This window comes from Galeopterus variegatus, unplaced genomic scaffold (assembly GCF_000696425.1).
Source record: "Galeopterus variegatus unplaced genomic scaffold, G_variegatus-3.0.2 Scaffold152, whole genome shotgun sequence".
NCBI classification, from domain to species: Eukaryota; Metazoa; Chordata; class Mammalia; order Dermoptera; family Cynocephalidae; genus Galeopterus; species Galeopterus variegatus.
The window spans coordinates 775,816-919,994 of NW_007726263.1; the positions used below are offsets into that span (position 1 = coordinate 775,816).

The following is a 144,179-nucleotide window of genomic DNA, read 5'->3' on the forward strand; positions in this document are numbered from 1 at the left end:
ATCGCCAGACCCCGTGAACTCCACCTTGTTAGCATCTCTCATTACCCACCTGGCCCTGCCTACCACCAGTGTCACAGCAGGGGTCAAGCCCTCATCACCTTTCACTTAGACAACGGCAAGAGTCCTAAGTGTCTTGCTGCTTGCATCTCCAGTCTGTTGTTCATACCAGGGCCAGAATAATGTTACAAAAATGAACATCTTGTTATTCTTTTGCTTTAAGCCATCAATGGCTCCCCACAATTTACAGGCTGAAGTCCAAACTCCTGTGAAGTCTTCTAGTATTTCATCTTTTCCTGCCTTTCAGCCTTACTGTTGCTAATAACCCCTCTTCTTCCTTCTGTGCTTCATACTTCACCCACACCAAACTATTTACAATTCCATAAACTCCTTATGTGGCTTCAAACCTCCATGCTTCAGCTCACACTGTTCTCTCTGCTTGAAATGCCTTTCAACACCATCCCCACACCTTTACTCATCTTGCAAGTCTCAACTCACAGGTCAACTTGTCTCTGGAGCTTTTTTTCTGATCACCCTGCCTCTGCCCCAAATAGCTGCCCTTTTACTCTTTTATGTCCTGACTCCTTCCAATGCAGACTGTTTTCATAGCATGTTTGTTATAGCAATCCCACCAGTCGGATGCAGTGCCTGCCTATCTGATTCTTCAAAAGACACAAACACAAGTATTCATGGACCAATACTTGCTATTTACCATGAGTAAATGTTGGGGATGCAGAAAAGGGCAATCCCTGCTCTCATAGCTTATTTACAGTCATAAAATAAGACCTTTCAGTCCAAAAGTCAAAAACCCTCCCATAACCATTCTGTGTCAAAGATGTCACAGATAATAATGACTTTAGCCTGAAGGTAGTGCAGTTTAAGTCAGTTTATGTGGTGTAAGAAATCTGATTTTTTTTTTTTTCCTTAAGCAGTTGGCTGGTATGTGGATCTGAACCCTTGACCATGGTTTTAGAAAGCTGTGCTCTAACCAACTCAGCTAACCAGCCAGCTCAGAAACCTGATTTTAGAGACTCTTTCTAAAGCCCTGTGCTCATTTTATATATTTTCAAATATAAAATTATATTTTTATATAAAATTTTTAAAAAATAGGGCCCCAAACTTGTACACATTTCAGGCTGTATAAAAACTATGCACCCCTGGTACCAGGACTTGGATCATTTATCGGTGGTCACAAATTTCTGTAAACAAAGCTTAAGGAAAAGTCAATAGTGACTCAGGGTGGGTTGACAGGAGGTGGCAAAGGCTTACGCCTGGGCTGGTCAAACTGAGCATTGAGTGGGAGTGGGTCAACACCACCCCCTCGGTGGTCCCCTGGAGTAAGGCACAAGGGTCCTATTGTCTCCCTGCTCTCTTACTATTCAGAACCCCTAAAAAGAGGAATGAATTAGAAAACAAGGAAGGAAAAGAAAGATGACATACATCAGGAGAAGCAGAATACCACAGTTATAAGGTACCCACAGGAAACACATCACACTGGCTCACTCAGTGTCATAAGGCTCATGGGTTTGCTGCAGCCAAGAAGTGAGGGAAGAGGGAAGTTAGAAGTAAGAGACAAAGTGAAGAAGGACATGTGACAAAGGCAATGAACGTGACTAATGAGTCAGATGCTTCCTTGTGTTACCTGTGGCCTCCCCAGCGTCAACAAAGGAATGATGGGCTGGGATCCGGTCACCCACATTCCTTCTCCCTGCCCCACCCCTGCTTCAGCATTTCCTTCAGAATCATGTCAGGCACTGGTACAGCATCTCTGTGTGGCAAAAGGGAGAAAAAGTAACTTATGGACAGGCACACAGGGGGCCCAAGTCCAGTTCCTGGTTCTGGCTAGGGCAGGATTCAGATCTTTTAAGTCTCCAAGCACAGAAAAGAATATGGGACCACCACTACTCCCAATATGTAATTCAAATTACACTTTCCTATTTTTTAATGACACAATTTACATGTATGCTGAAATTAAGATAACTGTTTTTCTAGAATTTGTGATTTTCACATTTCTGACATGCTAGTTGGAGCTGAACTTCTAACTTCTCCCCCTCCCCCATCCCCCCATTTTTCTGGGCTAACACCGCCTAGCGCTTACTGATGGTGTGACCTTACCACTCTAGGTCTGTTTGCTCATCTATAAAGTTGGTATGTCATATTCCTTTAATCCCCGTGAGTCTATTAGTGGGCATTCTCTTTCATCTTCCAAAACAAAGCAATTTAAAATAATTTGCTCTGCCTGTACATCTTACTGACTTGTACAGAGTAAAGAATTCCAGTCCAGATTAGAGAGGCCATCCTATACATGCAGTGATACATCTGATTTTACTCATTCTACAAATTACTGCATGCCTACCATGTTACAGCTGCTGAGTGTACAGTGAGGAACCAAGCAGACACACTCCTTGCCTTGTCCAGTAGAGTACTTATCCGTGGAGCTTACAGTCCACTGAAAACAGTGCTGGAAACAGTGGGATCAGTCCAGGTGTCTGATTTCAGAAACTAACCTCTTAATTGCAAACAAGTGTGGTGGTAGAGAGCCCGACTTTGCAGTCAGGTGGCCTGGGTTCAAGTCCCAGTTGTGTTATTTCCTTGCTTAGTGACTCTGAACAACTTTCTTAACCTTTCTGTACTGCTATTTCCTTGCCTTTAAAACCACACTCAAAATAGCAAGTCCGCCCAAGATGTATCTCCTGACACGCCCAAGTAATTGGCATGACTCTTCTACTGACAGATCTTGTGCTCCTGCTCAGGAGCAGACACTGTGGGCCCAGAGAGACCACGGTGAGTTTGCTCCATGGCACATGTTTAGCTTTTGGCCAAAGAGGAAAGAATGATTCTCTCCCCAGTTTGTGTCTTACTTCTGCATCTAGGTTAAGCAGTACTATCTTGATGTCACAGAGATTTTATAGAAAACAGCATTTTCAGTTTTGACTCAAGTTCCATTGCATCTTCACTACCCTCACCCCTATGGTTGAAAAAATATCCTCGGGGGCTTAGGAGATCTTTGGGAACTCCCAGAGACCCAGGAGATCATGGGAAAGGGTAACCCAGATTTCTTCTGTACCCTTGTCCTTCTCTCTGAGTTCCCCAATATCTTCTCTTCCCCCCAAAAATAATGAATCCACTTCACAAAAACATATTACAGAGAAATGCGGAATTTAAAAAAGATTTTACGGAAACAAAAGAAGAGAAAGTTAACACCGCATACTCCTGCTAGACATTTCTTCATTTCTCTTCTCCCGATTTCCCTTTTCTGCCCCATCTCTCCAGCGGGCTTGTTCTTTCCCCTCCCAGCAGTGCCCAACGTCACTGTTCCTCTCCTCCCATTACCAAGGCCCACCCTCCTCAGGCGGCAGTGGGGGTTGTAAATACCAACAAAAATTTCTGTTACACAGTAACAGATGCCACTCCATGTTCAGAAAACTCACCAGCCCGTCTGCACCAAATCTTTATCACTGGGTGCAATTTGTCTACCATCTGCCTCTTCTTTAGGATCAGTCCTTCTCTAGGAGACTGCTTGGCATCTCCTGCAAATAGCCCCTGGGAAGGCAGCCCTCTTTCACAAGATGCAACCTGAACACTAGTGAGGACCAGGTTACACCCCTTGTTGACATAAAGATGTCGTATAACAGTTCACATTTTTTCTCCATCTTATTCCTTCAAAGCAGCCTTACGGTTTACAACACAAAGTTGGGCTAAGTGCATTTAATTTTCACCAGTGTCCTTAGGTTTCATGCCTTCTCTGACCATGCCTTCCCACATCCCACCCCCGCAAAACTGTCTGCTTTATCTGTAATTTCTTTAGCACCTGAACTTGCCTGTACCTAGCACTCAACATATTATAATTTCCTATTTGTGTACCCATGTTACCGGTAGACTGTAAGTTCTATAAAAACAGCCATTGGGCTGTTGTATCCCCAGCACCCAGTACAGTTCTTGACCCAATTAGGAGCTTAGTATATATTTGTAAAATTAAGGAACAAATGAACAACATAGGCTCTACTACTGACTATCCTCATTATAAAGTAATACAAGTCATGGCTTTTGTGACCAGTCTCAAATCTCAGAAACCTCAAATGTGAAATCTGTCATACTAATGATCTACATGCTTTTATTCACTTCACCCAGATTGTAGTTACCTCCAGAATTCTCTCCTTCCCAGTGACTCTGCTTGGGCCTCATGAAAGATACCACTATAAATTTATTTCATTTGCTTGCTTATTTCTCTCATTCCTTCTAAGCAAAAAGCAAAACACAAGCTCTGGAGGTAAGTAGATATGTGTGTGAAATTTCACCACTGCTAGCTTTATGATCTTGAAAAATTAGTCTTTTTGTTTTATTTTTCTTAACTATAAAATGAGGATACCTATACCCATAGCACAGGATTTTCAAAGAATTAATTAGTACATGTCAAACACATAGTAGGGCTTTGGTAAATAGGAAACCTATTAAACCTCTCTTTCCTCTTACCCCTTTCTCGTAACTCACAGTATTACTCTACCCTGGAAGTTCAGCAGCCTCAGTCTGCTCACCACTTGATCTTCCTGTATCCTTTGCGATTTATTATTTTTCTCCCCTAGAGCTGCTTTCAAGACTTTCTTTTTGTCTTGGTGTTCTGTAGTTTCATTATGATGTATTTATATATAGATTTGTTTCTATTTATCTTGTTTGGGCTTTTTCAGGCTTCCTGGTTTCATAGATTGCTGTCTTTTACCATGTCAACTGTTTCCTTTTTAGAAATAGTCACCATTCTATTCTTCTGTCATCTCCTTCTGGGCACTGATTAGATTTATTTTATGTCTTTCATACTATCCTATGTGTCTCTTAACCTCTTCTTCGTACCTTCCTTCTATTTTACTCACTGAACTTCATTTTGGATAATATCTTCAGAGCTAGTATATTAATTCTCTTATATGATGTGTCTAATCCACTATTCAATCCATACACTGAATTCTCAATTTCAATCATATTTCATTTCTGTAGGTTCTGCAAAATAGAATTGATTGGATTGTTTTAAGTGTGTTTGCTCTTTACTTATAATTTTAAAACATTATTTTTTTTTTAAAAAAAGAGTTCATACTTCTTTTAATGTTTATGTATTGATTCCAAAAAGTTGGCAGATTTTTCTATCAGTTGTCTGTGAGCTCCCACTCTTGTTATCTTCTTTTCTTATATATATATATATATATATATATATATTGTGTGTGTGTGTGTATTTCAAATGAGCTACTCATTTTTCTTGAGCTTTTGTTGGTGGAGACTCTTTAAGACTTGGGGAAAAGGTGGGTTCTTACAAAAGGGATTTCCATTTGTTTCTGTTAAGCGCCTTCACTACGAGTCTAGGATTACTTAAAACTACCTCTTGGTTTAAGATTTTTCAGACTACCACAGATAGTGGAGATTCTGTCTTCAAATACATATGCGGGCTAGTTTATGGTTATAAATTATCAAGGGATTATTTTTAATCCTGCTCATCATCAAGGTTTAATACAAGTAGTTTTCCTTGAAATACCTAGGGAAGGGCAAAGTGCATGGTATATAAAGGTTTATTTCTGGCTCACCCTTACACAAAGAGTATAGTCCTTTGGTGTCCTGACTTTATAGAGGGTGCGTCTCTTATTAAGTTTCCCACAATAGGCAAGCCCTAAGCTTTGTTTTCCATCCCCATAAAACTGGGAAGATACACAAATTAATGCTCAAGTTCATCCAGGTCAGGAAATAACCTAGAAAAATGTATTCTGGTATTCTGTTTATCTCTCTGGGTCCCTACCTTTATTTAATTCATGGCCTGAGTATTCCAACTTATGCATACAATCAAGCTTTTTTTTTTTTCTTCAATCAGCATTTTAAGTTGTTTTTAGTTTGGGCAGCTAATATACCAGGTTGCCATTCAGAGTTTGTTTAGTCTGATACTGGGTCAAGCTGCCTGATCATCTTGTTTGGTGATCAGTCTAATACAAAGTCACAGTATTTAAATCATTATGCTGAGATCTATATTTCAACGTGTTAGTTGCATTATCTTTCTCCACTCTATTTGCTGTAAATTGCTGTCCTTGTAACATTGTAAACATTGCTGTAGAAGAAAGAGAAAGAAAGAAGATAAAGTTAACAAAGAATCCTAATTTTGGACCTCTTAAAGGAGTCCACACCAGAACTTGGATTGTTTTCTTTGCCTTGCCCTGTTAAGGATTCTGCTGAGTTGGCCTTCACATTAGGAAAGTTGGTTATTTACAAAAGTTGGAACATTTTCTCACTGACCCCATGGTTGGGTGTGCCTCTGGAATAACAAAAGATGAAAAACTAGACAAATTTAATTTTAATCCTTTTTTTGAAGGAAATGTTGAAAATAAGCAGTTAAAAAAAAAAAAAAGAAGAAGTAGGAATACATACCCGGGAATTTATTTCCTTAACACACATCCCAGAAGACCTAAAATAGAGTCTGAGACTATTAATACTGGAAAGGAAGAGAGATCACCTAATTCAGTGATGAGGAAACCAATTCCCAGAGAAGTTACATGACCTGTTCAACATCACACAATAGAATTATTTCCAGGACTGAGTCTCCTGATTTTTAGAAACCAATTTCTTTCAATTGTATCATGCTGTCATGTAATATGCAGGCTCCATTTCAACAAAAATTGATGAACATGTTTCATGAATGTGGTAGGTTTAGTAAATTAAGTTTATTCTTTTTTTTTTTTTAATTTTTATTGCCTCAAAATTGATTATACATATTTTGGGGGTTCAACATTGAGATATATTGATCAAATCAATATTACTAGCATATATATTGTTACAAATCATAACTATTCTTTATGCCCCTTGTCCAATCTTTCCCCCTCCCCCTCTCCCCTCTAATCACCCTAGATTTCTTCACTACTTCTGAAAGAATAATGGTTAATCTGTTGATTTGTTGCCTAGATGATCTGTCCAATGCTGAGAGGTGTGATCGGGTCCCCCAACATTATCATAGAGCAGACGCTTCCTCTGTCACTCTGAAATGGGCTTTGTGGAAAGAGGCATCCTCCCCCTTTCTTTATCTCTGCTGGTGACTCTCCTTGTGTCAATGCGCTCCAGCAGCTGGTAGACCATCTGCGTGGTGGTTGTGGCATCCAGCCGCTTTCATGGCAGCCATGGTTATTGTGGTGGCTGTGGTGGGCCACCCACATGGAGGTGATGTTTTGGGCATGCTCCTTGGTGCTGGTGGTTTGTCTGGTTGTGGGAAGGTGGTTTGCTCCCCTTCTCCATACCTCAGATCCCCAGGCAGTCCCTGAGGTGCTGGTGTGGTGTGCCTGGTTGTGGGAGGTGGGTCTGGTCCCCGGCTCTATACCTCAGTTCCCTGGGTGGGCCCTGAGGTGCTGGGACAGTGTGCCTGGTTGTGGGAGGGGGATCCGATCCTCTTCTCCATGCTTCAGGTCCCCAGGTGGGCCCTGAGGTGCTGGCAGTGTGCCTGGATGTGGGAGTGGGGTCCCGTCCCTGGCTCCAAGCCTTGGGTTCCTGGGCAGGCCCCAAGGCGCTGGCGGTGGGAGTGGGTGTGGGAAGGGATCTTGACCCCAGATCCATGCCTTATATTCCCTGGCAGGCCCCAAGGTGCTGATGATGTGCCTGGGCCAGAACTAATTTGTTGTCCTTTGCTTACTTCTAAAATGGGGGAACTTCCTGTGGGAACCAGTACTTGAGCTGTGTGGTTGAGCTAAATTGCTGCTTTGCTGCTGTTTCCCTAGGGAAGGCTTTTTGTGCAGCTCAGGGTTTAATGGTTGACCTTATAGGTACTTCCGGCTCTCCAGAGACTCAGTGCACCTGGGTTGTATAGTATCTCTGATCTGGGGCCTGAATTTTTTCATCCGACTGTATCCCATGCAATTCTGCATTCCCAACCAGTCTCCTCTGAGTGGTCCTGCATTGAATAAGGGGCAGATCAGCTGTCCTTGCTGTGCCCCAGTGTTCTCCTGGTGGGCCTGTCTCTCCCACCACCTGTGCTCCAAACATTTCTCATGGGATGGGCTCTGCACCAGTCCCTTGCGTTGACTCACCAGCCTCTGAATGGCTCCCATTTTTCAGCTGTTCTGGCTCCTCACTCCTATGTGGGTCCATGGGAACCCTATTGGTGGTCTTACTGTCCTGGGGGCCACCAAGGTCCTCTTCTCCCCTGCCGCCTCCAAGAAACTCCATCTGAAGGGCACAGCTGCAGCTTCTGCTGGCTCCTGCTCCGTGCACTCAGTAGCTCCAGCATTAAAATGGCTGCGGCCAGAAAGTCTCAGAGCCATTTTTTCTTCCTCTCATCATGGTTTCTCCCGCCTTCATGTACTCTGTAGGTCTCTCTTCCTCTTCCCCTGAGCTCCAGCATCCCCAGCATGGCTGATATTACATTTTTATAGTTGTAAATTGGTTGATTTGTGGGATAGAGTGATGCTGGGGACCATCTCTTCTGCCATCTTGACTGGAACTCAAATTCAGTTTATTTTGAGCACCTAAAGACAGATTTATAAAAAAAATAAGCAGAAAGAATCTACTAGAACTCAAAGTCAAAACAAAAACAACAGTTTATTATTCACGTATATGGTTTTTTAATTGAAACATAATTGATTATACATATTTGTGGGGTACAGATTTGAACATCAATACCTGTGTAAATACATAGTGATCAAATCAGGATATTTAGTATACTTATGTTTACAAAACATAATCAATGTTTGTGATCCTTAACCAATTTCTCCCTAACCCCCCTCCCCATCCCCATTCCCCACCTCTAATATCTACAGTTCTCTTTTCTTTAAAAAAGTTCAGCATATTATTGTGATAATTGTTTCCCTTTCCTTTCTTTTCTTTTCTCTCTCTCTCTCTCTCTCTCTCTCTCTCTCTCTCTCTCTCTCTCTCTTTTAGCTCCCACTTATGAGTGAGGGCATGTGGTATTTCTCTTTCTGTGCCTGGCTGATTCCACTTAACATAAATTTCCCTAAGTTCATCCATGTTACTGTGAATGACAGAATTTCATTCTTTTTCATGGCTGAGTAGTATTCCATTGGGTACATATACCACATTTTCTTTATCCAATCATCCATTGATGAACATTTAGGTTGGTTCCATATCTTGGCTATTATAAATAGAGCTGCAATAAACATGAGTGCAGGTATCCCTTCAACATGATGATTTCCTTTCCTTTGGGTATATACCCAGCAGTGGGATTGCTGGATCATATGGAAGTTTTATCTGTAGTTGTTTGAGGAAACTCAATACTGTTGTCCTAATGGCTGCACTAATTTAAAGTCCCACCAACAGTGTAGGAGGGTTCCCCTTTTCTCTGCATCCTCACCAGCATTTGTTATTCTCTGTTGTTTTGATAATACCCAGTCTAACTGGGGTGAGATGACATCTCAGTGTGGTTTTGATTTGCATTTCCCCAGTGCTGGTTGATGTTGAGCATTTATTCATGTGTCAGTTGGCCATTTGTATATCTGCCTTTGAGAAATGCCTATACACTGCCTTTGCCCATTTTTAATTGGGTTACTTGTTTTCTTATGGTTAAGTTGCTTTTGAGTTCTTTGTATATTCTGGATATCAATCCTTGTCAGATGCATACTTTGCAAATATTTTTTCCCCTTCTGTAGGCTATCTTTTTGCTCTGTTAATTGTTTCTTTTGCTGTGCAGAAGATTTTTAGTTTACTATAATCAGATTTGTTTATTTTTTCTTTTGTTGCCTGTGTTTTTGGGTCTTATTAATAAAGTCTTTGCCCAGTCCTCATCCTGAAGTGTTTCCCCTATCTTTTCTTTTAGGAGTTTTATAGTTTCAGATCTTCTATTTAAGTCTATAATCCATTTTGAGTTGATTTTGGTATATGGTGAGAGGTATGGATCTAGTTTAATTCTTCAACATATGGATGTCCAGTTTTCTCAGTATCATTTATTGAAGAGGCAGTCTTTTCCTCAATGTATGTTCTTTGTTGTCTTTGTCAAAGATCATGTATGTAAAATATGAAAGTCTGTTGGTTGATTTCTGGGTTCTCTATTCTGTTCCATTGGTTATGTGTCTGTTTTTATGCCAGTACCATGCTGTTTGGTTACTATAGCTTTGTAGTATAATTTAAAGACAGGCAGTTTATGCATCTGGGTTTATTTTTTTTTGCACAGGATTTCTTTGGCTATTCAGGATTTTTCATAGTACAATATGAATGTTAGGATTGTTTTTTTTATTTCTGTGAAGAATGTCATTGGTGTTTTGATGGGGATTGCATTGAACCTGCTGATCACTTTAGGTAGTATGGACATTTTCACAATGTTAATTCTTCCAACCCAAGAGCATGAAATGTCTTTCTATCTTTTTGTGTCCTCTAATTTCTTTCAACAGTGATTTGTAGTTCTCACTGTAGAGATCTTTAATCTCCTTGGTTAAATTGATTCCAAGGTATTTCATTTTTTGGTGACTATTGTAAATGCTCTTGTATCTTGATTTCTTTTTCTGTGAGTTTGTTATTGTAGTATGACAATACTACTGATCTTTGTGTGTTGATTTTCTATCTTGCAACTTTACTGAAATCATTTATCAGCTCTAAGAGGTTTTTTTTTTTTTTTTTGGTAGAATCTTCAGGTTTTTCTATATATAGGATCATGTCATCTGAAAACAGAGACAGTTTGACTTCATCTTTCCCAAACTGTTTGCCCTTTGTTTCCTTCTCTTCCCTGATTGCTCTGGCTAGTACTTCCAATACTATGTTAAATAAGAGTGGTGAAAGTGGGCATCCTTGTCTTGTTCTTGTTCTTAAAAGCTGAAAGCTTTTCCCCAGTGAGGATGATATTGGCAGTGTGTTGGTCATACATGGCTTTTATTGTGTTGAGGTACTTTATACTTAATTTGCTAAGAGTCTTTATCATGAAAAGATGTTGAATATTGTCAAATGTTTTTTTTCTGTATCTACTGAGTAATCACATGGTTTTTGTCCTTGATTTTGTTGATGTGGTCTATCACATTTATTGACTTGCATATGGTGAACCATTCTTGCATCTCTGGGATGAATCCCACTTGATCATGGTGTATAATTTTTTGATGATTTGCTGTATTCTGATTTCTAATATTTTGTTCAGGATATTTGCATCTATGTTCATCAAAGATATTCGCCTGTAGCCTTCTTTTTTTGTTGTCTCTTTTTCTGGTTTTGGTATCAGTGTGATGTTGGCCTCATAGAATGAGTTTGGGAGAACAGCCTCTGTTTCAATTTTTTGGAAAACTTTGAAGAGAATTGGTATTAATTCCTCTTTAAATGTTTGGTAGAATTCAGCAGTAAAGCCATCTGGTTCTGAGTTTTTCTTTGTTGGGAGACAGCTGATTACTGTTTCAATCTCACTGATTGTTATTCATTCTGTTCAGGTTTGCTACTTCTTCTTGGTTCTGTCTTGGTATTTTGTACGTGTCCAGAAATTTATCCTTTTCCTCCAGGTTTTCAAATTTGTTGGCATATCATTGTTTATAATAGTCTCTAATGATTCTTTTTATTTCTGTGATAGCAGTTGTAATGTCTCCCCTTTCATTTCTGATTTTTGTTATTTGAGTCTTCTGTCTTCTTTTTTTAGTTAGCCTAGCTAATGGTTTGTCTATTTTGTTTCTCTTCTCGAAAAACCAGCTTTTTGGTTCATTGATCTTCTGTATCATTTCTGGGGTGTCTATTTCATTTAGTTCTGCTCTGATCTTAATTATTTATTTCTGTCTACTAATTTGGGGATTGGATTGTTCTTATTTCTCTAAAAAACAACAGTTTAAAAGAAACTTTTCCATTATATGGTGCTGGATTATTCTTTTAGTTTTCTTTATCAGCTTAGTGATTGGAAAACTAGTGTACATCAAAGTTATTTAGGGCTGCCATTACTACTAAAGATAAAACTTTATATGTACATATTTTGTGTTTTGAAATAAATTTAGAAATTTATTTAGATATTAAGAAATCAATATCTTCATCAGGAATGTCTTCTCTGCCATTATCACTAAGTATAAGATTCATGTACCTTATAGCTAAGGAGCTATAGAACTATAGGTAAAGTTGTATATGAACTATCAAGAGTAAACCTCAGAACCCAAAGAAATAAATGAGGTTCAGAACAAGAGAGAGGGAGAAAAGTCAAGTATCATCATCATTACCCATGATGAGGCAGCAGCAAATCACAGAGAGTGTGGAACCATGAAAGTTTCTTGGGTACTGGAACCGAAGCACAAAAGTGACCATGTCAGGACATCTTTGATGGATCAGATTTGATATATCCACTCATAGCACATGAATAATTATATATTCAGAATCACATATTTTTACTTTTATCAGCTATTATGCAATTGTGAATTTCCCTCAAAGGGAAAAATAATAACCCATACTTGAGATTGTTTTTGGACACATTAGTGCTTTAACCTCCTATTTGAAAAACATAATCCAAGATTCCAATAGATAACCCAGGATTTTTGCTGCCAATACATTCCAGTCTCCACAGGTTCACAGAAGTTTTAGTCACCTAGGAATAATTAGATCTAGTAGAGATTTTTGTTTATTTTCTTTTGTTTAAATATGGAAATAGAAAGTTCACTTATCTAATAGAGGGTTTTGTTCCACATCTGCAAGAGATCAAAGTTAGTATGGAAAGTATCTCTGGCATGGATAAGTTATGAAATCAAAAGAACTGCATGTGCCAGTAGAGTTTAGTTTTTGGATAAAGTCTCATGAGCAAAACTTGAAGATGGGGTAAGCATATTACATGTTAATAATAAAATGTGCCCTGTCAACAAAACATGGAAAGGGATTACTGCATAGAAATCAAACTCCATGTGGTAAAATAAATGCCAACATTATCAGCAAAAATTGCCAAGAGTATCAAGCACTACGCTAGGTATCTAGTTGTAAATAATGACTATTAAAAGAAGTATCATTTCTTCTTAACAGAGTTTTTGCTCCAAAATGAATACAGTGACACAGACACTGGCAAAGAAAAAATGAACACATTTTAAATACTATTGCTAAGAGAAAAATTCCTCTAACTTAAACTTTATATTTCCAAAATTTATTTAGCTATTTTTAGGGCTTTTCCTCCATTTGGAAATTTTCTGAGCATAAAGAAAAAGGTTAATAGAAGAAACAAATCAGTGGAGAGAGTTTATGGAAAATGAAGAAAGGATAATGAGAAAGAGGAAGATTTAATCAGAGATGGTAAAAAACAAGATGGTGACACAGACGATCTATCCATTCATTCCTTCTTTTTTCTTTTTTAAACAAATATTAAGCCTCTTCTAAGTACCAGGTATTTTCATAGGCACCGGGGATAGGGCAGGAAACAAAACAAAGTACTTTCCTTTGTGAGGTTTACATTCTAGAATAGGGGCTGGCCAACTTTTTCTATATAAGGGCAGATAGTAAATATTTTAGGCTTTGCAGGTCATACAATTGCAGTCAAGACTGCTCAACTATGCCACTGTCATGCAAAAGTTGTCACAGAAAAACAAATGGCCATGACAGTGTTCCAATAAAACTATTTATTAAAACAGATGGCAGGCCAATTTGGCCTGCAAGCCAGCATTTTCCAACCTCTATTTTAAGTAGAAGGAGACAAGTAAATATGTAATGTAATTTCAGTTGAAGATACGTGCCCGGAAGAAAAGTAAAACAGGCTAAGGGGATAGAAGGCAATGATGTTGAGGAGATGGGAGATGCTATTTTAGATTGTTACAGAAAGGTGACAATAAAATAGAGAACCTGAATGAAGTGTGGCTGTCTGGGGAAGATCATTCTAAGTAGAAGGAATGACGAATAAAAAGGCCTGAGACTGGAACATGTGTGGAGAGTGAAAGGAAGAGCCAGGGCCCAGACTGACTGTAGCAGAGTGAAGTGGGGAGAGAGCTGGTGAGAGGCCAGATCATACAGAGCCTTGTTAGAACCATGGTAAGGGCTCTAGACATATTCAAAGTATGCTGTAAGCCATTGGAGGGTTTTAAACCATTAGAAGAATTAGTCCACTGTGTGGAGAATGGCATGCAAGGGGCTAAGAGTGAGAGCCGACCACTAGTGAGGAGGCTGTTACATAAGCAGTCCAGGAGGTGATGATCAATTGAACAAGGTGGTTGTGAGTTGAAGACAGTGGACTAAGGTAGAGTTGGTGAGAAGTCACAGAATTAGAGTTCTATTCTGAAGTCAGGATTCACTGATTGTTTTAATGTGGAGTGCAACAAAAAGACTGAAGTCAAGAATGACTTCCAAGATTTTTGCTTAAACAACTTAGTGACCATGATAAGGAATGGTTTCCATTGGAGCAGCAGAGAGAAACTGAAGACAGCCAGGCATAAACAAATTTTAACATAAAAGGGGAGCATAGGAGGGGTTAAGGGAGGTGTTTTATTATGCCTTGTTTCTGTTTGTGAGTTTTTTTGTTTTATTTTTGTTGATGTGAGATATAGTGCAGCATGTTTCTGTGATGATGGAGGAAAAACCAGCAGAAAGACAAAACAACAGTAACAAAGAAAGAGACGGGATAATTTCAGGAAGGAAGTCTTTGAACTTTGAGTAGGGAAGAGAGGAAGAGATCTAGTGCACAAGTGGAGGGTGTGACTCTAAATAAGAATGTGGACAACCAATCTCTTATAACAGGAAAGAAGGCAAAATTAAAGCTACAGATGCAGGTGAGTTGTCATAGATGGTGGGGAGAAAGTGGATGTTCTATGTGATCACTGATGGAAATTGATGATTAGAACTACACTGATTGCACTTACCCTCTTCTCTTAGTCTTTTTCTTTGCTCTCTGATACAAGAAATTCAGTAAGTATTATGAGCAGGTAAGAACACTACAAAATGAAATTATATAGCATTTTTAAATGAGGCAGGAGATGTAGTTGGGAAGGAGGTTAAAGTATTCCAAGAGTGACTAGTGGATGGTACGCCAACTTTGAGGAATGTCATATAACCTGGACGTAGAAACCAAAACCACATTGCTAGACTGAGAGCATGTATTCTGATGTGCAATGACTGTCATTATGTAAGGAAGGTAGAAAGTGATTAGAAGAATTTAGAAAATGTATTTAAAAGTTTAAATTGTATTTAATCAGTAACATGGTTGACCCATGGGGGCCGTGCAAGGTTCTGTGAAGGGGAAACGAAAGGTGATACTTAAGGTAGGTGAAGCTTTCTATTAATATCTGCTGTACTAAGAGATACCAACAAAGAGTTCTGTTGTTCCAGTCCAATTGGGGTCATCTCTGGCTTGTCTCATGAAAGATATAAAAGTATAAATCAACAAGATCAATTTCATGTAATCAGAGCTCATGGGAAAAATTGTGATACAGACTACTGCTGTACATGAAATGATATGATGAAATTGGGAGCAGAGAGAGAAAAATAACCGACAATTAAGAATGATCAATACATATACAGAATTAATTTCAAAGCTCTAAAGCATTACAAATAAAAACTTAGAAATTATTCTAGAAATCATTCATGTCCTGACAATAGTCCCTCTCCTAAAATATTTAATCATGTTTGGTAGCTATTGTCAACCTAGGAATAAAAATATTAGAGAAAAATATTTCCAAATATGTTGAGTTTACTCAGGAATAGAAAATAGAATTATAATCTAGAATGCATATCATGGCAAGCCATGAATACATTCAGTGAGAGAAGAGTAAGAGAAAGCCTTTATTGGCAGAAAGGAAGAGGTTCACATAAGCTGCTTGGAAACAGAATTCATTGGTTTCGGAGGCTCAAAGTCATGTTGGTAGTCAATTTAATGCCATTACTGAGCAGTTTCTTCTCAGAGCACCTTATCTGAATTACTTTAGTTCTAAGGAATGTCTAGTGATTAACCTTGTCACAGAAACATGCACGTACATGCAAAGCAGGGGATGCGTGAAAGACATGAGGGATTTCTGATGGATTTTTAGATGGTCTTTGGAAACAGTTCTCATCTCAGACAAGCAAACAAGAGCTCCCATCCTTCATGCCTTTCTCAGCCCTATTTTGTCTGGGTCTGACAGAAAGCGATTTCATAAACTTTCACACTACCTAGTGGGTGTAAACTATGCTTCAAAACAAGAGGGCAATGGGTCACACTGTCTCCATTACTTATATCTACAGCTTGACTCAAGACATCCTGAAGTTCAAAGCTTTTGTTTTTCAGGAGCAATGAACTCTAAGGGCAAAGTTTGTCCAAAGAAATTAGCAACCAACATGTAATTTTCAATTTTGGATTTAACATATAAAAATAAAACCATGATGTCTGTATGCCAACCATAGAAACAAATGCTAATTTAGGATGATGTCTTCTCAGAGAGCAGATTGGTGGTCATGCTCAAAAACAAGCCCACCTGCTCTTCATAAAAACCCCATAGTTTTGAAGGGGGAGCAATAGACAAAAGGTAGATGGAGGTGCCAGTATATTTAACACATAACCAGGAAGCTCCCTGCTCTCTTTTAGGCTGAGTAAATGATGCACTGTTGTAATATTGAGTAAGTCACTTAAGTTCCAAGAACTCAACTTCCTTCCATCTACTAACAATGACCTGATAGTAAAGAAATTCTGAAAATACGAGACAACACAATTTATCAGCAGCTAACAGTATTAGGTGACTAAGAAAGAAAAAAAAAAGTAGGAAATATCCAGAAAGCAAAAGTAATTCATTTTTTATCATACTACCTCTTTCACCAAATTACCTCTTTCACTAAATTACTTCTTCTAGAAATGTTGTTTTTGAGCTAGTTCAACATCGGTTCTAGAATAACTAATTTAAGAGCTAAGCTTCAATTTTTCCTACACAGTTTTTCAAACTATGTCCCTTTGTCTCGTTGTGAATAAGTGTGTCAGTGTCTTTTTTCTAATTGTGTTATACTGCAAGTTCATGAACTTTTGTCCTAATCTGCTAGTTTAATTAAAAAACTCTCACCAAATATAACAAAAGTTCATACCTTTACTTCAGAAGTATGACCCAACTTTCTAGGGTGCAGATTAGTTGATTAGAAAGAATGAGGGCTTCAGGCAGGTCTCTTTTCTACAATATAAAATGTAGAGTTTGTATTTGTTTTATTATTTTTTAACCCCCAAAAGGAAAGAGTACAATATAAGGGTTAAGTATGCAGATTTTAGAATCCAACAGACCGGGCTTCAAATGCTGATTCTGTTTTCTAGCTGTAGATTGAGGGAAAACTGATTAATTGCTCTAAATCTTAGATTTCTCATTTGCAAAATGGGAATAGTGAAACCTAATCCATGCTTATTGCTGTTAAGGTTAAACGAGAAAAATACACACATAAAAATTATATATAAAGTACATACATAGCAATTAATGCAGTCTGAGGCATAATTAATACTTAGTTTTTATAAGCAAGGATAAAGTTAACCCAGATAATACAGTAGTTTTGAGTAATTTTATTCATTCACTCTTTAGCTTTCCAGAGCCTTTAGTAAATTCTTCTTCAGAAAGAAGTGATTCTCAAATTCTTCACAATCATCTACCAAGTTTGGAGTAGTATCACACCCAGTGTTTTGCTTCTTTTGAGGACAAATGTGAATTCTACACCAAATCCTATAGCTTACTTCTATGTATTATTTCAGATCCAAAAAATATTACTTAACATTTTCAGTTATTCTAGAGAGATTATTTGTATATCAGACATGAAAATGTAGACCACTATCCTGACAAATAATATCTTGAAACCTAAGCATTTAGCAAAGCAGAAATGCTATAGGAAAAACAGGAATAAAAAAACTAGAGGGTCTAATCCTTACCTTCTTTAGCCCCAGAGTATAAATAATTGAGTGTTCTAATTGCACAGGGCACTTTATGCTTTATACAGTAAAAATAAAACAAAGGGCACTGGTATCAAATACAGTCCTCTGTGAGCCAGTGGCATGCCTCCCTGCCCATCACATTTCCTAAGCCAAGACTTGAGTAATCAGGTGACTTGGCAAAGAAAAATAACACATACTCATAGAAAGTCCATAAACCAGGATGGATATGTAACTTGAAAATTCAGACAAGGGTCTATTGCCCTTTTATTGCTTTTGTCTCTTGTCTCTATTGCCTTTTATTACCTCTATTGATGGCAATAGAGACTGTGAACATGGTAAGAAAAAAAGAGACTGCTAAAACTGGCTTGGCACTGCACCCTGTCACACAGCATTGCAAGTCAATGAGAACACAAACAGAATCTGGCTTGCCCTTCTCAAAATCTTCACCATAACCTTGGCCACTCTCTTAATTGAATTTATGGATCTCAGGTTGGTTTGGTCTTTATTATTGGTAAACTATTATCCTTTGGTATTTACTATTTAATATTCTTCACTGAGTATTTATATCAAATGGGTATTTGTTGCTGCTATTGTTGTTTTGCCATTTAGTTAATGAAACTGGCCATATCCAAATGGCCAAGAACAGAATCTAAGCAGAGATGTTTTCTTGTCATAAATTACATATCCTACAAATATGTTAATTTCTAACTGTAGAGTGCATTATGTAGTCCCCTTTTAGTGAATATTTTTTGTACCTCTAAGTCGAAGAGATGAAAAAAACTTAGCAATCACAGTTATTACAAAGAATATAAGCAGATTTATGAGGCTTGAAGAAAGTAATTTAATTGTATCCTATTTCTACATAAAAAATCTTGCAAGTTACTAAATACAAAGTTCATATTAATTACATGTGTAATATACACACTGTATATATGAATAAATACACAAGATTTTTGGCAGAAATCTACTTTTAAGTAATGTTATTTAGGAATAAATTGTCAAGGTCAGGACTCTATGATATTGAGGGCCGGCCCTGTGGCGCACTGGATAGTGCGCCGCTTGGGAAGCGCGGCGGCGCTCCCGCCAGAGGGTTTGGATCCCACATACAGACCGGTTCCTGCTCACTGGCTGAGCGAGGCACGGGAGCAGCACCGAGGGTTGCAGTCCCGTTGCCGGTCCCCGGTCCGGTACGGGGGCAACACTGAGGGTTGCGATCCGTTGCCGGACACGGAAAAAGACAAAAAAAGACAGAAAAAAAAAAAAAAGAAAGAAAATCAAAACATGTTTATTGAAGGAAAAATCAAATGAAACAGAGAGATATTAATTGGGCCGGCCCGGTGGCGCACTGCTACAGTGCGCCACTTGGGAGCGTGGCGGCGCTCCCGCCGAGGGTTCGGATCCCACATACAGACCGGTTCCCGCTCACTGGCTGAGCGAGGTGCGGGCGCAGCACCGAGGGTTGCGATCCCATTGCCGGTCCTGGTCCGGTACGGGCGCGACACTGAGGGTTGCGATCTGTTGCCGGACACGAAAAAAAAAAAGGACTCTATGACATTGAAATAACCAATATGTTCCTTAAAACAAATGAGATGAATTAGAGAATAGACAAAAGATGTTGGAATATGCAATGGTAGCATACATGTGTATTTAGACACTTGCCATCATTTAGAAAGAGTGGGTTATCTTGTTCTAGTGAATAAGGTGAACAAAGGATGTAGTTAAACCAATGAGCTGGCTGTATTTCTAAAATTATCTCTTTTGGGAGACCATTAAAGTCCATATTTGAAAAAATTTCTTCATTTATTTGGTTTGATTACAGTAGTCTCCCTGTACCACAGTTTCACTTTTCATGGTTTCAGTTACCCACGGTCAACTGAGGTAGAAAAATATTATAGTATTTTGACAGAGAGACCACATTCACATAACTTTTATTACAGTATATTGTTACAATTGTTCTATTTATTATTAATTATTGTTGTTAACCTCTAACTTACAAATTAAACTTTATCATAAGTATGTACACATAGGAAAAAAACAGTATATACAGGGGTCAGTACTATCCGTGGTTTCAAGCATCCACTGGGGGGCTTGGAATGTATCCCCATGGGTAAGAGGGAACTACTGTACTCAAAGGGAAAAAATGGAATCTGAGATCTAGGAGTAAAGAGTTCCAACAAATTCTAAATGTGCAAGATCTGAAGAACTTACTTCATCTCAGACTTTGTTAATACTGAGTCTACCTGGATGCCAGCCTTTTCTTACCAAAAATACCAGTCTGGAATAATCAGGAAGCATAAATCATGAGAACCAAGAGAGAAAGCCAGAAACTTGAAGCCAGCACAACTTATCTAGTATTATCAGTATAAATGACAGTGACACATTAAATCTAGTAGGACTTGAGGACCCCAGAGTACAGACATAACAGAGATTATGTTTGGTGGAAAAGCCTGGAAACTGGGGTAAGGCAATGCATTTCAGTTCTGTTTGTGCCTCTTCACAGTTGTATTCATCATGATCTTTTTGATGAAAGTTACAGAAACCCAGCTAGAACTAGCTTAGGTGAAGGAAAGCGAGGCTTTTATTGGGTCAGGAAACAAAATCGACAGAAGCATAAAAACACAGATGTCGTCAAGGACAACTGAGCCAGGGATATGAGTGCTGCTAGGTTCCTCCCTTTCATCGCTGTTTCTGTCTGTATGTCAGCTTCCTTCTCTCGGACCAGAGCTCTCAATGTGCCTACCACAGCAACTTGCAGTGACCTCTGGCTCCCATAGGAATGGCTTCCCAACCAGCAAAGAGGAAGTTTTCCTTATGTCACCTCCCTCAGCTTCCTTCATCCTTCTTCTTGTCCAAGTTAAAAAAAAAAAAAGAAAGAATGAAACAATTCTAATTGTCCATGCTCTTCTCCTGAATTCAAGTGTTGGATAAGGAGGGTTATTATGATTAGTCCAGCTTCAGTCAGGTGGCCACTCCAAGTTCAGTCAGTGTAGCCCAGGAGATTGAGGTCACACAGAACGAGGCATCTTTCAATCAGACCAAATGTTGGACGCAGGGATTGTGGAGCAGTTTCCCACAAGAAAGAGGTCAGCAAAGACATGATCTCCATGAGCAAGGCAGCCCCAGTGATTTGACCACTACGGTAGCTGCTGAGCCTTAGGCCGAGTTTCTTCAACCTTCTGAGTTTCCTTAACCATAAAATGATTAAAATTACAATTCTTAATTCACAGGATAATTGTGAGAAGTTATTAAATTAATACATGATAAAATACCTTTAAAACATAAAATGCTTTACAAATAAATAAATTTTCAATTTTTTACTCAGACTGGTAGACTTCTGGAATCCTGGCATAAGCCACCAAAGGACTGTCTTTCTCCTGGCCCCAGTTTAAGTACGAGTCTGGCCAGTGAATTCACAAGTTAATTCCTTAGGAAAGGCTCTAATAACCAGCAAGTTATTTGTAGCAAATATGCCTGATCAAAGGTTAAAAGACACACTAGCAAGAATTAGGTCCAGCAATTTAAAACATTAAGCTTAAAGGAGTAAAAGTTTATTTTATCTCATCAGAAATACAGCAGTTTCTGCTTCATCACCTGGTATCTAAATTATGGGTCTGGCTGGTTGGCTCGGTTGGTTGGAGCACAGCCTTATAACACCAAGGTCAAGGGTTTGGATCCCTGTACCAGCCAGCTGCAAAACAAAACAAAGAACAAAAACAAAAATAAAATAAATTATGAATTAGTAAAAAGAAATGTATTTTCTGGAGAACATAGCTGAATATTTATCTTGAATAGAAAAATAAGTTTTACTCAGGACTTGTCCTAGTTCATTTTGTGCTGCTATAACAGAAAACTTGAGACTGGGTAATTTATAAATTTATTTCTTACAGTTCCAGAGGCTGGGAAGTCTTAGGAAGGTCTGCATCTGGTGAGGGCCTTCAGGCTTCATCATAACATGGCAGAGGGCATTGCATGGGTAAGAGAGAGAGGAAATAGGCTGAACTCATCCTTTTATAAGGAGCCCAATCCAGAAATAACAAACCCACTCCTGTAATAATGGCATTAATCTGTTCATGAAGGCAAAGCCCTCATGACCTAATCATCTCTTGAAGGTCCCACCTCTCAACACTTGCACTGGAGATTGTTTCCAACACCTGAACCTTAGGAGACACATTCAAACATAGTAATACTTCTTACTTCAAGCATTCTGAGTCTTTTCTCTGATACCAATGAATATATCACACGGGAGGCTAGCAATACAAATTTCATGCTGTTGAAAAGGAAACCAAGGTAAAAACATTCAGCAGCTCATCTGTAGTGGTCAGTGATATCACTCAAGTGATGTTACCAAGTGCGAAATCCCTGTCTTCCATCCCCAAATTCAGGACTTTCAATATGTCCTGAATTGACTGTCCTTAATCTAGTGCAATTTGACTTTGGAATTGAGATATATGGTACTTGGTGAAGGACATAAAGCAGACAGGTGGCTCTCGATGTGTGTAAGGCCTCTCTGAACTACTAGTTTCCATTGGATCTTCCTGCCTTTAGCAACTTTTCTCTGGTGGGGGAGGGTCAGGGAATTTAAGGGAAAAAGTGAGTTTCTCAGTGTCAGTCTTGCCTACCTTATCCCATGAGAACCCATTCTTACAAAAATAAAATGATCCGGCCTTATCCTCGGCATGCTGTACACAAACTCAAATCTCACCTCCTCTGGGATAGCCTCTCTGAGCTGTCAAGACTGGGTTAGATGATTCTCCATTGAGTCCCAGAGTACACTGTGCTTGTCCCTTGTCCATTTTCTTCAGCATGTATATATCTCCAGTGCCTAACACAGTGTAAAATAGCTTTTATTCAACCAGCAAATATTTATTGAGAATCCACAGTATGTCAGGTCTTATTCTAGTAGTTATAGGAGTTGATGCTTGAAACATAAATGAATGAATACAACTTCCGTTCCTATCTGCAAGTGGGACTAGGAACCAGTCTTGTACCATAAACCTGGGCTCCCCCATGCCCTGAGAGTTACAATCATTTCCTTGAACCACTGTTTTTGTCCAGTCATCATAACTGGGCCTCTTCCTTGTCTTCTACTGGTTCAACAAGTCCCCTTCTATGGCTGGAACTCTGCACCCTGGTCTGCTCAGCAAGAAAATGAGCCCTTGATTATTTCTTGATAATTTCCTTCTCCTGGGGGCTATTTCTAGCACAAACTTTATGAGACACCTGATTCATGATGCATTTACCCGTTTAACTTCAAGCCCCACCTCTGCCCGTTCTCTACAGTGGCTCTTTCAACTTCTATTATTCCGAAACCTCCTAGGTCACCACTGCCACCTCCTTCTTTCTTAATAGAGGACCTCAACTCCTGTCTCACAGAGTAAATGGAAGACACTAGATACAAACATCCTCAAATTTCTATCTGTACATCTTCAAAATTACCTGCATCTATACCTATTGTTTTCTTATTTCCTCTTTTCATTGTGACAAAAGGAAAAAACAAATACTCCAACCTAAGTTCTGGATCCCATTTCTGGAAAAAACAAATACTCCAACCTAAGTTCTGGATCCCATTCCTTCCCTCTGTCTAACTTTGAAGCACAACTTTCGTTTGTATGTATAAGTTCCATTATAAATCTGACCTATTAACTTTTCATATAGTACCTAAAAATCCTCTGTAGGCATGACACCCCCCAGGAATGACAACCAAAAATGTCTCCAGACATGGCTAAATGTCCCTTGGTGGGCAAAATTACCCCTGATTAAGAATCATCATTATAAACAATTAGAAGGCAAAATGTAGGACTTGAGAGTGAGATCAGAAGCTTTAGACTTCTGGATTCAGGATCAACTTGAGTTGCGTTTCTGAGTTTGAATATCAGTAACAATAAAACTTTAAGGGTTAAAAAATATTGGATATTAAAATTGTGGTAAAGAATCAAGTGATTAAAAACTCAGCTAGTAGTTCAAGATGAAGTTATGAGTGCTAATGAAATACAGGTACCAGACCAAGAATAGAAAGAACTTTATTTTCAAAGACAACATATGATTAAGAATATGATCTCCATTTGTTCTTCTACAGGAAGTTTTATTGTAAGAAAAAGATTATTACGAAAAGCTTTGAAGTGACCCAAGTTTTCACAAAATTCTCCTCCAGAATGCTGGTATATACCCTCCCAAATAAGTCTTTCTGAATTCCATTTTTTCTGATAAAAATTCTGCTTTGTAGAATATTAATGCACAAACTAAGAAGATAACTTTCAAACAGTATAATAAAACAGTATATATTTATTATAATTTAAAATGGCTCATTACTTTTTTTGCCCTGTTTACTTAATTTACACATACTGATACTTGCTGTGCATACCAATCAATAGGTTGAATACATTAGTGGTCACTTATGTTAAAAGTTAGGCAAAGGGGTCATTAAACATACACATAAAATAACCCTCTATACTAATCTTATTTTCTTGGAAAAATTCAACTTAATATTCAGCATTTCAATTTATTCTCTTTTTTTTTCATAAAGGGAAACTAGTTGATAGAAACAGAATATATCACGGTTAAGAATAAGGGCTAGAATCAAACTGCGGGTATTTGAAAGCCAGGCTCCCTCACTTGCTACTGGGAAAGTTGCTTTATCTTCTCTGTGCCTGTAACACAGGATTAGATGAAACAAAGCATGTGGAAAGTATATATATAGTGCCTAACATATCCTTAGCTTTCATCATCTTCATCAATAACCAACCCTGTCCACTGCAGAGAGGCTAACCAACATACCATTCAAGAAGAGGGCTTCTGGACCTAGCCAGAGCTTACCACTGAAAGTGATAATTGACACATAATAGCGTTTCTTCCAGATGCATATCTGAGGCTCATCAGTATCTGCTTCTAGCATGGTTTTAAAAGTCTCTCAGGAGCTTGCTGATTGTTGGCTACTACACTCAACATCAACAAGAAAGAAATTATCTAGGAATGAAACATTCTTCTTCAAGTAATATGATCTAATTTTTTTCCTTAAAAAATAATATATAAGAAAATGTGTTAAAAAAAGTTAGAGAAAATATAAGAAAATGGTTATCTCTTTGATTCATTTCACATTTACTGAATATCTGCTCTTTACAAGGAGTGATTTTGCTAGGGGTTGGAGATACAATATGAAGTTGAATATAATACAGTGCCTATTATCAAGCAGTACAGACAAATATAAAACACATATATTTGATACCAAATTCCACATCAGATGTATGAATTAAGTGCTATGAAAACAGAGAGAGGGAAAAAATTAAATAAAATATAGGAAAATGAAAAATTTCCTTGGGTTTTAGTTACACATACATAGAACTACTTATGGGAAGATCAGGGCAAGGTTTCCCATTACTCTCAGCGATACTCCTTCACTCCCCACCCTCCCCAACCCCCAACAACCACAATATTTGTATAGGAGATATAATAAATGTCAAAGAATACCATTAGAACAACAACAACAAAAAACCCGTAAAAGGCAGCATGGTGAGAAGCATATAAGAATTGTTCCATCCACTTTACGAAATGAAGGACTTTATGGGATGATTGTGTGGATCAAAATCAAGGCAGAAATAATTTTATAAAGGTTTATTGAAAGCCAAGCTTGATTCTGGACACTGGTAATATTCTGTCTCTCATTCGTATTATCAGTATACCTTAAATATATACCTATGTTTCATATGCTCTTTTGCATGTGTGATCTATTTTACAGTAACAAAAAGCCTTGTAATGGAACATTCCCTGCAGCATTTTTGAATATGTCAAATGACTATATATTATTTATTAAACTTATATTTTCTTAAACACCTATTTTATGTCCAGTATGCACAAGATCTTTTGAGGTATATAAGAAAAGAACAAAGTATTATTTAATTTTACATTGAGAATGTATTCATGCATTGTCTGCGTAAAAAGCTGAATCATAAGAAAGAAAACTTTAAAAAAAAAAAAGAAAGCCAAGCTTGAGGATCAACTCAGGAAACATAAGCCAACAGAGCTGGAAAGTGCTCTGAAGTCTACTTCAAGCAAAGGCATTTTATAAGGGAGTTTCAAAAGGGAGGGGGAAGCTCCTAGTACAGTTGTCCTTTTCTCATAGAACACAAAAAATCACAATCATTAGTTACTGATTACAACAAAGGAACCTAAAATGCCTATGTGCAACCTGAAGCAGAAGCGTCAGGCTTCAGCTATTATTAACATTATCTACGTGGCTTATTCAGAACCAGTAGGTTATACATTAATTAATAAATCAGCAGTTCTAACCACAAACATTGTTTATCTTAAGAAAAAGGTGTCAACATTGAGTTCATGAAATTTATCTCAAGGCAGTGAGTTTCGGAAAACCTGCTTCATAAGATTATTTCCTTCATTAATTGTATACATAGGGACCAACTAGAAAAGCCACTGTCACTCCATATTTCCATGTGCTTCAATGCTCACCATTTTTCTACATAAATGGATGTGTAGACTATAAACTCAGCATCTTATTTCCTAAAAGACCCTTCTGGTTCTTCGTATACTAGGAATAACTTCGACCAAGTAATAAACAGGCCAAGTGTATGTGACTTTATTAACCAGCTTGTCCTTCATTTTCTGTCTGCTTCACCGTAGGCAAAATTCAATACAAGGATGAAGAGCAGCAAATGCTTCCACAGTATATCTACCCCTGGCTGCCAGCCAGAGGTATGTTTGTAAGGCCTGTAAGAGCATAATGATTCAACTCTTTCTTCAAAAAAAGGAAATCAGCAAAAGAGAAGTCATCCTGATATTTTAGCTACTCCCCACCCTTCCTTCAATTTATCTGCCTTTCTGTATATCTCATTTACAAATTTTCTCCCATAATTATTTTTCAGATTTATAAAAAACTCAGGACATATCTATTTTCCTCTCATTCAGAGTAACCTCAGGAAAAGCACTCTGCCTGGAGGGAAAATGGTCCACTGAACCTAGGCAGCAACTTGGAAAGGCTGGCTCTAGAATGAAAATCTAGAATTTCATTAATGCACTGTGTGTAGCAGAGCAAATTGATTAACCTTCAAAAGGTATTGTGAATTTGGAAAACAAAAAAGAGCAGAAGGGATAAACAGTCCTATCTCTGATATTATCACAATTAATTATGAAATTCAAAACTGTTCTCAGTGAATAATAACAGTGACAATCAACAACATCGGTTTTTTAAATGGTCTTAAATAAAATCAAAACAATTTTCGATTCTTTTCAGAAACACATTTAAATTTATTCAAGAAGTTTTTTTTGTTGAAACAGTGTAATTTCCAAAATATTTATTTTGAAGAACTGCAGTTTCTGAAACTAAGCTGCTAAGGCTGGATATTTTAATTCCCTCAAAAATATAAAATAATCTAACATCTCTTCACTTGAAATTCACGTTTGGTATCAAATACAATACTAATAGCAAATGGTCACCTTAGTTAGCACTTTTTTATTGTTCAGTAAAAACCCATTCCAAAAAATGTCATGCTTCACCCGTTGCCTCCTCTAATCTGCAAAGGCCTTGTTGGTTACTGTTTATGAAAGCAGGAAGATGGCCTAGTGGAAAAAAACACTGAACAGATCTTGATTCTTGTCCCAATTTTACCACAGAGACTTGAGTAAGTAATTTAATGTTGTTGAACCTCATTTTCTCATTTCGAAACGGGGACAGAAACATTTTTCACTGCTTTACTCATAGGGTTGTTATGAGTCTCAAATGAGAAAACACATGTAAAGTGCTTTTAAAAAATGTAATGCTTTTGTGCATCCTTTCCTAGAAGATATGTAAGAAGGCACCTATTATATTTTATTTATATGTATTTTTCAAACTATTTAAAAATACGTCTGTAAACCTAATTATCATGATTTTTTATCAATTCTTTGACAGTAACCAATATACACTAAGGCATTGAAGTTTATTAGGCTCATGGACTATTGAATCAAACTGCTGTTTACCAGGGCAAATTGCTTAGTCTATTTCTCAGTTTCTTAACCTATAAAATGGGATATAATAACAGTACCTACCTCACAAGACTGTTGTACATATTAAGTACATTAAAATATGCAAAATATCTAGAATGACTGGTACACAATAAACACTTAAAAATGTACTAGTTCTTCTTTAGAATAGAATAAGAATCTGAAAAGAGATATGAATCAGTTGGCATCTTTATCACTAGAAAAGGTAGATATTTTACATAATCAGCCCATGTGATTCATTTTCTCTCAGAAAAAAAAATTAAAACTTATCCAACTGTCTCTCTTAAAATCTACTCATCCTTTACATCTAAGAAGAAAAGATCACTAAACCTTGAAAGCCTAACTGCCCACTTCTTTGCAGTTGTTCTCAAGAAAGAAAAAGGATATAGCCAGTATGACTCACTAGCAAGTAGGAGAACATAGCCAAACAATGCTGTATTCCAGGTTTCTACTTCCTTTCAGTGGCTAACTTCTGGATCTGATAATGCTTAATCATATGAAAAAGGAAGTAATAGTTCAGGACATTAAATAAGAAGTGTGTCTTTATACTACCTAGCCTGGAGATCCAAAATAATTTACCAAGCCTAGAATAAAACAAGATAGCCTCATGGTCATGATGCCCTTTCTTGAGAAACACTTACAGCTTTATTCTTTGTCTTATCACCTTGTTTTTCTGCACAACTGTCAACTAAACTTCAAAGACCTGACTGGGATATCAGTTATGCTTTCTATTGAAAATTCTAGTTGTTTTGCATCATTTTGAACCATGGACCAAAACAAAGATAGAAAAGTTACTTTCTCTATTGTAACTAAGCAACAAGGAAATTTTTTTCTTCATAAAAAAAGTTTCATGCAGCTACATTTTTCATTATTTAAGAACAAAATCCTTTCTTTTTTTTTTCTAAATAATTCAAATAACAACCAACACTAACTATGCTCTGATATTACTTATAGTTCCCTCCATAAACTGTCTCATTTAATCCTCACAAAAACCCTGAGGGTCAAGGACTAATATTAATTCTATTATACACATGAGAAAACTGAGCCTCATAGAGGTTAAGTAATTTGCTCACGGAGATGCTAAATGGAGCTTCAGCAAACGCTAAAGCTGGGATTTGAGCCCAAGTAGTCTAGATTGAGAGTTCATTCACTCTGGTATGTAGTCATTCAATAATTTATATATAACATGTTAAGGTAAAACTCAGTATTTCATTTCTTTCCAATTTTTATTTCTTTTCATTTTTTTCCTTATCCTCTATCTTTTATTTGAATATCTCACAGCTATCTCCAACCACATCTAAGCAGTCACCAAATCTTATTGATTTTTTTTAGCTCTTTATCTGTTTTGTGAGGTCCATATTCATATATATATCTTCCTATTAAAATTTTCTGCTTGAATATCCCACATGTACCTTAAGCTCACCATAAGTTGTCATATATTTCCTATTATGGTTAGTAACACCATTACCCACTCAGCTGAGAGAAAGAAAAGTAATCTGATGGATATTATAAATTCTTTCTGCTTCTTCGACCATCTACCTACCAAACACAAGTGGTGTACACACACACACAAGCATGCAAACATACCACCCATTCCATCTAATCACTAAGACCTGTTAATTCTCACCTAAACTATTACAAGTGTCTCCTTGCTGATTTTCCTGCCTGCCTCTAATCTCACTATACAGTCCACATCACCTTAATCTAACTTCTGTACTGCTGCCAGAATGGTCTTCATGATGTGAACATTTGCTTGTTTTCTTCCTGCTTGCATTTTTATAATGAATTATAAGATAAATTCTAAACACTTTTGCAAAGAATACAAAACTGTTCAGAATCTGACACCTGCCTGTCTACTCAGATTAATCTTCCAATGCTGTACTCTTTGCCTGGAATATCTCTTCTCTAGGATTCCCACAAATCCTACAAGGTTCAACCAAAATGCTGCCTCCTTCATGAAGACTTTCCTGTCTCTTGAAGGTACTCTTAGATGCTAATTCTGACACGTGTTCAGTGATTTTTCAATATATCTCTATTATAACAACTACCTTATGGCTGTATAGTTGTTTGTTCACACATCTATCTTCTCACTAGGCTCCTGGGAGGAAAAATCATGTATATTATTAAATTATAAAAATGTATAAGTATAATATATCCGTATCATAGATACTTTAGAATATTCAATAATACATAATAAAGAAAAATAAAATTATATTTCTTCCACAAAGAGGATACCACTATTTTAAAAATATTTCTTCTATTCATACACACAAAAACACCTACACATATTACATATTTTTATTTGTCTTAGAACATTCACGATTTGGTTTTGTTTTTTCCTAGCAGCTAGCACATGGCCCACCACATGCAAAATAGTCTACAGATATTTATTGGGTAAATTAATGATCTCAAATCTATTCTCTTTTCTCCATTTCCTCAGCTACTGCCTTAAAATCATTCTTCCAAGTTATTCTAATAATCTTCAATTGGTCTCATTCCCTCTTGTTTCTTCTCCCTTGAATTCATTCTTCACATTGCTGCCATAGTTATATGATAAAATGAAAATCTTGACACATTATTATATTTATGAATGCTTTGATGGCTTTTATTGCCTATGAAATAAAATACAATTTCTTATCCTTTGAGACTTGTCACAATTTAGTCCTAATCTACTTTCCAGACACATCTTCTGTGATTTCCATCTCCCCACCCTCCACTCCCATTTTAGGCATCAGTCTAGTCAAACTGGACCATTTATAGCTCTCAGAAATATGCCGTGGATTCTCGCTCTTGAGCCTCTACTCATGACACTCCTTCTGACTAAAAATATCCTACCACATTCTTCCCCATCCGGCAAATATTTTATTTATCCTTCAAAGATAAATTTAAAAAATAATAATAATAACTCTTCTGTGAAGTCTTCGTCAAACCTTTCCCTCATTTTCCAGCCAAGTTATTTGCTCTCTCTTGTCTTCCAGACAAGTAGTTCCTGAAACTAAAACTATAGTTTTGTAAAACTGCAGAATCCTTGACCCCTGACTCACAGAGGTTCAGATTCAGTAGAACTGGGGTGGAGACAGGAATCTGTTTTTTTGAAAACATGCTACTTCCCAACCTAAACAATGCCACTTCAGAGCCAGACTGAACTCGGGTTGCTGAATGCTAAACATTCTCCTTAAAGCATTCAGTATCTTGTAGAAACAACCAGAAATAGAGCATGTTAGGGCCCATTTTTTCAGGTATTAGCAAAACCAATAATTTTTTTGACAGGTTTTATGGGTATAAGTCCTTGGGAAGTAAAACCGGGCTGTTTTTTTTCAAGTTTTTCAAAATATCAGGGAAACAGAGAGATTAAAAATATAAAGCAAGACAAAGGCACACACTATTAAATATAAACAAAAAAAAAGAGAAAGGAACGGACATGAGGTCACTTAAATTGACCTCTAAACTGCCTCTATAATATTGTACTCTTAGAAAAGAAAGAGGAGGTGAACACATACAATGAAACCAGTTATAAGCAAATACAATTTGTATCAAAGTAGGCACCAAGGGCCTTGGCTGGTTCAAATCATCAGAACCATTTTTCTAGGATGGCATTACTGGCTCTAAACAAGTCACTTTGAACAAATTCTTGAGATTTTCCTCATTTAGAAAGATACAGAACTCCTTTTGAAGATTTCAGTTAAAAGCAACTCTGTGTAAAACCCATCCCCTCCTCTCTTGGATACAATATGCTCATTCAGTGAATAAGTGCCCAGAGAAGAAGAGAGTATTAATAGTTAATCTTTAAAATCAAGAGCTTTAGAGAAAGGAGGACTGTTAAAAGGCCTCCTGGACCATTCTTCTTAACCTTTTTCACAGCACAATACACATGGAAAGTGTTATTTATAAGGCACATAAGGGTAAAGACATGAGACTATTAGAGACTGAAAGTGACTGGCAAGGAGGGCTCAAGCTGCCCCAGGCAATACCTGGGGGTCAAAGATATCAATAAATTCTAGAACACATGTAGTATATACTGCTTGGGAAGGTATACTAGGTAAACCAATGCATCTTAGGGATGAGAAGAATCAAGTCCCAAAGGGTGGCTTGACACCACACAGGTTAACAAGGTCACTTAGTGGAAGGGCTGGCACTGAGTTTTCACAGGTCTCATAACAGTGATTCCAATCTTACATCATTCACATTTCATCAATTCTGACAAATTGTTGGAGTCATTTAAAGAAATCCACAAGTCACTGAGGCACCCAGCATTGACAATAGACTGAAAACATGATGATCCCTCCCGCAAATATCTGTACTATTTTCAACTGTATTTAATTGCAACTTGAAAAAATAAAAGAGAATTATATTGATAATTCTCTTAATTCTCTGAAAAATTGCTAGATAAAATATTAAAAACTCTTTTAAAAAAATGAATGGAAGAGGCTGCCAGGAATTAAGTGGGAGTATGAGTCTAGAGAAATAAATGAGAACTGAAATGACTTGAGTACTCTGGGATTACCTATACATGCAGGCTGCCTGGAATGTTCACAGAGCAGAGTTCCATTAGAGACCACCAGCATAGAAGCCATGCTCAGGGAGGCCTTAGCACACAGAAAGACAGTTCACTAGAAAGAGGTAAATAAATAACCCCTCACAGGGGCAAGAAGCAAGGAAAACTGTCTGGCAGATACTTGACTACAGGAGAAAAAAGCTCTCCTGAGAATTCATAGCCACTAGACATGAATTTAAGATCAAAATTTGCACTGTTAACATGGTAAGAAAAACCATAAACTAAAAATTTTCATTTCTAGTCCCATTTTAAATTGAACCCAGGTCTGTAATGTCCCCATACATGTGTCAGAAAGAAAAACAAATTCTTCCTGGAGAAATAAATCTACAACCTGGACATTAGAAGGTCCAAAGGATTGCTTTTTGTTTTGAATAAAATTTCAGAATAAACAAAAAATCCACAAAACACATGAGAAACTAAGCAATTATAAGCAAATGTCACAGACATAATAAACAATAGGAGCCTAAATATTGGAAATGTACAAATACAGGGAATATATTAGAAAAAAATGTAAATGCAGTATTTATATATGTTTAAAGAATCATTTTTCGTAAAAAAATAAAAAAGGAGGAAGGAGGTAAAAACATGACTAATCAGTAAGAGATTAGGCAGAATTTGGGAAAGAAGATCTCCTAGAAATAAAAATGTAACAATTAAAAGTAAAAAGTCAATGTAAGTGTTAAACAAAAGATAGATACAATGGAGGAGAGAATTAATAAAATGGAAGATTTTTATGCAAAAGAAGGAATTGCACAAAATGCAATAGAGATTAAAAAGATGAAAATATTTTTAAAAGAGTTGAGGACACAAGGAGAACAGAGTGAGAAATATATATCTAATTAGAGTTTCAAAAGGAGAACTAGGCAAATTTAGCCAAAAGAAAGAAATATAGCCATAATTAACACTGGACAAAATATTCTTTAAAGGAAAAAATACTACTGATAAATAAGGGAACTCTATAAAAATAACAGGACATAATCAAAAGGATAAACTACATTTGTAAGTTTATATTGTTTAGTATCATAGCCTCAAAATAAATAACATATACATTAAAAGAACTACAAAGAGAAATTGACAAATCTGCCAACACTGTGGGAAATTTCTAATTAATACTTGAAGTAGATAAGAAAAACCAGTAAGGATGCAAATAATTTGAATAATAAAGTCAACAGGTTTAATTTAGTTGATATATATAGAAGCCTACATCCAGTAACTAGAAAATATACACGTTATTTTCAAGCACACACAAAACATTTACAAAAATGGACTGTCGTTAATTCTTCAAAGAATTGGTATCATACAGAACACATTCTCTGACCATGATGCAATCAATCACATTAGAAATTATGGCAGGGAATCTGATTCTCCTCTCTGTCGTAGGCATATAGTTAAATCACATTTCCAGCCCACATATTTAGGAGACTTAGCTTGGTCCTAATGAATGTGGGCAGAGGTGATACATGTACTTTCAGGCCTGACCACAGAATATACTGTGCAATCTTCCACATGCTTCCTTCCTCTTCATCAAAAAATTATAGGGCTACATGTTGAGAATGTTGGCAGTCTAAAAGGGAAGGAGCTTACTTTCTGTGCTATATTTAGAAGCATTCGTGTTGGACTTCGAATGAGCAAGAAATCAACCTGTATTGTGTTCAGCCCTCTGAAATTTGGAATGGTTTGTTGCAACTGATAGCTTATTATGAGAACACAAAAACTAAAAATAAAATGATAGCTAAAAATAACTCCCTGTTTTCAAATTTTTAAACACAATTCTGGCTACTTAAGACTTAAAGTGGAGAGTATAATACAAAATTTTTAAATGCTGGAATTAAATAATAAAAACCCAAAGAAAATTGGATGAGGAAGATAATATAGAAAAGAACAGAACATTCAGAAATAGAAATAAATGTTTAATAGAGAAGCAGCAAAATGAAATGTTGGTATTTGAAAAGACTATTAAACAAATTCAGTAAAGTTGCAGAATACAAAATCAACATACAAAAATCAGTAGCATTTCTATATGCCAACAGTGAACTGTCTAAAAAAGAAATCAACAAAACAGTCCCATTTACAATAGCTACAAAAAAAAAAAGGCCTAGAAATAACTTCAGTGAAGGAGGTGAAAGATATCTATAATAAAAACTATAAAATATTGATGAAAGAAATTGAAGAGGACACAAATAAATGGAAAGATATTCTGCATTTGTGGATTGGGAGAATTGAACTCATGTTGTTAAAATGTTCATACTGCCCAAAGCGATCTACAGATTCAATGCAATCAAAATACCAATGGCATTCTTCAAAAAAATAGAAAAAACAATCCTAAAATTCATATGGAAACACAAAAGATCCCGAATAGCTGAGGCGATCCTGAGCAAAAAGAACAAAGTTGGAGGTATCACACTACCTGACTTCAAAATATCCTACAAAACTATATTAACCAAAACACCATGGTACTGGCATAAAAACAGACACATAGACCAATGGAACCCAATACAGTACGCATAAATAAATCCACACACCTACAGCCAACTGATTTTCTACCAAGAACACACATTGGGGAAAGGACAGTCTCTTCAATAAATGGTGCTGGGAAAACTGGATATCCACATGCAGAAGACTGAAAGTCAACTCCACCCTCTCTCACCATACAGAAAAATCAACTCAAAATAGATTAAAGACTTAAATGTAAGACCCCAAACTATGAAATTACTAGAAGAAAACATAGGGGAAATGCTTCATGACACTTGTTTGAGGAAGGATTTTTGGATAGGACTTCAAAAGCACAGGCAAAAAATGCAAAAATAGACACACAGGATTACATCAAACTAAAAAGCTTCTGCACAGCAAAGAAAACAATCACCAGAGTGAACAGAAAACCTACAGAATGGGAAAAAATATTTGCAACCTAAGCATCTGACAAGGGGTTAATATTCAGAATGTAGGGCCGGCCCAGTGGCACACTGGAGAGTGCGCCGCTTGGGAGTGCAGCGGCGCTCCCGCCGAGGGTTCGGATCCCATGTGGAGACTGGTTCCCACTCACTGGCTGAGTGTGGTGCGGGCGCAACACTGAGGGTTGCGATTCCGTTACCGGTCAGTAAAAAAGACAAAAAGGAAAAAAAAAATTCAGAGTGTATAAGAAACTCAAACAACTCAACAGCAAAAAACCAAATAATCTAATTTTTAAAATAGGCAAAAGTCCTGGACAGACATTCTCAAAAGAAGACATACAAATGGCCAACAGGTATATGAAAAAATGCCCAGCATCACTAATCATCAGGGAAGTGCAAATCAAAACCACAAAGAGATATCACCTCATCCCAGTTAGAATGGTTATTATCTAAATGATAATAAATAAATAAATAAATAAAAAATGCTGGTGAGGATGTGAAGAAAGGGAAAACTCTTATACACTATTGGTAGGGATGTAAATTGAGGTTCCTCAAAAAATTAAAAATGGAACAACCATATAATCCAGCAATTCCATTTCTGGGCATATATCCAAAGGAAATGAAATCAGTTTATCGAAGAGATATTTGCACTCCCATGTTCATCACAGCACTATTCGCTATAGCTAATCAACTTAAATGTTCATCCACAGATGAAGAGATTTAAGGGGCTGGCTGTTGGTTCACTTGGGAGAGCATGGTGCCGGTAACACCAAGGTCAGGGGTTGATATCTCCATACTGCACAGCTGCCAAAAACCAAAACCAAAACAGATAAGTAGATTTTTTAAATGTGATATATATATACACACACACAATGGAATACTATTCAGCCATAAAAACGAATGAAATTCTGTCATTTTTAACAACATGGATGAACTTAGAAGACATTATGTAAAGTGAAATAAGGCAAGCACAGAAGGACAAATACTGCACGAGCTCACTCAAGTGGAATAAGAAAAAAGTTGATCTTGTAGAATTAGAGAGTAGAATAATAGTTACCGGAGACTGGGAAGGGTGGGAGTGGGGTGATGGGGAGAGGTTGGTCAATGGGTACAATGATATTAAGATATGTATATACTGGTTTTAGTCCCTGGTTCCCGGCTCTTACTCTCTGACATTCTCCTGTCCTCCTTTCACCTGCTCCTTTTTCTCCCCAAGGTAGGAAATGCTCTGACCTACCTTGTCTGATTGTAAGTCTGCATACAAGAAGCAGAATCTGTTCCAGAATCAGGTAAATTGGTTATTCAGGACTTACTCTTTCCATTGCAAATGACATCATTCCTAAAGCATATTCATTTGTTTTTATAGCAAATACTAACTGCCCACCCAGTGTGCATAAGGCAACAGTCATTCCAGTAAGAGTAGGAGACACGTCTGCCTTCAATGAGTTTTAAATTTAATGGGGAAATATTAATTCCTCATTAATATTAATACAGGGGTTGGACCTTCATTACAATTGGAGGCGGTATAAAGAACACATGCTATAAAGCCAGACTACCTGGATTTGAGTCCTGGCAACATCCCTCACGAGCTGAATAACCTAAGGCAAGTTTAGTCTTCTATATCTGTTTCCTTGCCTATAAAATGGAGATGATAACAGTACTGATCTGAGGTGTTGTGAGGACAAAATGAGTTAAGGTATATAAAACACGTAGAACAGTCTATGACACACCATAAGTGGTATAGAAATGACAGCTGCTATAATGAAGACATTGTATGACCAACATGACACTAATGGTGATGATGGTGATGATGGTGGTAATGGTGATGCTTCTCTCTATAATTGTACATCCTCCTGTACTTAGAACCCCAGTATTCTAGTCAATTCAATTAAGTGATACTCAATTGGGATATTATCAGAAAGAATTGGGGAGACTTTCTCATAATATATCTTCACCAACCTACTTGTCCAATGGTAACCCACCTATGGTATAAAGGAATCCCACACTCAGCCATTCCTTAACAGAAAAAGGTAGAAAAGTCCTTTTTATTGGCCAGCTCATCAGTCAGCTTATGAGTCCCCACACAAACAAAATGGTAGAAAATAAAAAGGGAAAAATGCCAGACAATTAATAACATTTTATAATTTTTATGGTATAAAAATGTCTTAACATCAAGTTTAAGTCAAAAAAAAAAAAAAGAAAAAGAAAGGAAAACCACAAAAGAGGAAAAACAGGGAATAAAATATTAGAGAGAGTAATTAACAAAAGCACAAATGTAGTGCTAGATAAAGAGAAGTTTCACGTAGAGATTCACAGATGTAACTTGTAAAAGTACCAGATACAATTGATCCCTTCACATTCTTCTCTAGCTGATGACATGGTTTGGTAAAAACCAGGAACAGTCTTTCACCCCGATCTTCTTTGTTGCTTACAGTCACATCAAACCTCTACCTAGCTTGGTACATAAACAAACTGAAAATCTAACTTAGGACTATACCTTCCTAACAAATAGCTGAGTCGCAGCCAATCACAGCAGCTTAGCTTCAGCCCATCACAGGCTGCCAACTAATGAGACCATGCCCAATATGGCAAACTCTGGGCTGTAACTAGTGAAGTTGTTTCTGTACCTCACTTCTCTGTTTCTGTTTATAAATACTACCTGCCCACATTCTGGAGTGTAGTTCTTTGAGCCTCTTCTGGTTCTCACAGGGCTTCCTTATGTAGGAATCATTTGTTTGCCCAATTAAACTCTTTTAAATTGAATTTGGACAAAGTTTTTCTTTTAACAGAATGAACTGCTGTATATTAATTAGGCAAAACTGACATCATCATTTTTGAAGCAAGACATTTTCCAACAGTCAAATGGCAACACTGAATGAATTCATTGAGCTTCTTATCAAGCCATTTGGATGCTTTCTAGAAAAAAAGAAATGGTCCTAAAACTGAGATTTTCTAGAGGAAAGAAGGAACAGTTCTTTTGCCTGACCCATAAATATTCTAAAGCTTCTCCTTACCTACTTGGTTCCCTCCAATTATTATGGAAGCTCCTCCAAGATCCCTCCCTTCTTTCCCCACCATGCACCCTATTGCCAAAATCTTAGTCCACACATATTTGTCAATCATACTTCTTCCTTCTTACTCATACCACCCAATTCCTTCCTTTCTGATCTGACTTTTTTCTTTGAGACAAAAACTGCCTTGAGATGCTCCTCTCCCTTCTTAGTGTAAATCAATCAGTCTTGCCCAACTTCTTTCAGATTTGGAGCTCTCCTCTTTATTATCAGCTCAACAAAACCACAGGCCTAAAAAACTCCAATGTTTTTAGGAATTGGCAGTCAAGGGGAAAGTTGTTAATACTTACATTAAAACTTTTTCCTTTTATGCAAGTCACATGTTGTTACACAACTTTTCCCCCCAATTGGACTACAAATTTCTCAAAAACAGGAACACATTCTACTCATTTTTATAAATGCCCTCCATGAGTATGACTTAAAGAAGCCTCTTGAGCCTCACTGCATGTACTTCCTACTGTATCCCCTATGTTTATTTTGGCATTTCATTTATTTGAAATCCTCCTAGAGGATCTAGGAGAATATTCTTGAAGCAACACTCGCATAGCAAGCAGACAGCGTTCGCTTAGATTGTATTTTTATTTCGTTCATTAAGTCCTCCACTTAGAAAAAAAATATTAAGTGTCGACTATGTGTCAGACACTATTCTTGGTGCTGGGAATACAGCAGAGAACAAAAGAGGCAATAATCTATACTTTCATGGAGTTGACATTAATATGTTAGGTAGGATGGGGACTTCTTGGGGGGAAGTCTTGGATTTCTAAATGGGGAATCCAGGAATGCATCACCGAGATGGTGGCATTGAGTAAAGACCTGAAGGTGGTTTGGGAAAGAGCCATGCAGATATCTGAAGGCAAGTGTTTCAGGCATAGGGAATAACCTGGGATGTTCGAGAAAATCAATGAAACTAGAAGGCTATAGCAGCAAGATAGAAAGGAATAGAAGATGTGGTCAGAGAGTTATTGGATGATAAGATTGTACAGGACATTTTTAGTTCATTACGGGGACTGGCATTTACTCTGGCATTTACCACTGGAGTTTTTTGAGCAGAGGAGTTAAACTATCTGATTTAAATTTTTAAAAGGTTCTGGCTACTTTGTGAGAACAGACTTAAGCAAGACACATATGGAATGGAAGACCAGTTATGGGGTTATTGTAGTAATATGGGCAAGAGAAATGGATCAGGGTGATAACAGTGAAGGTGGTAGGAATGGGTCAGTTGCAAACTATATCCAGGATTTGCTAACCAGATTTGATAAGGAGTGTGAGAGATGAAAGAACGAGAGATGATTTAATGTATGCAGAAAAGTGAAGAGATTCAAAGACTGCAATCTGCAGCATTTCAATGTTAAAACCTCACATTGCTGAACAGGACCCAGCAAGAAGGACCTCACCCAGTCTCCAGGCTTTAAATATCCTACAAGCGCTGAAAAACCTCAAATTTATATTTCCATCCCAGACTTCTTCCCTGAAATTCAAATTCATACACTTCAGTTGGCTACTTCACATCTCACATCACACTTGGATGTCTGATAGACATCTCAAAATTAACATGCCCAAATTTGAGCTTTTGACATTCTGTCCCGCCCCAACACTGAATTATCTCACAGTCTTCCAAATCTCAGAGGATTGTTAACTCCATCCTTCCCACTGTTCAGGTCCCCAACCTTGAAGTCATTCTCTCTCTCACACCCCATATGTGATCCACCAGCAAATCCTACTGGTTCTACCTTCCAGAATCTAACCAGTTCACACCACCTACACTACTACCCCCAGAAACCAAACCGTTCCCTCTCTTGCCTAAATTATTCCAGCAACCTTCTAAAGAGTTTCCTGCTTCTCTCCTTGCCCTACTATGGTCTATTCTCCACAGAACACCAGAGTGGTCCTATTAGAACCGAACATTGTGTTGTCATTTCTCTGGACAAAACCCTCTAAAACTTCTTATCTTGGGTAGAATAAAGCCAAAGCACTTGTAACTAAAAAGGCCTACATTAGCTCCCTAACCAATTGCCTAACGTCTCTCTTCCTTACTCTGCTCTAGTCACATGAACCTCTTCCCTTTCCTCAAATATAACCGGCATGCTCCCACCTCAGAACCTTCGTACTTGCTCTTTCTGCCTGGCATGGTCTTCCCTTGTTATACCCTCATGCCTTGCTCCCCCACTTCCTTCAGGTCTTTATTCAAATGCTGCCTTCTCAATGAGGCCTTCCGTGGTCATATGTATGTAACACCACAGTCCCTTACCCAACAATGCTGTATGCCTTCTCTGCTTTATTGTTTTCTTAGAACTTATTCTCTAACATATAGTACATTTCACTTGATCTTGTCCAGTGCCTGTCTCTCCCACTAGAATGTGAGCTCCATGAGGATAGGAATTTAATATTTTACTTACTACTCAGTGCCTAGAATAACACCTAGGCTATGATAGTTACTCAATTAATATTTGTTGAGTAAATAAACTGAGAAGAAGCAGAGGAGGAAAACCAGGTGTATATCGTTTTCTGGAATCAAGGCAGAAAATGTTTAAAAAAAAAGGGAATGTTGAAGGTGCGTTTTCCACTTAAAATGTACATGTTTATTGAGATGTGATGAAGCTGTGTTTGCATACCCTGCACACCATTTCAGCTTCAAGAGTGTTGATACAAAATAAGGGAGCTAAAGTTCCCTAACCACCATCACTTCTTGTCCCACCACTACCCATCATGGAATCAGGTGATAAGAATGGAGAATGGATGGTTGATCTAAGAGTGGTAAAAGGAAATAATATACATTGCACTTCTGCTAAAGCATTATGCTATGCTATCCAACAAATATCTGCCACATGCCTACCATATGCCAGCACTATTTTAAGCACTGGGGTTACAAGTTGATGGATTTTGGACATGGCGGCACCATTGTGCACACAATTAGCACCAGCATGATATAGCCGCCGGCCTCGTCTTACACTCCAGCACTAAGCCCCTCCCCACTTCCCTTTACGAGAAGCCTCCTGACTTAGAAACAACTTTCTGGCTTCTGCATTGGCACAGTTCTCCGCCCAGTTACATTAACCTAATGGTCCCTCCCCCCGTATATTTCATGCCCAAAAGCTAATACAAACTCTTGCAAACCCATTGTTGCGGCTGTCCCCCATTTTCAGGGCAGCCCCGGGCTGTCCTCCATTTTGAGTACAGCCCAGCAGATTTCTTTCTTTAATAAAGCTTGAACGGTACCCAGCATCTCGGCTCACTTTCTTTCACTCACAAGTGACCCAGTCTATTAGGGAAAAAAAACATTAGAGCACTAGTTCTGTCAACCTTCATAGCCTCAGAAGTTACCCCCAAATCTCAAATTATCAGAATTTTTATTATTTTATACATCAGTGTTTGTTTCTCTTTTATCTCCAAACACTTCCAAGTTTCCACTTCCCAAACACACACACACACTCATGCACACACAATTTACACACACTCACACACATGCACAGACAACTCATTTTTCTTTCTAGAAACTACCTCTCTCCTTCAGTTCACAGCCAGCTCTTTCAAATACATAGTTTCCATTTGTTATTTATACTTCCTATCCACTCATTCTTGTCTTAAATCCCTTCCGTTTGGACTCTGTGACTACCACATTGCAAAGTTATCTCTAAATTCTGCCAATGACCTATTTCTTGCCAAGTCAAATGACCTTTTTTCATGCGTCATTCCCTGTGGCCTTTGTGTAGACCTTGGCTGTGCCTTAAAATTCTCTTTTCCCTTAATCTTTGTTCTCTCATTTCTTTTCCAGTTTCTTACTTTTTCTTATTCATTCATTCATTCAACAAACATTTAGTAAGCACTTAATTTTTTACCAGTACAAAGAAAAGTAATTTAATGAGAAAAAGTGGGTGGGTTCAGATTCTGGCAAACTACATGGGAAACCAGTGTTTTAGTGGAACTTTGGATGGTGAGCACAGAATCAGAGTAGAGTTATTTGTACAACTAAGATTTTGTTAATGACATCAGGTTCTGATTCACTCATAAATCACCCCACATGAGTGATTATGCTTATCAAATATACGAGGCCCTTCACTGTTCATTTCTAGATGCTTTATTTCTTAGCAATCCTATTTCTGAGCTACACATGCTTTATTTATGTGTAACAATACCATAACTCAAGTTATATCCTTATCTTTCTCAGTTAAGGAACCATTCTACTTTTTCTCTCTGTGTGACCTTTGGCATATGACTTAACCTCTCTGTGCTTCATTCACAAATGGGGTTTAAGCCATTGTTATTTAGGGTGACCTCATATTCTGATATCATCTTTTACATGTCTATGCTAAAGTTAAAGTTTTTAATGCTAGTAATAATAGTGGCTAACATTTATTACATACTTAATATGTGCTAGGTATTTGATAAGCACTATGCAATGCAACAGCCACAGGCTGTTGACACTGTGAGTGCCCCTATTTTATAGTCATGCCGTAGATACTCTGCGATGTGACACATGGCTGTGAGGTCTAAATTTCTTGACTGTGCATTCTTTTTTAAAAACTACATTTTCTTTAATAAACTTTTATTTAATTAGGACTTGCTAAATTTACATATATGAGGAGTAGATTTTCTCACAGGTGAGAAAACTCAAAATAAAAAGCTTCAGTATTTTATATTTGTATAGGAAAAATACAGGCTGACTAGAATTGTGAAAGGAAATGTAACAACATTCTGGATAAATGTTGGGATTATGCAAGCAAAAGAAAAAAATGATTTGCGAGTTTGCTTTGGCAACTTGTTTGTTAATACTGCTGTGTATGAAGCTATTTCTTTCCAAGTTTGCAACCCTATTCATGTTAGCTTCTGTCCTTGACAAGTGATCATTAGGCTCTACTTAGCTCTCCTTGTTTCCGCAGTTTATCTTGAGGCTTAATTTAAGACCCTAGAAGGAAATGCTTACATTAAAAAAAAAAAAAAATTTACAAAGGAAGACAGGTAAAACATGGGGCTTCCCTACAAATGGATTATTTGGATAGAGTTGGATTTGATACTTATTGTTGGCAACAAAGGTGGTAAGTGTGTTTGGGATGGTGGGGTACATGGGCCAGGAAGGAAGGAGAGGTCTGCACAGCAAACGGCTTCCATTTGTTTATGTTCAGTATTTCAATCACTTCAGTATTTGCACAGCTGAAGGAAAGGAAAGCACCCTGAGAATAGACACCATGAGGAACTCTAGAAGTTTGCAAACCAGAAAAACATGTTAGGAAAGAGCCACAGATGTTATAAATAAAAAGCACCTCAGCCAAAATAAGCCTAGTGTTGGGATGTTAAATTCCAAAGGAAATCAATAAGGAACACATGGCAATAATTATTCTGACAATTCTCAACTCTGCTTCTTTATTTACGTAATGTAGATATCAATACAGAGAAGATTAGGAAAATAGAGATTTATGCACAATATAATGAAAATACAAAAGCCTTTGGATCAGACAGAACCTATTTTTTACTTCTATTTCTATAACTTACAAGTATGATGCCTTGGGGATTTCACCTAATCTCTTAGAACCTCAGTTCTTATCTGTAAAACAGGGCTAACCATGTTTAGCAAACATTAACTCAATGGTGATGGTGATAGTTTTTCTTACCACTTTTGCTGCCCTTTGGCCTTTAATGTAATGAGACCACCTGCAAACTCTACTTCCTTGTATTGTCCCACATTGACCAGTAAAATGATCACTACAGCACTGCTTATTACTATTATGCCCATGGCCTATTAAGGAAGTCAATTGTAAGCAGATCCTCTTCAGCATAGGAAAATAAAAAACATGAAGACACAGCAAGCCAATTAGGCATCAAGAAAAAAGCATAGGGCATTTTGCACAAACCAAAGCCCAAGCTTGCAAAGAGCTTCACCAAAAATGACTTGTTTACACCACATTTGTTATCTTTTCAAACAGATTTTTTCTTATCAGAGTTAGCATCATATCTGAGGCCCTGAAGGCTGGTAAAAAACTGTCTTCTCAGATTTGTTACTGGACACTGTTCTCGCAGCTGCCCTATTTGAGTTATGTGTGTATCAGTCCAGAACTGAGGCTCAATTGGGGCAATGTGCTGTCTGCCCACCTAGCAAACAGTTCCCACATCCTGCCCCCCACCCCCATCCTGTCCTAATCTCTAATTGCCCACAGATGCCTCATATAGACAGTAAATGGGACAAGGAGAAACACAGAATTGAAAAAGAAGCACTCAGAGGAAGATTAATGTAGGTCTTGTTTACCACTTGGCTAAAGAGCTCATGTTTACCACTGGCTGAATAAGGTTGCCTTTCATGGGTCCTCATGGTGTGGATTTTTGTTAGGTAGTAATATTGCAGTAAAAGTCACTGTCTTAGTTTGTTTTTTCTCCTCATAGTTCTGGGGGCTAAAAAGTCAAGAGCATGGCACCAGCATCTGGCAAAGGTCATCCCATGAGAAAAGGCAGAGGGCAAGCAAGCATGAGACAGAGAGAGGATAAAAGGCCAAATCCATCCTTTTATCAGGAGACCACTCGCAAGATAATGAACTCACTCTTTCAACAGCATCAATCCATTCATGAGTGCTCTAGTTTAATTATCACTGGAGCAGTCTCCTAATAAAAGGATAAATTCACCTAATCACCTCTTAAATGTCCCACCTCTTAACACTGTTACAATGGCAATTAAATTTCAGCATGAGTTTTGGAGGGGATATTCAATCCATAGCAGTCACTTTATTTAATCTTTTTTTTTTTTTCTCTCTTTTAGAAAATGGCAAAGATGTTGGAAATGCAACTGTGGCCAACCCTGGCAGTGGAAATAATTTGGTTATGGGGGTGCTGAAAATCTCTGCCAAAAACTTCTTCCTCACTAGCCTTCCGAGGAACAAGTTCTACCATTAGAATCCCATTATTCTGCCTATAAGAAAATATCTCATTTTTGTCTTTAGCACCATTTAGTTTTAAATATTTAAGGCCTTTTGAGAAAGATAAAGTACTACTTGGCTTAAATGGGGGTTAGGAAGAAGCTTCAAGGACAGGAATGATTAGTAGGACAAGGGTAGAAACCGAGTCCCTGTGGGGAGGAGAGATCCTCTTCTAGTTTATGGTGTGGGGTTGATGGGGATGGGAGGGGACAGTCCTGGGTGATGGGGATAGTAGTGTGGGGGCTGAGGACAAAAAGAAACCACAATATTACCAATCTGGTGGGAGTTTTAATTTTGTTTAGAACCAGATTTCTGTGTAGACAAAATAGAAATATATTAACTGTGACAATTTTAAATTAAAAGGCAGTGGTTTTTAGAATGGATGATCTGAAAATCTTTATAATAACCATCAAAATTCTGTTTAAAGTTCAGCATTTGTGTCATGAAGTATATGAATAGCATACAATGTCTTAAAAATACAGTGATTTGTTCTTTCTTCTTTTATAAAACAAATAACTCAGAAACCAGACAACTTCTTATGTATAAATAAGCTTAAAAAATAAGGCAAGATAATTCTAAGTATAACATATCTGAAAAATAAACCAAATAAGCAATATATTGTATTCTGTAAAAATTTTTAAAATCTTTTAACATATCTCCTTTCATTTGGGAAACCAAAATTAACATAAAAAATATTATCTATTGAAGACACCATTTTGCTGAGGATTGAATTTTTCCCCATGTATTAGAAACTTAACCACCACTGTGACAGTGTTAAGAGGGGGGGAAATCCCATTATGGTAATTGAAAGGTGGGGCCTTGAAGAGGTGATTAGATTGTGAGAACCATGCCCTAGTAAATGAATTAATAAGTTGATGGTTTAGTGGTGGTCATGAGCACGGTTCTGAAGGCTTTAAAAGGAGAGCACTGGAGGAGCTCTCTCTCTCTCTGCTCAAGCCATCTGCCACCTTGCAATGTTATACCCACATCTCTGAAGTCACCACCAAAGAACACCCTCACCAGATGTGTTCTCAGGATTTTGGACTTCCCGCCTCCAAAACTGTAAGCAACAAATATTGTTTCTTTACATATTACCCAGTTTCAGGTATTTCTGTTATAAGCAACAGACGAATACACATTTCAACCTTTAAAACTATACATAACATAAAGTTGAAAACATATTAAGATAGTCAAATAGGAAAACTGGGGCTTTCTAAATTTATTTTTATTTTTTATTTTAATTTTTATTTATTTATTTATTTTTCCTTTTTGTCTTTTTTTGTGTCCGGCAACGGATCGCAACCCTCAGTGTCACGCCCGTACCGGACCGGGACCGGCAACGGGATTGCAAACCTTGGTGCTGCGCCTGCACCTCGCTCAGCCAGTGAGCGGAAACCGGTCTGTATGTGGGATCCGAACCCTCGGCGGGAGCGCCGCCGCACTCCCAAGCGGCGCACTGTAGCAGTGCGCCACCAGGCCGGCCCTTAAATTTATTTTTATTTTTTACTGAATAATGCAGTTGATTATTCTAAGTCTCCAAATCCATTCATATTGCACGAATAATAATAATAATTGTAAAAGGAAAAATAAACAATAGCAAAATAAAAAATAAACATTTGTTAAACTTTATTAAACTTTTGCTATATATCAGGAATTTTTAAATTCAAGTGGCTGTTCATTTATTACAATTCCATTTCCCCCCTAGTGTTTGACATAATAGGAAGAAAATTCCAAACTCATACCAAACCTTTAATGCATTTCACAATTAATCTTCAACCTATTCATTTATTCATTCATTCAATGAATATTGAGTACCTACCATATATCAGATACAGTTCTAGGTGCCAAAGATACAGACAAAGCCCAAGCCCTTATGGAGTTCATATTTTAGTAGGAAAAAGAAATATCAGATAAATAGATAATCTGAGAAAGAGAGAGTGAGAGAGAGAGACAGAGAGACAGAGAGAGATGATAGATAAATAGATAAAATAATGTTGACCGAGAGTTGTTACCCAACAGCCCTTATCTCCTTTGTCAATAAGTTACCTCTAAATTTTAATTGGGCACATAGCCAATCAGAATACAAGCTACATTTCCCAACCTCTTTTGAGTTATGTATGGCTATATGTCTGAATTCCGCCCAATGGGATGTAAGATGAACAATATCAAGACATGTTCTGAAGAGGAAACAATGTTTCTCATTTATTTATTTTTCTTTTTCTAACTGGCTGAAATATAAGCATGCTGACTGGAGAGGAAGCAGCTGATTAGGCCCAAACGGTAGGCATTTTAGAGGTAGTGAAGCAAAAAATTAGAAGGTAATTGAACTTCTGGCAATGATGTCAATCATGCCACTTGAGACTACTTTCATATAGACTAAGCTTACCTATGAGAGAAATAACTTCCATCTTTTTTTAAGTTTCTGTTTTTGGGGTTTTTCTGTCACTCCCATTTGACTCTGATCTTAACTAATACAAAAACATAAAGAAAAATGAAGCAGAGTAAGGGACTAGAGAGTGGCACAGTGTGATATTTTAGACAGGGTGACTGGGAAAGGATTTTATGAAGAACTGATATTTGAGCAGAGTCCAGAATGCACGAGAGAATGAGCCGTGTGGGTAGGGGGAAAGCATGTTCTGGGAAATGGGAAATAGTAAGAAGAATAGCCCAGAGAAGGAAACATGCTTTTGTGTTCAAAGACCAGCAAGAAGGCCAACATGGCCTACCTTTCAAACTTCTTTTTTTTCTTTTTTTCCTTTTTGTCTTTTTTCGTGTCCGGCAACAGATCGCAACCCTCAGTGTCGCACCCATACCAGACCAGGACCGGCAACGGGATCGCAACCCTCAGTGTTGCTCCCACACCTCGCTCAGCCAGTGAGCGGGAACCGGTCTGTATGTGGGATCCGAACCCTCGGCGGGAGCGCCACCGTGCTCCCAAGCAGCACTTCTTTTTTTTCTTTTTTTCCTTTTTGTCTTTTTTCGTGTCCGGCAACAGATCGCAACCCTCAGTGTCGCACCCATACCAGACCAGGACCGGCAACGGGATCGCAACCCTCAGTGTTGCTCCCACACCTCGCTCAGCCAGTGAGCGGGAACCGGTCTGTATGTGGGATCCGAACCCTCGGCGGGAGCGCCACCGTGCTCCCAAGCAGCACTTCTTTTTTTTCTTTTTTTCCTTTTTGTCTTTTTTCGTGTCCGGCAACAGATCGCAACCCTCAGTGTCGCACCCATACCAGACCAGGACCGGCAACGGGATCGCAACCCTCAGTGTTGCTCCCACACCTCGCTCAGCCAGTGAGCGGGAACCGGTCTGTATGTGGGATCCGAACCCTCGGCGGGAGCGCCACCGCGCTCCCAAGCGGCGCACTGCAGCAGTGCACCACCGGGCCGGCCCTCAAACTTCTTATCCTAACATTCCACAAACAGAAATTCTTGACTCCAGACCTCATAGAGATTGGTCAACTTTGCAAGATCTTGTTTCCATGCGGTCTCTTCAAAAAGCGAGGCCCAGTTATGACCCTAAGCTTTTACTCAGCTTTGTGGCTCAACCACTAACGGCCTATTTCAAAATGGTCCCCTATTTCATTCAAACATACCCGTTTTTCTGAACCTAGCATAAGTTCTCACTCCTGCTTAAGGCCTGGCTCTCCTGATCCACCCACATTGCTTTTTTATAAGTCTCCATATATATTATTGCTTGTACTGTTCATTTTAATTATGAATAATCTATCATTCCGTTCTAATTCATGTATGCATCTCCTTCTGCCTCAATTAAGATGTAGCATAAGAGCTATGTCCTAAAAAGTTTTAAGAAATCCCTTTGGCTACTATCTCTTCAAACAAAAGTTGCTCATAAAAAATTTCTGCATATCCAATGAATGAGTATTTTATTCAACCATCTCACAAACCAGAAACACAATGGAGAGAACCTAATCTTTCCCTGTTCCTCCCTTTGGCCAGGAAGATATGAGTAGCTAAAGTATTTGGTGCTATATATAGTCAGTTGATGTCAGCTGGATGCCAGTCTCTTCAGAAAGGCTCAGTCCCCAGTTTCAGTCAGAACTAGGGACCATGCCGTCCCAGGTTCAAGGATAAAAACCATCGGGCCCAAGTGCCATCCATATTCCATCTCCAGAGTCTTCTTCCACAAATTGGTATTCATCCCTGCTGAAAAACACAGCCTAACATCAAGGTGAGTATATTGCTTCCTAAAATGTTTTATTAGTCAGTTGTCCAAAGGGATTCCTAGTTGTGACTCATAAATGGGCATTCTTTTCATTAAAGGACAGCTGTTGATGCCAGTATTAAAATACCACCACCACCAAAGAATTCTGGTTTAAGCTGGTGTCTCTTCATTCTTACAGTTTGCTGGAATTGATGTACTGTGATGCTGTGCAAATGAAGTCCAGTAAAGAAACCATGACAGATTGAAATAAACTGTGGAAGAGAGAGAGGAAGGGGAAAGGAGGCTAGCTCTTTCATTGTTTCTCACTGCCTGTTGATCATTGTACTAATGTACAAATAGGATGGAGTATGAAACTCCGAGTATCATCTTCAGTTCATTGTGACACTGCCTGTCAATGAATAACATGCTCTGTCACCAGACAAAGAATGCATATTAAAGTCTTTCAGTCGAAAGAAATAAGAAATTCATAATAAAGAACAAAGATGTTCTCTCTCAAAAGGATGATTACAAAACACTCCAAATGAGTTCTCCACATTACCAATGATGTCCTTTTATTTCTAACAGGGAACAAAAAACCATGCTATCACATAATGCCATGGTGAAGGAGAAGAAACAGCAAGCATCAGCCATCATGAAGGAAATCCATGGAAATGGTATCAATAAAAATCCTTTATAGTGTTTATGTAGCTCAGCTTTAACGTTGATCCTTCCTGACTTTATTTAATATTCTATAGTTTACTTCCTTTAAGTTCTTGCTGTTCTGTCATAAACCTGAAGCTCCAGGGGGTGCAGATAAGCCTATGGTAACTAATCCTCTTGTAGTCATCCTTTTTCATTTGAAAGCTATTTTCAGATGAACAACTGCTATAAAAGGAATGAAGCAATCTGACAGCTGATGTACATTCTACTTAGCTTGCCATTCACATTATAAGTTAATATCACTCCCAATTCTTTTTTTTTTTTTTTTTTTTTTGGGCAGGTTTCAAAAAATCCCTTCCTTTTTTTCCCCCCCCCATTTTTTTTTTTTTTTTTTTTTTTTTGGACAGGTCTCATAGAATCCTGTCCTTATTGTCCACCCCACATTGTTTATCTTGATTTCTTTTACCTTATGTTAATTACACAAATCATTCAAAATACATTCTATCATCACCTCCCCTTTTTAAAACAAAAGCTGTTGCTTAAGTTGCAATTCATATTCACTGCTTATTTGTTTAACCCCAAAACCAATCTTCATATTTAGTCATTGATTTGCTAACATATTTTGTGTGAAAAATCTACTTTTATTTATAATTTGGGGGTAAATATAGAGAAAGTTCTTGCAGTCTCAAAGCATATGATTCAAAAAATTTTAATATATACAAGTATTAAATGCAAGATAATTTTCCACTCTCTCCTTTTCTCTAAATTCTGGTAAGTAACTCTAGAAAGTAATGCTTTATACTTTGCATTTTGGTTATTATAAAGGAAATTCAACTTCATTCATGAACAGAGGATAGCATCAATTTTAAAAGTTAAGCTGAAGATCCAGATTATTTTAAGGACCGATTTAGCCCATTCCAGGTATATTTGTAAAATTTTCAGAATGTCTACTTATTTTCCCTCTATTGTCAAGGAATACAGCCTTTCACCATAACAATATTGAGACCTGGAGGCATGAGTCCAGGTGGGGACAACTGGGAATGGAGTTGAGTATAGAGTTTTCACATTTTACCTTCCATAAAGCAAACAGAACCAGTGAGAGACTTTCAGATACTCCCACAACAATGTAATCATATCTAAAGGATATTATGTTTTCTACTTTCTGCAATACAAAATCACTGTACTGTACTCAACTTGATTCTCATATTTTACTATGATGTCAAATTAGTTTGGAATAAAACGAGAATAATTTTGAACCAGATATCAGAATTGAATTTGTACCAATTCAAAGTTCCAAAATTCATGCTTATTTTAAATTTTTATGCATCTTTGTATTTCCTGCCTCAGGTAGTTTACTTGAAATTGTATAGTTTTCCTGATCAAAAAGGTGAAAATCAGATAATCACTTGAGTTTGAGACTAAATTGTTGACCTTAAAACTAGACTTTGGAAAAGTTATCATCTTCTAATTGTATCATAATAATAAATCAATCAATTCACTTAATGTATCCCCAGTCTAAATCATATGTTGGAGTCTACTCTGTGCTATCCCTGACATAGACCTTTAAGAGTAAAAATGTCTTTTTTCCTTTTCTATAAACATAATTATTGTCTTAATGAAATATAAAGAAAAAAATCAATTATCTCCCAAAGGAGGGAAAAGACTTCAGAGACTGCCTCACCACCAGTAAATTCTAGCCATGTAAAGTCTGCTGAAGCCCTCTCTCCTACCACACTGGATGAGTTCCAGCTTCCTTAAGAGGCGTCACATGCTCTGCCTTTGTTTGGTTGTCAAGCATTCCAGATAATGCAGAAATAATCAGACTCTTTCTTAACATCCCAGATAAAATAGCTGTAGTACTTCACGAAACAGTTCAAATATTTAATTTTCCTCTCTTATTTTATCTAATATCTCATATTGTACTTTACTATTTGTATACCACATGGCATTGAGAGATCTGGAGCTAGGAAATTATTTTTTTAAGGATGCAGAAATAAGACATAGATTTCAGAGAAACCTTTTTGGGAATAATTTTCCAAACGTTCAAATACTTCACAGCAGTAAAAATCTGGATAATTTAAGATAAATCATGCAACTATTTCAATCTTAATTATAAGACTAAATAAATCAAATTTGGGCTTTTAAAAAGTGAATAGAGAAGGGTGTTTTCAAATCCTTTCTCCTACATCCTCCGCCCATTGTGCATCAGCTTTTTTTGTGCAGTATTATAACTGATTTTATTCATTATCACTTTCCAAAAACATTTACCTGGAGGAGAATAAAATGTGACAATAAGTTGGCTAAACCAGTTGTCCTCTAAACATGAGGTGGAAATTCAGTCCAGTTCTTGTAGGGGAGAGAGTTTTTGAGATGAGTCTGTAAGAAAATATAAAAACCAAAAAGGGAAAATTATATATCAGAGCACTCATTCCGTCAGAAAAAGAAATAACCTCAAAGAATTACTGAAAAATTCTGTCCATATAGGTTACAGTCCTAAATGAATAGAATGAGTAAAAAAAGGTGGATAACTCCCAGCCTCTATACCCTAAATCATTGCTCAGCATGGATCCATTATGACTCGGGATTAAATTATGTACCAGAAGCAAATATACCACATTCCCAACAAACAACTAATAAAAATCGTCCCCTAGAACTAAGGCTGCCTACTCTCAGATCAGTCTTCCCCCTCATCACATCACAGTTCTGATCATCACCGTCATCATCATATTGGAGAAGCAGAGCTGATGGTGAAGCTGTTCTGTGTTACTATTGTGATACAAACCTCTGTGCTTTATACAAAAGTACCTCAGCCACAGCTACCATCTAACAAGTGCTATTGTAAAAGACAGACAAAAACACAAAAAAATACTTTGCCACTGTCTGTGCATGAATTAATTGTGGGACAAGAAAAGATGGCCATAACAGTCCCCTGCCCATCAGTCCTGTGCAGTTTACCTCTGAATCTTCACATAATTTCCATTATGAATCAGGTTCTTCTCTCACTCAGTAACATCTGAAACTTGAAGACTGAAGAAAGAGAGAGGGATAGGGAAGGATAAAAGGATAGGAAGTAGTAAATTGATAGAGAAAGAGACGGGGCAATCAGAATGGAATAAGGAGAGGCACTCTAGAGCAATTGGCATCTGTTTAGAACTGGTGAAGAAAAGGAATTGGAATTAAAATAATCATAACACCTGGGAGTATGATGTTCCCTGATTTTAAGCACAGATATTGCTGACAATTGAGAATAGGAGTTTCATAAATAAGAAAGACAACAGTGCCTCATAAGGCTGTTTTAGTCACCCTACAGTTTTCTCACCTGGGCTCCAGAAGGGCTTTTTTTCTATGTTTTTTGTTTGATTTTTTTTTTCTCCTCATGACTGGCAAACAGCTTTTCCCAGCACACAGAAAAGAACTGGGCAGATTATTTTTGCAATTTCAGGAAGAGAGCTTAGCTTTGTGGTTTGAAAACAGGAAGCCCAGTTTCTAAATGGAGTGCTATTGTTGACACAGTACCAAGAGCCTTGGGTTCCAGACTAGACATCAGATTCCTCATCAGAAAATGAGGAAGGTTGAAGCCATTGATATATCTAATTCTAAAATTTCATCATTTAATTTACCGAGCCATGCACTGAAGTCAAACATTAGTGTATTTGAGTTTCCCCACCAGTAACAAAGAAAATGACAATATTGACATAAATTGTAAGGACCCTTTGAAAAAGTGCAGAGTATAAAGTCTAGAATTTCAGATGATTGATTATTTGAAGAACCTTTTGCTTTTCCCATACAAGCATATTTTAAACTGTAATTAGTCAAATCTTCAACATCAAAATAAGTATGCCAGGAAAGCCTTAAAAACTTCATATCAAATATAAAAAGTTTGGGGAAGAAAAAAAACTTACTTAACGGCACGAGTTTGTTAGTTCTCTTTTGTTTGGTTTGACTTTTCCAATTAGCATTCTCATAACCCCAAGAAAAACCAGAGCTTGGAAAGTGCATGTTTTCTTATGAAAACTGGTATGCAGTCATGTCTTGTGAATTCTCAGATTTTCTGAACATCTGACCTCTAACAAGGCCCTCCAGAAAATAAGTACCAGAGAACTAAGCTAAATTGTATTTTACACCAAAGTTGAAATTGCAGAGTTTAATTCTAGCCATATTATTCCATCATCCTAGTTTTCATTGATGCTTTTTTCATTATAGTATGCTCTAGATGTACACACTGTACATAGTACTAGGTGATTCTGTTTGTGTAATTCAATTTGAGTAACTTAATGTATTGGTAATGTTCATAGATTTATACAGCTCTTAAATGATAATATTTCCATTAATGACAAATTTTTGAAAACTTTATAAAATAGTCTAGCAAATCAAGACAAAGATGTAAGAAACAGGAAAATAAAAGAGTCCCACATGGTTTTCGAAATCAACTTTTTTATGTAGAAAATTATCAATAAACTCTTTATCAGTTGTAGTCTTTTCAAGTATTATCCAAGATCACAGTCTGGACTATAACCTTTTACATATATGAACTTTATGAAGTACCCATATATATATGCGTTATTACAGACTATTATTATTTTATGGACTATTATTTATTCCATACAGGCCAACAGTCTATAACTAGGCAGAAGAGTCCTGAGCAAAGGTAAATAAAATTTCTTTGCCTCAATAACCCTTCTAAATAAAAAAATAAGCCCACCCTAAAGCAAATAAGCTAGCTCCCCTTCCAGTGGTTTTACCATTCTGTCAGAATTACAGGTGCCAGTCAGTCATGGGGAAACTTTTTTAAAAAAATATTGTCTATTTTACTACAATCACTTTTAAGTGGGTATCTTTACATACTATGGATTGGATTCAATGATCTAATGAAGTTCTGGATCACTATAAGTGACACCAATAGGAAAGTATGCCTAGCAATATTATTTTCAATAGATGACCTAATGCCACAAAGACAACCTTCTAAGCCATGAGGGCAAGGATATGTATCCTGAAAGTGACATATCATTTATCAGGCATCAAGATTAAACACACTGCTAAGACCCTGTGCAGGGGTTTGAAGTAAAGGGCAGAGAACAGCTGAACTTGGAATCTATGTGCTCACGTGACAGCATTCTTCACTCTGGAACTTTAAGTAATGAGAGTGATCATACATTAGATTCCCCAACTCACAAATGATCCTGGAAATCCTGCTCCAGTGACATTGTAAATTTAATAATTAGAAGGAAAGGAAAGGAAACCTCAGAGAATTTAGTTTATGTCTTTTGTTGTTTGTTTATGCAAAATATCTTGACAACATACTTCTGACATTGATGGATGTGTCCAGTGGTATGCTAGTAAATATTTAACAACTGGTTCTCTGGGTGGAGGGGGGATGGGGAGGGAAATGTCTTGCTTTGTAGAGTTTGCCAATTCTGTGGTATAAGTACTCCCACCATGGTCAATTTCAAGCTCCCATCAAAGAGCACTAAATGCAACATTAAATAGTATTTTCACCATACAGATACAATAGATATAAATAACCTCAAGAGCATAGATAACTGCAAAAAGTAGTTTAAAAAATTATGAGTGGATACTTTTTGAATGTTTACTGCTTCATTTTTAATGTGATTTATTTAAGTATTAAGTTTATATAATTTAGTTCTAATAATGGTGTACTCACTGTGTTTAACTACTGACTTAAAGAATTTTTGAAAATTTTTCAGTCCACTCTTGTGAACCAGTACAAGCTCTCTCCAGCACACCACTAGATTTATCATCCAGTGCTTCTGGCCCTTGTCATCCAAAATACCTTTGGACAGTCACTCTAAGCAAATTAACTCACTGTCTATTGCCTACGGAGTAGGAGGAAGAAAACTCAGGCTTAAAGGAGATGAAACGAAGTATGAAGAATAAGAAGAGAGGTTTAGAGTTGGTCAATTATTTTGTGTGCCTTCTCCTTCTATTCCCTTTTGTCTCTTATTTCTCCTCTCTGTTGGCATAAATTTACTAGTAATTGTGGATTGCATCAACTGATTATTTCTTTGTATGTCTGGCCATCAAGGACAAGTAAGTTTCCCACAACTCCTGTGGCACTTCTATTTCTTGTAGCAGCTTGAACGATGGATGTAATGCTTTGCGAAAGAGGAGTGAATGTTTCTTATGAGCCCAAATGAACTAGTGGCCAAGGATATAACTATTTGTTTCTACCTCTGCTCTCCTCTCTTTTCTTTCTGAGGACTCCACTACTGGGCTTCTACGCCAGCCTTCTTCACCTTTCCTTGTGGCTCCAATCTTAATACTTTACGGACCTGTATCAGTGAAAACAATCTTAATACTTTTTGGACCTGGATCAGTGAGATAATAGAAAGTCAGAACCCAAGTAGCTTAAACAATAAAAAAATATTACTGTATCACATAACTGAAAAGTTCAGAGGTGATCTGAGGTGATCCAACAGCACAGGTTTGCCACCAAGGACTGTTTTTTTTTTCCTCTGATCTCTTTGAGCTAATATTCAGCCCAAGTCTGTCTCTATCATTCTACCAAGTAATTGCCAGCAGTCTTCCAGGCAATATACAGTATTTTCTCATTTATATCCAGCAGGAAAAGAGAGCAAAAGGCAGGACATTTGCAGGAAAAGTCCTGATAGTCGCTCTCATTGGCCTAGGTTAGGTCACATACCTGTTCCTGAATCAACTGCAAAAGTGATTAATTCCCAGAAGACTGTTGTAAATCTCAGGGGCCAGAGTGATGAAATTCATTTAGGTCACATGGTTAGTTCAGAACTGTTGGTGAAGTCACTAACATACTTTTGTTGGGAAGATAAAAATGAGATAAAAAACCTTTCCTCAAATTTTTGTCTTGGGGCACCAAAATTAAACTTATTCCATAACTTGAAATTTAGAACTTCTAGAAATCAACATAATATGTTATTCCTACTTTCTGGTGCTATTGTCATTTAACTGTTTATAATGACTCAAGTTGTTCCAAATGATAACAAAAAGGAGGAGGAGGAGAAGAAAAGTTGCATTCCTGTTTGGGTTTCCTTCTTGAAAATCTTTGTAACTTTAATTTTAAGGAGAAAGATTCTGCTGATTATGAGAACTGCCATCTCTGCATTATCTAGGGGTTGCCTACTTGGGAGTGTTTTCTATTTCCTGAAAATATCCCATTACAAATGTTTTTCAGGAAAAAACTAAATTTGCTTAAAAACATTATTTGTGATATGTAATTATATTGACACAGAATGGTAATTCTAGAAAAGTTTTGATGGACAAAAATCTGTGGGTTTCAATTTTTTGTGTTAACATTCTGTCTTCTCTGTCTGTCTCTCTCTCTCTGTCTGTTTGCTAATTGAATCCTTTTCAGATTCATTTAGAGGCAAATGCCCCCTTCTCCTCCTAGTATTATACCAAATTCTATGAGCAATTCTGTGTCTCTTCTATCTTTTGTGATCTAAAGGGCACTTGCTATTTTGATTCCAGAATCAATTAGTTGAAATAGCTCACCCTTGTCACACTGTCTGGTATATTGAGGAATATTCATAGACACACTGAAATATAACCCAGCCCTCCTTCTATGTTCCAAACACACAGTGACAGACTCCAAACACTTGCAAATAAAGGTGAATATTCCCTGTAGAAGTCAGCAGAGCCGGCAAGCAAATCCCAGGAAATTGTTGTAAAACATCCTCATCTACTCTGTTCTGTTCCTCCTATTCCTCTTTCATAGGCTATTTCTACCATCCCTTGGGATTGTAAAGCACAGCATTTTAACATTTTGTTTTGTTTTTTTCTGTTTTGGCTTTGGTATGATGGAGAGTCAGACAAAGCTGCTCTGCATTGCGTTAGGAAGAGCTATGAAATTTTTTTAAATAAACTTTTTCTTTTATAATTATTTTTAGGGAAGTTTTAGGTTTACAGAAAAGTTTGGTAGAAAGTATAGTGAGTTCCCATATATACTCCTCCCCCCAACAACAGTTCTCCCTGTTATTAATGTCTTACATTAGTATATACTTGTTATAATTGATGAATCAATATTGATACACTATTATTAACTAAAGTCCATAATTCACATCAGGGTTCACTCTTTGTGTTTTATAGTTCTATGGGTTTTCAAAACTTTAAAATACCATATATCTACTATGCTAGCATCATACAAGGTAGTTTCATTGCCCTAAACATCTCCTGTGCTCCATTTATTCCTCCCTCCTTACCCCCAACCCCTGGCAACCACTTGTCTTTTACTGTCTCTATAGTTTTGTCTTTTCCAGATGTCATATAGTTGTAATTATACAGTATATAGCCTTTTCAGTCTGGCTTTTTTAACTTAGCATTTAAGAAAACTATATTTTTCCATGGCTTGATAGCTTTTAATTAAACTTCTTATTTTGAGATAATTGTAGTTTCACATCCAATTGTTAAGAAATAATACAGGGCTATCCTAAGTACCTTTTCCTAGTTTCCCCAATGGTAACATTTGGCAAAATCATTATACAATATCACAACAAGAATGTTACCATTGATATAGTCACGAGAAATAACATTTCCATCACTATGAACCCCGTGTTACCTTTTTATAGCCACACCCACTCCTCTCTTTCCCCCATCTTTCCACAATCCCCACCAAATATTAATCTACTCCCCATTTCTATAATTTTTTTTTCATTTTAAGAATGCTATGTAAATGGAATCATACAATATGTAACCTTTTGGGACTGGCTTTTTTCACTCAGTGTAATTCCCTGGAGATTCATCCAGGTGTTGTGTATCTCATGGTTTGTTCCTTTTTATTGCTGAATACCAAGGTACGAAGAACTACAATGTTTTAAATAAGTTACCCATTGAAGTGCATCTGGGTTGTTCCAGTTTTTGATTATTAAGAAGAATGCTGGCATGAACATTTGTGTATAGGTTTTTGGGTGAACATAAGCTTTCATTTCACTGGGATAAATGTCCAGTATTGCTGGCAGTTCTATTCATTTTTTAACAGAACATACTATATTGTTTTGCAGAGTGAATGTAACATTTTACATTTCCAGCAGCAATGTATGAGTAATCTGTTTTCTTCACATCCTCCCCAGCATATGGTGCTGTCACTATTTTTCATTTTAGCCATTCTGATAGGTTTATAGTGACTTCTCTCTCTCCCCCTGTCTCCAAGACCATACTGAGAAGATCTCAGATGTAAATGAGAAGGGACTTACTGGGAACTGGGGCAAAGATCATCCTTGCTATGAACTGGCAAGGAACTTAGCTGCATTCTGCTCACGTGTAAAAGTTTTTTCAAATGTGGTGCTGACCCAGGGTGTTTGGTAGAAGAAATTTCTAAGCAGCAAAGAATTAAGGAAGTTGCATGGCTACTTCCAACACCGTATGCTGAGTTACAGTGGCAAAGGCATGACATAAAGCCAGAATTTAAAAGGGAAGCCGAGTATAAAGATTTAGAAAATTTGCAGCCTGGCCATGCAGTAGAGAAGCAGAGAGCATTTTCAGGAGGAAAATGCATTGGTGCAGACTAGTGACTGTTTGCTAGAGAGATTAGTACAGAAGAAAGGAATTATCAAGAGAAGGGGGAAAAGACCCTGAAGGCATTACAGAAGCCTCTGGGGCCAACCCTTCCATTACAGGCCCAAAGGTCTAGGGAGTCAGAACTGTCTTGGGGAACAGGCATGAGGTACCCTCCACAGGCTCACTGCCCAGGACCACCTCAGGAAGCTGCTTCCAGCACCAGCACCCTGACGGCTTTGGCTGCTCTAATTGTGACTAAATTGGCCCCATGTGTGGCTGGACCCTCAGCCTTGGAAAATACAAGCCAGAAGCTTGGCAGCATCCATGTGGTGTTAGTTTCTGCAGGCATGCAGAATGCCAGAGCAGCGGTGGCTTGGGATCCTCCATGATGATTTCGAAGGATGTACTTACTGAAAAGCATGGGGACCTAAGAAGAGATCTGTCATGGGGTGGATTCACTGCATACAGCCTTTGCTAGAGCAATGCCAAGAAGAAATGTGGAGTCAGAGTTGCAGCAGGAAAACCCCTATAGTGCCATGCCTAGTGGAGCCATAGGTCATGGAGACCCCAGACCTATGAAGCATGCAATGCCAGCCTGCAAGAGCTGAAGCATCACCTGAGATTAGAAAAGCCATAGAAGCAGAGCTTCCTGAGGACTTGGGGACCCAACCTCCACACCAGTGTGCAGACGATGTCAAACATGTAGTCAAGATACATGATTCACCAGCTGTAAGATTTAATGCCTACCCTGCTGGGTTTCAGACATGTTTGGGATCTGTTACTCCCTTCTTCTGGCCTATTTCTCCCTTTTTGAATGAGAATATGTACCCTACGCTTGTCCAACCACTGTATCTTGGAATACATAACTTGTTTTGATTTCATAGATGGGTCTTTGAACTTTGAACTATTGATCTGAAACAAGTTAAAACTTTGGGGACAAAATGAATATATTTGTGTATGAAAAGGATGTGAGTTTTGAGGGGTCAGGGACAGAATGCTGTAGATTGGATGCCCTTGCAACATCATTGAGGCTTAATCCCTACTGTTAACTGTTAAGGGTAGGAAATCCTTATTATGATAATTGAAAGGTGGGGTCTTGAAGAAGTGATAGGTTGTAGGACCATGCCACAGTGAATGTATTAATAATGGTAGTCAGGGGTGTGGTTCGGGGGCTTTAAAAGGAGAGCATGAGAAGCTATCTTGCTCTCTCTGGTCTCTGCTCTGCCATTTTCTGCCATGTGAGTCGTGGTACTGTCACCACCAAGGCTTTCACCAGATGTGTTCCCTGGACTTTGGACTTTCCAGCCTTTAAAACCATAAACAATAAATTTCATTTTCTTTATAAATCACCCAGCTCTGTGTATTTTGTTATAAGCAACAGACACAGACTAATACATGCAGGATTGGTATTGTTCTCTAAATGTTAGGCAGAATTCTCCACTGAAACCATGTAGGTATAAAGACTTCTTTTTTGAGAGTTTTTAAGTTATAAATTCAATTGCCTGAATAGTTATAAGATTAATCAAGTTATCCCTTTAATGTTGGGTGAACTGTGGTACTTTGTGCTTTTCAAGGAATTGGTAAATTTTTTCTAAGTTCTCAAATTTATGTGTTGAATTGTTTACAGTATTCTCTTATTATCTGTTTGATATCTACAGTGTCTATGGTAATATCCCCTATTTTGTTCCTAATATTGTTAACTTGTATCTTCTCCATTTTTTTCTGTGTCAGTCTTAACACAGACTTGTCAATTTTACTGATCTTTGAAAAAACCATCTCTGTGCTTAACTGACCTTCTCTATTGTTTTTCAGTTTTCAATTTAATTGATTTCTGCTTTTATGTTTATTATTTCTTTCCTTCTGCTTCCTTTGGGTTATTTTGCTCTTTTTTCCTAAGTTTTTGAGGTAGAGCCTTAGAGTGTTGATTTGAGACTTATCCTTTTTTTAAATTTTGCATTTAGTGTTATAAATATTCCTCTCAGCACAGCATTACCTGTATCCCATAAATTTTGATATGGTGTATTTTTATTTTCATTCAGTTTAATGACTTTTTAAATTTCCCTTAAGATTTCCTTTTTGACTCACGGATTATCAGAAATGTTTTGTTTAGTTTCCAAGTGTTTGGAGATTTTCCTGTTATCTTTCTATTACTTATTTCTAGTTTGATTACACTGTAATCAGAGATAATACTCTGAATATTTTAATTCCTTTAAATCCATTGAGGTTTACTTCATGGCCAAGCCTATGGTCTGTCTTGATATACGATCCATGACACTTGAAAAGAATGTGCATTCTGTTGTTGTTGAGAAGACTATAACTGTCAATTAAATCCTATTGGTTGAATTCTTTTGTATTCTTACTGATTTCCTGTCTAGGTGTTCTATCACTTGTGGGGAGAGGACTACTAAAGTCTCCAACTATAACTGTGGATTTATCTATTTCTCCTTTTAGTTTTACAGTTTTCATTCCACATATTTTGTAGCTCTGTTTTTTGGTGCATACACATTTAGGATTTCTAGGTCATTTTGGTGAACAGACACTTTAAAAATTATATAATGTTCTTCTCTGTCTGTGGTAATTTTCTTTACTCTAAAGTCTACTTTATCTGAGATTAATATAGCCACTCCTGCTGTCCTTTAGTTAATGTTTGCTCAATATATCTTTTTCCACACTTTTACTTTCAACCTGCCTATAATGTTATATTTGAGGTGAGTTTCTTGTAGGCAGCATTTAGTTGAGTCATTTTAAATCCAATCTGCCAATCACTGTCCTTTAATTGGTCTATTTACAGCATTTATGCTTAATGTAATTTTTGATGTATTAGAACTTAGGTCTATAATTTTAATTTTAGTTTTCTGCTTGTCATCTCTGTTTTTCTTTCTGCCCTCCTGTGGGATTACTTAAATATTTTTTAGAATTCCATTTTGAGGGGCCGGCCCGGTGGCGCACTGGATAAGTGCGCCGCTTGGGAAGCGCGGCGGTGCTCCCGCCCGAGGGTTCGGATCCCACATACAGACCGGTTCCCGCTCACTGGCTGAGCGAGGCGCGGGAGCAACACCGAGGGTTGCGATCCCGTTGCCGGTCCCCGGTCCGGTACGGGGGCAACACTGAGGGTTGCGATCCGTTGCCGGACACGGAAAAAGACAAAAAAAAAAAAAGATTTTTCTATTTCTGTAAAAACATTTAGTGGATCAGCGGTCTTTATTTTTAAGATCCTGCTATATTTTAGAAACCCATATGAACTATGTGAAGACTATTATTTGAACAGTACCTATGTTTTCAAGTATATCTGTTTGTATACCTTTTAGGAGTTGCTTTAAGTATTACATTATATATGCATAAGTTATCACAGACTAATGATATTGTTATTTTCCAGTTCAAGTGAAGTATAAAAACCTTACCTACCTTTATGTCTCTTTATCCTCCCCTGTTTATAATGTAACTGTCTTAAATATTTCTTCTATATACATTTACAATTACATCAGTTAGTGTTACAATTTTTGCTGCTACCATCAAATATAACTTAGAAAATTCATGAGGGGAAGAGAAGCCTTTTGTATTTACCTATATTTTTGCTTACTGTATTCCAAGTTTCTTTCTTTGATTTTTTTCTTTCTGTTTAAAGAACTTCCTTTAGCCTTTCTTTTAGGGTAGGTCTCCAGGCAACAAATTCTCTTAGCTTTCCTTCATCTTAGAATGTCTCAATTTCCTCTTCATTCCTGCAGTATATTTTCACTGGATATATGAGATTCTTTGCTAACAATTCTTTAAGTACCTGAAAAAAATATTGTACCACTTCCTTCTGGTTTTCATGGTTCCTGATGAGAAACTCACTGTCATTCTAATTGTTTTCTTCCTACAGGTAAGTTGTTGTTTTCTTTGGCTGCTTTCAAGATTTTTTCATTGTCTTCAGTTTGCAGAAGTTTAAGTATGAATCTTGCTGTGGAGTTTCTTTGGGTTTATTCTGCTTAGGGTACTCTCAGCTTCTTGAATCTGTAAACTTATATCTTGCTAAATGTGGGAAGTTTTCAGACATTATGAATACTTCCCCAGTCCCACCCTTTTTCTCTTCTCCTTCTGGGTCTTCAATGACATAAATGCTGTATCTTTTATTATAATCCCACAAATTCTTAAGACTCTGTTCATTTTTTTAAAGTCTATTTTTTTCTCTATTGTACTTACTGGTTAACTTCTATTGTTCTATCTCCCAGTTCACAGATTCTTTTGTTCCCTCCATTCTGCTGTTGAATATATCTATTGAGATTTTATTCTGGTTATTGTATTTTCAGTTCTAAAGTTTCCATTTGGTTCTTTACATCTTTTATTTCTCTGATGAGATATCATGTTTGTTTTTTGCTAAAGTTTTCATTCTTTCTTTCTTTTTTCATTTATTCTAAGCAGCTTCCTAATTGCTCTCTGAAGCATTTTTATCATGGGTGTTTTAAAATCTTTGTCAGATAATTTTAATATTTCAGTCATCTCAGTGTTGGCATGTGATTGTCTTTTTTCATTCAGTTTGAGATCTTCCTAGTTCTTCATATGGTAAGTTATTTTTTATTTAAGCCTGAACATTTTCAAATAATGTTCTGAAATGTCTGCTCTTATTTAAACCTCTATTTTCATCTGCCTTCATCTGACAATTTTCTAGCAGACAGAGGGAAGTGTCACTTCATTACTCTCAGGTGAGGCAGAAGTCCAGCTTTCCTACTTGGCCCCCATTAAAACTTTAGGGATGGTCTCCTCATTACTGCTGGGATGGGATAGGAATTTGGGCTCCCACATGGTCTCCAGTAATACTACAGGGAGGAAAAGCTTGTTACTTGCCAACAGGGATGAAAGTCCCAGCTTCCTACTTGGCCTCTCTGATACCAGCCTAGTGGGAATATTGAGGAGACTTGTTACAGCCACACAGGGTGAAATTCTAGGCTCCCCACTTGGTCTTTGTTAACATGAGTGTGGGAATGAGGCAAAAGTTTTTCTGTGGTGTTTGGCCAAAGTAGAGTGACTTGTCTAAATATTTTCTGTCTTTCTAGGTTGCTCCTTTCCTGATCACTTGGTTAGAGAGAACAGTCTTTTGCTGGAGCTTTGTTGGCACTCATTGGTGTTTCTGGGTTGCCAGCATCTTCAGCTCCAAGTCTGAAATATATGAGGCTAATAGAAAACCCCGGAGAACTCACCACCGTGTTGTTCCTTGGGCCCTGGGATCCCTAGCTGGTCTGCCTTCTTCTCTCCACTTTTCAGAGTCCTCTTATTTCTGTTTTATATATAATGTCCAAGATTATTAGTTGTACGTAATAGACATGTAGGGGAAAATAAAATGTACTCTATCTTCCTAGAAGTGGAAGTCTTAATGCTATGATTTTGATAATTAGTGGAGCTCCTCTCCATGTAATGGAGATAATATTAATAAACTGATTTTTTCAAAGCAAAATGGGGAGAAAATCTAACAAGTAATTCTGTTGTTTTATTCTAAACACTCCCAAAAGCTTAATTATTATGGTTAATTTGTTATATCATCAAAGAATGCTGCCCCAATCAAACAAAATAATTATTTATTTTCCACATGGTCCAGTATTTCTTCATATGCATTTAACAGCAGTCCACAGTGACTAAAGGACTCTGTGGGTTATACAGAAATATATTCCTGATTAAATAAGCAAGTTGAAGGGTTTCATCTTTTGTGGATTTTGGAAAAGCTCTTTAGTACCAGAAATAGAAACTAACACTCATCTACTGAACATCTCCTATATTTTAGGCACAGAAGAGCAAAGACTAAAACCTAAAGAAAATGCAAACTATAATCAAATAAAAGCAAATCAAGTATATGTGATTCAGTGTTATGGAAATATAAAGAAAACATGAATAATTATGAATAGTGATTTTAGAGAAGGGATTCACAGAAATAATATTTGAGCTGGCTTGGGGAGGATGTCCCATCAATACTTATCATCTGCCTTCTTTATATAGGCTCCTTTTTGCTGGATACAGAATGAATAGTATTTTGACTGAGACTGGGAAATGGGGTGGGGTAAGGTGGGAGCTCATTTCAGTAAAATGGACAGCTCAAGCCAATACAGGAAAATGTGGATAGCAAAACAGAGCTTAGTAACATAATTATGAAGTAGTGCTGTTTGAAAATTCACTTAATATGGAAAGACTAAATTGTGGTAATAGTAATGACAGCTAACTTTTCTTCACTCTTTGTATGTGCCAGGTACCATGTAAAGTGCTTTAAGTGAAGCATTTTTATTTAACTTTCATATCAACCCTTTGCAGTAGGTATTATTCTCATTAGCCCACTTTAAAGATGAGGAAGTTGAAGTTTAGATAAAATATGTAACACATCTGTGATCATGCAGCTATAAAGTGGTAGAGCCAGGTGACTAAACAGCCTATATCTTATTCACCCCAATAGCATATATCATAGGCAATAAATTAGGGAATGTAGAAAAGCATTAAAATGTTCTTACCTTGGGATTTTCATGCATCTAAATATTGTTTTACAGATGTAGATGGCATGAACCTGGGCAAAAAGGTCAGCATCCCCAGAGACATCATGTTGGAAGAATTATCCCATCTTAGTAATCGTGGTGCCAGACTATTTAAGATGCGTCAAAGAAGATCTGACAAATACACATTTGAAAATTTCCACTATGAAACTAAAGCACAAATTAATGTAGGTATAACTTAACCATGTGTTATCTAAATAAATGGGCAGCATTTCTAAATTTGTATGTATTACTAGATTACAAAAAAAGTATTCTACATATTTTCTTTCAACCGATTCTGTTAGACTTTTTTTTTTCATGAAAATGAATAGTTTAGGTGTCTAAACAAAAGAAGTACTATGTATGATATAAGTATGCTTTTAGTTCAATAGAGGCATTGTAATCTTGTCGATTTGGCTCTAAGGAACTGGTCTGTTCTGCTAAGAGGAGGGAGAGGGAGTGGAGAGAACTGGTACTGAAAGTTTCCATGGTTTTATCGCCACCAGTTAAATGTTTGAGATGGAAACACTTCCAAAGCACATAGTGCTCCACCAAGTAAGGACAAACATTTTATTGGCTGAATACACCCTGGCACTAAAACATTCCTGGGAAGCACAGACATTCAGTCTCCTCTCAAAGCATTTATTCTACATGTGTAGGGAAGTCTGGTCCCTATTAATGAGAAACCAGTGTGGACATAACTCTTTGGGCAGATATTTCCTCAACTAAAGCTAATAAACAAACAAAAAATTAATTAAATTATATTTTATGTGTTATATTAATATTATATTCACTTAAACTGTCATTTACAGAGCTTGTAGAAAAAGAAGTTCAGAGTAGGAAGGCAACCAGCTTTGGGAAAATGGCTTTAAAAATCAAATACCGGGCATGAAAAATTAAAAAATTAAAGTAGTGCACTGGTCCTAAATTTGAAGAGATGAGAGAGATTACAGCAAATGTAAGTTTTTTTTGTGACCAGTAAGGGGATCACAACCCTCGGGCATGGTGTGGTCTGCACCACGCTCAGTGCACTGGCCATCCCCATATAGGATCTGAACCCGCGGCCTCTGCGCTACCAGCACCGCACTCTCCCGAGTGAGCTGTGGGGCTAGCCCAACAAATATAAGTTTTATTTTACTGAAGGTTTCTTTCTATAGCCATGAAAGGTCTACAAGTTTACTTACAAATTTAAATATGAAAACTTATCAGCTGCCATCACTGATAAGCTGTTTAGAATGGACAGCTCACTTCTTTACAACAAACAGATTTCACTGAGATCTTTTACCATAATTACTAAAACACATTATAGAAACTAATATCCACACCCACAAACACCAAAATTTCATTCATTCATAAAATTTCTATTTCAATTTCTATGTTTCTTACTAACAGTAAATGTTAAGAGGGCATTTTAAATTAATTTTTTTCACATTAATGAACATCCTTTAATATCCATGGATCTCGTTATAATTGTGAATTCAGCTAGACATCAAATCTTCCTCAACTACAGTATTTACATTTATTAGGGATGATTTTTCACTTGAAGTCATGGATAAATGGAATGTTATGTTACCCTGTAGTTATGTCCAGTATCTTTTTATCAGAAAATATCTGTGGCAAATACAGTGTGAGCCTAAAATAAACCCTATTCCATCTGACAAAGTCTGACTACGTAATCATATTCTTTCAATAATGACAACAAAGCAGACACTCTATGGAGTAATAGACAATAAAGTGGCTTAAGGAAAGTCTTTGAAAAGTCATCTACAAGACTAGACATCTGAATAAATGAATAATGCTAAGTTTTTATAACTTCTACTTATACATCTAAGAATAATACTTTAACTACAGTTCTGGAGGAAGATACACTGAGATCAAAAATGTCCTTATGCACATAACATATTCTATTATTACCAGCATTTTGAATTATTAATGATAATCTTATATACCTGCAGTCAAATGTTCTGGTTATATAAAATGTATAAGATATGTCTTGACAATTTTTCACTATTTCTGGAAGATTGGGCACTAAATAAATAAAATAGTCCCAAACAGGCATATTGAAATAAACAATTAAATGCTGATAAATAGCTCAGAGCAATAAACAATAAATCTGTATGCAATGAAGTCAATCTCACTGAGTTACATAACATACTCTGAAGTCTGATGAAATGTACTGTCTTCCTATTCAAGGAAGTATATTGATTTGATTTAAGCAAAACCATAATAAAGAATACCAAAACGCAGCTCTCAGAATTCTAGATATCTTGGCACTAACACCTATTATGGTATAATTAAAGAAACTCTGGCCTGGGAACCAGAAGAGCAGGGTTTGGTCCTGAATGTGCCATCAGCGGTGTGATTTGGAGTTAATTTACAAGTTTCTTTGCCTTTCTGGATTTCTTTTCTCATTTATAAAATAAGGGCATGAATTCAAATGCTCTCTAAGGTGCTTCTGGCTTTACTGATCTGTATGGTCTCTGATCTTAATTCTAAAAGTTCGCTGCACAATAATCATTGAGGATGAGAGCAAGCCACATATATGATGATATATTCATTTTGTCAAGGCACTAGATTGCATCTTGGAACATTGTTACTACAAAGGAGTTTTGAAGATAGCATTGGTTCCAGGTCTATTTCTATTCATTTGTTTATACTTTTGGCAAATATTTATTAAGTGCCTATTATCCTCTAGATACTATGCTGCGAGCTCAAAGAGAAATATTACAGCCTGTGTCTAATGATGGAGACAGCAAACGACATTGAAAGACACAGAGCAACAGTTAATTCACAATTTGTCCTCAAATCATCTTTATATGGTTTATATCACATTAACCCGATTCATTGACTACATTTTCTGGAACAAGCTTTTACTTTTACAGCTTTCCTTGATCTATAGATATTGTCAAAGTAATGATTTAACTTATCTTTATATATTTCTTATTTTATTATAATGTTTAGGGCCTCATAGAGATGAAAATATAAACCAACTCCCTAGTAATCAGTGCCATTTGTTCAAATACTAAGCATCATTTTAAAAATAGAAAAAAATAAGTGCAGCTTTGAGCTCACTCTACTGTTAAGGGATGTTGGTAAATTCAAGCCACATATACTTTCTGTGACACAAGCAACAGTAATAGGATATGTATGTTCTTAAAAAGAAATGAAGAAACATTGCTTGCTACATGAGCCAATTTTGAAGCCAGTTTTGAAGTTCATGAACTGATATACTTCTTAAACAAAACAGCAAAAAAGGAGATGGGTGAAAAAAATAAGCATTCAAAGAAAAACAAAATTGAAGGATTATCCATGAAAATTAAAATTTTCTTCTATAAATTACTGCAAAATGATATTGGACTTTTTGAAATCTCTGGAAAGCTTTTTTTTGTGACTGGCAAGGGGATCGCAACCCTTGGCTTGGTGTCGCCCGCACCACGCTCAGCCAGTGAGCGCACTGGCCATCCCTATATAGGATCCGAACCCACAGCGGGAGTGCCACTGTGCTCCCAGCGCCGCACTCTCCCGAGTGCGCCACGGGGCTGGCCCAGAAATCTGGAAGTCTTAAATAATACTGGGCAAAGAGGAAGTACATTATAAAAAGTAATTATGAAATAAGACCAAACAAAATATATTGGGATTCAGAATATCTATTCATTTTGTTTGAAAAATAACATCTACTCTGTATTTGGCACAAAGCATAGAACAAACAAAAAGCTACTCTTTTATTTCTATTGATATTTCAACAGAAATCATGTAATATATATTACAGGTGAGTTTTTCACTTAACATTTTTATAATCTATAAGTTACTACTCTAGTTTTATTTTCTTTAGGGTCAACTTAACTGAGATAAAAAGAAACAAATTTTCATTTGTCTTTCCAACTTTTCTGAAGGTAATCACAGATGATGAAATCGTATAATTTAAGGCTCAAGTCAGTCACTACCTAACCATTATAAGGCTTTGCTTGTATACTTAATGATGATAATAGAGGTATTGGGTGTCTCCTGATAATTAATGACTAACTAGAAAGAGTTGATTTTCCTGCTCATCATTAATCTCCAGAAAAAGGTTACAAAAGTTTAAAAATTCTTAAAAATTAATGTAGGTAGAATTATTTTTTGTAAGCTTAGGTGAAATTTATTTCATGAATACATTCTAGAAACTTTAGAAAAGTAATTCTTTATGCACTGTACATTTAAACTTCCTATATTCATCTCAACTGCCTTCTTATTTATAATTAAAGTTGGCAGAAACTTTCCATTTTTTAAGAGGTGGCCTAGGTTAAAAAAAAGAAAAAATAATAATCTAGTGAATTATTAAGTCAAATCCTCAAGATAGGAGCTAAGTTCCAACTGTAAAATATTCAATTATATATATATTCAAAACTGCTTTATCTTTAGCAATCAATTATTTAAAATAATCTTTAGTTATAACATTACCTTAGAACTAAAGAAAACGAATACAAAAGAAAAATGGTCACTGAGTAGGTTTAAACCAGATTATAAACTAGTTGGGGACCCAAAATGACATAAATGTATTAACAGAGTTCAGCTAATGAAAAGAAATAAGAAAGATCATGAAAGGGAGGTATATACATTAAAGTATTGAGATTAAATAAAATTAAATTAAAATATGGAGGCATTTTTTGTAGGTTCAGTTAGTCATAAAGAAGAGGGAAATTTTAAGATGGGTCTTAGAGAAAACCTAGGATTTGGTTTGGTGAAGAACAGGAGGGAGAACATTCCAAGCAGATGAAACAGCGTGGGTAAAGCGACTGTGCGGGAACGAGTAGGGCACATGTTAACAATGGGGAACTGGCTCATGGAAGGGTGCAAGAAGGCATTAGAGGTAATATTAAGTGAGTGCAAGGTCTTGATTACCAAGTGTAAGAGTCTGCATTTTATTCAGTAGACAATAAGGAATGATTTCTAACTGAAGTAATGCCATACTCAGAAGCATTAGTATTCAGGCTGACTAAAAGAAAAATGCTTAGTGGAGATGAACAGAAGGAAGACTATCGTGTTAGATAAAAGTAGATGGGGGCATGTATGTGAAGACTAAAGTGAAAAAGAAAGATGACATTTTAAAAAAGATCATAGAAAAAAAAATCAGCTGGACTTGGTGATTTATTTACTAAAACTTCAGCAAATATTCACTAACTACTTTTGCTATGTAAGGCACCATAGTAGGCCTTGTAAAAGATGAGTAAAATAAAATTCCCCTTTCTCAAGTAGCTAACAAGCTAGTAAATAAAACAGGACACAAAAGATGACTTAAAAGGTGAATGATATGGGAGTGGCAAGAAGAAAGAACTTTTGACTAGAGAGTGAGGGGGAATCAGAGAGGGGGTGGTTTTTAAATCAGGGCAGATCTGACCACGGTAACGAGAGAGAGGGTGTCTCTTGCTACTGGAACTCCTATGATCAAAGAATCAAAGGTAGGAAAGCATACAAGATAATGGGAGATTCATAAGTGGTTTAGTTTGAAGCTTAGGGTACAACTTTAAAAGCTGATGAGAGGTGAGACTACATAGGCAGGTCTGAGTTCAAGGTTAAAACATTTAGGGTTTATTCAGTATGCAATAAAGTGTGAACATGATAGTGAGTTTGCAATTAGGTATGCAATGTTTAAAGTTTTAATATTTTTGCTACAAAGTTTAACCTCAGGCAGAGACAGCTACGAGAACAGTTCTTCCCAAAATATGTCCTTTAAAATTCTACTTGAGATTAAATCCTTTTGTTTAAAAAGCTATTCTTTGAAAAAGTATATGTTCCTGGAAAGTTAGTACGTCATATCAGATTATCAATATTTTACAAATACTTTTCCATAAAGATTTTATTTTATCATTGACATATCTGATCTGATTAAAGGAGGGCTTTGATAAAACAGATGAAAGAACAGAAGATTAAATTTAGACTACTCATTTGAAAGTAGACTGCTTTTGGATGCTGCAGAGATTAAGATGAGTGCAAAAGACACTTAGGGAGTGGCTGTCTGTGGGTGAGGCATGAAAACAGGGGTAAACTTTATTTCCTTCATAATTTTATAAGGTGAGGCTCCTAATTTATGGCCTTTAATTATTATAAGTACTTGAATTTTAGAACAAAATAGTCTTTTATCCTTAAATTTCCATAAAGTTAAGTATAAATATAAAATGTAAAAGTGTATTTTAACACGAAACCATAAATATGGAAATAAAAAAATTGGTAAATATATTCTGCATATGTCACACAGAAAAAAGTCAAAATTGGTCTCTATTCGCTAAATTTGCTCTTACTAAATTTTTCTTTCTGCAGCTTATTTGACCTTATGCAGTTTTTCTTTTTAAAGTACACATTATATCCTATATATAATTTAAACAATGTTTATTATAAGGATAAGGCCTAGGCATACTTCTGAGGTCATAATCTATTATAATGTCTATTTTCCTCTCTTAAAATACAAGTTGAATGTTTTTAAGGTATAATATTATTGACATAGAATAAATCCTAAATCATAATAAAACCAATTCACCTAAAACTTAAAAGACCAATGTCTCTTTTCAGCATTTCATTTTCTAAAAATCACAAATTCTTCCTTCTACAAGTCCATGAAACATAAAGTACAAATGGTATTGTTTAATTGTTTTGTTTTCTTATTTTTGTTACATATGACTACTATTCAAATCTCAGATTAAATTTTAAAACTTTCTACATATTAAAGTATCTAATTAAAGCCCAACTATAAAATACAATGGTAATGTAAGAATTACTGAGCCACATCTTTGGCCAATATGCTCTGCATTATTAGACTCGGAAAAATTTTAAAATTAAATACTTTTATCTCATAGGGATGTTGTGAACAGAAAATTAAATAATTGATATGAAGCAGTAGACACAGTGCCTGGCACACAGTAAGGCTCAATTAATCTAAGCTTTAGTTATTATTAAGTGGATTGTTATCATAAAACAGATCTTAGCTTGCTATCAGTAAAATTTCTCATTCAACTGCTCAACCATATTACCATGTAAATTACTGAGGCCCGTGAAACAGTGAAATGGCATTGTATTTAAATTCTAAATAATACAGATGGAGTCTTGCAATATACACCCCTATTAGTGTACTTGCATTTTTGAGTTTTCAGCAGAGTTTACTTTTGATCAAATACAGCACAATATTGCTATGCAGAATGGGAAACTGGATGAAAGCAACTTAGAGGGTGGTTCACAGCAAGCCCCGTTGACTCCTCCGAACACCCCGGATCCACGAAGCCCTCCGAATCCAGACAACATTGCTCCAGGTAACTAATCTCCTTAAATAAAAAAAATTGTAAATAAAATTGCTGTGTGCTTAAAGATATGACTCAAGTCATTTGAAGCCTTATTAAGCGGTGTTTAAATGAAATAGCTTTTCTCATTAAATATCTGTTTTGTGGATAAGTGCAAGAAAAATGTAAAAATTTAGACCCAAAGAAATTACATAAAACAATTATAGTAGCCATATGTTCCTTCAGATGTCCATCGTGTTTTTTGGCAATCACCTGTTATACTGAAAATTAGTCATTGGTAATTATATTAAAATTTGATTTTATGGGGACTGTACAATTGATGAAATACTGTGATATATTGTCTTTAATTTCACAATAACTTCATAACATATTAATTGCAATCCTTGTTTTACAAATTAAGAAACTGAAGGTATGAATGCTTATGACACTTGATGAAGAATTAAACCCAGGTCTTGTACCAAATTTACGAATGCTTCAGTGAGGTGACCTTGTAGAGATTGCTTTCATTATTCTCTGCTCTCTCAAAGGATTTTAAATGCAGTCTCTTTAGAGTGTATATCTGTTTATTATCTTAAAAGAGAAGCAAATCCTTATCCAGCCAGACTATATTACTTAGAAATGTTGTTAGATATTGAAATATAAAATCCTTCAAAAATTATATTATCTATTTCGACAATAACTTGTCAAAATAACTTACAGCAAGTGTCTTTGAAAATTCAAGTATTTCCTGAAGAGTAATGCATAAAGTAGATTTTTAAATTTTAAATAATGTTGACATTAGAGATATCTGTCATATTAAAAATAAACAGTAAATTTAGCAAAATTATTCCTAGAATTCTTCTCAAAGGTAATACTATTTTTGAAAATATGTAAGTAAAGCAACTGTATAATATTAAATCTTATTTAAAAATAAGTTGAGTGTTAGTTATTGTTGAGCTTAGATTCATTAGAGCGTTCTTATTGTACACAAAGAGAAAAACTATTGATAGACCTGGTAAAATAACATTGAAGTAGATCAGTTAGACACAATTAAAAATACTTAGAATTCTGAAATGAACTATTGTAATAAAGTTTGCCAGTAGCTTTCAACCAAAAGTCATGGCAGAAAAGCAGGTAGCAGGTTCTATCTAGCATTAACCACATGGGAGAAGAAACAAGCTTCAGAATCAGAAAGACCTGGATTCAACCCTGTCTCCTTTCTACCCCTTCCCATTTTACAACTGTGGTGACAAAGAAAAATATCTTAGGGCCTCAGATTCCTCAATCTGTAAAATAAGAAACACAAATCTTACTGCCTAGGGTTGTTATGAAAATTAAGTGTGGTGATATAAGTTTAGTCCCTAACTTGTAATAAGTACTCAGTTAAAGTTAATTATTTCCCTATCCACCTTCACGTCTTTCCTAGTCAATAGAATCCATACATATTCTTTTAGCTTCAATCATTGTACTGCAACCCTTCGCTTTCTAATTTTTGGAGTTTTTTTTTTTAAATAGGAAAGAGAGAGGACCTATGGAAAAGTTAATGTTCATACAGTTTGGTACTCTCATCACTTAGTTAGAACTTTTGGTATATAATCATCACTATGGAATTGCAAAATGAATAGAAGAATTAATCTCTATCCTTAAAGAATTCATACATTAAGAATAGACACAGTACATACTTGAATAAGTATATACTAAGATGATCAAGGAAAAAATAACTGTATTATTTGGAAAAATTAAACATTAAAAATGTGGGTTCTTTTGAAAATTCCATAAGCTTAAAGGAGTTTTAAGACGTCTAACACTTTCAGACTGCTGTTTTCTGGGGGATCATAAAAAGGATGTATTCTTCATAAGTTTAACCAGCATGAAAAATTAAACATGGTAAAATGTTAGGTGGAGTTTAGTAACTCTCCTGCACTCTGTTTACTTATTCTTGCTATATTTTTCCAAAGGATATTCTGGACCACTGAAGGAAATTCCTCCTGAAAAATTCAACACCACAGCTGTCCCTAAGTACTATCAGTCTCCCTGGGAACAGGCCATTAGCAGTGATCCAGAGCTTTTAGAGGCTTTATACCCTAAACTTTTCCAGCCTGAAGGAAAGGCAGAACTGCCTGATTACAGGAGCTTTAACAGGTAATCCAATTATACTGGGTGACACTGTTGGCATGTCATACCAAGATATTTCCATCATTGTACAGAGGACTAAATCCTCTGGTAGAAAAAAATATTTTCTTTTAAGAAAAGAATCTAAATAGGAATATAAGATATCTTCAAAGCCTAGGCAAGAACTCATTTTTGCAATATTACTAATATTTTTAAACTTGGTCCTTTTTAGTATAAAAATGAAGAAAATGATTCAGAAACTATCATTGTTATAACATCAAGATTATCCCCCAACACTTTAAAAATGTTATTTTAATAATAATTTCTAACTCAAAGGTTGATATTAATTTATGTGTTGCTTCAAATGACAGTGCTGCTTAAAAATTTTAGAAATAATTCACATTCAGGGCTTTGTGAATTATTGCATAACTCCAGATTCCAATTTACATTTTTGCAGACTTTAGACCAGATTAAAGGTAATTTAGAGACTTAGTAGCCCCAGATTCAAGCACACAAACAAACCAAAACTTATGATACCAAAATATTGCCAAAAATATCTGTAGTAAAGATTATACATGGGCATCTGTTTTTCCCTATTATTTATTTTTTATGATCTCCATAGAGATTTTGGATATTTTTAATGGCCTCATAATCCATTCTTTGATCAGTTGGCTTTTATTTTAGAGTAAAATATATCTACCATGTTATCTCACACCCACAAAAAAATTAGACTCAATTTATAGGCTACTTAATAACCGTTAATTTAAAAATAAATAAATTAAGGAATAAATCTTTATTTACAAAAAAAAAAATTCCACATAGACTGCATTTAAATAGTAATCTTCTTTGGTACTTTTAATTATTGTACTGTAAAAATTTTAGTTTTCACACACTACTATAGTAGTAAAACACCTATTGTATAAATGAGATGTACCATAGAATTTAAAGAGGGTCGAGGAGTGGCAGGGAAGAGGTTGAAGGCCCATTCTAATCAATGATATAATGTTTTTCCAAAATGAGAGTGTAGAAAATTACAAAATATAAAACACTAAGGAAAAATGGAAAATAGTGAAATACTTCAGGCTTTATTTTTGAGATTCGTACTTAAGAGATATAGTACGACTTTTCTGTGTCCTGTGGCTTCAGTACCTCATACCTGCTGAGCAGCTTGCTTCTAGTTCTACAGACACACCCGGTGTATTGGGGTCAGTTATAAAGAGATGCCTAATGATCATATAAATACTAAGTGAGTACTATATTAATGGGCAAAATACCATCCAATAGGAAATGTAGCTCCCTGTGTTAAATTGAAGCTTTTGTAAATGTAACATTGTGTGTGTGTGTGTGTGTGTGTGACAGAGAAAGAAAAAGAGAGAATTTAACCTGCTAATGCATCTTCTTTACTTGAGAAAATTTTATTCCTTTTTATGTATACATCAACATAGAAATAAAAAGTTAAGGGATACTTTTAATCAATATGACTGTGTATTCTTAGACTCCTTATTATCATTAAATAGCATTAACAGATGAAATGAAACATAAGGTGATATGTAGACATCCCAAACAGGTAGCTTTAAGATCCTTTCTGTCCTTAAGGTATATGCACAAGGGCATACAAAATTTAAAGCTTTGTCCATTACAAGCATTGCTTTAGAAGTCTGCTTAACAAATAAACACTGTGATCATATCTTTGGTTTAAATGCTTGCTAAATGAGTAAGATTATAAAAAGTCACATAGGTAGGAATTCTATTTCCAGCTATGGCAGATTAGTTTATATTAGAACAACTTCATAAAAATAATTAGAAAAGCTAATTTTTAAAAAATCACTGAAAAGCTACCAAGGAAATGGGTACTTGAGGGCCAAGATCCTGGAGATGATGAAAATTTAGAAATGTGAACTCAACAGTTGGTACCATTTTTCTTCCCTGAGGCACTTACTAATTCATTGGCCACAGCTATAAGGCTGAGAATCTGGGCAAACCTTTGGGCAATTTCAAGTCGTAAGACCAAAAATAGGAGGAGGAGCCCTGGTGAATATTCCCAGCTTTCAGCTGGGAACCCTAAACGGTTATACCATCGGAGTAAAGTGAACAAGTAATAGGTCAGCCTTCACAAAACTAAATGCTGCTCCCAATCAACACAGCCTTAGATTGAACAAAGCCCACTTCCCCTAAATCAAACTGCCTGCCGTGACAAAAGTAAATCCTCTCTGGAAGGAAAATGACACCATTCAGAAATTCAAATTATCTCTACAGTTTTTTTTATTGTGGTAAAATAAACAACACAAAATTTACTGTCTTAACCATTTTCAAATGTACACTTCTGTGTCATTAAATACATTCATAATGTTGGGCAATCATGACCACCATCCATCTTCACAACTCTTTTTATCTTGTAAAACGGAAACTCTATACAAATTAAACAATTACTATCCATTCCACCCTTCCCCCAGCCCTTGACAACCACCATTCTGCTTTCTGTCTCTATGATTTTTACTACTCTAAGTACCTCAAATAAGTGGAATCATACAGTATTTGTCTTTTGTGACTGGCTTATTTCACTTAGCATAATGTCCTTAAGTTTTAAAAAATATTTTCTAGGTTTATATTACCATAAAATTCAAAATATTACTACTAGGGGCAAGAGGGGGAAGTGATTGGGCAGAAACATATATAGGGCTCTGGAATAACTCTTAATATGTGTAGTCATCCCAAGATTGCTCATTTTATATATATTATGTACATTTTCATAAGGTTTTCTGTACATGTGTTATACTGAATGATAGAAATGCTTTTTTAAATCTCAATAAATTAATGGCAGATTAGACACAGCTAAAGAGAGGATTGGTAAACTCATGTAGAAAATGTTCCGGATGAAAGACAGAGAAAAAAAGACCCAAATGCAAGAAAACAGCAGGAGACATAGTTGGAGGAGTAATAAAAATGCCAATATATGTGTATGATTATAGTCTAAGAAGCAAATAAAAGAGAACAATATTGGAAGAATTAATGGCCAAGAATTTTTCAAACTGACTAAAGTGCAGGAAGTACTACACAACACAAGAAGGGTAAATGCAAAGTGAACCACACAAAGGCACATGATTGTAAACTAAAGACAACAGGAAAATGTTAAAGCTCAGGAATGAAGGACACATTACCTTAAAAGGAGTAAAAATAAGATAGTTGATTTCCCCACTGAAATCATGGAAAATAGTAGAATAACACCTTTAAAATAATGAATTAAATAACTACCAGCCTATTATTCTATATCCACTGAAAATATTCTTTAAAGGTAAGTGTTAAAATAAAACATATTTACATACACATTTTCAGACAGAGACATTGTTTGTTGACACCTTCTGGACAACAAGATAAGAATAATAAAATATCTTTTAAAAATAAAATGTAATAAGTATCATTTTCCCTTGTTTATTAAGTAATTCAACATGTTATTACATTAAGATTTTATTCTGATATATCTATTTTTTTCATTTTTGCAAAAATAAATGGAAGCAACAGAGAGAGGGAGAAATAAGCATTTTCCAGATATTCCCAAAGTCCTTGCAAAGAGTAAAATAATACTATTTGGTAGCCCCACATTATCATATATAATTATTAAATATTGTTAATAAAGCATAGAAGGGTAAGATGTAGTCTAATATACAGCAGTAATAATGGCTAGATGATAATTGGGTCCCAAGTCTAATCACAATTTCAAAATGGCACAGAGTTTAATACAACTTTGTATTCTTGTACTCCTTTTGAGTATATTCAAATTTTATGCAATATGTTCAAATAATACTCTATTAAACCCCTGTAACAAGTGAAAAAAGTAAACTGGGAGCAAGGAGGTTCCCAGCTCTGCTTCAAAAAGCTGTGTAACTTTAGGTATGTCACTTAGCCTCTCCTATCTTAATTTTCTTATCCATAAAATAAATTCTATGATTACATGATTAAGTACCTTTAAATAGTATGTATATAAGCTATTTAGTAGCATAATTTATTTTAATTTCTATATAATCATTTTACCTACTCCATTAGATTATAGAATAATTAGTAATTATTATGAGTGTATTATATGCCTGGCACTTACTTTCTACAAATGCAATCCCATCACTGATCAAATGAAATAAAAAAGAAAGCATCTATTAATTGTGAATCTAAGAGTAACAGGCTTATTATTCATTACACAGATGACAAAGTGTAAAAATCATTTTAAGTTATACTTGTATTTGAAGAATTTATATTATGGGAATTATAGAGATGCACAGTTATCATTCAGTAGATTTCAAATCTTTCTGTGGAAATTTTTGCTTCACTAACTTTGACTAACACTTGAAACTATTTTCAGAGATCTTAAAAATCTTAAAGGAGTCTCCCACTTTGAATGCATAATTTCTCTGTGAATGGGCTCTCTTTAACTTGTGTGTAAGGGCAATGAAATTCAAACAAATAGTTTCAATGGTACCAAAGAAAAGAAAACTGTTTTCCAAACAGCAACCTTTGACTTGATCTGTGGTAGGAGGTAGGAAATAGGTGATGGAACGGAAGGGAATATTTTCATTTACAAGAGAAGAAAATGATCCACAAATTGGAAGGGAAAAACAAAACAAAACAAAAACAGAACTAGATAAAAAGGGAAAAAGCAATCCACAAAAGGCCAAACCCAAATATTGAATTTGGTGCAGAGGAATATTTCTTCTTTAATTCAGAAAAATAAATAAATGAGTAAAATTCATTTTGGAATTAATAAATACAAGATTAATTGATCAAATTCAGCTTAAATCTAGAAATATTCTACTCCAGTTTCTTGTATCTTATGGGTAATGATTCATTCCTAAGATCCCAGTAATGGGTGTGCAAACTATGTCCTACGTTTAAAAGGGCCATTCTAGGTTTAATGCTGTGTTGTTCCTGTAAGGCAATTCTTTTTTTAAATTTTATTTTTTATTTTAACATTTACTTGTACATATTTATGGGGTAAAGTGTATTGTTTCAATACATTCATATATCGCACTATGATTCACTTAGTGTAAATAGCATAGTTTTGTACCTGTTAGTAGGCCACCACTTCCCCTCCCCACCCATCCCCAAATCTGATGATCATTATTCTGCTCTCTAATTCTATGAGAACCACTTTTTTTTAAGATTCCACATGAGGGGGGTCACGTGGTATTTATCTTTTTGTGCCTGACTTATTTCACTTAACATGATGGTTTCCAGTTCCATCCATGTTGCTGTAAATGATAGGATATTTCTTTTTATAGCTGAATAGTATTCCACTGTGTATATATACCACAGTTCTTTTTATCCATTCATCCACTCATGGGCATTTAGGTTGATTCCATCTCTTGGCTATTGTGAACAGCATTGCCATGGGCATGGAAGTGCAGGTGTCTTTTTGATGTATTGATTTCATTTCCTTTGGGTATATACCCGGTAGTGGGATAGCTGGATTATAAAGTAGATCTGTTTTTAGTTCTCAGAAGAACCTCCATGCTGTTTTCCACAATGGCTGTACCAATTTACATCACCACCAACAATGTAGGAGAGTTCCCTTTTCTCTGCATTTTCACCGGCATTTTTTATTTCCTGTCTTGTTGATAATAGTCAAGATGATATCTCATTGTGGTTTTAATTTGCATTTCCCTGATGATCAGTGATTTTGAGCATTTTTTTCATGTGTTTGTTGGCCTTTTGTATGTCTTCTTTTGAGAATGTCTGGTCAGATCCTTTGTCCATTTTTTAATTGGGTTACTTGGTTTTTTGCTGTTGAATTTCTTATATACTCTGGATATTAGCCCCTTGTCTGATGTGTAAATTGTCTCTTCACTTTGTTGATAGTGTCCCTTGTTGTGCTGAAACTTTTTAGTTTGATGTAGTCCCATTTGTGTATTTTTTCTTAGTTGCTATGTCTTTGTAGTATTGCTCAAAAAAGCACTGCCCACTCCCATTTCATGTAGTGTTTCCTCTATGTTTTTTTTCTAGTAGTTTCATAATTTGGGGTCTCAAATTTAGGTCTTTAATCCATTTTGAGTTGTTTTTGTGTATGGTGAGAGATGGGGGTCTAGTTTTAATCTTCTGCATGTGGATATCTAGTTTTCCCAGCACCATTTACTGAAGAGGCTGTCCTTTCCCCACTGAATATTCCTGGCACCTTTGTTTAAAATCAGTTGGCTGTAAGTGTGTGGGTTTATTTCTGGGCTTTCTATTCTGTTCCATTTGTCCATTTGTCTATTTTTATGCCAGTACCATGCTGTTTTGGTTACTATAGATTTATGGTATACTTAAAAGTCAGGAAGTATGATGCCTCCAACTTTGCTCTTTTTGTTCAAGATTGCTTTAGCTGTAAGAGGTCTTCTATGATTCCATACAAATTTTAGGATAATTTTTTCTATATCCGTGTAGAATGTCATTGAAATTTTGATATGGATTGTGTTGAATGTGTAGATTGCTTTGGGTAATATGGACATTTTGAAGCTGTTAATTCTTCCAAGCCAAGAACATGGAACATCTTTCCACTTATTTGTGTCCTCTTAAATTTTTTTCAACGATGTCATATAGTTTTCATTGTAGAGGTCTTTCACCTCCTTGGTTAAATGTACTTCTAGGTATTTCATTTTTTTTTGATACCTATTGTGAATGGGATTACTTTCCTGATTCCTTCTTCAGCTATTTCATTATTGGCAGATAGGAGGGCTATTGATTTTTCTGTGTTGATCTTGTATCCTGCCACTATGCTGAATTCATTTATTAGTTCTAGTAATTTTTTAGTGGAGTCTTTAGGGTTTTCTGTGTATGATGATCATATCATCTGTAAATAGGGATAATTTGACTTCCTCCTTTCTTGCTCTGAATAGAACTTCTAGTACTATATCACATAAGAGTAGGGAAAGCGAGCATCCTTGTTTTATTCCATATCTTAGAGGAAAAGCCTCCCATTTTTTGTCCATTCAATATAATAGCTGTGGGTTTTCATATATGGCCTATATTGTGTTGAGGTACATTCCTTCTATATCCAATTTGTTGAGTGTTTTTATCATGAAGTGTTGTTGGATTTTATCAAATGACTTTTCTGCATGTACTGAAATGATTATATGGGTTTTTTTCTTCATTCTGTTGATATGATGTATCATGTTTATTGATTTGTGTATGTTGAACCAATCTTGTATCCCTGTGATGAATTCCATTTAATCATGGTTAATGATCTTTTTAATGTGTTGTTGGATTCTGTTTGTTAGTATTTTATTGAGGATCTGCATCTGTGTTCATTAGAGATATTGGTCTTCAGTTTTCTTTTGTTGTATCTTTTTCTGGTTTTGGTATGAGCTTAATATTGGCCTTGTAGAATGAGTTTGAAAGTATTCCCTTCTCTTCAATTTTTTGGAAGAGTTTTAGAGGAATTGGTATTAGTTCTTCTTTAAATGTTTGGTAGAATTCAGCAGTGAAGCCATCTGGTCCTGGGGACTTCTTTGCTGGGAGACATTTTATTATTGCTTTTATCTTATTACTTGTTATTGGTCTATTTAGGTTTTCTAGCTCTTCATGATTCAACCTTGGTATGTTGTATGTGTCCAGGAATTTCATGAAATTCTCAGTAATTTTTGAATAAGGGGGCCCTGTGTTTTCATTTTTGCTCTTGGTCCTGAAAATTATGTAGCTGGTCCTGTTTCCAGGCTCTAAGTTTGAGAAGAATTTCCTGCTCACCGGGCAGACTAAGGTGCTTTTTACCCTAGGCTTCTCTGCAGTCAGGACATTCTTACCTTAGAGTAACTAGCTTATTCCATGTTTTTTTCCCCTCATGTTTCACTCTTTGTGAGCTCTTTAAGGTTGAGATCTACTACAGTCTTCTTGTCTTTGATTCCTTAGCACATAGCAGAGTGTCTAGACATGCTAAGAAATCTGTTATTTGTTGTATATATAAATGGATGAATCAAGAAATGAACACATAGTTGATATAAAATGGCAAGTTTCTAAAATGATAAAATACTGTCTTGGATATCTTGAACTCCAGAAATAAGTTTTCTTTTGTACTGAATCAAATTTGAGTCACATAGGCTCTCCAAGCCACTAAATCAAACAACAATATGTGAGACACTGAATCAGCTAGCCATGTCATGAATGTGATAACAACCTGGTTTGACATCATTTAGACACAGCCCAAGTGGGTTGAGATTCCTAAAAACACTGCTCTTAGAAAGTGATCTGAGACAGCCCAGTTGTCCTCAAGAATTATTTCATGGGGGTATGATATAGATGTAACTGTCTCATATTAATAGAATTCTAGTGAGTCTGGCTGCTTGGGTTCAAATCTTGGTTTCACAACTTTAAAGGTGGGTGACTTTGGGCGAGTCATTTAACTCATTTCTGTCTATTAAGAGGGGTATAAATAGAACCAACTCATGAGGTTGTTGTGAGGATTTAATGAGCCAATCATGTAAAGCCTTTGGTACTCAAAGTGTGGTCACAGACCAACACACTGACATCACCTGGGAACTGGTCAGAAATGCAGAATCTCAGGGTCCACCCTGACTGAATTAGCATTTGCAGTTTAACAAGAGCCAAATGTGATTCTTATACCAATAGAGTTTGAGAAACACTTAAAACAATGTCTGGTACATAGTACCCTCCTCTTAATACCAACACAATGGGGACTAAGTTTCAACACATGAATTTTAGGACACACACCATACTAGTGTCTCAAACAGTACCTGGCATATAGTAGGTGCTCTTTAAATATCTACACTGAGTGATGAATAGATTCTACATACTGATTAGGGAATCATGTGGTCTGTATGGTATTTCAGACCAGCTAGTCTGACTCCAGAATCCCATCTCTTAGAATTGTTCTATTTTTTGTGTGCTTTTCTATAAACTCTGTCTTGTTTACTTTTATCACCTGTGGTGAACTGGCAGGGAGAAATCCTATTTTAACTTCCACCCCTCATTCTTTTTAGGTCAGTCAAATGTATACACTGTATAAACAATCTCTCTAATTATTAAATTCAAGAACAAAACAATAACTTCTGATTCCCACCTATACATGGGAGAATGAGAAATACAACCTCTTTACTCCACCCCCCGTCTCCTGCCCACCAGCCAATACTTGTTAATTTGATCTGCATACCACTATTTGCTTGTCTGTCATATAAATATTCTAAATTAGACAAATCTTCTTTTCAAGAATAGTAGCTGGCTTTGGTAATTCATTTGCATGATCATATTTTTAAAGTGGTTTTTATTGTCATTGCCAGTACTTTTTATATTATGACTTCACTTGAGTTAATTATCTATCCATCAGTTAGCGGGAATATGTCTTCAAGTAGTTCTCTTAGGAAGGAGACACCAATCTGAGTTTGTGCATATCTAGGATATATATATTTTTCCCTTGGCTCATGAATAATTACTTGGTCACAGTCTTTTCTGCCCAACACCCACTCAACATTATTGTACTATCTCTTGGTATTTAATGTTTTGGAAAAGATTTTGACTGGCCTGATTTTTGTTCCTCCGCTACATTCCCTGCCCTTCTCCCTGCATGCGTGGCTCACTATATTAAAAACATTAAAATTCTGCCAAGGAATACCTAGGTAGTATTTCTTTCTTTCTTCTTTTTTTTCCTTTTCTTTTAACTTTGCCTAGAGTTTGGAGTCTCCTTTTGCTCTATAAATCTTCTTCAACTCAGGAAGGATGTCTTCCATCATAACTTTGATTCATGATTGTGACTCTAATTTTCTGTTTCCTTTCTCTGCAAGCTTGAATATTCTCTATCTTGACTCTCACATATTTTATTTTTTATCATATTGCCTGCTTCTTGTGTATTCTGGAAGAGTTCTTCTACATAATTATGTCTGAGAAAAATAAATAAAACTTTACTATCTTCTCAATAGATTGCAAGTTTCTTGAGAGTAAATACCGTGCCTTTCATTTCTACTTATTTGCTTCCAGTACATTCTGGGAAAACAGTGGATATTTATAATTACCATTTGGTTTCCTTAGATGGACAAAGATATTGTCTGGTAATAAAGGCATATAAAATTACTAGAAAAAATGTGGCATAGTACTGAAAAGTTGGAATATAGAGGCTATCTCTAGGAGTATACTTGTATATTCATTAAACATGAGGCAAACAAGAATCCAGAATTCAATACACAAAGAAAAGGATCAAAACCCACATGTTATATACAGGCAAATGACAAACAAAAAAATTACAAATTTAGCAAATCTGGTACTGATTTTATATAGACTAAATTTTAGGAATGTATTATTATTATGAAACTACAGATACTGCAGAGTTTAAAAAGTTGAAGAACAGAATATCCAGTGAATATTTAAAATAAGATTCTATTGTTTTAGAAGTTTGTTACTAAATTTTCAAATCAATGTGTATAATTTCTTTTTTTTTTTTTTTTGTCTTTTGTCTTTTTCCGTGTCCGGCAACAGATCGCAACCCTCAGTGTTGCCCCCGTACCGGGCCGGGGACCGGCAACGGGATCGCAACCCTCGGCGTTGCTCCCGCATCTCACTCAGCCAGTGAGCGGCCAGTCTGTATGTGGGATCTGAACCCTTGGGCGGGAGCGCCGCCGCGCTTCCCAAGCGGCGCACTATCCAGTGCGCCACCGGGCCGGCCCTCAATGTGTATAATTTCAAATGTTTTAGAACTAACCCAATATGGTTTTCAGAAGTTTTTTGGAATTACTTTCTCTACTATGCATAATAATAATTTTTAAAAAGAGGACAGTGTCAAATTACATAGTAAGTTAGAGCGACATAAAACACTTCTCATGCCACTGATGACACTTTGAAACAAAATGTGACAATTAAACTCCGCAGTCCTCACAGGCTGTACTAAACATTCATCATTGCTAAAAACAAACATATTTAGCTCCCACCAAATTCGTTGGGTAAAGGATGTAAGGCCTGAAGCTTGAAATGCTGTTGTTTTTACTCCACTTCCAGCAGTGAAGTGCTGGGAACATCCACACAGTCCTTTCTTAATTCACTAGTCACAAAAAGGCAACTGGAAAGTAATAGAATCAAATTTGTAGAACACTGTACATATTAATGTCTTTATTACTTCTTTAATACAAGGCAAACAGAAATTAAGGTATTCAAGATAGTGACTGAACTACAAAAAAATGAGGTCTCTTCCAGGTTTCTAAATAATCTCCACAATACTGGAGAATCTATATAGTCTTACCAGTTCCTGTTGTCCATATGTTTATGAGGATCTTCCAGGTACAATGCATTATACAAGTATATTTTAATGAATTACAAACACACATCAAAGAAAATTCCAATTCTCTTGGAGGTAAGAAATAAGGCAGACTTACCATGAATGTAATGAATGATGGAAAATAAGGTCACAGGGCAGATGTAAATGCAAGGGCACTTCAAAGAGTTCATGAAAAGATTTGTGTTATCTTTTAATTCTATTTTTCCATGAACTTTTTTAAGTACCTTCATAGAATCCATGGAAACATGGAAACTTAGGGGAGGAATGCTTACTTCTGGCTGTGGGAGATGGGAAAAACTCCAAGAAGAAAGTTAAATGTGAGTTAGAACTTAAAGAGGATTTAGAAATGTAGTAGTAAAGCTCAGAATACTGAGAGAGCGAGAGAGAGAGAGCGAGAGAGAGAGAGAGAGAGAGAGAGAGAGTATAAGTAAAGGCAATGAGGTAGTAGAGCATAAAATGGGAAGAGCAAGCAGTTATTCAATGTCCTGGAACAACGGGTGCCTGAAAGAGAATAGGGCAAAACCTGAATGAATGATCTCCACTGGGATGTCTAAATTATGTTTTCTACCCAGGCACCAAATCTGTTTTCTTGGTCTTCCACTAGCCAGTTGCTAAAAGTCTAAACCCAGGAATTATCCTTGATCTCTGTTTCCCTCACAATTTTTATCAAATTTATCAGCAAATTCAATTGACTGTACCTCTGAAACACACCATGAGATCACCCAGTTCTTTCGATCTTCACAGAAAACGTCTGGAATCCAAGCCATCATTTCTTGCTTGAATTGCTGTACTCTTTTCGCCTTCCACTCTTGTCCTCTTACAATCTCTTTACACAGCAAAAGAAGTCAGAATGATCCTTATAAAATTTATTCAGATTATTCACTCCCCTGCTTAATACCTTGCAATGGTTTCCCTTCACACTTAGAAGGAAATCCATATTCCTTACTTGGACAAAACCCCAGACAATCTACCTTTCTGTCTCCTCTTCCCTGTAACCCACCCTCACCTAAAAATCTGGAAACATAGACCTTCTGTCTTTTCCTGAACATGCCAACTTCTGCCTTAGGATCCTTGCATTAGCTATTTCCTCTACAGGAAATGCTGATGTGCTTTAGCTATACTGTACATGGCTAACTTTTGACCTTCAGATGGCAGTTTATTTGTCACTTCTTGAGAGAAGTCTTCCCTGATGATTAAGTCTAAAGTAACTATTGAGTCATTCAGTTATTCACCATTACATCACCCTATTTTAACTTTCTGCATAACTTCTATCACTACTTGATGTTTTTCTATATGTTTATGTTTATTTTCTATCTCCTTCACTAGAATATAAGAGCTGAGATTTTATTCTGTTCACTTAGAACTGTGCCTGGCACTGAATGAATAAATTAATTAATGCCTAAATCAAACAAAGCTAGAAAATTATGTGGGCTCTTGAATGCCAATTTAAGGAAGTTGGACTATATTCAGAAAACAATTGGAAGGATTTTGAGGTTTTTGAGGTGGAGATACAAAGATGCAAAAGACATACTTCTTGCCTTAGAAGAGTTTAAAATTCACAGATAACTCAAACCAAACTATATTCTTAAAGAGAAGCTGATAATACAAAGTACCGTATCATAGCATAAGACAATTGATGCTACAGGAATTTGGCTAAGGGAGTGTGGGCTGGGATAGTTAGAGGGAAGTCAGAACTAAAAGATCACAGGACATATACAAGTAGAGAGAAGGTAGGGAGGAAACATCATTTCTTGTTTTTTGGCAGCTGGCTGGTATCTAAACCCTTGACCTTGATGTTACAAGGTAGCACACTAACCAACTGAGCAACTGGCCAGCCCAGAAATATCTTTTTTTTTTTCCTTTTTGTCTTTTTTACTGACTGGTAATGGGATCGCAACCCTCGGTGTTGCACCTGCACCGGGGACCAGCAACGGGATCGCAACCCTTGGTGTCGCGTCCGCACCGCGCTCAGCCAGTGAGCGGGAACCGGTCTCCACATGGGATCCGAACCCTCGGCGGGAGCACCGCCACACTCCCAAGCGGCACACTCTCCAGTGCGCCACCGGGCCGGCCCCAGAAATATCTTAAATAGGGGGAACATTGTTAGCAAAGGCACAGAGGCTAGAAACATTTGTGATGAGCTCAGGGTACAGGGAATAGATTAGTTTCGTACAAAACTAAGAGTACATACAAAGGGTATTTATACTAATTTGATGCCAATATCTGTTTTTATAATAAAAGCATGGTCCTTAAATGGAAATACTTGCCTCAGAGGTAAACTGAAAACCATACTTAGGATATAAATGTGCCCATAAAATCATGAATTAAACATGCCCATAAAATTATGTATTAAATTGTTTTCTATTTTCTGGCCAATAAATTTGAATATTAATAAATATTTCTTTTTCATTTCCCACAGAGTTGCCACCCCATTTGGAGGTTTTGAAAAAGCATCAAAAATGGTTAAATTCAAAGTTCCAGATTTTGAGCTACTACTGTTAACAGATCCCAGGTTCATGGCCTTTGCCAATCCTCTTTCTGGCAGACGGTCCTTTAATAGGACTCCTAAGGGATGGATATCTGAGAATATTCCTATAGTGATAACAACTGAACCTACAGAGGATACCACTGTACCAGAATCAGAAGACCTATGAAAAGAAAGTTGTATGTGCCACAGAAACCTCTGAATATAAAAGTTGCTGTTTTATTACTCTACTTACTTGCAAAGCCACTTACATTCATTATTAGTAGCAATCATTTAACAGCAACTTAGCAATTTTCCATTTATAGCATTTCATTTCATTCTCAGATCAAATGCTAATAAACAATTAAAAATCTTATTTTAAAAAACCTTAACTCACTTGTCTTTATTCACAATATTGTTTTCACATGGTTTAAACAATCCAGCCTTATCATGGCAAAAGTTCAGATGGAAGAGTAACAGACAACAAAAGTTTTATCTTTGTTTCATTTAATTTATTCCAGAATAAGTTTTTCAAGTGAAATCTAGAATCAAAATACAGTGCAAATATGTAGACTTATTCAAAGTTTTATCTAAGGAATGAAAACTATGGAAGAGTATGTACAGATGTTATTGATGGAGAAAAGGGTTGGGTGACTCCTTTCTGGTGACCATGATGAAATAGTATGTCCAGATGAAGCCTTTTCATTAGTCATTCTTAGAATTCTAAAGTGATTTGTACTTTTGAACGTGCTTTGAATCATTGGGTAATTATTCTGAATGGCATTCTCCAGAGTTTAATTAGATTAGCATATTTGTTTGGTATTAATTCAAGGAGACTGAGACAATAACTCAAGGAATGTCCTACTACTATGGTTTTAATGACCAAGCTGTGCTTAGAATTTTTTTTTTTCCTTTTTGTCTTTTTTCGTGTCCGGCAACGGACCGTAACCCTCAGTGTCGTGCCCGCACCGGACCAGGACCGGCAACGGGATCGCAACCCTCGGTGCTGCGCCCGCCCCTCGCTCAGCCAGTGAGCGGGAACCGGCCTGTATGTGGGATCTGAACCCTCGGCGGGAGCGCTGCCCCGCTCCCAAGCGGCGCACTGTAGCATGCGCCACCGGGCCGGCCCTGTGCTTAGAATTTAAGTTCCACAAACCCCAGGGCTTTGCATCGATTAGGTTCAACTTTATGTAAGTGTTTTTAGAAGTGTAAGAACAAATAAAATGCACATTAATATATGTATAAATAATATACGTATGTGAGAGAGGGAGAATGTATAATTTGAATTGGCAACTTTCTTTGCTGAATCTTTAAGTTTTGTTCAAATCCTCAAGTACTAGGGAGTACATGCGATAAAACACAAACAAAAATGAGAATTAGAAGAGCACAAACGGATCTGAAAGCAATGTAGCACACATCTGTCATGATATATGTAATATATGATATAAAAGACTCAAATTAAACTAATACAAATTTATAGATATATCTTAAAATACGATTGAGGAAGTATATAACATGAAACTCGTAAGAAATCAATATCAATTCCTCCCATTTCAATTCAGTTAAGAGATCTGTGATAGATGTTTATAGTGGAGAAGAAATGTCTCATTCATAGAAAACTGTCTACCAGTTTAAGTTTAGGAGATAAAAAGGAGAGAGTATAGTAATGAAAATGCCAAGTAGTAACATTACATATTTATGAAAGATTCTGTGTATGTAGTGTGGGAACTGGTGGTGGTTTTAATCATCCCCTAGACTCATAGGTGGAGAAATTTTTTAAAAATTCGTTATGAAAAATAAGACCCCTAGAAAGTAACAATGTCAAAGTATTGTATTTACACATGTGACCATTGCAGATAATTTGTATAATTTAAGATACATCTTTAAGATATCTTAGTTTTATTTATAGGTTTTGGTGTTTACCTGTTTTAAAATAATGTTGGCATCTGTGATAAACTCTATTTAAGAGGCTTCCATCATGCGTTTTTTTGTTCATTTTAATCTTTAAAAAATAAAAATTAGTCATATTCTTTACGGATTCTGATGAAATGGTTTAGTTCTTTATTAGCATCATAAAATGAGTCACTATTTTTAATGAAATAACAATTTTAATGCATTATTTCGACCATGTCTTAAGAGTTAAACTATATGATTAGTGTCACCATTCTGCAACCACTGAAAGGGGGTTCAGCAATTAAGTATATTAGCTATACAAGTGGAACAGAGCTTCCAGTATCATAAAAGAATATTTTAAAAGGGAGAATCTTAAGTGGCTTCTTCCAAGACTGGGTAGAAATGAAGAAATAATCCTCTGTTCACTATAGTATTCCTTTCTTTCCTGGAAGTGTCTATTGAACCTAGCTCAGATGACACCTTTAGAAATGCCAAAATTTCACTCTCATTGCTACACCATTCAGAATTCAAAAAGAATTTTAAATGAGTTTTCCATTGACCTGAAAAACAGCTAAGTCTTTCAAAGTCAGAAGAAATATGATAGTCTCTTCAGAACAGCAAAAAGACTGGCATTTTTCCACGTGCATTTGCATACATGAAATATGGAAAAAAGGAGAAAGAACATTAAAAGTAAAAAAATGAGAATAACATTTGTTGATGCACTAATAAATGTCAAGCACTATACTCATTGCTTTATAAAGGCAATTACATACCTGCATATATATATTTCATATTAATTTATTTTTATAATTATCCTGTGAGGAAGGCATTATAAATAATCTCAATTTTATATAACAAAACTGAGCCGCAGAGAACATGACCTGAAATAAGCCTAGCTCACAAGGGGAGGAACTTGGTAAGTGTGGCTCTGAACTATATGCTCTAAGAACTCATGGTTCATAACCTCTTTCAGAATAAAATTCAGCCTTAAACTACTTTATTACGTATAGTAAAAATAATGAACAATCTCCATTATCTTAAGTTTGGGTAAATACAGCTATAAATTGAATAATTTTAGAGTCAATATTTAAAGTCATACAGGAACTCATAATCATAAAAGCTGAACTCTCAGACTGTGTTGAAAGTGAACTAAATGAAACAAGCAATATGCACAAGTTTAATTTTGAAATTAGAGAAACATAAACGTGTACTCTGATCAAACCTGCTCATTTCTGCTCAGCATTGAACATACTTTTGATCTATGTAATCTTCCTTTTCTTTTCCCTAGAAGGAGAAAGAGAGGGAAAGAAGAGGAAACAAAGAGGAAAGAAATGCTTGACACTAATATCCATTAGGCTGAAAAAAATCATCTACTGTAACAACATACCAAAACCATTCCTTAAAATGAAAATATTTTCTACTTTTCAAAACTTCAGAGGAAACTCAATTTCCATTATACTGTTTACAAGACTTCCAGGTCATGAAATTATATCTATTTTATTCAAGCCAATTTCCTCTTACCTCATTGGCAGGATTGATGATCAGCTGGCCAACTGTCCTCTGGATAATAATGACCTACATTAATAAATAGGGCTATGGTTAAAAAAAACATCCTTGGCTGCTACCTCGCTACTTCCTTTAATCATTTTTCAAATTATTTTCCGTCTCTTAACTCAATATTGGAAAGAACTTGACAATTAAAAGTAACTATTTATTTGCTAGTACAAAATCAAGCCAAATGTAAACAATTTTAAGTAAAAACAACCATTTATTGCACCCATTTAATATTTTACATTTTCTAAATAAACCCATTTATAAATGTTTTAGCAGCTTGGAAATGGAGGGAGTCAATTATTCTTGCTAATACGGAGCAGAACATCCAGTCATGAGTATGAAAAGAACATCCTGAACTTTCCAACTCAGGGCACAGTTGTATCAGCACACTTATTAATTCTGGAATCTCCTCTGCTTATGCAAGATAAAACTTACATGACATCATCACAGTTTTTCAGCCACAACTGCTCTTTATTATGCTTAGGAAAGTATTTCTTTGAATGCCCCTTTTCTTATGAAAAGTATTTTCGCCCTCCACATGCTCTATTCTGTAGGAAGAAGGGCAGTTCACTTTCTGTGAAAGGTGGAAGAGTGCCAGGCTTTTGCCAAAAGAACAAGCAAGGGGTATCCATTTCAAAATAACTGATCAAAGCACTTTGCAAATATATCAAAGAATTCTTAAAAAACCTGTAGCGTCTTTAAAACGTTAAATTTTCTAGATCTAAGAAAAAAGGTAAAATTGAATACAAATTCCAATGGCTTAAATTGAAATGCTGCTAAATTAAATAAAAGTGTGTGTAGGAGGCAGAGGGGAGGGGAACTAAAAAAAAAAAAGAAAAAAGTGTGTGTCCCTATTTGAATTCCTTAAACACAGGAGCTAGATTTCGACACAGGATATGAACTTCCTCTGCGTTATTATAATGTGATTTCAATAGGAAGATTTGGTACATATGGGCAGATACAGAAAAAAAGCTATTTCTAAGAGGTTATAGTTTAGGTCCAAAAAAGAATGTGCTTATTATTCTGTAATGTATAATATTTTGAAACACATTTCAATGACAACTTGGGCAGTGGACACATTTCAGGAAATAGGAACGGAAAAAAGTCAGAAAGAAAAAAGATAAATTCAATGTCATTATCTATTTTAAAATTGCTGATTGCAGGATTAGCATAGAAGCTGCATCACTAGCAAAACAAATATAAAGAGCAGTGGGAAAAAAGGAATGAATGCCTGAATGAAGCGGGCAGAAAGGAAATACAATCTCCGCTGTGCAAAAAAGTTAATTGTGTCATTTTATGTTTTCTGAAGCCTTTTCCTCACCCCTTTTGAAGTAGTTTTGTTCTACATATACGCAATTGTTTGTTCTGGATTGTCACCCAAATAGATACTCGCATTACATTTTATGATCACTCACAAATAATATATAAAAGCAGTTGTACTCAAAGGTGCCAGCTTTGAAGTGAAAAATTTACACACAGACCTACCACAAATCAGTGATATAATCTCAAGCAATTTATTTCACTCTGTAAAACAGTTTTCTCCAACTATTTATATGATTCAAATGTCACCTCCTTCTGAGACCTTTCCTGAAAACCCTTAAGAGAGCATACTTATAACCCCTTATTGTGCTTTTATTTTTCTTTACAAACTTATTCCTTAACATAATATGTTAGTCCAGATCCTCTGAGAAACACATGCCAAGATGGGATTAAATGTGCAAGAATTTTATTGGAGAAATGCCTGTGTGAGAGAAAATGCGGATGTAGTCAAGAAAGGCTGGGAGAGCTAGCAGACCTCAAACGGAAGTGCATGGAAGTGTTAGAGACTGCCACACAATCCCAGGAAAATTCAGTAAGCCTGCTGGGGAGTCCTTGAGCCAAAGTCACCCATTGCTGGTGGGGTTCTGTGTCTCCCAGAAAAAGTCTGCCTTAGTGTCATTGCCACCATCAGGCATTGGCTGGTAGCAGCTTGTGGAAGGCAGCCTCAGCATGAATGCACTGATGGAGTGGAGAGTGCGATAGAACCAAGACCCTTTGTCAGTTATGTTGTTGGTGGTCTGCAAAGAGCACTCCTATGGCTGCCACATGTAATACGTATACTTATTCCGTTATTGTTTATTTCTCCCACAGAATGAATGCTCTCTGAGGGCTGGGACTTTGCCTTCTTTATTCATTTTGTTTTATTTTTTAATTGACAAATAAAAATTGTATATACTGATTGTGTACAACATGTTTTGAAACATGTATGCATTGTGGAATGGCTCCACGGATATATGCATTACCTTACATATTTGACATTTTTTGTGATAAGAACACTTAAAATCTGTTCTTAGAGGTTTTCAAAATAGAGGTTTTTACAATAGGTATCTTGAACTTATTCCTTTTATGTAACAGAAATTTTGAATCCTTTGATCAACATCTTCCCAGTCTTCCACCCTGCTAGCCCCAGGTAATCACCATTCTACTCTCTACTTCTATGAGTTCAACTTTTTTAGATTCCACATATAAGTGAGATCACTTCACCTTTTTTACTAGCTGCTGTATCCTTTGTGCCTGGTACATACTAAAAACAATAAATATTTGTTAAATAAACAAGTCTGAATTACTGGGACAAAATTACTATCTTAAAAATAATGCATTATAAAGTACACTACCTTATACATGTTAAGAGCTCAATAAATGTTAGCTATTATTATTAATAAAATAAAAATTATTAAGATCACACAGTAAAAACAAAAAGGCATTTAGAACTAAGTTAGATAAGAGGTGACACTGAGATTACTTTGGGATGAATATATTTAGCCCTGATTTGGACCTAATGTATGTTCGAGCAATGAGTATGGTAAACATATACATAATCAGAAACACTAAAGTAGTCTACTTTTTAGAATAAGCATTAGTATTCACTCTATTCTCCAGACTCAAACGCCGTTAAGATAGCCTTTTTATTTTTTATTTATTTATTTATTTATTTATCTCCTTTTTGTCTTTTTTCATGACTGGCAACGGATCGCAACCCTCAGTGTCGCGCCCGTACCGGACCAGGACCGGCAACGGGATCGCAACCCTCGGTGTTGCACCCGCACCTCGCTCAGCCAGTGAGTGGCCGGTCTGTATGTGGGATCCGAACCCTCGGCGGGAGCGCCGCCACACTCCCAAGCGGTGCACTGTAGCAGTGTGCCACCGGGCCGGCCCTAAGATAGCCTTTTTAGGAGATTACTAAAATGGTCTTATTTCTTGTGAGCATTCACATTTTGTACGTCACTTGAGAATTAAAAAAAAAAAAGAAAGAAAAAGAAAAAACAATATGTGGGATACTTTCCTCAATCAATATAGCCTATCTCTACAGGAAATACATTACATAATCAGCAGGGAGTTCCCGTGGGATTGATGCCAACAAAGTACTGCCTTTTTACTGTTTTTTTTAATAACTAAAATGGCTTTTCATTCAAACACCTGTTTGGAATGTTTCAGATAAAAAAAAAATATTGCAATTAGATTCTAATTCTTTGGCAAAATAATCTATAGAGTATACTGAATAAAAACAATCATGCCTAACTCCTTTGCTCTGGGGAATTTCTACCTTGCTTAGAGAAATTAGGCATCTGACCCAATATGACCCCCAGGAGGCGAACAACTGCCTTAGTACTGACCCCCGCTTCAAGGAGCCAGAGTCAATACTCCCCCAAACTCTGCCAGGGTTAACCTTTTACCCCCCAGGTGGTGGGAGTGGCCTCCCAGAAAACCAGAGCTGATACAGGAGGAATCTTTGCTGCCTTCTCATAGTTCTGGATTCTTGAGCCCTAAGTCTGAGGGCCCAGGGCCTCAGGGAGAATGCAGAGATGCAGGCACAGAGGCCCTGACCCCTCACATTTGGAATCATCTACATACTGCCACTAGTCGAAAGAGTTACTGGCCCGGCTCACTGGAACCCTGGATGGAGCCCCCGAGTCCTTTTGAGGATGTGGCCAACACAGAAATGAGTCAGTCTGACAGTATCTAGACCTGAGTGGGGATTCTCAGGTGTTACCAGGTCCTTGCAGTCAGTGAAGTTCCCCTGATAGAGGACTCAAGGGGGCAGCAAAGGGACTCCCCAAGTTCTGGTGAGGGTCCACCTGGCTCTGAACCTCCTAGGAGATGGCTACCTCCGCTGCAACAATGGGGACAGAAAGAAGCTGCCCCAGGAGTGGCCTCTGCCCCCTTACCCCAGTGGCACAGAATGATCACAGCATACAGACCAAGGCCCAGAGCCTGGCTCCTCTGGCCATTCCATCGACCTGGCACCCCAGTCCAGTTTGGCACTAGCGACAAGGACTCTTAGTGGTAAGAGACAGTTTAAAAGCTGAGAAGGAGCTGATGACAGCAGTCACTGAAGCCATCCCTATATCTTAAGACTAAGAGCTACTCCCCAGTGATTCTGCCTCAGATGAGCCACAGTCCAAAAACCCGGGTTCCGGGTGCTGTGGCCCAGAGACCAGCTCCTCAGGTCAGCCCCTATAGCCTGAAGTCTTCTATGGCAGTCCTGGGCTTCTTAGTTCTCAGGTCTCTGGGGAAGCCACAGACTCTCAATTATATCCCAACAATGGAGGCTTCCTCCCTGGGATACCCTCACTGAATCCTTACAGATCACAGCCCCTACACCTATTCCTGGGCCCAGTCCCTCCCTTAACACTGCTCTTTGGCATAGCTTTCAAGGGTCAGTTTCTGGATTTCTCAGCAATGCAAGTGACAGAGCTGGGGAAGTTGCTGCCTGGAGTTGTTCTCCACCCTCCACCTTCCTTCCTCTCCTCTCCAGCTTTCTGCCCAGCCCTTTGCCCAACCCATCCTTGCTTCAGGTACACCAGGATTTGCCAACCCTTTCAGATTTCTATTCTACTCCTCTGCAGCTTGGTGGCAAAAGCAGTTTCCTCCTTTCAGGAGCCCTTGCCCAGCAGATGCTTCTACCTGTGGTAGATGCCCAGCTACCTGTGGTGAACTTTGGCTCCCTGTCGCCAATGCTGCCTCCTGCCCCAAGCCCCTTTCTCTGTTACCTGTGCGCCCTGCTTGCAGCCTCCCAGCCTGGCTGTGTGGCCTCCTCCTTCGTGTTACTCGGGTACTGCCTTCATCTGCCAGGCCTTTCCCCACCAGCTTGGGGCAAGCAGAGCTGCACCCAGTAGAACTAAAGCCATTCCAGGATTATCAAAAACTGAGCAGCAACCTTGGGGCACCAGGGTCATCAAATACTCCCCCAGCTGGAAGCTCTTTCTCTGGCCTCAGTTCCTGTCCCAACGCCCCACCTTTCACCTACAGTGGAATCTTCCTCATCCAGAGCTTTGACCTCTACCAGCAGGCCCCCCACCATTTGCCCTGCGCTGGATGCTGGAGCCTTGGGAGAGGACAGGGCCACCACCTTCAGGAGATCGGCAGAGGAACCTGGGTCACAAGGGAACAAGGAGGCTGTGTTGCTCCCACTGGAGGGAGTTCCCCTTGGCCCTCACCCCTGGGGCTTGTACACAGATTACAAATGTATAAGGGGGAGCATGTGGGGAGGGGTTGTAGGGCTGGGACCTTGCTCCTCCTCCTGCCCCTTCCCCTGGTCTCCTATCCCTGGGGCCATTTGTCAAAAAACGATAATAAAAGGATTTAAAAAACGAAGAAGAAAGAAATTAGGCATCTGGAAGTCATTTAACCAAGGAAAGGTAATTCCTCTATCAGCTGAAATAATGGAAAATGCACTTAAATACAATCAACTTGAAATAATCTTTTCTTCTTTCCCACCTTACCTTGAAAAATCAGGAATTAATATTTACCAATTTCCACATATATTTCCATCCTCAAGCTTAATTTTTTTTTTGTCTTTTGTCTTTTGTCTTTTTCCGTGTCCAGCAACGGATCGCAACCCTCAGTGTTGCCCCCGTACCGGACCGGGGACCGGCAACGGGATTGCAACCCTCGGTGTCGCTCCCGCGCCTCGCTCAGCCAGTGAGCGGGAACCGGTCTGTATGTGGGATCCGAACCCTCGGGCGGGAGCACCGCCGCGCTTCCCAAGCGGCGCACTTATCCAGTGCGCCACCGGGCCGGGCCCCTCAAGCTTAATTTTTAAACTCAATTTATAACATCCTTTTTTTTACCTTAATCCTACCTATGTAAAACATTGGAGCTAATGAAGATTCTACAACATAGCTGATTTGCTTCAGGTTCTAGGCCTCCTGGACAAGGGTCTCTCCTAAGCCCTATAGCACTCCAAGCTCAGTGCCTATTTTAGAACATAAAGTCAAATGTGAATATGGACCACATTTATTTAAGAAATATGTCCTTTACTTCTAGTATACATGGGGTCTTCAAAAAGTTCATTAAATAATCTGTATTATCTTTTAATTCCATTTTCCACTAACTTTTTGAAGTCCCTGGTATAGAAAGAGATGTGAACATAACATGTGATTAATTACAGTAAGTTTCCTCCCAAACTCATCAAAACCTATTACAAACTTTTAAAAATTCAAAACTCTGAACTCTGCGTTGAAGTACTACACATTAAATTTATAGCTACAGAGGAGAATTAACATGTTTTCAGATGCATATATTATAAATGTATCAATTATGGTTAATGATCACAGTTATCAGATGTATTAGACTATGCTATTTGTACAATTCCATACTCTGATGTTTACTTAAGTGTTCTTTTGTTAGTACAGTAAAAAGGTATTAATAATTTAGATATAGTAATAAAAATAAGCAAAGAACAAGTTATTTTGCAAAGTACAACCTGCTAGTACCATGTTAATGGCATAATAAAACACTTTCTTTGCTTTAAATTAAGTAAACAACCATATGCTCGGAATCAATAAACTTTAGAATTAAACACTATCTTGAAATGTTCTAAATCAATCCCCTCATTTACAGAATGGAAACTGAGATTAGAGAAGTCAAAAAAACTGGATCAATCTTATGTTGCAGGTCTAAAATTAGGACCCAAGGATCCCAACTTCAGATTTAACATTCCTTCCACACTTTTATTCTCCTTCCTATCACAGTTGAGAACACAATCATCCACACAGGCACAATCCATATATGTTTTGAAGACATTTTGTAAATGATTTCATATATATCTATATAGAGATATAGCCTAATATAAATTATATACCATATTTATTGACCATAGAGAAATAAAATTATAGATAAGGGAAAATGTTAGTAAAATGTGCAGCCAGAGAGTAAAATCCTTTTCTGGCAATGCTAGGAAGTTTTAATTTTATTAGTAAAAACTTGTTAACATGACAGTATCAAACCAAAATGAGTATTTTTTTTTTGTAATTGGATGGAGTAAATTTCCATTCTGTATTGAAGAAGAGAGTAAACATTACTCTTCCAATAAAAACCTCTTGCTCTGTGCTGTTCAAACTATAGTCGTGTTCTGTTAGGGGGCTAGAAATCAACTTAGTTGGTTATAACCAGTACCTTTTATAATGAAATAAAATAGAATAAAATATCAGAGCACATCACTCACAGTAATAGTATTATTTCGTGAAATTTTTCATTCAGTTTTACATATGTTCATGTGTACTGGATCACAATGTATTCTGCTTACTCTATGTTGCAGTCTAAATCGTCTGAAAGCCACTCTTCTATCTAGTGCTAGTTGCTGCTTGAAATTTAAATGTCAGCACTATTTTTAGCAACTGAAATGGCTTCTGTCACATTAAAACCATTCTGATAGAGTTCTTCAGAATTAAAAGAATTTGAAGAGCAGAACAAAACTTGTAGAAAGCAATTTAATCAGAAAACTTTGATTTTTAAAATGTACAAAAAGGCTTTAACACACATACCAGTGATATTGCTTGCCAAGAGTTACTTTGTATTTTTCCCCAGCACAATTTCAGGTTTAGGGCTTGTTTTACTGATAAGAGAATGAGAGATTCAAGAGCACAACCAGTTAAGAATTAAAAATAAATTCAGTACTCTAGTATTTCTGCCTTTTTATATACTTGTAATTATTTGGAATACTTCTATCACTGATTATTTTCCAACAACAATTTTATTACTTTATTAAACATTAAGTCCTTCTTTCTCATTTTTATTTTGACTGTGAAGTGAATTTCAACAAGGAAATTCAACTTGAAAACACTGGTGCCCTGAATATTTTTGTTATCCTTACAAAGAAATGTGCTCTCCAGGGCAACTTCCTTTGCTTTTAGTATTGCAGCCAATATGTTATTAGCAAAAGACACTGTGTTACTTTACTATTGTATTTCTTAAAGAACTACTTTATTTTATTTTTTTAAAGAACTACTTTAAAAACAAGTCAACCCAAGATGTAGAGTGGGAGTGTGTGAGTGTGTGTGTGCACGTGTGTGTGCATGTCACAGATGCTTCTGTTAGATTGACACGAAGTTTGATAAATGTCTAAACACCATAGTGTTTTACATATAAAGTCAGTGTACTATCATGGATATTACAATTCAGAAAAAGAAACTATTTGCTTGTGAAATATTCTTGACCTCCTCCTTATGTTCCACTTCCCTTGTCTTTCAAAAGGGGTCAAAGGTGTCAAGTATGTTTATCACCAATATTTGAAGACAGAGGAAATTTTACTGCATTTTGAGAAACAAGAGTACCATCTCCTGTGAAACTTCAGGGAAAATACTTCACACCAGGCAAATTCCAAGTGTTTAGAAACTGGATTGCAGTCTGTAAAGCTACATGACTATGCCAATTGTCCAGCTACTTTTACCTGCCCGTAATCCTGCCAGCTGGGCCAATTGTCAAACTAGGGCTGGGTCTGGGGCTCACAGACCCCTCAAGCCCATTCACAGATTGGGTCACAAACCCTTCGCACGCCACGCTGGGTCACCAGACCCCTTACACACGGGTCTATGAGCTAGGTAACCAGCCAAAAGGTCCTTGGAAGCTGTAGGTTGGAAAGCATGGCCACACTGAGTGGTGTCTGCCTGAGGCAGTTGCCAGCAAAGGCCTCAGCACCATGCATGTGCACCAACTCCACCCACCCACCCACCCACACACACACACACAATTTGTTTACTGAACTACCCCCAACCGGCCCCAGGGTGAGTGAAGCCCAATGAAATTATTCTATTTTCCCAACACAGTCCTAGTTCTGCTGGTGTCTAGAATGAGCATAGGTAATTTTACTTCCCTAAGTTTAAGTTTTCTCATCTGTACAGTGAGAGATTTTAACAAATTAATCTCTGTGTTCTTTTCCATCTCTAATATTCTAAAGAGTCTTATATGTGTTACAAAACCTGTTTTATAAAAAAAATTAAAGAAGTGATATTTATGAGTAAAACTCCTAGTGAATGGCTTTACTACAATTAAAACCTCCAGATATTTCTGGCCTTTACTTCTGGATCTATTAGTACAGTACATATTGCTTTTGTTCATTTCTTCTTACTCTACTGTATTTCCATGGCCTAATCAGATGACATACTTAATTGATATGTTCTTTTATGTAGTCATTCATGTTATGTTTGAGTGCCTCCAATGTGCTAAACATTGTGCTAAGTAACTCATTTTCATTATCTCTAAAGATATTAATAATATTTAAACATTAATATTTTACAGTTGTTGGTAAAATTAAATAATCTGCATAAAGCACTGAGTTTCTAACATATTTAGGGATTAAATAACACATGGGAAAAGGCCCCTTCACTTCAAATCTTTAGCATTTAGAATGATGTAGTCCAATCCTTTCATTTATGGATTAGAAAAGAGAGGTTAAAAAAGGTAAATAGACATTTCCACAGCCATACAGCTACTTGTTGAGAGCAAGGAATGCCCAGTGTTCCTTCTATCATATCACGTCACTTCTGAATACAAGTAATTCCACCATCTGTCTTTTTCATTCTTTCTCTCAGATTACAAAACACTGCCAGAAAAAAAAAAATTACAAAACTATGCAAATAAATGCCCACAGGGGTGGGCAATCCTACTTATCCTGTTAACAGCAATCCAGTTAGCTAGGATTCCCTGCTACACACAGATGAGGAAACAGGTTTAGGGAAGTTAATAACTGCTAAAGATCACACGAACAATAAACAGTAAAGCTAGGATATCAACCTAGGACTGTCCAGGTCCAAGTCATATTCTTTTATGACACCATATTACCTTTAAACATTGTCTCTTGGCTTTCTAAACAGTTTTAATGCTGCATTTAGGGTTAGCTTAGGTTACAGCTGGAACTCAATGTCAGGAATACGGTCTTCAACATTTTCCTCAATGACTTAGCTAAAGACAGAAAATATCACTAATTTTGGCAATACAAAAATCTAGGAAGAATACCGAATCTTATGAGATATGAAATAAAACTTCAAAACCTAATAGGGTATTTAAAAGCAATGAAGGAAACAGATAATGGGATTGCTTGTACTCAGAGGCAGTATAAGCATTTGTGTTCAAAAAACTAATGGCATTAAGATTTGGGAAACCTTGGGCCAGCCCGGTGGCGCACTGCTATAGTGCGCCGCTTGGGAAGCACGGAGGCGCTCCTGCCGAGGGTTCGGATCCCACATACAGACCGGCTGCTCACTGGCTGAGCGAGGTGCGGGAGAAACACCGAGGGTTGCGATCCCGAGGCCGGTCCCGGTCCGGTACGGGCGCCGTTACCGGTCAAGAAAAAAAAGACAAAAAGGGAAAAAAAAAAAAAAAAAGATTTGGGAAACCTGGCTTCATATCAATTCACAAAAACAAAATAATTAACTAAAAAATTAAGTATTTTGAACGTAAACTTATGTTGGCAAACAAAGCAACACAGTTGCAAAATAAGTTAAAACAATCTTGTTTAAACTGTCCTGGTAAAATTAGCATCTGAACTGCAGGAGGAAATGACTTCCCCAAACCACCATCAGGCTAATTACAAAAATCTGTTTTTACTTTTGGGCACCACGTTTTTTTCAGAAGTTGACAACAAAAGTGCATCTTGAATTCAGTTACACAGACGGCATATGAAGCTTGTTACTGATTTGGCAGGGACATGTTGATTAGGCCACTGTCAGTGAACACAGATTAAGAGCCTCCTTATTAGATGAAGGCCCATTTGGGGAGAAAAAGCATTTTAGATGGTGACAGAAGAATATTTTCCTATTACTCATCATTTAAATATTTTATTCACTTTTGGTTTTTGATCAGAGCCAAACTCGAGTTTAAGCTACAGGCTCATGCATATTCCCATTTTCTTGCTTTCACTCTTTACATTCTACTCTTAATTTACTTTCCTATAGCTCTCATTCTTTCTTCTTATTTATATTTGACCACTATTTTATTTTTTTAATTAAAAAATTTTTTTATTATAATAATTTTTATTTTTATTTTATTTTTAAAATTTTTATTGAATCAAGATTGATTATACCTATTTTGGGGGTACAACATTGAGATAGAGTCATCAAATCAATATTACTAGCATATATATTGTTACAAATTGTAATTATTCTTTATGCCCCTTGTCCAATCCCACCCTATCCCCCTTCCTTTCCCCCTCCAATCACCCTAGATTTCTTCTCTCCCTCTGAAAGAATAACAGTTTGTTGATTTGCTGCCCAAATGATCTGTCCAATGCTGAGAGGCATGATCAGGTCCCCCAATACTATCATAGAGCATATGTCTCTTCCGTCACTATGAAATGGGCTCTGTGGAGACAGACATCCTCCTCTTTTCTTTATCTCTGCTGGTGACTCTCCTTGTGTCAACTCACTCCAGTGGCTGGTGGACCATCTGTGTGGTGGTTGTGGCATCTAGCCACCTTCTCAGCAGCCACGGTTATTGTGGTGGCTGTGATGGGCCACCCACATGGAGGAGATGTTTTTGGTCTGCTCCGTGGTGTTGGCAGTGTGCCTGGTTGTGGAGAGTGTCCAATCTCTGGTTCCATGCCCCAGGTCCCCAAGTGGGTCCTGAGGTGCTGGCACGGTGTGCATGGTTGTGGGAGGGGGAGTCCAGTCCCCAGCTCCTTACCGTGGGTCCCTAGGCATGCCCTGAGGCACTGGCACAGTGTGCCTGGTTGTGGGAGGTGGGTCCAGTCCCCTTCTCCATGCCTCGGGTCCCAGTGACCGCTATTTTATATGCTAGAATTTACTTTAAATCCTTTGTAGGATGAGGGGAAGTATAACAAATGAACAAATGAATTAGTTTAATATTTACTAGGCCTTCAAAAAATTGAGAGAACAAAATGTTTTAGCTTGAAAACACAAAAGATGTTTTCAATGTTAAGTAGTGTCTTATGGAAATGATACACAGATTTCTGTTGCTACAAAGAACAAAAATAAGACGAGTATATGGAAATTACTGGGAAGTAAATTTCAACTCATCATAATGAAAATTTCTTAACAGAGAAGTCTCAAAAAGGAAACAATAGGCTGTCCCAGAGCATCAGTTTTTCTATCACTGCTACCATATTTGAACAGATGCTGGAAGCCCACTGGCGGGGATTAATCCTCCAATGAGTGGCAGGTTGGACCAGATGAAATCAAAGACTCTTTCATCTTTGAGATTGTAATAAAGTACATATTGCAGCAAAAAAAAAAAAAATATGTAAGTTCTCATAGCATCACATTATCATTGATGACAACAGTATCGGTAATCATAATAATAGCACTAATGGCCATAATAACACAGTATAGGACTTTACAGTTGCTTTTATCTGAGGCATTATCAAAAGACATCACATGTAAGTATTATTTCTCATCCCAATTTTACAGCTAAGAAAATTAGAATGTTTCAAAGTGAAATAACATGTCAGCAAGAACTAAGGAGGCCACTAGACAAACCACTATGTGGTTTACCAGTAAATGTTGACCCTGGTATAGCATAGGCTTACAAAGACTGAAATGTATAGCCAGTAAAGTTTCAGCCAAGGAAGAGCTGGTTAAGATGTCATGGATATTGAATTTAATTTTCTTATGTTTAACAAAATGTTGTGCTGCAGAGTTTTGATGAATCCAGGGAACACTCAACTCCTGAATTTCCCGTAAAAGCATTAAGGATCCTTAGGGACTCTCTCCTTCTCACCCTCATCCGTGCCTTATTCTTTCAGACTAGCTACTCCAAATGACAAAGCACACTGCTACAGCAGCTCTGGGCTCACATCTTTACAGATCTGCAGTCAGAGAAAAAAGGGGTCATTCTTGCAAGCTCCTATTTGAAAACTTCTGGGAAAGGATCCCAATTAGACTGAATCACCCACACACCAATCCCTGCAGCCAGAAAAGGGTGAGATACCCCACTCAGGATCATGCCTGAACTGTGGTTAAGTAGTGTGCATCTATTCCTAGATGCAAGAAAAGACAAAGCAACATATGCCCACAATAGATATTTTCTCAGTTGAAAAAACTGAAATATGTAGTGATCAGACACATATATTTTTGAAACAACATTTTTTGGATGTACACATATTTAAAAATTAGGTTTTCTAGACCTGTAGGAGATCACTTTACCAAAAAAATTAGAATTTTATCTCACTTTTTGGGGTACTATTCTTCCTTATATATTTTCTTTCCTTCTGAAAAACTTTTATCACCTCACAATTAATTTGGTCACAATATTTACTTGTGGTTCCTACTGTGACAAGCTTGGAGTACAGCATGAAAGGGTATTCGTGGAGCACATCTGGGTACTGACAGCAGACCAGCAGCCTTCCAGAGGACGCTGTTGGTCATAATAACTTCTTTTCAGGTGACTTCATTCTGCTCTTAGTGACTGCATATTTTAATTTTACAGAAAAAAAGAAAAAGATAAAGTCTTGCTGTCAAGTTTCCATTGAGTGACCTATTGTAGATACTAGTTCAGATGCTGACAAGTCTTTATCAATGCCTACTCTATGCCACCGGATTAAGATTTACAAATAAAATGATGTATGAGATAGAATGACATTACAGATAGAATGACTGTATCAGACTTTACAGACAGAATGATGATCAAGAGAAACGTACCCTTTATGGAATTTTCTTCTTAGATAGTGAAAAAGACAATAAACAAGCAAGCAAATAGATAAGAAAAAAACATAGGTTGTGATGATATGAGGTGAATAAACAGGGCACCGTGATAAGGATAAGCAGGGAGTTTGAGGTCAAGGATGGCTTTTCTAAGAAGGTGAAGTTAAAACTGGGGTACAGAGAATGAAAAGGAATCAATTACTTAGAGACCCAGGGGAAATGTGTTCTAAGCCAGGGTTTCTCAACTTTGGTACTAGATATTTTGAGCTGGGTAATTCTTTGTTGTGGGGGGTTTGTCTTGCCCATTGTAGGATGTTTAGTAGCATCCATGTCCCCAACTGTGACAACCAAAAATGTTTCTAGCCATTGCCAAATGTCCAATGGGAGACAAAACCACCCCGACAATAACTACTTTTCTAGGCATAGGGAATAAAGAATGCAAAGTCTTGAATAGCATTAGATGCTGTTGGGCCCTAGCAAGAATTTTGGATTTTATTCTATGTAAATGGTAAATCACTGAACAATTTTAAGTTGGGAAGTAACATGTCTACATCTTAAATAGACTACTTTGGCTGCTGTGTGGGAAATGGATTTAAAACCCTGAGGGTAAATGAGATCTTGGGATCAGGCACTAAGACCACGTCATCATTTAGATTAGATTGAAAAGTACAAGAGAAAAGTAGATTGAGAAGGGGTAGCCAGTGAGGTAGGAGGAATGCCATAAGATGATGTCACAAAAATTGAGATATGTGTGTGAGGAGAATGGTCGGTGGTGACTAGATTTTTGTGGCTGGCTGGTTCATCCCCAAGTCTGAAGATTTCTCTTCTTGCCTAGCTATAGTTTCCCCTATAATTCTTGTGTATCTTACTTCAAACTAATCATCCTGTTCAAGAATTTACAGAGGCTTCCAATGATAGCCCTGCACTGGCTCATTCATTCCTGTTTCTAAAACTTTGCTTTTGTAAGTCACATCTTTTCCTCAATGAAGCTCTTATTTGATCTCCCACAGAAGTCCTCTCCAACAATTCTGTCCCACACAGATGTCTCTATTCTCTTAAAAAAAAAAAAAAAATTAACAAAACTCCCAATTTTTCACTCCATCCACTAAACACATATTTGTTTAGCATCTGTGCCAGGCACTGTGCTATGATCTAGAAATACAATGAAAAAAAAAAATGTACGGTTCCTGCTCTCTAGAGGCTTAGTTAGTAAGGAAATATATGTCAGCACTCCTCATTAACAGGAAAAAAGGATTTTGTCTAGTATACAATCCTGAGTCAGCCATTCAGCTACTACTTCTCTGTGTTATATTTCACTCCACCCCACCCAACTCAATCATGGTCTGCCACACCTTTAGCTAGTGATTACCTCCTGAAAGTACTGAACCACAGCTCCTTAAGACAGAATGTTGCCACTCCTACCAGTGATCAGTGGTGGGGTGTACCCTAGCCACAGGGTAGTACATTTCCCAAGTCTGAGTTACAATAAATCCAGAATAACACTAAGAGGTATATAGGTGTGCTGGTGCTGGTAGTGTAAACTTTGGCTGGGCCGCAGCTGAACAACTCACAGTGATCTCTGGCACTCTAAACCTGCTCACTTTCATGATCTCATTGTCTGTGTGAAGTACAGAGATCATTCTTCATAAATTTGGGTCCATCCAGTAAGGAACTGTTTAATAAAACGCACACATATCACTGAAGGACAAATAATTCTGAGAGGCAATACATTTAAACTCCATGTTGTGACATTCCTAACTACAAAGTTTTCTGGGAGCAACTCTTGTCCTGTTATGCAGTGAAATGTCAACTTTCCTTTTTATCATCTGTTTGCTTCAGACTCTGCCCTCTTGATGCTTAAATTGGGACCTATGACAAATCTATCATTTAAAGGTCAGTATTTAGATATACCAAGAACTAGTAGAAAGTTTAAATTTATATGATTAAAAAAGTGTACAGTCAGGGTTTACTCAAATTCTTGAGCAGGGTGAACTGAAAGGCATTCTTCTGTAATTTCTTAAATGAGAAAAGGAGGTAGTATAAATCTTTCTTATCCACAGTTCAAGTTCTTTCTCAAGAGTGGAGGTGGGGGTTGCTCTATCAGTTATATTTGCACAGAAATAATTATAATATAACATAATTGTTGTAATTGAAATAAATCCCAAATGGGTGAAGGAAGGACAAGTCTGTTTCAGAAAGTTATGGGAGAATACATGAGGAGATAAGTATTCAACTCAGACCAGAAAGATCTTGAGGGAAGCTGGCAGGATCACACAATAGCAAGGAATTTTGAATGACTAGTGTGGAGTAAGTGGAGGAAGAATGGCAGATGAGGTTATCAGTTTAAGGCCAAATCATGAAGATCCCTGCTGGTGATGGGGAGCCCCTGAAAAATTCTTAGTATTGGAGTACCATGATCATATATTCATGTTAGAATAATCACTAATAGAACGGAGATTGGACTGGAGTGAAAAATAACTAGAGGATATTATGCAGATATTGCAAGAGTCCAAGGGAGTTGAGTCAAGAAGAAATGATTACCTGAAGAAGAAAGACAGTGAGAGTGGAGATTAAAAAGAGGGGTGGATTTGAGATATACTCAGGAGATAAAGGTCAACTAAATTTGTTGTTAGCATAGAAGAAATTAAAGAAAAGTAACATAGGGTTACTCATGAATTTCTCACTTGGGCAACTGGGTGCCAATATCTGAAACAGGGAACGGAAATGACCTAGGCTCTAGATGGGAGGGGAGAGACATGACATCTGGAGTAAAAATTAAGGTAAAGATGCCCACGCCAATTTGGGACATATTTAAGGCACCTATGAGAAAACCAAATAGAAGTGCTGTTGCTCAAAAGGGTCCTGAAGATATACATCTGAGAGTCTTTTGTGCAAAGGACCCCTGGTAAGTCCGTGATGGGGAAGAGATTGCTTACGGAGACATGAGGAGTCACATTAAACGACAAATACAACAAAAGAAAATGGAGTGCTGAGGAACATGGAGGAAGAAAAATATCTGAAGTGCACCAGAGAGGCAGCTGCAGAACCAGGAGGAAATGGCATTAAGGAAACCAAGGGGAGAGTTAATGGTGTTCTCGTTGTTTTAAAAATGTAGAGCAGCCCCCCCCCAAGACTTTTAATATCTTGAAGTTAGGAACCACAGAATAATTTCTCTGGATTCCCTTCAGCGACTAATTCAGTAAAGAGAACATAGTAAATGTTCAATAAATTCTATCTGATTCAGTCTCAAGCACTATAAACCGGTCGTATTTGTCGCCCCTATCAACCTCCCAATGTTTTTTCATCCTATTTCTTCAAATAAACTTTGGGAGTTACCTATCAGTTTACTGAAATCCATTTTTATAATCAGTATGTTCTACGTGCACCGGCTTTGGAATGAGTTCCACAACCTCATTAATCTCCTTGGGAGAAATCTTTGAAACAATGACAGCGGTGGGTTTTTCTTTTACTACTACTCCAAACAAAACGTTTTTTTAAAAAAACAAAGGTTAGTCTAATTCCCAGCAGTACCTTGTATCTTAAAACCTGTTCCAAAGCACGGTAAGGAGGCAGCCAAACTTTTCTGACAATTAAATATTAACCGGGTCAACACGCTTATTAAAGCTTTCATTTTATTAATGGTCACGAAACAACCAGTTGGGGAATATACACATTCAAGCCAATGGAAGCCATTTAACTGCAAACAGCTGGTCATGACTCACACAAAGCTAAAGGAACTGCGTAGCCACACGGGGTTTTGATGCCAAGCAGCCGACGACTGTTTTCTCTCTCTCAGGTAACACCACCTAACCTCGCTGGACCCGCTTTCTCAAGTTCAGAAAACACAGAATAAACGACCAAGAGCACCGGAATAATCACCTCGGCTTCAGGAACTAGCCCCTCCTGCTCGCTACACCAGACAGCTCAAACTCCTGCCACCTTTCCCCCGCCCGACAACCAAGCCCCAGTACAGTACAGTACTCCCGCCTTGGTGGAAATGGTCAAGCTTCTGCTCTCGCGGGATCTCGCGCCTTGGACTAAGCCAACTGGATCACTCGCCCCATCGAATCCCCGCGGGAATAGAGTTACACAGGTCCGGAAAGCCGGGAAATCGCGTGCGGGGGCGGGGTTAGCTCGGAGAGCGTGAAGGCGGGGCCGGCCCTGAGGGAGCGGGGCGGGCTCGAGGAGGAGAGAGGGGCGGGGCTCCTGGGACCTGTTGATCGCAGGTGTCACTGCCCTGACTGGCCTCTGGGTATTGGGGCGTGTGCGCATGCTCCGCGCTCAGGGTCGGGCTCTGGGCGGCGGGGACCAGCCGCCTGTGCTCCAGTTCCCTGGCAGTCTGGGTACTGTGGCAGCTGTTGCTGTGTCTGTCGGGTGTCGGCGTGAGGCGGAGCGGTGCCAGCGGGAGGTAGCTCTGTGGGAGTGGAACGTCCGCATTTCTCTGCCTGGACCGTATGCTCCGCGGGCTAGCAGGGTAGAGCTCAAGGTAAGTCTCCAAAGCCAGTCCATGAATGGAGATCCGATGACCTGAGACCCCCACAGGCCTTACTGGGACACTCTCATTCCAGCCTTAGACCTAGTCTCTCCCCGCGCAGCCTCACGCCCTCCTCAGCCCACTAGCCCTCCGGGCAAACTCTAGGCTCTTAGCCGGGCGGTTCAGGCTCCCGAGGTCACGCAGCCTCCCGCGCCGGTCCCGCCGGCTCCCTGCCCCGGCAGAGATGCCTTTGGTCGGGCTGAAGGCGCGCGCGAGGAGGAAGGAGGTGCTGCATTTACTGGGTCGTAGTTGTTATTGCTGCTGTGTTTGAGGGCGGGGATGGGGCAGAATCTGGAGTCCCGCTGGATTGCTTCGTGCACTGGGGTTATGAATATTACACTTACCTGGCTCCTGCCTCTCCCGAGTACAGGTTTTTTATAGGGGTCCAGGGATGGTTATGTTTCCTTCTTGGAGAAGAGAGATGACTGGATTCGTGGGAATCGTGGGGTTGGTGGTTTCTCGGTGGTAGTAGTGATGTATCAAGTTAATATTTAGCTTCTAAATGATGGCCTATGGGGTATTTACTAAACTACTCAAACAGCGTTGGAGAACAGGAAGTACTTGCACAGGTGTAATAGGGAGGGTTTCTGAAACCTGCAATCTGAGCACGTTCTGAGGTTTTGTTATCCCGCTACAAGGTTTTCTTTGATGCAAAGTATGATTAATGCTGGCAAAATATACTGCAAGGCCTTTTCTGCTAGACAGCAAAGTTTTCTGAATATTTCCTTAACTGGACAAAAATATATACATTTCTGTGAGGAATTTTCAAGGCCATTTTTAAGGTACATTTAACAGTAAACTTAGGAAGTTCTTTGTGATTGCGGTGTGATTGGCTTTTAGTTCGTTCTTTAAAGACAAGCTCTGCTATTTTTCACTAGTTAAAAGGAGTAGCAATGCTAACACAAAATTCTGGTCGAAATGAACTTTTGGTTAAATTGACACTTGTTAATCAGTTTTATTTTCAGTTCTTTTCAGTTGCATGATGATGGTCTAGGCAAAGACCCTTCATCCTGTTAAAGAGAAATGAAAAACAGCAAAAACGAACAAAACTTATTCTGCAAAAAGTTAATACGTGATTTATCTGCTGTTGTCATAAGAGTTACAGTTAGACAAACTTACTGTAGGTAGGAGTTAATTATAGTCTGAAAAACAAGGTTTTTGTTTTATATTTTAGAGGCTTTTAAAGTGAACTCCTTTGGACATATTGTCTAGGTTCATGATTACTGGTGATAAACTATGAAAGCTATTTAAATTTGCTCATAAATCAGACTAACTGGTAGTTATGTGTATGTTTTTCCCTAAACTGTAAAAAATAAGAGACTAAGCACAGGCCTTTCCTTTTCTCTATGAATTTAAAAATAATTTTTTTGTAAATGTATGAGATTTTATATAATTCTTGCAACTTAACCTGACAATCAATTTGTTAACATTATTATTTTCTCTAAAAGACGTAAAAAGTTTTTTAAAAGATAGCTGTTTTAATGAGGAAACCCACTTTTCCACCTAGTTTATTCTTTTCCTTAAAAAGAAATCACAATACTCTTACCATTTCAGTATGTATTGTGATTCAAGATCTTTTATATTGTTTTGTGTCAAATAAATGTTTATTTTAAACTGTGTAGTATCAAGAAATACAATTTGGTATCATATGGTTTAGAATTTGTTATAGCAAGACAAAGTTAAAATATGAAAATTTTTATCTATCTTAGGGTGATGTACACTTTCGAAAGTCAAAATCAGAGTTATTTTCCCTGCTGGAACTGTTTGAAACTCACTCTCCTACTGGGCTAGAGGGGACGTTGCTTTACCCTACAACTTTCCAAAAACCTATTTGAACTCTGGAACGTGGTAGATTAAGCTGTCCTACAACGAAATTTAGTTGCTAAAATACCTAGCAGATTTTGTTATTTGGCAGCTTTAAATATAGGTGTTTCTTAGTTATAGACCTTAAAGATGACCTACAGAAAGCTAGGTATTTATATGTATTACATCTAGAAGCATTTTGAACACAGTATGCTAGGGCCCCAAAATTGTCAATTTAGCCTACTCTTGCTCATGAACTCTCGTTTTAAGGAAGGAAGTGTGTTAATTTATGTTATCTTTGAAGAGCTAGGTAGAAATTAATTATACAAATGTAGCATTAGTATATTATTACTAATTTTGAACTGATGAAATGATTTCAGAAAAATTTGCATTACAGTGTATACATATAGTAGGAACCAGAAATGGATGCAATATATTCTACCACAAATAAAATCCTCAAAGGTTATTTAAACTTTACATAATATTGTAATCTTGGCAAATTATTATGATGTTTTTGTTAATAATAGAAATACTATAGATACTACATATATAGAATATTCAGGCAAAAAAAAAAATCTGTTCTATGCTTTTCCAAGGTAACTCATATCTTCTATCAGGAGTTCTTAAAGTGATGGGCCATGATTAGAACTGTGGTCTGTGGTTAGAATTGAATTTTAATGTAATTGGTTTTCTTTGTAATCTTATGATTTTTTTTGTCTTTTTTTATACTGTGAATTTTATTTTATGTGTTTACGTACATTATTCGGAGGAGGCTTCATTAGGCCGTCAAAGATGTCCATGACACAAAAAAAGTCTACACACCATTGCATCTGGTTAAAGAATTTTTGTTTTATATGGGACTAAATAAAAGTTGCTTTATATATTCATATTTGTAATAAAATTTTATGCAACATAAACCTTATTTCTATATCTTAGCTGTTTTAATGAACAAAATTAGTTGTCTGAGGTGTCATGGTATTTTTTAATTAGTTTGAAAATAATTACATTACTCTTCTATTTTATACATATTGACCTGAAGAAAAGAAATTTTAAGAAATACTTTTCCTATGAAAGTTTTTTACTTATGATTTGTTCTTTTTTGAGTTAGTAAATTTATTCAGTAAACACTTATTGATGTACTGTTGTATACTAGGCCTAGTGCTAGGCACTAGAGATTCAAAAATTAGTAAGACAATGTTAAAGTAATCATAGTTATTAATTCTCCCCCTTCTAAGCCTCATCTCTGGCTGTTCTCAGTCCTTCCCATCACCCCCCCCCCCACTGTTGTATACTAGGCCTAGTGCTAGGCACTAGAGATTCAAAAATTAGTAAGACAATGTTAAAGTAATCATAGTTATTAATTCTCCCCCTTCTAAGCCTCATCTCTGGCTGTTCTCAGTCCTTCCCATCCCCCCCCCCCCCGCTTTTTCTTATACCATTGCCATTGCAGAATTCTAATTCTCTTCTCTTACTTTCTCATTCCTCTTTCAAATTCCCAGTCATCCATACCACACCTGTGAGGTATCTTCTGATGCAGCAAAGGACAGTAGATTACTTCATCTTTGTGTTACCACTGTGTACATTCCTTAGTTAGAGATTTATACTGTGTTGCTGTAGAGGGAATACAGAATAGCCAAGGGAATCTGAAGATGATAATACATGAACTGTCATATTAAGTATGAGAAGAGTGCTGGACAGACAGCACAAAGGATGGTTATACAAGCAGGGAGAACATTCTCAGGGACCCAGAGACATGAACAAGGTGCATTTTGGGTGCTTTAGATATTTGCTTTGGCTGGATGGATCATCATTTTAGTCTACTCATATGAATTAAAATCATCATTAAGGAAATTTGTAGTTATTTTTCTGAAAAGTTGTACATTGGTTGAATTTTTCTAAATTAAATCTTCTCTGTTGCTTACATTGTTATTTTGGAGTTGCTTTATCTTTCTTTCTGATGCATTGGCTTCTAACGTTTTAACTGAGTTTCTGCTTCTCCTAGTCCAGAAAGATTTGTAAATGAATGTTTAAAATAATACTATGGTAAATTCACTTGTAAAGTGAAGCATTCCCAAACATTCATTTTGTAAATTAGAATTTTTCATAGTTAAGTTTTTTTAAAGTAGGATAGCTCTATAAACAAAATTGTTTATCTACTAAGAATGACTTACTAACAGGTTTAAAATTAAGAAATTGACACTTCATAATATAATTTATCTGATCTCATTATTAATCAGGATTAAAGCTATAGTTAAGTTTGATATATCAGTTTAAGAAAATGGAAAAATATAGTAAGGTGGGATATAAAATATATAATACAACTTTTACTTTTTTCAAATCTTTGTTTATATTGTTAAAAATCATTTTAATATAGAAGACTGTGTTATAATTATCATGCATTTGTTGAATGCTTACTGTGTTTTGGGCATTTATCAAGTATGTTATACACGGTTTATGATTCTGACAATAAACCTGTGAACCTTTTTATATAGATTGTGATTATAAATAATGAAACTGATATGCTTTTAATGATTAAGTAGTTGAGTAATGTGTTGTATCGCTGGAAACTTTATCAGAGGAGAAATAAATAATTATGGGACTCATGAAGTCAATATGAGAAGATGTAGTCCATCGTAGTCAAGAATCCGTCAGGACATTCTTTGCCCATCAGATACTTTATGCTGACTTTTTCTAAACTCTTCAGCCTCCATAATAAACGCTTGCTCTTCTCATAGTGGCTTTACCTATACTTAGATGAGCAGGTTGTTTGAGCCCTAGATTTTTTTACCATATGGTGCTGCCATATATGCCTGAGATAATACTAACTCCTTATCAGTGTAGTACTGACACTGACCTAGCTGCAGATGGTAGAAAATGTCCTATGCCTTTAGTGCCTAGGTCATCTTTGTGGGGAACATTTTTTCAGAGGGTTTGTTCTTTGAGATCTCACTTCATTTCCTGAGCTTCATTCAGTAAATTTTTTTTTTTGAAATATGACCGGTAAGGGGATATTAACCCTTGACTTGGTGTTGTCAGCACCACGCTCACCCAGTGAGCTAACCGGCCATCCCTATATGGGATCCGAACCCGGGGCCTTGGTGTTATCAGCACCGCACTCTCCCGAGTGAGCCACGGGCCGGCCCCCATTCAGTAAATTTTTAATGAGTACCTACCACGTACTGTGTACTATTATAGATGCTTAGCATTCACTTTACATTCTAAGAGGATTGGGAAGAAACACAATAAATAATAAACACAGTAAGTCAGCTGTATAGTATATTAGGTGAAAAGTGCCAAGGAGAAAAAACTAGAGCAGGATAAGGGGAACTGGGAATGTGAGGTGGAGATTGTGGTGTTTGCAATTTTAAGTAAGTTTAGGCCTCATTTAGAAGGTGACTTTCTTTTTTTTAGCAATGCAATCATGAAGGAAGGGAGGGCAAAGTCATGTGGGTTTCAGAGAGAAATATATTCCAGGCAGAGGAATAGCCAGTGCAAAGGCTGTAAAGAGCAAGAGTTTGCACGATGTGTGTGCAGTAATAACAAGGAAGCCGATGTGGCTGGAATGGAGAAAGCCAAAGGTCAAGTAGTTAGAGATAAGGTTAGAGGTGAGGGGAAGGGTAGGTAGTGTAGTGCTGCTATGGTCTGAATGTTTGTGATCCCCAAAATTGATATGTTGATACCTAATCCCCTGTGCAATAGTATTAAGAGATGACACCTTTGGGAGGTGATTAGGTTATGAGGGCTCTGCACTCATGAGTGGCATTAGTGCCCTTGTATAAAAGAGGCCAGCCGGAGCTTGTTTGCCCTTCCCCCATGTAAAGATGCCACAAGAAGGCACCATCGTAGAAGCCCTCCTGGACGCTATCCTGGAAGAGAGTGAGCCCTCACCAGGCAACAGATCTGCTGATTCCTTGATCTTGGACTTCTCAGCTTCCAGAACTTTGAGCAGTAGATTTCTGTTGTTTATAAATTACCCAGTCTGAGGTATTTTGTTACAGAAGCCTAAACAGACTAAGACAAGAGCCTTGCAGGCCATTATAAAGACTTTTTGGTTTTTAATCTGAATGTAATAAAGACCCATTTGCAAGGTTTTGAGCAGAGGAGTGACATGACTTACTTTTAGAAGATCTCTTTGGTTACTCTTTTTAAAAAATTTTATTTTTTAACTGACACGTAATAATTATACAGATTTATGGAGTACAGAGTAATATTTTTGATACGCGTATACACTGTGTGATAATCAAGTCAGGCTAATTAATATATCCATCACTGCAAATATTTATCCTCTCTTTGTGATGAGAACATTTGAATTCCTCTCCTCTAGCCATTTGAAAATATAAATTATTGTTAATTATAGACAGCTAGCCCTACTATCAAGTATTAGAACTTATTCTTCCTATCTAGATGTAACTCTGTATCCATTAACCAACCTTCTCTTGTCCTCCTTCCCCCCTACCCTTCCCAACGTCTAGTTCTTCGGTGACTCTTGAGGATAGACTGTAAGTTACCTTAAGAGTAGAAGCCAGGAAACAGGAGGCTATTCTAGCAATCCAGACAAGATATGATGGATGGCTATGACCAGAATTGTAGAAATGGAGGTGATAAGAAGTGGTCAGATTCTGACTGAGATAAGAGGGAAAAGAGGATTCAAAGGTATCACCAAAGATACTTGTTCTGAGCAAATGGAAAAATGTCATTGCCATCAGATGAGATGGGGAAGAATGTATTGGTAAAGCAAGAGTTCAGTTTGGGCTTTGTTAAGGAAAAAAAAAAATTTTAGGTTATTCCTGCTTTGCCATAATTCTCGTCTGGCAATCTTGTCTTAAAGTGGACTGCCATTAGCCATTTTCTTTAGTGCTCATACTTTGTATTCTGGATATACTTGTACCCTTGTCTTTCTCTGGTTAGTTACCAGTGGAAACTGGTAAGGTAAAAGCAGCATGAAATAAAGCACAGTTCTTTACTGGACACAAAGAAATAGAGCAAAAAAGTGTAAAACATTGAAAATTGTTTAAAATTTACTGTTTTTGTTGGCGGTACAGTATTTTTCCTTATTAGTTTAATTTTATTTTATCTTTGTTTCATAAATTTTCTAATGTAATCGTCTCCAATTCCTCCATTTGTAGGGTGACAGTGGTTTTGTATATCAGAGGATATCCATTTTCATTTATACCTTCCTTACTATAATTCTTCTACTTTATAAAAATGAAGATATTTCTATAGTGGATGATAATTTTGTATTGCTTCAACTTGCTTTAATTCTTCTGCTTTCTACCTATTTATCTGAAATAAAACCTTAAATACTTTTACTAGTAAGGTGAACAGTTGAAGCATTTTGGGGAACAGTTGTAGTATTTCAGTGAAAAGTCTTCAATGTGTCCTTGAGTAGCTACATTACTTATTAGAGAAAAGATGTTAAAGTGAAGTTTTACAGTTTGATGGGTAGGCATGGATCTATTAAGAATATATTTGAATAGCTTTATTAGCAGTGATTCTCTGCTAATATGGAATTATGGATATTTCTAAATTTTTTTTTTTTGTCTTTTGTCTTTTTTCCGTGTCCGGCAACGGATCGCAACCCTCAGTGTTGCCCCCGTACCGGACCGGGGACCGGCAACGGGATCGCAAGCCTCGATGTTGCTCCCGCGCCTCGCTCAGCCAGCGAGCGGGAGCCGGTCTGTATGTGGGATCCGAACCCTCGGACGGGAGCGCCGCCGCGCTTCCCAAGCGGCGCACTATCCAGTGCGCCACCGGGCCGGCCCGATATTTCTAAATTTTTATGCATTATTTCTAAGGTATTTTGGAAATCTGTGTAATAAACAAGTACTATTTCATAATCAAAAGAACCAATAAACTTGAATAAATGAGTCTCATGGCTTTATCAACTATTACATTGGTTTCCTAAGGCTGCTGTAATAAAGTATCACAAACTGGATGCCTTAAAACAATAGAAATTTATTCTCTTACAGTTCTGGAGGCTAGGAGTCCAAAATCAAGGTGTTTGCATGATTGTTTCCTTCTGTGGGCTCTGAGTGGAATCTTTTCTTGCCCCACCCTAGCTTCTTGTGTTGATTGTCAATCCTTGGTGTTCCTTGGCTTGTCACTGCATCATTCCAACTTCTTTCCAACTTCTGCCTCTGTCATCCACATGGCGTTCTCTCTGTGTGTTGGTCTCTTCTTATGACTGCTGCCAGCCATACTGGATTAGGACCCAACCTAATGACCTCATCTTACCCTGATTACATCTGTAAAGACCCAATTTCCAAATAAAGTCACATTCACAGGCCTGGGAGTTAGGACTTCAACATATCTTTTTGGGGGACACAATTCAACCCATAACAGCTATAATGAATACAGTTTAAGATATGATTATCATTTACCCAGACTGTTCTTGTAGGCTAATAAAGTCATTGAATGTTAGAATTTGAATGATTCCACATAGTCTAGTCCCTTCCATTTAAAAAATGTGTGTGTTGGGGAGACCCTACTAATCAAGTTTATGCAGTGTGTTATAGATTGCCTAACTAATTAGATACTAGGCTTAAGTTTTGGGGGGGAGAAAAGGGAATTTTGTACCTAGGATAATGAAGAAAAGTGGACCTGGAATCTCTGCCATTGGGGTCAAATTATTGCTGGTTAAGCACTGACTCATAAGAAAGAAGCAGTAATTTTCTTTCTTTTTTTCCTTTTTGTCTTTTTTCGTGTCCGGCAACGGATCGCAACCCTCAGTGTCACGCCCGTACCGGACCGGTACCGGCAACGGGATCGCAACCCTCGGTGTTGCTCCCACACCTCGCTCAGCCAGTGAGCGGGAACCGGTCTGTACGTGGGACCCGAACCCTCCACGGGAGCACCACCGCACTTCCCAAGCGGCGCACTGTAGCAGCGCGCCACCGGGCCGGCCCTTTTTTTTACTTTTTTTGGTCAAACTTCTAACATGTTTTCAAGTTAAAATTTAAAATTTTTAATCATAAGCCTATGATAGTTACATAAGATATAATTGCTAGTATGTTATAAATATTGACATTTTAAAATAATTATACCATTATTTTAAAGGTACCCAATTGCAGTTCTTTTTTTTTTTTTTTTTTTTTTCCTTTGGAGGCTGGTTGTATGGGGATTTGAACCCTTGACCTAGGTGTTATAACACCACGGTCTAACTGACTGAACTAACTGATCAGTTCATTAATGGGATTTAAATACTGTAGCAATTTTATAGTCATACCCATCCATTGAAAAACATACATAAACTTTTTTTTTACATTACCCTTTTTTACTTGGAACTCATATTTATTCCATTTCTACCACCGATTTTTTTGTAATGTATTTTTATGCTCCAAGTCATTTATTAGTTAATTTGTTATACTATTTTAAAATAAAATAACGTGTATATTTTTCCCTTTAGATTGTTATAATTACAATTACCTTAGGAACCGGTAATCTAAAGTTTCACTTTCTGTCTTTATTCTCTATATCTATATACACTATAAATTTTGATAAATAACTAAAACAGAAGTTAAAAGTATATTGTAAATGCATCTTTTGATGAGATGAGTTGAGCATGAGTTAGGGTGCCTTGAGTTACAGGAAGCTTTTGACATCAATATTTTGAACTCTTCCTTTATGTGGCACCCTGAGGTATTTGTAGTAAACCCAGAAAATACAAAACAGTAAGATGTAGGGTGGATGAAGAGTATATGTCTTTCTTTTGTAAAGTAAGAAAAAAGCAATTGTGGAAGTTGGGGGGGTGGGGGAGGAGAGCTACAGACTCTATCAGCCAGATTAATTCTAGGAAAGTGTACATGTGGAAGTTGCAGATCTGGGAATTCCTTTAAAACTAAACATACCTTCAAACTCTTGGAAAGTCATTTGTTTCCTTGGGTATGCATATCCCCATTTGAAGACCACTGCTTTTGATTATAAGGGCACCAAGATTCTAGGTTTAGTGAAAAGTCAAAAGAGGAAAAGAGATTATTAGAGAACAGTCCGGAAATCCCAAGTAATTGCTGTGAAACTCCCTGGTACCTGTGTGTTCATGGTCTTTCTGATCTGCTACCAGAATCTTCACTTTCCAAATTATTGTTCTTAGTTCTACGAGAGTAATCTTAAAACAGCACTGATCATTATAGGCAGGGTATTATAGAGGTAAAAGCATTAGATTGGCACTCACCGTATATAGTTCTTAATTTTAGCTCTACCACTTAAAAATTTTAAAAACCAGATGGAATCAGTTACTAAACTTCTCCTGACCTAATTTTTCTTATCTTGTCAAAAATATAAATAAATAATAAAAATAAAGAAAAGTAAGATTAATTCAGTGGCTTTTATACTTTTTTGATCATGACCCTTAGTAAGGAAGATGATTTACATGACAGTCTAAGTACATATATGCATATGTGTGACAGGGGAATAGTTTTAGGAAGCAATATTCACCTTTTCTACTAATCATGCACAATGATAATGATATTTTCTATTCTGTTTCATTGAAAGAAGTACTTGTCCAAGCTCCTAAATTGATTTAATAACTCACTGATGGGTGGCTATTTGTATTTTTAAAAATGCTGTATTGGATTATATCTGAGACAATTTTTAACACTAAGAAATGTATACATTTATATATTTATACTACACTGCTCAGAAATATTATATGTATCTTTATTGCTTTCAGAATAAAGTATATCCGTCTTACCATGACATCCAGGTCCCTCCATTCATAATCTGGCCCTCACCAATTTTATCGCCCTTTGTATACCTCTCCAGTTTTTCAGATCTCATATGCTTAAATTGATCTTAATTATTTGCCAGTTATATTTAAGCTTTTCCTTCTCTGCACCTTTGCTCATGCCTGTCTGTTCACCTGGTATTCTGCACCCATCCCCCAGCATGCCTGTTCCTTTTTCTTCATTTTGTTCCTTGGAATCCTGTTGAGCCATCAGTGACTTGGTGAGATGCTCTTCCCAGTTGTAAAATGGAAAATATTCTCTTTCCTCAATTCTTTAGTACTTTTTTCATACTTCTAAAGCTCCTAAATTTTGCTTCATGTTGTAATGACTTGTATTACTTAAATGTCATCTCTTCCCTACTAGATTGTAAACTCCTTGAGTACAAGGATTTTTTTCTTTTAATCATTTTATCTCTTACAGTATCCGGCTTAATACTTTCAATATAGTAAGTACTTAGTGAATGGTTTTTGAATTAATGCTTTGAAAATTTTTATTATCGTAGATGTAAGTATGTAGATTTGTAATTGGGTAGTTATTTGGTAAAATAACATTAGTGAATTAAATTGAGATCTTTTATTGTGATAGACATCTCATGATTAGATCTGAGTAGCATTCACATTCGTTGTGGTAATGTATTATTGTGCATTTACATCTTTAAATTTAAATTTAATCTTGCTCAACCTTTACTGACAACAGTTTTGAGTGCTGAACATTTTTATTTTAAACATAAAAATTTAATTTTACCCTTAAAAGGAGAGGGAGTTAGGAATTACGTTATAACTATAAAATTATTATTTTATTGGAGGCCTAAATTTCTTTAAACAGAATTGATGTATAAATGCTACATTAAACCCAAAGCAACCATGTTTTATTATACTACATAGTAGAAATAATAAAGAACTGTTAAAATGCAAGGTATTATATACTAGCCAAAAGAACATCATGGCTGATCTCATTTTAAACTTGTATTTCTTAGTTATGAGATTTAGAAGTATTTAATAATCTTGAGTGCATTTCAATATTGCTGAGTTGGGAAAAGGGTTAGTTCTAAATATCTTTATGGATCTGATATAAAGCTGTGATCAGGGAGGCTGGGGTTGAGGCACTCATACTTACCCGACTGTGTCCTGCCCAGCTGTGGCCGTTAGGCACCCATGCTGTGCCCTGCTATGCTGTAACCAAGACCTTCACCTGGATGTCATACAGACCAAGCTGCAGCTGCACCCTTGCCTTGTTTCACACTGCAGTTGCCACAGACTGCTGTAACAAAATTTTCCCTTCTGCTTCTCTTGCTGTAATTTTCCACCCCGAGACAGAGTCATAACCACATAAGATCATAAGATTCATCCCTCTTGCCCTGTTGCAAAAACCCAGAAATACTGAGATATAAAAATAACAGCCCCGCTGCGTTTGGGGCTCACCCTTTGGATAGGAGTCCTCTGGGCCAGTGCTGCCGGCATCAATAAACTCTGTTTCCTGCCACAAGCCCCAGTGTTTCCTGCCTCTCCCTGCGAGTTCGCAGTAGCCCACTACAACATTTCTTGGGGGCTCATCCAGGATGGTGGAAACGGCGGCTTAACCGCCTGCCTCCCTTGTTTCTTGGTCTCTTCACCCGGGACACCCAATGATGTGGATGCACTCTGGTGCCAATGGAGAGTTTTCCGGGAGTGGGAAAGACCTCACTGGGTGGACCTGGAGGACGAACCTGAGCACAACAGAACCCAAAGAGGCACAGGAACCAGACCAGGGGAGCTCCGCCCATCCAACTAGGTAAGGACCTGAGTCCCACTAGGTTCTTACTCTCAGGAGAGTAGAAGGGGAGCCTGATCACCTCCCAAAGGGGGGGGGGGATGTCTTAGTACTCCATTCAGAGGAATCCACATTCCCCAGTCAGGTCAGGATTTCAATAATTTTTGGATGGTGAACTCTGTTTCACGAAGGAAACCACATTCTCAGGTCAGGATTTTTGGAATTTTCAGGTGGTGAATGCATGTATGTGTATGTGTGTGGCTGAGATGTATCCTGGATACGAAGTGAGTGCAGAGTCCTGATCTGTGGTTCCATTGTGACCTCATACGGCTAAGGGTGACTCTCACAAGAGAGGTCGTGATGCGGGTTTATACCATCTCACCTAGCCAAGAGGCGCTGAAATATCACCGCAAGGTGAGTGGCCAGAGATGGATGAAGTGATTGGAATTGAGTGTCTGTTGCAACACCGATCATGGGTGGAAAACATGGGAGGAACACCTAGCAAACAAACTCCCCTTGCCTGTATGCTGAGGAATTTTAAAAAGGGCTTTTCTGGTGACTGTGGTGTCAAGCTATCTCCTGATAAACTCAGGGCATTTTATGAAGTGGATTGGCTGTCTTTCAATGTAGGACAGCCCTCTAAGGGGTCCTTTGATTTTTCCCTTATCCATCGAGTCAGAAGGGTTATTATGGGACAGCATGGAAATGACCCTCAAGGCCACTCTGACCAACATCCCTATATTTATTCTTGGGAAGACTTACCTCATTCTCCACCTTCCTGGTTAAAGGCCTGCATGGAAAAACACTGCCAAATTCTCCTGGCTCGAGAAATGTTGGTCCTGGGTCAGACTCATGCCTGGAGGCAACTGCTAAATGCGGGCTCCAAACCAGCTATTCTGCCCTCAGATCCAGAGGATCTGCCACCTCCCTACTTGACTGGGTCAGCTGCTCTGACACCCCCACGGCCCCCATCACTGCCTCCTACTCCAGCAATGACTCCTACGTGTCCTCCTGGCCCATCAGAAGGGACCACTTCAGCTCCCAATTCTCCGGAGACCCCACGCTGCCTACTGTCACCCTATATGGGCCAAGCCAGACCCAGCCTTCAACCGAGTCACCATGGGGAATGGCTCTCCAGATGCCACTCAGAGAGAGACTCAGGCTCCCTTATTTTATGATCAGGATGGGCACCTGCAGGGAGGACATCCCACTTTCATCTATCAGCCGTTCACAACGACTGACCTTCTGAACTGGAAACATCATATACCCTCTTATACTGAAAAGCCCCAGGCTATGCTTGATCTGATCCAGCCCATAGTCCAGACTCACCAGCCCGCCTGGGTGGACTGCAGGCAGCTCCTAATGACTCTCTTCAATACGGAAGAGAGATGCCATATCAGCCAGGCGGCTCAAAAGTGGCTCCAAGACCATGCCCCAGCCAGGACGCTGAATGCCCACGTGTATGCCCAAACCCATTTCCCGGATGAGGATCCACACTGAGACCCCAACACAGATCAGGGCCTATGGATGCTGGGGCAAAATACCAAAAGGCTCTCCTGGGTGTCCTAAAAGAGGGAGGAAAAAAGCCGACCAGTATAGTATGTAGGATCTCTGAAGCACTCTAGAAGCCAGACAAAAGCCCCAGTCAGTTTTATGAGAGGCTCTGTGAGGCATTCCGCCTCTACATGCCCTTGGACCCAGAAAAGCCTGAAAACCAGAGAATGGTCAACGCTGCTTTTGTAGGATAGGTACAGGGTAATATCTACCGCAAGTTGCAAAAGCTGGAAGGGTTTTCTGGCATGAATGTTACCCAGCTCCTTAAATTTCCAATCAAAGTGTTCGTCAACTAGGACCTGGAGGCCTGCCACAAGGCAGACAAAAAAATGAAAAAGAAGGTAGACCGCCCAGTTGCTGCACTGGCCATGAAGTCAGGACCCCCGAAATGGCCCCAGGCCAAGGCCAAAAGCTGAACAGAGGATAGCCACAGGACACGCCTGGTTCCAGACCACCCCTGAGACCCAACGAATGTGTCTTCTGTCATGAAGACGGTCATTAAAAAAAAAATCCCCAACTCCCAGCCACCTCTAAGGGCAAATTCCAGCCCCCGAAAAAGAGACAATCCTTCTGAGGAGACTGCAATCCAGGCAAACCGGCTACCAAGGCACCCCCAGCAAGATTTCATTGGCTTGGCTGACTGAACTTGAACAATATAAAATTAAATAGGACCAACTGGGCTCCCTTTCCCTGGTCCCCCAGGAGCCCTTGGTTCAAATGATGGTAAGGGGCCAACCTATAAACTTCATGGTAGACACTGGAGCCAAACATTCAGTAGTCACACGGCTTCTTGGACCTCTTTCTTAGAAACAAACCACCATAGTCAGAGCCACAAGAAACTGACAAAGACTCTCCTTGCTGCCCAGAAAATGCAACATAGGAAAAAAAAGAGGTCATTCATGAGTTCCTCTACCTGCCAGACTGTCCAATACCTCTACTTAACAATAACAATTGTTGGTGAATATATGGAGCAGCTATAACTCTCATTCATGAATGGTGGGAATTAAAAATTGTATAGTATTCAAGAACTTTGGAAAGCACCTTGGCAATTTCTTATAATGTTAAACATATACTTATGTACAACTCAGCAATCCCATTCCTAGGTATTTACCTGAGAGAAATTAAAATCTATGTCCACAGAAAGACTTGTACTTGAATGTCCATAATTACTTTGTTCATAATCACCCCAAACTGGAAACAACCCAAATACCCATCTACTGGTAAATGGATGGACAAATTTTGGTATATCCAGGTGAAGGAATATTACTTGGTAATAAAAAGGAATGAACAACTCTATTGATTTCTACAGTAATACAGATGAAACTCAAAAGTATTATTTCAAGTGAAATAAACCAAACACAAAAGATTGTCTGATTCTATTTGTGTGAAATCCTAGAAAAGTTGAAACTGTAGGGACAGAATGCAGATCAATTTGCTTGTTTGCTTGGGGTTGGATGTATTAGTTTTCTATTACTGTGTAATGACTTACCACAAATTTAGCAGCTTAAAACAATACCCATTTATTATTTCACGCTTTTAGTAGGTCAGAAGTCCAGGTGTGCTCAACTGTATTCTCTGCTCTGGGTCTCACAAAGCTGAGGTCAAAGTGTCAAATGGGCTGGCCTCTTATCTGGAGGCCCTAGAGAAGAATCTGCTTCCAGTCTCTTTCCGGTTATTGGCAGATTCATTTCCTTGTAGAACTGAGCTTCCTGTTTCTTTGCTAGCTGTCAACCAGTATCCTAAAGGCCACCCACATTCCTTCTCATGTGGTTCTCTCCATTTTCAAAGCAGCAATGACACATAGAGTCCTTCTCGTGCTTTAAACCTCTCTGACATTTTCCTGCCACCAGACAGAGAAAGAACTCTGAAGAGCTCATGTGATTAGATTAGGCCCAACCAGATAGTCTCCCTATTTTAAGGTCAACTGTGCCATATAACATAACCAAGGGATCAATATCTTGTCATATGTACAAGTTTGAGGGAGTAGCATAGGAAATCTGGGGGTGGGAATGGGTGCATTTTTAGAATTCTACTTACCACGTTTGGGAAGGTTATTGATCATATGTCTTCACACATATATTGTTTTACCAAATTGGGATCACGTTAAATGTCTGCATTTTGTCTTTGTCACTCAAAAACACTGTTAAATTTTTCTGTAATTTGGTCTTGAGGTCTCTCTCTGGAGAGTGGCTATAAACTCTAGCCCTGCCCTGACAGGCTCCAGGAGATTTGGTTGTGGGTGTTTACAGTGTGCCTTTCGTAGGATACTTCTCTATCCTGGCATATGACCTCAGTGTCTGCAACCCTTGGCCAGGCGTCACTCCTACAGGAAATTTGTTTTTACCAGCAGATGCCCCTGTGGCTCTTGTCTGACCTGTGTCAAGTTTATTTCTATCAAGATAGCCATTTTGTCAGAGAGCCCTGACCAGGAAAGAAGTTAGTTTTAAGCTTGTTGGTCAAGTGAGACAGAGGAAGCAACTCACGAAAAAACGTTAAATAAAAGATACAGTTTATTATTTACAGATTCCAGAGAGATGAGGGCAGCACACCTCTCAGGGCCACCAGAAATGGGGGGTGCCATCCAGGACACACAAGCTCAACCAGCAGGTGGGGAGCAAGAGAGAGACAGAAAGAGGGACCTATGGATCAAAGCTTTTTTGGGGTCCAGGGTGTTTTCTAGGTGGGTTTCCCCCAGAGAGTTCTAATTGGTGGGTTTAGAGCAAGGTGGTACAAGTTCCATGGAGTCACGTTGTGACCGAGAGGTGATCACTGGCATATCTGTGCAGCCCATGCAGGGTGTGGGGGTCAATAGGGTGAGTCATGTAGGTTGTATCTAGCTGATGACCCATAGGAGGTGGTCACCAGGAGGCAGTTGTATAAGGTGGATATCTGGATCGACCACATCAAGGAACTAGCAGGAGGTGGAGAACTGCCAACTGTCAAGAGTAACAAAGCCGTGCATCTGGTATGAGAAAGTCCATCTTATGTTCAAAATGGATGCAGAGGCAATATAGGATTATAGGAATCCACTGTAGTAGGAGACACCCTGTTCTACAATTATGTCCCTGTTGTTGAAGATTTGCTTTACCTTTGTTATTTACTGCTACTACCTACATATTGCAATAAAATAGTACTTTTATTTCTGAGGGATAGATTCTCAGTATTAGGTTTTTTGAGGTGAAGTGTATTTATGTTTTTAACTTTAGTAGTTGCTGCCAGGTTGATATAAAATTGCCAGAGAATATAATAGTATAATTACATTTTTAAATAATCAGCAATAAATGAATGTACCTCTTCCCTTTTATCCCCACCAACTGTGTTACTTTTGGTTTTTGGTTTTTTTTCTGCCAGTCTGATGGAATCAGAGTAGCTCTTTACCACACTATAATGTGTCTGAATTGGAGGTCCCCAGGATCCCTCCCACCCACCCAGTTTGATGATTTTCTAGTAGGACTCACAGGATTCAGTGTATAGTCATACTCTTTCCTATGTTTTATTACAATGAAAAGTTATAAAGCAAAATCAGCAAACAAAAGGAGCATGGGGTGAAGTCAGGAGGAAACCAGGCACAAACTTCCAATAGTCTTCTCCCAGTGGAGTCACACAGGACACACTAATTCCTCTAGCAACAAATTGTGATGACTTGTGTAAAATATTGTCTACCAGGAAATCCGAGACTCAGTGCCCACCGTTTTTATTGGGGGGTGGTCACATAGGCATCCTGTGCCTAAGATGCACCAAAATTCCAGACTTCCAGGAGGAAAACAGGTGTTCAGGATAAACCACATTGCACAACTTAGGTACAGTGACCCACTCTTATCAGGGTGGTAAGAAGCCTTTTGAAATCTTAAGTTCCCAAGGGGCCAACCTTGTGAGCAGACGATTCTTTGGATAACAATCTCAGGTCTGTTAAGTCTTTCCTTTTCCGTTTATTTATTTTTTTTTAAAGAAAACAGCATTATCGAAATATAACTTACCATACAATTCACCCACTTAAAGAGTACAATTCAGTGATTTTCAGTATATTCACAGAAATGTATTTCCATCACCACAGTCAATTTTGAAACATTTTTATCATCTCAGAAAGAAACCCTGTACCCTTAACCTATCACCCTCCTCTCCCATCACTTCAGCCCCCACTTCTCCAGTCCTAAGCAACACTAATTTAATATTGGTCTGTGTAGATTTCCCAGTTCTGGACATTTCATATGAATGGAATCATATAATATGTGGTCTTCTGTGATTGACTTCCTCCACTTAGCATAATGTTTTCAGTGTTCATCCATGTTATAGCATGTGTCAGTACTTTATTCTTTTTATGGCTGGAATAGTATTTCACTGTATTTATATATAAAGAGAGAGAAAGAGTGTGCAAATGAGAGTGATAAGCACATTTTGTTTATTCTCCAGCTGATGGACATTTGGCTTGTTTCCATATTTTGGCTATTATGAATAATGCTGTTAGCTCTTTTCTGCACAGACTCCCAAATATTTATTGAAAGAATAAATATGGAATCACATTTGCATTACTGGAATAAACTCTACTTGGCATTATTCTTTTGTATAGTGCATTATTCTTTTGACGCTTATAGATTGTTTGCTAGTTTTTTATTTATCATTTTTGCACCTATATGTCACTTTGGTCTGAGGTTTATCATGTTTTGATATTAAGGTTATGTTAGCTTCATAAAATGACTTGGGGTTGCTTTGTATTTTATTTTCCCTGTGGCCTGCAATAATTTAATGTTAGAATTAGCAGTTCAGATAAAATTTAACTTGGAATTTGTCAGACCCAGATGCTATTTTCAATGGGAGAACTTTTGTCTCCTTTTCGTTTTTTTTAAACTAGTTAATCTTTTCAAGTTTTCCTCTTTTTCTTGGGTTAATTTTGATAATTTGCGTTTTGCTAGGAAATTATCTATTCCTTTACAGTTTCAAAGTTATTGCCATCTTGTAACACCAAGGTCAAGGGTTCAGATCCCTGTATCACCCAGATGCTAAATAAACTTTTTTTTCCCCCTTTTTTTGGGTCTCTTTTCGTGTCCGGCAACGGATCGCAACCCTCAGTGTCGCGCCCGTACCGGACCGGGACCGGCATCAGGATCGCAACCCTCGGTGTCGCTCCCACACCTCACTCAGCCAGTGAGCGGGAACCGGTCTGTATGTGGGATCCGAACCCTCGGCAGGAGCGCCTCCGCGCTCCGAAGCAGCGCACTGTAGCAGTGCGCCACCGGGCCGGCCCTAAATAAACTTTTTAAAAAATGGTGAATTAAAAAAAACCACAAAAAACACAAAGTTATTACCATAGGATTTAAGTGGTATTCTTTTTTAAAAAAAAATTTAATTTTATTTTGTCAATATACAATGTGGTTGATTATTGTGGCCCATTACCGAAACCTCACTCCCCCCTCCCTCTCCCCCCTCCCACCCAACAATCTCCTTTCTGTTCGCTTGTCGTTATCAACTTCAAGGAATTGTAATTGTTGTGTCTTCTTCCCCTGCCCCCGTTATTTGTGTATTTATTTATTTATTTATTTTTGGCTCCCACAAATAAGTGAGAACGTGTGATATTTCTCTTTCTGTGCCTGACTTGTTTCACTTAATATAATTCTCTTTAGGTCCATCCATGTCATTGCAAATGGCAGTATTTCATTCTTTTTTATAGCAGAGTAGTATTCCATTGTTAAATGGTATTCTTTTACAGTTCCCTTAGTTACTTATGTATCTGTGGTCATTTCTCTTTTATCAATTCCTTTGGTGTTTGTATTTTTCTTTTCTTTTTTATTCTTAATCAGGCTTGTGCAGATTTCGTCTATTGTATTAGTTTTTGCAAAAATTTAGTTTTGGATTTATTTTTTCTTTGTTGTTTGACTGCAGATCTGCTTGAAAGTCCCCATCTCTCTAGTTTAGTTTCATAATTTTTGTCTACTTCACCCGTTCCCCACACCATGTTTGGATTTTTGCATTATCCATTCTGTTTGTCTCTTGAGTTTCTCAGTTTTTAACTCTGAGGAACTCTTAATCATTTCTAGAAGTATTTACTCAATTTACTTTTCCCCCTTTCTTTCTAGGAGTCCCATTGGATAGATATTGACACTTTTAAGTTTCATCTAAGTCTCTTAGCTTTTAAAAAATGTTTATATTTTCTACTACTTTATTCCTATTTTAATGCTTTGTAGTATAATTTTTTGACCTGAACTTACTGCTTGCTAGTATGTTCTTCCCATCTATTCAATTTGCTAGTTAACCCATCATTTGAGTTTTTTATTTCAGCATTTTTTTTTTCTTTTTGTCTTTTTTCGTGACCGGCAATGGATCGCAACCCTCAGTGTCGCACCCGTACTGGACCGGGACCGGCAACGGGATCGCAACCCTCGGTGTTGCCTCCGCACCTCGCTCAGCCAGTGAGCGGGAACCGGTCTGTATGTGGGATCTGAACCCTCGGCGGGAGCGCTGCTGCGCTTCTCAAGTGGCGCACTGCTACCGGGCCGGCCCTATTTCAGCATTTTAAAAATCTGCATATATCTTCAATTGGTGGATATTTATAACATTTATCTTAAATTTGTTTTCTCTTTAGTCTGTTCTTTCTGTTTCCTGAGTTATAGATTGTTTGGTTTGTTGCCTTTCTTTCATAGTGCTCATAACCTCCAACTGTCTGGATATATTTTAACTGCTAGTACTAAGTTAGAAGTTAGTAATATTTACCTGGGGAGAAGGGTGAAAGACTAGGCTGTAATTTAAGATGATTTCAGGTAGTAGAGATGTGGGTGTAGGGGCATTATTCGGACTGATGCAGTTTGAGGGTTGGCTCTAAAAAGGCACTTCCTGTTGTCCTGTCTAGAAGCATGATCTTCTTCAAGTCTTGCTCTCCCCTGTTCTATTTGTGGAGTGGGAGTGAGGACAGAACACCCAGAAGCCTTAAAGGTCACCTGTACTTGTTACTGTTTCCCAAACTGGTTGTGTTCTAGTGTTTTCCTGATGTAATAATAACCTTCCTTACCCTCCAGCAGGCACTGGGGTGGTAGTAGAGCTTTCCTGTTTTATTGTATTGTGTCAGGTGGGAATTCTCTGCCCAGAGCAATGTAAGGAATGGAAAAGGTCATAACTAAAAAGATCTTTCCTAGTCTGTAACATCTGGCTCTCTCCATCTCTTGGCTGCTGTTTCCCTCCCACTGTAGAAGCCAGTCATTTTTGGTGTTCCCAAGGTTTCTCCTTGTTTGTTATTCGGCTGCTTTCTGCTTTTGTATAATCTCCAGGGTTGGATTGGAGGGAGAGAACCAGGAACACATAGTAGTTTTACATCTTGTGCAGGAATGGAAGGCACAATATTTTTTAATTATCTGTTTTTGTCTGTGCCCCTCATCAAACTAAGCTCCTTAAGGGTAGTGATTATTTCATATACCTTAGCATAGTTCATGGTACAGACTTGGTGCCTAATAAATGCTGAAAGAATATCATTTCAGAAGGATTCTTCCATTAAAAATATGAACTTGCTACCAATACAGAGCTCCCTTCATGTTATAAAAACATGACTAAATTTATTAAAAACTTAATTTATTTAAAAGATTTCAGGATTATATAGATCACTTTAGAGGAGGTTGCTAAAACAACTAACATCACAATATAGTATTTTACAATTCTCAAAACATTTAACGTACATTAAAGCAGGGCTGTTATTGTTATCTCCATTTTATAAGTGAAGAAGCTGTGAATCAGAGATGACAAGAATGTGACTAAGATCAAGCAGCTAATAAATGGGCCTGAAAACAAAGTCTCCTGACTTTAATTTTGCAAAGACTAATGCTTTTCTTGATTCTTCAGTGCTCTTCTATCTTAGTGGGAGTTTGATCAGTGATATTGAACTGACCTGTGCCATTCTGTCTCTCACCTTTTTGTGCTGTGAAAATGGAACTCAATGACTTTCACCCAGAATTTAAAGCCAGAGTGCTTATAAAGGGCTTGTAAGACCTACATGATCTATCTCTTTCTCATCCATCCTTTTCATCTACTTTCTTATGTTCACATTTCTCCTGCCACACTGGGCTTCGTACTGTTCCTCCACTATACCAGATATGCTCCTACCTCAGTATCTTTGAAGGTGCTGCTCACTGTGCTAGGAATTCCTTCCCTCAGGTGGCTTCCTCACCTCCTTCAAATCTCTGTGCAAATGTAACCTTGATGAGATCTTCCTTGACTATCCTATTTAAAAATGCAGACTGTCCCACATTATGTACATGTCACATCCCCCTTCCTTGCATTGTTTTTCTGTTAGTAGTTAGCACATAACCCTTCTAGTACACTCTGCAATTTATTATTCATTGTGGTATTGTCTGCCTTTCCTCATTACAGTGTTAGTTCCAGTGCCTGATACAGTACATGGCTCAATAAATGTGTGTTGAATGAAGGAATGCAGGAAAGAAATACAGTTGATTAAGCAAAACTTTGTTTGTAATACTTGTTTTTCATTAAGAAGTTTAACATTTAAAGTTCTTTTTACCAGGAGCTTGCATTTGTGAATAAGATGGAAATTTAATTCACTAAAATTTGTTTATCACTTCAGTGTTTCTTCTGAGTTGTTATTCATATCAATTTACATAAAATCTATGGACTTTTTTTGAAAAAATATGATTCTGTGTGTAAGATAGATAATAGAGTTTCTATATATTTGTTTTAATAAACAAAGCAGGTTAGTATTGACATATAGGATACCACCTGAGATCTGACTTAATTCTAGTTTTTTAAAGAATATTTTCCTTATGAAACCATCCTTTGAACATTTCCAGCTTGAGGTAGATAGAGGTTGATGTCATTGACATTTTAAAAAATTTTAAATGAAATATATTTTCATTTTTATGTTTTAGAGTATTATTAGTTCTTGTCCTTTTTATGATGAGTTTTAATTCTGTATTCAATATTTGTGGTCAAAAAGTAAAGCAGGAATTTTCTCAATCAGCTTTTACTTTTATTGAAACATTTCTTTTCTTTCTTGTAGATTTGCTTTGAAGTCACGTTGATATAAAATACAGAGTCACCTTTGATAACTTCGCCTGCAAGAGAGAGAGACTTCTTTCTTGTTAAAAAAATAAATAAGGAAAACAAATGACCAAAGGAATCATGCCAAGTGCAAGCTCTACATCTTTTTGTATCATCAAGATGCATTTTTTAATCCATCAAGACAAATGGCTTGTGCATTAAAGAAAATGAGTTGTTCATCGATATTATTTTTAACAGTTTCTAAAACTTTTTCATCTTAACTTTATATAACTCTCCTATAAAATTTAACACATATAAAAATCTTTAAAGCCTTGTTTAAAATAGCTTTCTTTTTTATCTCTTAGAGTGTCAACATATATGCTCCCTAGTTTTACTTGTCAAAGTCCTCAAAATTTTATAACATCGAGAAAGATATGGACTTGGAAACTTATGTTATTGTAACAGACTACAGTGAAATTAAGTGGACAGTTCAAGACATCATCCATTTTATTACAGAACTGTCACATAAGGGTACAATTCTTGGCTTTAATGCAAACAACATTGCTTGAAAATGGCATGGGTAAAATTCTTACGGAAACCTGGTGGCAATCTTGGAAAAGCTTATCAACCAGGGAGTATGCTATCCCTAGCCCCTACCAAAGGCTTGTTAAATGAACCAGGACAAAACAGCTGTTTTCTTAATAGTGCTGTACAGGTGAGACTATAATGTTAAATTTTTAAAAATACTTTTCGGGAAATTCCTTTAATGCCTACTTAATTCATAAATGCCTCTTAAACTCATAAATTGAGAATAAAGTTATTGACTGGAATGACTTTTCAATATAACTTTATGGCAACAAAATATTTTGGTTGGGTATTCTGGTTTTTAAAATAAATGGAAATGGCTTTTTCAACAAAACTATGTATTACTGTTGTATGAAAACATCTTTTGATTTAAAATGTTTGGTGGGGCCGGCTGTGGCTTACTCGGGAGAGTGTGGTGCTAATAACACCAAGGCCATGGGTTTGGATTCCATATAGGGATGGCTGGTTAGCTCACTGGGTGAGCATGGTGCTGACAACACCAAGTCAAGGGTTAAGATCCCCTTACCGATCATCTTTTTTAAAAAAAGAATAAATGAATAAATAAAATAAAATGTTTGGTAATTTAAGAATATGCTTCTAAAATACATAAGGATTTTTGTTTTAATCTGCTAACAACCCTCACCCCCCCATTTCCTTTAAAAGAAATCCAATGTAGATCCCAATAAATAGGATAAAAAAGAACAAGCTGCTTGGTTTGAAATGAAAATACAGAGGTTTTGATCTCAGTACTCAAACTCCCTTCACCGACCACTGTGGCCCTTAATTCACCTTTTTGGCATCACTGTTTTAGTTAAATTGAAGGTTAAACTGTTTTGCATCAATCCTTGTTGAGATTCTTTTAATTAACAAATGTGTATTAACCTGCTTTTCTGCCTTAGATAAATATCCTTTCTTATATATAACATAGTTTTTATTCAGAAGTTCCAGATTTTGTAGTATCTTCTCTCCTTCTGACCATTGATTGTACAATACTAAAGGTGAGGAAGATTTGGAATATTGAAATGTTTTGCTATTGAGTCTGGAATAGTATACCTTAAAAAAATTCATTTAAAATTTATCACTTTTCACATATATTCAATTTTTTTTCTCTCTTTCTTTGTTTTTTTTTTTGTTTGTTTGTTTTGTTGTTGTTGTTGTTGGCTGGCCAGTAGAGGGATCTGAACCCTTGACCTTGGTATTAACAGGGCTGTGCTCTAACCAACTGAGCTAATTGGCCAGCCTTACTTTTCTCTCTTGAAAACTGAGAGTAAATATTGGTTACTTAGCTCATTTGATGAATAAAAATCTAGAATGTGTCTAGTGCTCAAACATCTGACTCAGGTCTATGTTCTCAATTGCACCCTACCTGGGACAAATGTCCACATGAAAATTCGTTAACCAAGGGAAAGAAAAGCAGTTGGTATTAGGATAACATTAATTCTAATTTACTTAGGAACTTTTTTTTTTTTTTTTCCTTTTTGTCTTTTTTCGTGACTGGTAACGGGATCGCACCCCTCGGTGTCGCGCCCGCACCACGCTCAACCAGTGAGCGAACCGGTCTCTACATGGGATCCGAACCCTCGGCAGGAGCGCCGCAGCGCTCCCAAGCACCGCACCCTACCGAGTGCGCCACCGGCCCGGCCCTACTTAGGACCTTTAAATGGCAGTCAGTGTTCTGCCCTGGCTCAAAGGTCCCACTGGAATTAATGCTGTGAGAATGCAGGAAAATATTTATTGAATAGTACTGAATATAGGGAGATATCAGATGCCAAAAGACCTAGAATTAAATGCTTTTGATTGAGTCAGGGTATGAGAAAGTGTTGTTGAGAAGAGGCACTATCCTAGGCCTGTGTGAGCTCTGGGCAGTGTTCACTCTGATCTTTTGTGTGTTTCTTTCTCTGGCTTAGGTAGTTTCTTTCCTCATAGTACCCATTTGAATACTCGAGGGAGGCCCTCTATGGGTATCTGTGTAGCTCTCTCCTCTGCAGTATTCTGCCCTGCCAACCGTAGGAGCTTTAGTTTCCCTGCACTCCCAGCTCTGTCTTCTCAGCTTAGGACATCTGCTGGCCTCTGATGTTAACATGTCTGCCTCAAAAATTAATTAGCAAAGCCAATCCTTACTGACAAACCAACTATTCAAACAGACTTTCTGTCAGAAAAAGCCTAACTGTATTTTTAAAAATTCAAACTACAAATGTTAACATGCAATTTGGTGAATATTTTTAGAAGCTTTTCTCTTTTGGTGGGGTTGGGGCAGGCTGGCCAGTACTGTATGGGGTTTTGAACCCTTGACCCTAGTGTTACAACACTGCTTTCTAACCAACTTAGCTAACCGGACTGCCTGAATATTTTTAGAAACTGCTGAGAAATAAATGTGGAATACATCTTGTAAGAAATTACTAAAAATAGGGCCGGCCTGGTGGCGCACTGCTACAGTGCGCCACTTGGGAGTGCGGTGGCGCTCCTGCCAAGGGTTCGGATCCCACATACAGACCGGTTCCCGCTCACTGGCTGAGCGAGGTGTGGGAGCAACACCGAGGGGTGCGATCCTGTTGCCGTTGCCGGTCCCGGTCCGGTACGGGCGCGACACTGAGGGTTGCGATCCGTTGCCGGACACGAAAAAAGACAAAAAGGGAAAAAAAAAAAAAGAAAAGAAATTACTAAAAATAGACATTATTAAAATGGTAGGAATCTAACATAAGCCAGAAAAATGAATTTATATGCCATTTCTCATTGGAAGTAAGGAGTAAGATGAAAGATTTGTATTCCTTTATCAAATGTATGTGCATATATGTATTGATCTTTTGGGACTAATTAAATAAGTATGTATCAATACTCAAATAACTACATTAATTTTGTTAGGCACCATGTTAGATTGCTACATGCAAATAATAAAAAAGAAAAGTTTATATTGCTAAAAGCTAATTAGTCCAACAACTAGGTTACACTTTAGTTTTTTTAAATAGGTGGTAAACTATCATCGACATTTAAAAACAAAGTAGGATAAGGATTAACTATAATAAGAATATATATTTTGTGATAAGTATTTGTGTAAATAGGCTTCACACTGTTGTGTTGAATAATGTGCAGAGAACTTTAAAGAAATCACATAAAATATTTTTTCTGTAGTTTGATCCAGTGTCACTTAAAAATTTTGCTAGTCCCAGAAAACATTCTAGTTACATTTGAAAGACTTTACTGACCTTATAAACAAATTATAGAGAGCATCCTATTTTGGCTGACTATTTTAAACTTTTATCTGATGAGAAAGCAAGTAGGTATGACATATTGGTGTGTTTTTAAATTCTCTGAGTTAGAAGCAATGTTGTATAATATTTAATAGCTAAAATTTATTGTGTTCTTACTGTGTACTAAGCCCTTGTATGAGCATTACTTATGTAATTCTTACAGCAACCCTAAGTGGTAGGTACTACTTTTATCCTCATTTTACCAATGAGAAAACTGAATCTCAGAAAATATTTTGGCCAAGTCAGTCCAAGAGTTGGTAAATAGTAATGCCAGAATTAGAATCCAGATGGCCTGCCTTTAGAGGCTGTATTATTACCATAGTGCTGTACTACCAAAATTGTGCTATCATTGATATTCATCTTCTTTGTTGGTAAAATGGATTCCAATTTAATATTTTTTATGGTATGATAGGATATGATATGCAGGAAAGTTACTTAAACACTCTCAAGTGCTTTGTAAAGTACTGAGTTATTTGTGATAGATAAATGGATCCTACTCATTATGCTTTAAGAAAAAGCAACTTTCAAAGGGAAATTCTGAAATGACCTTTAGTTATTGAGTAGTTGAAAATATAGGAAATGTTAAAATCAATTTTTTATTAACCTTTGTTTTTAATTGGGAGAAATGAGAAATCATGAATGGATTTTCTTAGTTATATTATTTGAGGACATGACTAAAAGATATAGGGAAACTTGAGGATCTTAGTTCTTTGTTGTAGTAGTAATAGCCATAAATAGCAGCTGATATTCATTGCATGCCAATTATGTACCAAGCCCTGCTCTGAATATTACTTCATATATTATTATATATTATTTAATCCTTACAAGAACTCTATGAAGCAGGCAATATTATTATCCACATTGTATAGAATGCAGGTTTTTTAAGAATGATTTTAAGAAGTAGACTGATTTATATAAATAGTTATAGTCTTTTTGTTTGCTTTGTCTTTGTCTTGTAGTTGCAGATGATAACTGGATAATTGCAGCAAATATATTCAGGTTATTCCTTAACTGCTGCTGCTTTTTACCAAGCTATACCCCAATACCACACAGATACCCCCCTTCTCATTCTGTATCAGTGACCATACACACCTCTGCTCACCCTTTTTTGTGTGTGTGACAATGCACTGACCTCTATTTAGTACACCCTATCTTTAAAATCTGATTATATTTTCTTCCTAGATTTCAATTTTTTCCAAGTGTTATAAATCACTTCCTCTTTCATGTCTTTGCCAAGCCCTCCATTTAGTATCCCGTGTTTCCTTTTCATATCAAATCCTCAGCTGAGCAGTTAGTTTTTTCCTGCTCTGTACCTGTCATGGTTTTTCATGTGAGTCAGTCAGAATATCTTCTAAGTCCATCTTTTACATATGCACAATATGTGTGTAACGTTTGTATACTTGCTATTATTTGTGGTGTTTATGTATGTCTCATTATATACAGGGGATTAAAATAAGTTACTTATTAACCTTTTGCAATTTTTAAAGTATCTAAATCTTTTATCACAGTAAGAAAAATCTCAGTTTCTTTTTCCTTCACATCTCACTGTTTTTTAGGTTTTATGGCAGTTGGATATATTCCGACGAAGCTTGCGGGTTCTGACTGGACATATTTGTCAGGGAGATGCCTGCATATTTTGTGCATTGAAGGTAATCTTTCAATAGTTCTGTAAAATTACTATCAATTGTTTCTCCAAAAATTGAATCTTGATTGTTCACATGCTTGGTCAATTTGTTTGTAATTAAAGTTTATTGTCAGGTGATCTATAGTTTTTAACTCTTAAAGTATGACTTATTTAGGTTTATGTTTTCATTTTCTGCTTTCATATAAGAACAGTTAAAAATTAATATTCTAAATAGTATAAAATTGTTAGAAACATTACATTTTTTATTATTGAAATAATTCTTTGTTCATTTTAACAAATGTTTTTTGAGCTACTACTGAATTCTGGGTACTGCTGTAGTTTCTGAGGATACAGAAGTGAACAATACTGATTAAAACCACTGTTCTCATGGAGCTTATATTCTTGTAGGGGAGGAGACAATAAGTAAGCAAAATATAGAATATGTTAGATGGTAATAATTGCTACGGAGGAAAAATAAATCAGGGAAAAAGAATAGGGAGTGTTGAGTGGCCATGAAAGCCTCACTGAGAAAGTGACATTTGAATCAAGACCTGGAAAAGGTGATGGACTGAACTATAAAGCCATGTGGTGGAAGAGTCTTCTGGGCATACAGAGAAACAGTAACTATGTAAAGGCCTTGATATACAACATATTTCAGGAACACCAAGGAAACCTGGTGGCTGGCAGAAACCCCTGGTAGCAGGGGAGAGAATGGTAGGGGATGAGCTCAGAGGTAAGGTGAGTTGTGGTGGCTTTAAAACATGTCTTCAGATTCTCTGTATTCTTCCTATTTGAAGTCTAATTCTGTAAATATGGGCTAGCCTTAATGACTTATTTCTATGAAGTAGAATGTGGCGAACTGATGCTGCAGGACTTCTGATTAGAAAAGGTGATATAGCTCCCACCTAGCTCTCACTCGTGGGGTGCTTATTCTTGGAAGGGAGCCACCATGTTGTGAGGAAGCTGAGTGGTCGCATGGAAAGGCCACATGCAGGCATCCTGGACACAGCTACAGCAGAGGTCCCAGCCAACCACAAGACATGAGCGAAGGACCTTCGGATAGTTCTTGGTCCCAGCATTCAAACTGCCTCAAATGACTCCAAGTGGAGCAGAGTTGAGCCATCCCTACCCAAATTGCAGATTCATGATTTCATGATCAAAGTAATTTTTTTTTTCAGTAACTGAGTTTTGGGGTGGTTTGTTAGGGAGCAGTAAATCACTGCAACAGGAGTTCAGATTGTATAGGATCTTATAGGCCTTTGTGAAGACCTTGGCATTTTCTCTTACTGATTTAGGAAGTTTTGAGATTGTTTTGAGTGGAGGAATGATATAATATATCTTAACTAGGTGTAATGATTGAACTAGTTCCTTTTGGCTGCTCTGCTGAGAATAAATAGAAGAGAGACAAAGGCAAAAACAGGGAGTCCAATATATGTTAAGAATTCACTTGTGTCATTGAAATCTTTTGCCCCAGAATTCAAGATTTTGTTAACGTGTTTTAGAGATAAATTTTTTTCATTCTATGTTCTTGAATATCCTTAATGAACACACACACACACACACACACACACACACACACACACACACACATTAAAAAAAAATTTACATACCTTAATTTCCTAATAATCCTGAAGGGGCTGTTTGAGTAAGTTACCGACGGAAGAAATTTTATGTTCTCATTTTTAGAACATGGCAAAATCGGGTTATAGTTTAGGATGGAAAATGAACCTAGACCAAATTACGGTATCACTCTTTATTCCAGCAAATTTTGAATGTTTTACCCAATTGTAAAAACTAGTCCAGTTCAGTTTCCTAGCCCAATTTTTTTATAGCCCTATACAATCACCTCTTGTTCCTTCTGCTTGCCTCCCCCTAAAACAAAGAAACAAACAAACAAACAAACACCCCATGCATACCATCCATTGCACTACAGCCAAACTGGCTTTCATTTCTCAGAGCTGGCTGCCATCTTCAAGTCTTTTTTCATTGTTATTCCTTTTGTCTGGAATGCTTTTCTTCCACATGTCCTCATCGCTAACACACTTATTTCCTTTATGCCTCTCCTCAAGTGTTTTTTCCATCAGTGAGGCCTTCCCTGACTACCTTAGGTAAAAGGTAAGCTGTTTCCCTCTGTCTTACCTCTGGCATTCCTATCCCCATTACACTGCTTTATTTTTCTTTCTTGTATTTCCTTACTTTTTTCTCTGTTGTACTTAATCACATTGTGACATATTAAATAATTACTTATTTGCCTTCTTGTGACTACAACTAGAATGTAAGCTCCATGTGGGCAGTGTTGTCATCTGTTTTCTAGCATAGAACAATGCCCGACATATACTAGGAAGCAAAAAATAAATGATAAATGATGATAAATGAATGACAGTGTTGTACAGGATTAATATCTTAAACATTACCTGGAACAGTTAATTACCTAAATAAGACAAAATCTAAAAATTATTTTTTATCTTCTAGTATTCATGATTTTTTTTTTTCCTTTTTTGTCTTTTTTACTGACCGGTACGGGATCGCAACCCTCGGTGTCGTGCCCATACCGGGGACCGGCAACGGGATTGCAACCCTCGGTGTTGCGCCCACGCCACGCTCAGCCAGTGAGCGGGAACCGGTCACCACATGGGATCCGAACCCTCGGCGGGAGCGCCGCCGCGCTCCCAAGCGGCGCACCCTCCAGTGCGCCACCGGGCCGGCCCTAGTATTCATGATTTTAGCTCTTGTGATGTATAAAATAATTATAGTTCTGGCTATCTAATATCAGTTGGCATCTTTATTTTTTAATTTTATTTATGTTAAGTTTTTTTTGCTGTAGTAGAACAGACTCATGAAATATTTTTCTAGCCTACCATATATTACATGTAAAAAAAAATTTTTTTTTGCTATGACATGAACTGAATTTGGCCAATTCTTATTTGGTGGGTTGTCATTGAAACCTTTCTTTTTTCCTCACTTCCTTCCACATAAGATTGCATAAAACTGGAACTTATTTAAAAGTATTTCAGTTGTTTAAATTCAGTAAGGAAAATAGAAGACCAGATTAACATATATAATCTCATGTCCTTGAATGATGTTTCCACAGTTTCTTAGGCTAAGGTTAGAAGCAATTCTCAAAGTGAGGAAAATAGATAAGTTGGGAGAGAGGAGGACCTTTTCTTAAAAAATTAAATGTAATTATTATTTCTTCTCTGATGCTTCTTATAAAATGTACATTTGAATTTTTAAAAGGAAATTTAGTATAATAATAGTGAGAAATTGTCATTCTATTGAGGTTGTCTAAGTTTTGTTTGTTTTTCAATAGGAGTTTATAATTTTCTGAGGTTTAAGACCCTAGTAGAAGAAATAAAACATTTTAAAAGTTCATTTACATTACTTTAACTTTTTTTCCTAAGATTTGTGAATTCCTACTAATTTTTATGTGATTATATCTTTAATTTCTATAGTATATTTTTAGATTTAAAGCAACTTATCTCTAAATTCTGTTCTTAAACAAACTACATCAGAATCATATGAGGAATAGTTTAAAAATGGGCCTCACCTTAGGCTTACTCAGTCAGAGTCTCTGAGGATGGGACCTGAAAACTCTACATGTTTAATTCTTATGCATGCTAATATTTGATTTAGAGGCTGGTAAAACTATTTCTAAACTTTACTGATATGAATAATTAGTTTTAATTTTTATATGGAATGTTAGAGCAAAACACTATTCTGTATTAATTTCTGAGCATAGAGGTTTTTTTGTTTTTTTTTTTCTTTTTCTTTTTAACATTCGTTTGTACATATTTGTTGGGTATAGTGTGTTGTTTCAATACATGTATATACTATACATAGATTCACTTAGTGTAGATAGTGTAACTAGTGTACCTTTTACTCATTAATCCACACTTTCCCTTCCCCTGGTCCCCCTCTCCCTCCATCCATGTTGCTGCCAATGACAGCATGTTATTTTCTTTTAATAGCTGAATAGATTTCCATTGTGTATGTATACCACAGTTTTTTTATCCATTCATCCGTTGATGGGCGTTTAGGTTGATTTCATTTCTTGGCTATTGTGAAGTGTTGCAATGAACATGGTAGTGCAGGCATCTTTTTGATATATTGATTTTATTTCCTTTGGGTATATAGCCAGTAGTGAGATAGCTTAGCTCAGTTGTGAGGTATATCTATTTTTAGTTCTCTGAGGAATCTCCATACTGTTTTCCATAGTGGCTGTACCAATTTACATTCTCACCAGCAATATAAGAGTTCCCTTTTCTCCACATTTTCACCAGCATTTGTTATTTTTTATCTTTTTGGTAACAGCCATTCTAACAAGGGTGAGATGATATCTCATTGTGGTTTTAATTTGTGTTTCCTTGGTGAATAGTGATGTTGAGCATTTTTTCATAGGTCTGTTTGTCATTTGTATGTCTTCTTTTGAGAAATATTTGTTTGTGTTCTTGCCCATTTTTTAACTGAGTTATTTTCTTTCTGTTGAGTTTCTTACATATTCTGGATATTAGCTCCTTGTCTGACGTGTAGTTTGCAAACATTTTCTCCCATTCTGTAGGTTGTCTCTTCACTTTGTTGATCATAAACCTTTTTAGTTTGATATAGTGTATGAAAATATATAACAAATTTATAGTATATAGAAATACATTGGGGCATTTTTTATTTAGTTGCTTGTGCCTGATAGTCTCATTCAAAAAAACACTGCCCATGCCCATTTCATACAATGTTTCCCCTATGATTTCTTCTAGTAGTTTCAGGTCTTAAATTTTGGTCTTTGATCCATTTGTGGTTGATTTTTGTACACAGAGCGAGGTAGAGGTCTAGTTTCAGTTATCTACTTGTGGATATCCAGTTTTCCAAGCACCGTTTATTGAAGAGGCTATCTTTTCCCTAGTGTACATTTTTGGCACCTTTGTTGAAAATCAGTTGGCTATAAATGTGCTCTGTATTCTGTTCATTTGGTCCATTTGTCTATTTTTATGCCAGAGCCATGCTGTTTTGGTTACTATAGCTTTA

General features: G+C 37.2%; 2 protein-coding genes, 1 long non-coding RNA gene and 1 pseudogene across 3 annotated transcripts in view; 3 read left to right on the forward strand and 1 right to left on the reverse strand.

The window, feature by feature from the left end:
• Positions 1–20,323: 20,323 nt before the first annotated feature.
• LOC103607671 lies at positions 20,324–52,438 on the reverse strand. Its single transcript, XR_551987.1, has 4 exons — positions 52,240–52,438; positions 22,443–22,562; positions 21,332–21,428; positions 20,324–20,925 (listed from the first exon to the last, which is right to left on the reverse strand). It is a non-coding gene; the product is annotated as an uncharacterized LOC103607671 (long non-coding RNA).
• Positions 49,175–89,393, forward strand: MYOZ2 (myozenin 2). Its single transcript, XM_008592141.1, has 6 exons — positions 49,175–49,338; positions 49,897–49,985; positions 65,967–66,136; positions 73,099–73,228; positions 75,154–75,337; positions 88,963–89,393. Exons 2-6 carry the CDS (start codon positions 49,910–49,912, stop codon positions 89,195–89,197), a joined length of 795 nt encoding a protein of 264 aa, XP_008590363.1. The 5' UTR covers positions 49,175–49,338; positions 49,897–49,909; the 3' UTR covers positions 89,198–89,393.
• Positions 89,394–94,209: 4,816 nt separating this feature from the next.
• LOC103607726 lies at positions 94,210–112,739 on the forward strand (annotated as a pseudogene).
• The window catches only part of USP53 (ubiquitin specific peptidase 53), a 72,994-nt gene continuing 39,512 nt past the window's right edge, over positions 110,698–144,179 (forward strand). Inside the window, exons 1-3 of the mRNA XM_008592158.1 lie at positions 110,698–110,856; positions 133,726–134,421; positions 139,096–139,188. Coding sequence (XP_008590380.1) covers positions 134,278–134,421; positions 139,096–139,188 — 237 coding nt within the window. The 5' untranslated portion in view covers positions 110,698–110,856; positions 133,726–134,277. The remainder of the gene's footprint in view (positions 110,857–133,725; positions 134,422–139,095; positions 139,189–144,179) is intronic.

Bases quoted from the DNA above. Each gene is read 5' to 3' on its own strand.
- MYOZ2 (XM_008592141.1), top strand. From the start codon at position 49,910: ATGCTATCACATAATGCCATGGTGAAGGAGAAGAAACAGCAAGCATCA. The intron at 49,986-65,966 runs GTATCAATAAAA...ATTGTTTTACAG, and splicing joins GAAGGAAATCCATGGAAATG to ATGTAGATGGCATGAACCTG. The intron at 73,229-75,153 runs GTAACTAATCTC...ATTTTTCCAAAG, and splicing joins TCCAGACAACATTGCTCCAG to GATATTCTGGACCACTGAAG.